General features: G+C 45.7%; 1 protein-coding gene across 1 annotated transcript; it reads right to left on the reverse strand.

Annotated features, from left to right (window-relative positions):
- Positions 1-37,300: 37,300 nt before the first annotated feature.
- On the reverse strand, positions 37,301-97,139 carry LOC119390416 (cationic amino acid transporter 2). The gene is made up of 17 exons (XM_037658032.2): positions 97,054-97,139; positions 83,893-84,042; positions 78,936-79,055; positions 78,240-78,368; positions 73,790-73,945; positions 72,452-72,591; positions 67,863-67,977; positions 64,094-64,254; positions 63,929-63,990; positions 61,714-61,853; positions 61,265-61,367; positions 59,317-59,394; positions 57,292-57,458; positions 53,379-53,548; positions 52,377-52,485; positions 50,971-51,090; positions 37,301-37,399 (listed from the first exon to the last, which is right to left on the reverse strand). Exons 2-17 carry the CDS (start codon positions 84,011-84,013, stop codon positions 37,365-37,367), a joined length of 1,926 nt encoding a protein of 641 aa, XP_037513960.1. The 5' UTR covers positions 84,014-84,042; positions 97,054-97,139; the 3' UTR covers positions 37,301-37,364.
- Positions 97,140-144,179: the final 47,040 nt, after the last annotated feature.

Consider the following 144,179-nt stretch of genomic DNA (forward strand, 5'->3'; position numbering starts at 1 on the left):
CGGTCGCTGGCATGTGAAACAGGCTTAAGACCTAAAAGGTCATTCGGGTACTCCTGGTATATTATCTTTAACATTGTGTTTGTAATTCCGTCAGGGCCTGGTGCTGCATTTGGTAATTTTAACTATTCTAAGTTTCGTCCTTCTTCGCGCTGGTCGTGCACCAGGGCCCAAGCTACGTTGCCGCTCATCGTCATCACATATTCTTTATTTATTTGCATCTACCTCGAATTTTCGCTCACGGACAACTCCCATTTTTCGTTCATAACCAACGACGCTGAAGCCGACCCCGACACCAGAATTGCTGCTAAACGGGCTTTTTACCACTATCGCGTTTTCAGCGTAGCTTGCATTTAGTCATGCAAAGCTAGGTCACAGCAGAGCTGGTGGGCACGCTTCAGCCTCTTGTGTTAACCATCTGTGCAGATAGCTTGGGTGCACATTGAGCGCGTGCCGGTTCATGATGATGATAATTTTTTATGTACGACACATAGTAAACTTCGACCATAACAGCTCTGCTGTAAAAGTGCCAAATTGGCATGGCCTCGGAGTGGTTTTTTTCCTGCGCCACAAAAAAAGTGCGCAGTTTGCACAAGTGGCGCAAGGCTGGAACCATCAGCGGAGCTAGCGTTCGACCTAGCTTGGTTTTGCTAGTAATGCCAAGCTTTTGCTAGAGATGCTAAGATTTTCCTAGAAGTACTACGTATGGCTAGACTTGGCTAGACTAGGCTGGACATGTTATGTGACTACCTGTTACGCGATGTTGTGATTTTAGCCACGTGACTAGCTGTTACGCGGGTTTTCGCGGGAACACGTTCACGCGACTAGCCTTTATGTGGCTTATAGCGGGAACATGTCACGTGATTAGCTCTCACGCGATGTTGCGAGATTTTAGTGACGTGACTAAATGTGACGTGATTTTTAGTCACGCGATTAGATGTAGCGTGATTTGAAGTGATTTTTAATCATGCGAGTAGTTACGCGATGCTACATGATTCTAGTCATGTGACTAATGTTACGTGATTTTTAGACACGTGATTTGGTATTATGTGATGTTACGTGATTTTGGTCACGTGACTAGTTATTACGTGATGCTACGTGATTTTCAGTTGCGTGACTAGTTGTCACGTGATGTTACACGCTTTCAGTCCCGTGACTACCTGTTACGCAAGGTTACGTGATTTTTAGTCACGTAACAGAGTCACCCATCATAGTTATTGTAATCCACGCCGGACAAATCGGCGCACGTGTTGTGGGAGCGAAGCAGAAGTTGAAGAGGACGAAGTGAGCGCAAACCGGTTCACAATGATGATAATTCCTGTTCGCACTACCCGGCGCAAGGAAAACCTTTTTTTTTTTATTGACATGATGTAAGGAGATGTTGGCGCACGAATAAGGCGCCGGCTACTCCTTAGCTCTTGGAGTACATAGGGTTTATAAACATAAAGTACATAGTGTCCAAATTTCTAATCACAATTAACCCGTAGTACATACAATATACAGCTTAGCGTAACAGTCAAGACATAACAGTCAAAACAACATATTCAACAACCACATACATGTGTATACACGGTGATGTTAAAAAAAAAAGAAACAGCGAACTGTTGCATAACATATCCAAGACAAAAATAGTCAACACACATAAATATACACTCTGTCGTTAATACAAAACAAAGCTTAAATGCGCTAGTAATGGCCAAAGATGCCACTCTCTTCAAGAAAAATTTTCAATGCTTTTAAAGCACACTTCTGTAAGCCTCTTGTTGGCCACGGGCCCAGAAGTTTCCTTAAGCTTAGTGGTCTGCGGTCTAATGTTATTAACGATTATTGAAGTCGGCGTCTTGGTGCGCCGTGCTGTGGGAATTCTAGAAGAAGGTGATGTATGTATTCATCTACGAGTCCACAATCACATTCAGGAGTTTCAGCGCGGCCAATATTGTGTAAAAAATGCTTGGTGTAGGCAGTTCCTAGCCTTAATCGGTGAATAAGGGTTTCCACACTTCTGTCTAAAGACAACGGAATTTCAAATTCGATAAGTGGATCTACATGATATAAATCACTGCTTCTAGAATTTTCGTCGAACCACGCATTTCTACACATATTGAAAGATTGTGTCTTTAAAATGCTTCGCAATTCATTTTTCGATATTGGGATAGAAACGATATCTTTTTTGCGGTGTGCTTGTCGTGCTGCTTCATCAGCTGCTGTATTGCCAGGAATGTTGCAATGTCCCGGTATCCACTGGAACATTATTTCGTGATGCTTTTGATCGGCCTTGGTGAGCTCTTTAAGTGTCTCGTAGATCAGACTATTATTAATTGTTTCTGCTTTTGTGCTACAGAGTGATGTTAGTGCCGCCTGCGAATCACTGAAAATTACCCATTTTTGAGCATCTCTTACAGAATTGATAAATTTTATAGCACTTAGAATAGCGAATAGTTCAGCTGTTGTAGACGATGTAACGCGAGATAATTTAAATGAATCTTGTACCTTGAGGTGCGGTATAATAAATGCTGAAGTTGAAGATTTTGGTACACTGGAGCCATCTGTATAGACATGTATGTAGTCCGGATATCGCATATATATCTGGTAGAGCGCTAGTTGTTGGGCGGCTAGAATGAACATGTCATTTTTTCTGATTATGCCGTCCACTGACACTTCGACCTTTGGTAGCGTAAGTAGCCATGGAGGATAGTCAACGTCAAAGTTAAAAAATTCATTTCTTGGCAGTATACTGGCTCTTTCCTTAATTTCTTTATCAACATGGCTTCTATTCCTTTGTAATATCTCCAGAGCCATTGGGTGGTTTTTATGTTGCGTCTGAAGACGAAAAAAATGCCGACATGTTTGTATACTTCTCATGACTGTGAAGGGAGATTGGCGAGTCTCTGCTATTACAAGGGAACTGGAAGTCGCTCGTGGAACTCCTAGACAGATGCGTAATCCCCTAGCTAAAAGCCTTTGAAGTCTCTGCTCCGACGTGGGTGAAAGGCCGTGTAAGATTGCCGCAGAGTACGCAATTCTCTGTCTTATTAAAGCATTGTGAACATTGAGTAGGGACGACACTGATCCACCCCACGACGTACCAGCAATTCTGCGAAGTATATTTACTATTGCATTAACATCGTTTTCGAGTTTTTTTTATGTGTGGTGTCCAGGATAGCTGCCGATCAAGTACTATTCCAAGGAATCGATGCTGTGTCACAATCAATAAAGGTCGTCCTTCCAGACTAAGATTAAAATTCTTTACCTTCTTACGGGTGAAGGGCAACACAGCTGTCTACGCATGCGACAGAGCCATCCCTCTCTCTATTAAAAAGTTGTTAATGGTATTAATGCCCTCTTGTAGTGCCATCTGAATTAACGGAACATTAGTTCCAGATGTCCAAATGCACACATCATCTGCATACAGCGAGAATCGTAACTGAGATGGCAGTCGTCTTGCTAAATCAGCCATGACACAGTTGAATAGAAAAGGGCTAAGCACACTTCCCTGTGGCACTCCTTGCTTGACATCGTGTTCTGAACTCTTTCCTTCACCCGTCTGGACAAATATTTTGCGATCTGATAAAAATTCAGAAATCCATCGCAAGGACTTTCCGGACATTCCGAGTTCCAACATACTGAGTAGAACATGCACGTGACTGACGGTGTCGAATGCCCTCTTTATGTCCAAGAATACTGCGACCGTCACGTTACCGCAGGCGCGTTCGTGTTCCACGTACGTTACTACGTCCATTATAGCATCCATTGTGCATCTCTGCTTTCTAAAACCTGTTAAGTAGTTCGACAACACATCCGTTTCGTTGCACCACCACTCAAGTCGCGCGCCAATCATCTTTTCCATTACCTTGCATAAGCAACTTGTCAAGCTGACTGGACGAAAAGAATCAAGGCACAAGGGCGTCTTTCCAGGTTTTAGAATCGGAATAACTCGAGCGACTTTCCAAGGTTGCGGTACAACTTCTTCTGTCCATAGATTATTATAAATGTCTAAAAGAGCTTTTGTGCCTGTCGGCCCGAGGTTTTTTAGCATATTGTAAGTAACGCCATCCGGCCCAGCAGCAGACTTTTGACGACATGAAGCAATTGCGCATTGCAGTTCGCTTAATGTGAATGCGGCGTCTAGTTGAGGATGTTGTGCCCAATAGCAAGCATTAATTTTCTGCTTTGCTAACGCAACAGAATTATTAAATGTTGCATAATTTGATGTAGAGCCAGGTCTGCAGATAAGTTAACAAAATTCATCTGCAACCGCTATTTCCTGCGTGTCTAGAGCTAAAGCGAGGGCACGAAATGGGAAGCTCTGTGTTACAGGGCCGTTAAACGCTCGAATTACCAACCATATTCTCGGAACAGGGGTGTGAGGAGAAAGCGTGCCGCAGAAACCACGCCAGCGTCGTTTTCCTAAATTTTCCATGCGTTTGCGCATGACATTGTGGATTTTCTGAGCGCTTTTGTAAGCTTCTAAACTACCGCTCCGTCGGTACGCTCTTTCAGACCGGCGTCTAATGGCTCTGAAGTGTTCGTATTCTCCGTCAACTGCAGCATAGTCTTTCGGAATTGGAACCTTCTTTGTGCACATGTTCACATTATCCTGTAAAAATTCCGTAAATTCTTCAACGCTTGTATGTTGACTAAGTTGACTGCTTAGGCGAAACCGAAAAGCTTTCCAGTTCGTCAATCTGCTGTAGCGCCGGATGTCATCACTCCGCATGTTAGGGTGATTTACAAGGACTGGAAAATGATCACTTCCGCGTGTTTCCAAATCCGTTGACCAACCCACACCATTCACTAGATCTTGTGAACATAAAGTTATATCTATACAGCTAGAGTAATTATACCCGCGAAGGAATGTTGGTGATCCGTCATTTAAAACTGTCAAACTGCACTTGTCTATGGCGCTCTCTACAACGTTACCACGTACATCACAGCGATCACTGCCCCAGATAATATTATGTGCATTAAAGTCTCCACAAATAAAGATATTAGAACTAGAAATTTTGAAGATATCCACTAGCTCGTCCACTGAAATACGGCTTGAAGGTTGTAGATAAATATTAATCACTGTTATGCACAGCTTATCAAACAATACCTTACATGCGATGAATTCCGGAAAGTCAGAATCGCTTGACTGAACTTGATAAGATGGTAGGTCCTTTCTGACACACAGGTGCACTCTGCTAACTCCACCTCGACGAGACGACTTGTATATCACGTAGTTTGAGAGACGGAAATCATCATTCATTCCTGCCTCTTGAATGCAAAGTATTGGAAAGTTGTACTGCACAAGCAGTTTACGAAAGTCAGCACACTTCCTTCGAAGACTGTTGGCATTCCACTGGAATATGGAGACATTTTTGTAGCGGTTATTCATATGCTATTTGGTGCAGGTTTGACCCGGATTGTTTGCACAATAGTGCTTCCAGAACCTTAAAGAGCTCTGCTCTTTAAGGCTCTGTTATACTCCGACTTTCCCGACGCGCGCGCGCGGGGACGTTGCTTTTCGTCACGTCGAGCCGGCGACGCTACGCCAGGCGCAGATCGGTCTCCGCTACAGTCGATCCTGCTACAACGCGCCGGTGCGATCGCATCTCGAGGAGCGCATGCGCAGTAAAGCGATAAACGCGCCGCGCCACCTGTCGGCAACCGACGAAACAGCCCGCGAAGGTTCCTGTACATGTGAGTCCGGCGCGGCCGCGCGCGTCCGGCGCGAAATGCAGCTGCCAGCAGGATGTATTCGGAGCCAAGCGACGCCCGAGCGCGCCAGCAGCCGTCGGCCGCTTCGGCGGTCAGCCGACTCCGGAGGGCTGTTTTTTGCTCACGTAAAGCACCAACCACTGGCAAGCGGCGGCACGCGTTCCACGCGCCTACGCGTCAAATGCGTCGCGGCGCGCCCCGTGGAGGAAAAGGGCGCGCAACCACTGGCAAGCGTCGACCGCGCCGACGCTCGCTTTTGGCAGAGGCACAGTGTTGCTTGATCGTTTCGTTTAAAACTCTCCATGTACAGCCTAGAACGGCGCGTTATCAATCGAAGCGAATTAGACTGTCGTTAAAATATTGATTGTGCTTCACCCACCACTGTTTTGACTATTTAAGAAGTAATTAACATCGCAATGACCAAAATAACAACCGCGGTATGCACAAGTAATCGACATCGGCGCAATCGGCGCGTGCGCTGCTAAGTTCACGTCTGCATCACGGGACACAGCCAACGATGTTTGCGAGATCGCCAACGCTTGTGCGATCGCCTTGTTGACGCCTGTTCACGGCCATGCTATTATTGCCCAACACGAATATAATCATCCTGTTCATGAAAATGGTTCTGCTCCTGTTGCTGCTAAAAAGAAGCGGACGGGAGCGGCGTCGCCCGCACCGTCGGTGGGCTTGACGTCGTTTCTTGGCACGTACTTTAGTTACGAAAAAAAAAAAAAGAGGAAATAGACGTTTGCTGCAAAGTCCAAACGAGGTGCCCTAAAAATTCGCCGAATAACGACTAATACTTTTCACATTAACAAAAAGACGGCTTTCCCGCGTACCACGGGTGTCACCGTGACTAATATTCTAGCTGCCTAATATGAGTTACAGTTTATTACATGGGCCAACATTGAGAAGTTCGAATCCTGGAGCAGGCATACATACTAACTCAAATTTTTTTCAGTAGCATGGAAACAAGAAACCAACATTACTGGAAATTCACAGTTACTTATGTCCCGTCTAGCAACAAAATGCAGGTAAACTGTAGCACTGCAAGTATGGCCTGACTTTCTTGTTTTCTAATAAATGAATATGCACTGTTCACCACAAAATACGCATCGAGTTCATAATTAAACAGTCTATCCTCACGCCTTATACACTTCCAGGCAGTGCACAAAACATACTCAGATACCTGCTTATTGTTTACTTGCACAGCGTGATGTTTTGATTGAGAAATCATTCAGGTCTCTAAAACAAAGAATAATTGACCTATAATTGACTTATACAGCATTTGGTTCATGTAGCTGGATGTGCAAGAGGTCTTTTCTTTGAATTTCAGTGAAATTAAATGAGTGGTATATGATGGTGTCTGTACATTGATTGCATAATCGTTGCTAGGAATGGCTCAGAAAGCAAATTTGCGAGCAGCACTTTCGGTGAAGATATCGTAGGGCCCGTCCTGTTCCATAAGCTTTTAACACCTAAAAAACTTTCTAAAGGCTCTAAAAAGCAAAAAATGAAGTAGCATCAAGGTTTATAAACCACCAGGCTCATATACCTACACAAGAAAATCCATTAAAATTATCATGAATATGCTGGTGCATCCAGTACATGTTTACACTTCATATTTTACAGCATTTATTGAAGTAATAAACCACACCTGAAACTTCATGATGTGATAGATATCGGTCATAATATTGCAATCAAGCACTGTGTAGAAGGCTTTTGCACGTTGTCTGTAGTTGAAATACCCTCTAACGCAACAAACCACACCTGACACTTCATGATGCGACAGATATCGGTCATAAGATTGCAGCTGAGCACTGTCTAGAAAGCTTTCGCACGTTCTTGGTGGTCTACATATCCGCTAACACAACAAACCACACCTAACACTTCATGGTGCAGCAGATATCGGTCATAATATTTATTTATTTATTTTCAAATACTACAGCCCAATGCAGGGCTACTGCAGGAGTGGTGTACATGAATACAAAAGGAAAGAATGTATACAGTAATATCGCAATAAGTGCTTCAACAAAAGCAGATATCGCCACCTGTTGAGTGCAACTGGGTAAAAAATGAGAGAAATAGAACACCAATATCATACAAGCGCCTCCAAAAATCAGATACATTCATTTCACGAACCGAACCAGGTACATCATTCCAGTGTTCGTCAATATCAGAAAAAACTGTATTTGAAATGTTAGTGTGCACAAAAAAATGGGTTATGTTAAGATTGTGATTGCAGCTGTGCACTGTGTAGAAGGCTTTTGGACGTTGTCTGTAGTCTAAATATCCTCTAACGCAACAAACCACACCTGACACTTCATGATGCGACAGATATCGGTCATAAGATTGGAACCAAGCACTGTGTAGAAAGCCTTTGGACGTCGTCAGTAGTCAAAATACCCTCTATTATAATAAATCGTGCCTGAAACTTCACAATGCGACAGATATCGGTCATAAGATTGGAACCAAGCCCTGTGTAGAAGGCTTTTGGACGTTGTCTGTAGTCTAAATATCCTCTAACGCAACAAACCACACCTGACACTTCATGATGCGACAGATATCGGTCATAAGATTGGAACCAAGCACTGTGTAGAAAGCCTTTGGACGTCGTCAGTAGTCAAAATACCCTCTATTATAATAAATCGTGCCTGAAACTTCACAATGCGACAGATATCGGTCATAAGATTGGAACCAAGCGCTGTGTAGAAGGCTTTTGGACGTTGTCTGTAGTCTAAATATCCTCTAACGCAACAAACCACACCTGACACTTCATGATGCGACAGATATCGGTCATAAGATTGGAACCAAGCACTGTGTAGAAAGCCTTTGGACGTCGTCAGTAGTCAAAATACCCTCTATTATAATAAATCGTGCCTGAAACTTCACAATGCGACAGATATCGGTCATAAGATTGGAACCAAGCCCTGTGTAGAAGGCTTTTGGACGTTGTCTGTAGTCTAAATATCCTCTAACGCAACAAATCACACCTGACACTTCATGATGCGACAGATATCGGTCATAAGATTGAAACCAAGCACTGTGTAGAAAGCCTTTGGACGTCGTCAGTAGTCAAAATACCCTCTAATATAATAAATCGTGCCTGACACTTCATGATGCGACAGATATCGGTCATAAGATTGGAACCAAGCCCTGTGTAGAAGGCATTTGCACGTCGTCAGTAGTCAAAATACCCAATATAATAAATCGTGCCTGAAACTTCACGATGCGACAGATATCGATCATAAGATTGGAACCAAGCACTGTGTAGAAAGCCTTTGGACGTCGTCAGTAGTCAAAATACCCTCTAATATAATAAATCGTGCCTGAAACTTCATGATGCGACAGATATCGGTCATAAGATTGGAACCAAGCACTGCGTAGAAGGCCTTTGCACGTCGTCAGTAGTCAAAATACCCTCTAACATAATAAATTGTGCCTGAAACTTCATGATACAACAGATATCGCTCATAGGATTGCACCAGAGCACTGTATAAAAGTCTTTGGCAAGTTGTCTAACATAGCTAAACTGAATGTCTTCATATTTCAATTATGCTTAAGTGCATGCATAGTCTAAGTTAGTGCATATACAAAGAACTGAACAGAAATGAAATAGTCCTTGCAATACATCCAAGGATTTGGCATTTGAAACCATCAAATAATTATTTCAGCTGGATTCAGTCTGGAGGAAGAGATAAATATGTGCGCAGTTTAGAATGGTCTCACAAGTGTATGAGGTTCCAGTGAGGCATCGTTTGAATTCCTTCTAAACAAAGAGCAGCACAGTAATATTGCACTTTCATTCGTTCTGCACATACGTGTGATGTCATGCTCTTCTTACTATCGTGTCACTGTGCACCTCAGATTTCAATGGAGGTGCTTGTCACTTACAAGCTTTTTAGCAAATTAGCTGTCCAGCTGTAAACAAAACATGTGTTATATTTAAGTAAACTGTAAAACGATGTAGAAGCGCCACTGTTCACATTCTCCCGTCTATGAGTATCAGAAAAGACTAGGGAGAATGTGTGTCAGAATAGACAACCTGCAAAACAAGGCATGGCCAACTGGGCATGTGCTAAGGTGTAGTTGCACGGCAGAGAAGCAGACCAAGAGTCAAGAAGTGAAATAGCAGGCAACACAAGCAGCACTTAATCATGCAACTTTCTTTTTCGATCACCACACTCGCGCACGTTCGAGCTTCTATTTTATACATGAATGTAAATGAGAGCGCTGAATGTGTCGGCGTCGCTCGTACCCGGCACGAAAACACGTCACACTGCTACCAACAAGCGCACGCTTGTTGTTAGCTCGGCAACACACGCAAATGATTTGCGCCGAAGTCAACCAATGTTTCAGCGCCGTAAAATCCGCAAATCCTCCTCATGTACGTTGTCACATAACCGAAATGCGTTGGCAAGTGCGATGTTCGCTTTCGGCAATGATGAGGCGAATGGCGATGTTGAAAACTAACACACTGCGGTTAAAAACTCCTGCGTAAGCGCCACGCCAAGTCTCTGGCGTCATATATAGTGTATGTTTCGACGGAAACAACTACCGTCAATTTCCTTCAACCAAACTTCCTCACATGAACTGGTTCACACGAACTCGACGGTAGAGGCCTACGCTGAATGCAGACGACACCGCTCTGAATTGACTTCGCGGTAGGCGAGGACTTCAAACTTCCGAAGCATGTTTACACCCGTTCCGAGCGCAGATACACACAGATCAGAGCACAGGAGCAGCGACATGCCGCAGTAGTAGGTACGATGTTTTCACTCGGCCGACGATCGCACTCAAAACCGGGGCAAGGGCAGCCGGGAAGCATTCGCTGGATTTGTCGGCGTCGCTCGAACTCGGCACGAAACCGCGTCCCACTGGTAGCACTCGCGGTCGTTCGCCGTGTCGTCGACGTACTGGATGACGACGCGGTCACTCAGGAGCGTTTGCGACCGTAGTTTCCGTGCTTGCCCTGCACTCGGAGGTGCCTTCGAAGCGGCGGCCATTAGGCATAGCACTCAGAGGTATCGCGGCCTCTGATTGGTTGGCGCCGCCGGCCCATGCCGGCCTCTGATTGGTTGGCGCGCCGTACGCGTGGTGACGTACGCGAAAATATCAAAGTCGTCTTGACCCCGCGCGCCTCGAGGCGTATGGACGCGTGCAGCCCTCCGCGACCGACGCCGAGAGGCGCATTTGACGCCTAGGCGCGTGCATGCGCGTGCATACGCGTGCCAGTGGTTGGGGCTTAACGTCGCATGACGCGCGCGCGCGCGCGTCGACGTTACGCTGGAGTATATCAGCCCCTTAAGAGGTTGTCCAAGGCTCCCAAGGCGTCCAAAGCTCAGCGGGAACGGAGAACGACGAAGCGGCTGTGGTAAAAAGCGTGCCGAAACGTTCGTGAAATGTGCCACAGGAGTGGTTTATCAATGCCGCTGCAACGTGGACGATCACACGTGGGCGTAGGGGAGCTTGCAGCGTCAATTACAAAAATTGGGGCAGTAGGCAGCAGTGGGGCGGCGAAGACTGGACGCAGCGGAGCTGGTGCACAAGCCCACCTCCTTTACCTCACCCTCACCCTTGCTTCCCTTTCCCACCCCCTTGCTATACTGTGGTATACGTCTATGCTACGCATTACCCTCTCCCTCTCTTTTCTCTCCTCCTCGCCATCACTTCTCTTTCCCACCCACTTGATGTACTATTACTATACATGGCTATGCTATGCCTTTTTTCTCTCTCTCTCTTTCTTTTTATCTCTTTCTTTATTACCATCTGTTTATCTTTCTTTCTGTTTTGATTTTTTTCTATCTTCTTTTCTCTTTCTCTCTAATTCTCGTTCACTCGCGCATAGCAACGCAGTCATATGGTTCCCATAAATGCTTCTTCTGCGACCGTGCCAGGATAGCCGAGTGGTTAGGACACTAACTTTCGGACAGTGGGTGCTCGGGGTCAAATCCCGCCTCGGCAAGATGTTTCGTTTCGTTTTATTAATTTCTTCTCCTCCTTCTCTTCACTTCTCATCTCCACCACTGCTCTTTTCTTTCCTCCAATCCCCTTCGCCGCGTAGAGTTTTCACTTAACGCTCGCTGCCCTCCTCCTTCCCGGCTCCTTGCCTGAGCACTCCTCGTTTTACTAGGCTTTACTCTTTCCCACTACAAGCTCTAATCTCGTTCTAACGAGACAGGGCGTGCAAACACGGACACAAGAAAGAAGTCGGGACACCACAAACGTCGACTAGCAACTGAAGAGACGAACAATGGCGGAAAAGAAGGCACGAAAACTTATCTGCGCATGCCCATGCAATAGACGAACCTATCAATCCGGCACGCGTGGAAGTCTACGTGGAAGATAACTGTTAAGGCATTTGCTTTACATCTTTATGCAAGTTAATCAACGGTTGGCTCACGCATGCTCTACGGCTATTCTCGATATGTCATGCCTCACTCATCAGGCGCGTTTCTTCACTTCTATGCCGGTACAACACTCCGCATTCATCGAATTTTGGCGTGCACTTACACTCTCGACAATGTAAAGATAGATTAGAAGGTGAGCCCCCGGTTAGCGATCTCTTATGTTTCAATAGTCTCTGGTTAATGCAGCGGCCCATCTGTACTACGTAGAAGTGGCCGCAGCTGAAAGGGACCTTATACGCCACACTTGTACGACAATGAGTGAATTTGTTGGTTTTACGAAAAACAAATATCGGTCCGCTTCTTGTCTTTTACTAGCTCATCCTTCCTCTGCACAGCGGCACAAATCTTACCTAGCTTATTGGCAGCCATGAAAACAACATTAACGCCTTTCTTTAACCTGTGAGATACGCAATGAATGTACGGTATACCTACGACACGTTTCTTCCTATCGCTTTCTGCAACCATGCTCGGACTTAACATAATGGACTTCTTTAAACGTTCAGCGACAGTGGCCACTGCATCACTAGGATAACCTACTTTAGGGGCACAGGTTGCCATATGCTGTCGTCGCTTGGCGTAACGCAGGCAAAACCACGTATAAGAAAAGAAAAAAAGAGGAAGCAAGCGAGAAATAGAAAGAAAGAGAAAGAAAGGGAAAAAATAGAAATAAAACTAAAATAGAAAGAGCAACAAAGGGAAAGAAGTAGATAGAGAGGAAGAAATAAATATAAATAAAGAGAAAATACCGAAAAAAGAGAAAAAGAAAGAAAGAGAGGAGGAAAGAAAGGGAAAACTGAAAAGAAACAAAGGAGGCTGCCCAGCTCCGCATCTCCTTCAGGCTTGGCACGCCTAACATTTTAACATCTTTTTTTATTTGGACGAGGTCAGTTCGTGTTCAGCGGTCCTTGAAGTATGTGGACTTTTTTTGCCATATCTGCTGGCTTGTATTCTGGTAGTAGCTAATTATGTTTCCATATAAAGAAATATTTTAAAAGCGTTCATGCAGTAATGGCTACAGAATCTGCCTTCTGTTTTAGAGCAGCTGTGTTATAATACCGTGGAAACTGAAATTGTAAGGATTTCTTTTTTCATCCTTTTATTCTTGCATATATTTAGGTTTTTTTTATCTGTTGAAATTGCATTTCATGTTTTATATTTTATTTAAGTTAGAGCCCTGCTGTCGCAGTGGACAACTCACGGGCACTTTTGCCGCGATGTTCTTTCATAATAAGTGTACTATTGCTTGAGGCATTAAAATAACGTGGCAGCTCCTATACTGTATACGGTGTAATAATTCATGACCGCTTATTCGGTTTTGAGTCATCGGGCCGTACGTCTCATTAGAAGCACTTTCTAAATATGTATATAGAGTAGTAAAAAACAATGGCCTCAGCGACATTGCTCTGCTCTGTGCCTTAGCTAGAGTGACCTAGAATAGGGGGAGTGTCCAAAGCGCCGCGCGAATACATGGGAGGAGCGAGGGCCTTTTGCGGTGAACTTCCGCGCCGCGGCGCTGCCGTGCCGGATCCGTGGGCTTTCTCCGCGGCGGAAGCCGCGTCAAAGCGGCGAGCGTCTGCTACGAGCGTGATATTTTGGCCGCTATTAGCTAAAATTGTGGAAATTTGGGCAATATTTAATACTGCGTCACTGCAACATAATACTGCAGCGACTCATCACACAGAGAACGCGTTTGTGTGTTGTGAAACGGGGATTTTGTATATATCCTTGCAGCTGCTTTGTCACCGCATTGGTCCACACTTCCGCGGCTGTTTGAGAAACGCATCCTGCGCGCACTTCATCGTCAGAAAAGGCGCTTAGCTTACTTTCGTGTGGAATGACGAACGTAAACTTGCTGCAGGAGGGAATAAACTGGAGATAACCAGGAGAACGTAGCACGTATGCACGTAGTAACTAGCTCATGCATGCTAACGCGTTTACACCCTTCATATCCTATCTTTTATTTCGTGCATTCGATTTGTTTTACAAGGCTGCCTCCGGCGCTATGCTGTTTCACGCAATTTCATGCGAAGCCGAATATGTCAGTCGGCGTGGCCGCGGTACCAAAAGTAAAAAATTACTCGCGTAACCCGCGTCTCGTTCACTTTGTATACACGAAAATTGGCACGGAGGCGCACGAATGTACGTATGCGCAACACGACCGATAGGTCATGGCATCACTAACTAGACATGCTTACCATTTGCGTAACGACAAACAATACTAATATGGTGTATGGCGCGAAAACCCGCTTTCAGCCAGAAATGATTCTGACGATGTGTGGTCTGACGATTTGTTTCCGTCAGGTTATAAAAAAACGTGATGGTCACCAATATCGATGTCAACATGTTAGACTTACCCATACATACTGAAGAACTGACCGCGTAGGTAAAATGTATGCGAAAAAATTACATGAAAAAAAAACATGGTCCCTTATGCATTCGCCTGAGACGACTCGAAAACGAAAGCCATCTTTTTCGTCAGTCGATGCATTGATCCTCCCTCGCCGCTCTCCGAAAGCTTTCTGCACATAACGTGGTTTCGGACTGCCCACAGGATCGAAGGCATTGCAAGCTTTCTGCACCTCACCTGCTTTTACATTGCCTACATCGGGGGCCGATCACGGAGGCAATGGAAAGCGACCATGTCATGTGATGGCGTCATCATATGACGTCATAGTGACGTCACAAGTTCTGTCGACGTCATCGCGTGATGATATTGTGCATCACTCGTGTTGGCTACGCGGGACGCCGACGGTCAATTTTCGTGTTTGATGAGGCATCTAAGGCTTCAGCGTGAAAAAAAAGACAATAAAAGAAAATGAAACGATAATAGTGCAACATCGTGTATGCCTCACTTCATGTTACGAGCGATCGCCCGAAAACAAACGTGATTCTCAGTTCAGAACAGCTGATTGCACGCGTCTGCGGGACAAAAGAGGCTTGCTTTACCCGTCTGGTCATCTCTTTATATTTATTCAAGAGATGAGCAGACTCGCTATTTAAGTACTCCGGAGTTTCAGCACGAAATTGTGGTGGACACTATACTGAGGTCATCAAGAAAAAGCGGGAAATAGCGGTCGGGTGCCTGTTGGCGCGCACTCAACTGCCGCAGAAACAATTGTATTTTATGTAACTACTCGTCCACGTCTTTTCGTAAAGTCTCTGAACCGGGCGAACGCTAATCTCCGAGAAGCGTGAAAACATCGAAGTTGAGAATGAGTTGTTTGAAACTGTTTTCATTTCGTATGGTGAAGGCTTGAAGCAATGCACGCTTCTCGCGCGAACGTTTCATACTGACGTTCAGCGATCCAATGCAACATGCGATAATATATATATATATATATATATATATATATATATATATATATATATATATATATATATATATATATATATATATATATATATATATATATATATATATATATATATATATATATATATATATATATATATATTCTTACCGTATTTTCGTTCAGACAGCTTGTACAGCAAGAATGGGGGCATTTGCAACTTAATCTTTTGTTTCATGATATCTGGATATTTGTAAAGCATTTTCTATATTACGCCTTTTATGCAAAAACTTGTGGAATAAGGTCAGTTTACCTGGCATTGCCTTTCTTTCAAATGTTTGCGCACGGTGGCCCTTGTTGTACGCTACCTAAGAAACAAAAATAAGCCAACAGCATCGCGGTCGTATGGCCGTCTCTACTCTTTTATCTTTTTTTTTTTGTTTCCTTTGCGTCTTCCCGGTGTGCTCCGCACATAATAAAGAGCTTGTGGAGGCTTCCATATTGCTAGCGAACACGCACAAAGGACGACACAGAAAGAGACAGGACAACCGCTACACTTCAACGTCTAGCGGTCAATGTACGTTGGCGGGGAACAGAGAAAGAGGGAAATAGTAGAGGCTGTCGAAATTCACAAGGCGGGTGACACATGTGTCAGCACTCCGTCCATCGCCTTGTCGAAAAGAGAACTGGACTATCTGTGTAAGAAGAAACCACGCGCGAACTGGCGGTATCGATAGGCGGCGGAGAATTTCTTTTCTTTTTCTTTTGGTGGATAAACTTTGTGACGTGGCACCTGCGTGTGCGCAAAGAAATGTATTGTGCCCTTCATGTCGATTAAAAAATCAGTTGAAGTCTAGCGGTTGTCCTGTCTCTTTCTATGTCGTCCTTTGTGCGTGTTCGCTAGCAATATGGAAGCATACAATCAATACCAACTAGCCCAGCTTAATGCATTGTGGAGGCTAATGAATTGTCAAATAAAGCGGTGTGCATATGGCTAGCAAACCAGTGGCGACTATGAGTAAAAAGCTCGTGAAGTCACTGCGCGCAAGTATTTCAGCTGACTGCGCGTGCAATTTACTTTTTTTATTACTCTTAATTCGTGCATGCGTGATGCTATTGCCCGATTACTCGTGCGAATAGGGTTTTTTTTTTCGTTCTTTGCTTGTGCGTGTCCGTTTTGCGCGTTTTTACACACCCACCAATGTTCTCGAACTCTGTGACCGGAACTAGGCCACGCTGATGCCGCTTGACACATGATTTTTTTGCATTCTGTTGTTGCCCCAGCACTAACACAACGCTTAAAGATGGATAAGCTTCATTCCGCACCGCATTACTGAAGTTAAGTAGACTTCAAGTGCCCTGTGTCGAAACGCGGCGCAAAAAGCTACAGCGCGTAGCAGACGCCGCTCGCTTTCCGCGCGCTTCCCGAGCGCGGAAAACCCACGGGACCGGCGCAGCAGCGGCGCGGCGCGAGAGTTCACGGCAAAAGGTCCACGCGGGAGCCGGCGCTTTGGACACTCCCCCTATTCTAGGTCACTCTACATATTCTAGTTCACTGTAACTCTACCTTAGCGGCATCGCCATCATCATGAGCTTGTGGTTGCTGCGCTTGGCAGAACGCTGCTCACCACTGCCCGTTGCCCTGCATCCCCTGCTTATGAACCTCTCAGCAAATGGTGGAGGTGCGGGGCAGTGATCCCTGTACTTACACATCAGGGGCGTAGCCAGAAATTTTTTTCGGGGGGGGGGGGTGGTTCAACCATTCTTTATGTATGTTCGTGCGTGCGTTTGTATGTGTGCGTGCCTATATACGCAAGCAAAACTGAAAAATTTCGGGGGGGGGGGGTTGAACCCCCCCCACCCCCCCCCCTTGGCTACGCCCCTGTTACACATAGCTTTTCTCTTTTTGGTACAACAATTCAAGAAGGTATGACTGTGAAGGTCCCAGCGTCTGCCAGCGGACGCTTGTATTTGAGCTGCGGTCAAAAATACCAAGCAATTATCTGTTCGTTCTTCCAGCATCTATGCATCGCTTATGAGCTCGCATTCATACTTCGCTTCTGCATTTTTGCAGGGCTGTTCTCCGCTGACTAGGTGCACATTTCCGTGCTCTACATGCTACGGCTACCAAGGTTCTGGCTGCTATGGAACTTGCGTGATCAACACATCGAATATTTATGGAATGTATGCAAATAACTAATAAACATAAACACTAATAATAAATATATACATAGGTTTTAATTTGTTTGTTCACTGATTTCTCCCAAAGGACTAGCGCACGCCGAAAAAAACACAGTGCCACACACGCTCCTTTCTTTCTATGTTTTATGTTACAGGCCCGTTGCAGGCGTAGCTGCTGCCTTGCGCAAACCGCGCCAGATGGTCTGGGAACATTCAAGATTATTTTAGGTTCATCCGTTAGGCTTGAGCACGAAAACGCAAATTGCTGAGTTTATTCTCGAACCAAAGCGGCCACCAGCGATAAAGGCTCTGTTAAACTTCGACTTCCGACGCGAGCGCCCGCAAGGACGTTGCGTTTCGTCACGCCGAGCCGGCGACGCTACGCCATAGAGTTAATATACTGACTCTAGAGGAAAAGCTGGGCCGCGAGACCTATAACCACAAGAACGCTGACATCTTGGAACGTTGTCATTCTTGCGATCACATATCAATCCTAAAGAAGCATCTGCACAATTAAAACCTTGCGGATATTGTTTTGTGTTTATTTTGAATTCCTCTACGAAAGAATACGACGGCTATTTATGCAATTTACTGCGCGCGGAAAGGAGCGTTTGCAAGCTGGTTAACTAGATGGCACCACCATATCAACACTCGCGAGTACGCGAGTGTGTGTGCTTGCGGCCGATTGCGCCGGTTTGCGCGTCGTGTTAAAGCCCCTGAAACTTCGTTCCCGACGTGTATCTCGTAGTTGTCATAGTGTCCCGTTGTGTGCGTTTTCTGTCGCCGCATACCACTCGACTTCACGTGACAGCCCTTTTTTCTTTCGAGCTGGAAACTTCAGTGCATCAGTGCAAACCAGGACGGACGGCAAAGAAGAGATGAGACAAGCCCTGAAAGTTATGTACGAACTAGTCGCAACCGATTTTTTAAATACTTTTTAACGGCGATAAAGCTTCGTGGGGCCGTGTAACTTTAGTTTCGATTGAAGCTTTCGGGAGATGTCTCACTCACATTCGCCGCTGCATGCTGCAATCGACATTTATCTGCTTTACGGCTCTCTGCGCTGAAGTACGGCAGCAATGAGCTGAAAAAGAACGTGGATACAGGTGTCTCGCCATTGCAAGTTGAATCAGCGCGCGACCACGGTCTATACGGACTTTGCTTCGAGCTGCGAATCTGTCGAGTGACCTTTGTGCCAGCGAACGGAGAAACTTTGGTAGGGAGTGCCTAGTAAAAACCATGCACAAACAGGTGGAAATTTTAACTGTTATCATCCGGACCACCTGCACAGACAACCGTACACTAACACACGGCTTCACGCATCAAAACACAGCTGATGTTCTCTGAACAGCGCGTAGCGGGCTTAGGTTGGTAGATTAAAACTGATTACTACCGTCAAATATAGCGAGCGTCTCAGGGTCTGGCAACGCTGGCAACGATCGTTTTGTTCCATCATGGCGGAACGCATGCGGTTATAGGTTTCAATGCATGGGCCCTATGGGGAGCTTTTCCTCTAGAGTCAGTATATTAACTCTATGCGCTACGCCAGGCGCACGGTGGCCAGGCGCAAATCGATCTCCGCTCCAGTCGAGCCGGCTCCAACGCGCGGTGCGATCGCATCTCGAGGAGCGCCTGCGCAGTAAAGCGAAGAACGCGCCGCGCCACCTCTTGGGAACCGACGAAACAGCCCGTGAAGCAGCACGGCCGGTCTAGAGGCGCGCGCTCGCTAGCGAGCGCGCGCCTCCAGACCGGCCGTGGAAGCAGGTTCCTGTACATGCGAGTATTGCGAGTCTGGCGCGTCTGGCGCGAAATGCAGAAGCGACGCCATAGCGCGCCAGCAGCCGTCGGCCGCGTCGGCGGTCAGCCGACGCCGGACTGCAGAGGGCTTCATTCTAACAAGACAGGGCGTGCAAACACACAGGAAAGAAGTCAGGACACCACACGCCAGCTAACGACTGAATAGATGCAGAACGGCGGAAATGAAAGAAGGCACAAAAACTAATCTGCGCATGCCCATGCTATAGGCAAACCTATCAATCCGGCACGCGTGAAGGCCTACGCGAAAGATAACTGTTAAGGCATTTGATTTCATCTTTATACAAGTTAATCGACGGTTGACTCGCGCACACACTACCACTATTCTCGATATATGCCATGCCTCAATCATCACACGCCTTTCTTCATTCCTATGTCTGTACAAAACTGCGCATTCATTGAATTTTGGCGTGCATTTACACTCTCGACAATGTAACGATAGAGTAGAAGGTGAGCCTCCGGTTAGTGATCTGTATGTTCTAATTATCTCTGGTTGATGCAGCGGCCCGTCTGTCCTACATAGAAGCGGCCGCAGCTGAAAGGAACCTTATACACCACACTTGTACGGCAATCAGTGAACTTGCGCCCTGTCTTCTTAAAATGAATACTTACCAACTAATCAGCTCTGTGTTATTGTAGAGGGCTCTTTTCTTTTGCTGACGTAACGTCGCCGCGACGCGTGCGCGTCGTCGTTACGTTGGAGTGTATCAGAGCCTCAAGGATCGAATGTTCGATGCCACATGTATAAATACCGACGCGCCTTGCCGCGATTCAGGTTATCGACGGCCTACAGGTTATCGATGGCCAACACTCTGTTCGCCGATATCAGTGTACAGCGTGCACTGCTTGCTGTAGTTTGAGTTTTCGTTTCCAGGCCACAAGTTCGGCCAAATAAAGAGTTTCATCTTGGACACGCTGACTGCTGCCCTCGTCAACGTCACGACCCCGTGACAATAGTAACGGTTATAACTTACAATTTCATGCTGTGCAACTGGTGAAAAATCAAAATGAACACTATATATATATGTCACCTTTTATCCTGTGCGAAAGAAAACAAGCGACTAAGGTGTGACTTCAAATTGAATAAAGATAATTGACAGCAGTGCCTGTGATCAGCTGTGAATACTCTCAGTTCTCTATCCGAACGATGGGCACGCAACGTTTTATAGCGAAGCTCTACGTGGCTAGAGTTCCATGCATTTTTCAACTTCGTCAACACGTGGCTGCTTTCCTCAGGCTCCTCAAGGTTGCGGTTGTCTTTCACGCAAGTGCGCAGTGATATGACACAGAAACACTCCACCCAAGCCACTTGCAGCACTCGAAGAAGAAAGCACTTTCGCTCAGGCAAGAATGCGGTCAGAGAGCAGAGCCGTGGTCTTTACAGCCGGCGGCGTGCGTCTCCTGCACTTGCTGCCCTTTCTACTGAGCGCAATTTCTACTTCGCGCAGCACTCGACACCATCCTTTCGCGATAGCAAGGCCGCGCAACGGCAGGACTAAGAGCAACACGAAAACGAGCGGCCACAAAAGAAACGACGTCGGCAATACCGTGGCCTCCGTGATTAGCCCCTGCACCGCGCCACAGTGCGTTGCAGGAGCTAATCGCGGAGGCTACGGCAATACATAGAGGAGGCACTGGCAATACTATCAGAGGCGGCACGCCACCAAGCTCAACAAGGATTGGGCGCATGCGTTCGAACGCAAGAGCCTCTTGCATTTTGTGGTGTGTGTCTAGCGTACCGCAACGTCGGCCGCGTGGTCAGTCGTGCCTTGTGAGGCCACGACGTCAACCACTGCGGCGTACAGGGTATGTGTGCGCTGTTTCCCCGTTCGTCGCATTTTACAGCCGTGGGAGCAAAGTAGCGCATTTTCGCAGTTTCGCCGTACATGCACTTTTGCATGGTGGAATGAAGGCGGACTTTTTTTTTTTTTTTTTTGCGTCGCTGCTTAAGGCGGGCCGCAGGAATTGTGTTTCGGGATTTGCCGCGATACATCCTAGCAGACGCCATGCACTCCATCACACTATTGTGCACAATGATACCGATGGTGCAGTACCCTGCACCATCGGTACGCGTTCTGTACGCTTGTGGTGGCGCTAGAGGGCGCTGCGCTAGCGCGGCAACGCAGCCGTGAGGGCAGTTTCCGCCAAAACATGTCTCAACTTCCGCCACCTGCATCAACGCGAGTACCTTAGGGCCGTATAAAATATTCGAAAATACAACAAAATACGGCAATGTTTTACATTTTAATAGAAAGAGAGGACCAACCCTGATACAGCCCAAGTTTATTGGGATTTTGTGGAGAGAGGTCGGCGCCGGAGCTGAAGACGAGACTAAATAGGCTCAGCTAGGTGCCTGGGACTGCAAGCATAGCAGATGACAGCCTAGGAAATATTGAGAAATCACGAATATTTGGCAAGACGTTATAAAGTGAACTTAAACTGCACTTAGGACGAGACACTAGGGTAGAAGTGGACAGAACGAACGCAGCCAGTGGGCGTCGTTAAAGGATCTGCGTTCCTTCAGTGACGCTCGCGTTCACGAGCAAGCGCGCCGTGGCGTTCCAACCGTGCAGCTTCATAGCCTCCATGGCGGGAACGGATGCCATCATTTGTGATGCAGTGGCGCCCTCTCGCCTCCGTGTAGCGCCGCGCCAGTGGCAGCCAGCCGGCCGGAGAAAAAATTGGCCGCGTATCTGCGTGCTTCGCTGCAAATGTCGTCTAAAGACGATAGAAGAGGCGCTGCGTGAGATAGGACGTCATCTGGCAATACGTCGGGAAACATGAGTGCTGGTTGCGGGCTGGTAGTCCCGGCGCAGCGGCAGGCGAAGACCGGCGGTGACCAACGCGACCGGTGGGGACGCCGCCAGCCCGAACACGCTGTTTGGCGCGATGCGCCGAAGGAGAAGAAACGTCCGCACTCAACGAGTACTCTCCACAAACTCTCTTATTTACACGTCGCCTGGGTAAAACATGGATGGATGGATGCTATGAGCGTCCCCTTTAAAACGGGGCGGTGACATGTCTGCCACCAGGCTCGAAGAAAAAAAAAAAAAAAAAAGGCTTCCTTGTTTCATCAGGAATGCCAGAGCGGCGCCCCCTGTCATTCGTACAATGCAATACTGAACCGAAACCGAAACACAACATGAGCTTGTGCAGGGGGCACGGAGGAAGACAAGTTGCAGCGCAGTCGCATTTTCAGCGCACCTTAAGAAACTAGGGTTGTAACATGGTAGGGCGAGTAGGGCCAGAAGGACCGTCACGACGAAAACCTACCTCCTCAGTCGTATTCGCCTGGAACGTTGGTGTGGCTTCGCGTTCCCTCCTCCGCTCCTGACCTTTCCACAAAGCTACTGCCTAAGTACGAAGGCCCCTACCGCGTCCTACGTCAGGCATCCCCAGTTAACTATATTATTAAAGACGATAGTCTTTCTTGGGGAACTTAAACGCAGAAATTTTGGTCTGTCTTTCTGTCTTTCTGTTTGTCGGCACGTCCCTCGATTCAGCCACTCGGCCAAAGTTGAACCACTTGCCCAAGGGCCAGCCGTCTTGAACTGGTACGGCTGTTCATACTTGTGAACGTTGTCGATCAAAAATTAAATATCATGCATATCTGAGGTGCAACATCACTAGGTAAGTATTAGGTGGCGTGTTCCTTTAATAGAAAATGCATACATTGCATTGCATTGCAGGTGGAACACACCACCTAATACTCACCTTATGATGTTACGCCTCAGATATGCGTAATATTTACTTTTTTGATCGACAACGTTCACAAGTATGAACAGCCGTACCAGTTCAAGATGGGTGGGCGGTAAGCAAGTGGTTCAACTTTGGCCGGTTGGCTGAATCGGGTGACGTGCCGACAAACAGAAAGACAGACAGACAGAAAGACAGACCAAAATTTCTGCCCCAAGAAAGACTATCGTCTTTAAAAAATCACAGCATATCCGCGGAGTGAATGATGATAGTGGGCGAAGCTGCGGAGGTTCATCAGTAAACCGTGAATCTTCCGTGAATTCTGCCCAGTACATCATCACCGACGTGAGATCGGGCGCGTTTATACTAAAGGTTCGATGAGTTATGACGACTTGCAGCTCACTTTAATTTTACATGTACGCTGTGAATTTTCATTGTTTAGAAAACCATTGCTTTAGGAAACATCTGGCGTCTTTCGTTAAGCAGCTGGCGTCTTTTCGTTTTGCTTTAGAAACATCTGGCGTTCTTTCGTTTTGCTTTTACAAAACATCCGGCGTCTTTCGTTGGTTTATTTCATCAATCAACGGCGTTTTGAACAAAATTTTTATTGTTTAATCACGCACAGGAGAAATCTCACCAGGCACTACCTTGGAGGTAAACAATGGCTGCTAATGGGAATGAGAGACAGAAGAAGTCGGCTTTTAGCTAACACTTACACTTCTACTTCTACTAACGTTTCCTACTGGAACATGCCAATGGCTGCTAATGGGGAATGAGAGGCAGAAGAATTCAGCTTTTAGTTAACGCGCACGCTGCGAATTTTTTATTGTTCAACAACGCACAGGAAAAATCTCCCACCGGCACCACCTTGGAGGTCAAAACGTAAGACTGGTTACGCACTACGACTACTACGACTACGACTACGAGGGACGAACGGGTGCCGCCTTAAGGAGCTTCGCCCCTAAAAGACGACGAGCGCCGGTGGCTCGTGGCGCGAGGCAGTTGGGACGTTCGGGTGCTTTTGGCTGGCTGGACGCCACGGCCGCTGCTCGGCTTCGGCCTCTCGCTTCCTTCCTCGGCCGTACGCCGTCGTCTTCTCATTAAGCAAGTGACGACGGCACGTCTACGTCGGACGCCGTCACGTCGCAACATTTGGTGACCCGGACGCAAGGATAAGCGTCCGGCGCTGCACCGCTGCCACTGAGCTCCGCAGCCACGTTCAAGCCAGCTCAAGCCTGGCAGCCGCAATTCGATCCACCGCTGCCACCATTCCGCACCTCCTGCCTACAATCATGGTTCGAGGAGTTAGAGGCGGCCTTGGAGCTCAACAACATCTGGCTCCAAGAATTCATGTTCCTAATGTGAACACAAGGTCACTAATGAGAACACAAGGGGCGCCGTGGCGCAAGATAATGGCGGGCAGGATAAATTCGGCGACTTTGGAGGCAGCGCCAGAAGGAAGAGCTGCAGTCTCAGAGTAACGAGTCGGTGGTCCACGGCAGTAACAATCCACTGGTTACCGGTGGGTGTAAGCGGAAGAGGTCCGTATGAGTCTATACCCACGAATTCGAAGGGAGCGGACGGGCACGATAGATGTAAAGGGCCGGCGCGAAGAGGTTGTAAAAGGCCGGTCCAACGTTTTCGGTGCTGGCATGACGAGCAAAAATCGACGTACTTGGCAACGCTAGAGGAGAGGCCAGCCAGGCCAGAACGAGCAAGTTTTGATGCTATCGTAGATTTCTGATAAGCTGCTTCACAGTCATTCGTACAAACAAAGGGTGCACTCGTGGTCAGAAATTTGTGAAGAGGAGCTGCGATAGTAGCGAAATCACGGACAAAGAGCTGGAAGTATACGACGCTAAGTCGAAGAAGCTGCGAAGGTCTCTAAGCATGATGGGGTTACGAAAGTGCAATACAGCGGCAACCTTGGGATCACGTTCAGTGCCAAGCTTGCTGACGACGTGACCTAACACTTTGATGCTGCAGCTTGCCAACCGACACTTCTTGGTATTTAGCTGCATGGAGACCGGGTTTTGCTAGACACGTTAATGCCTCGTCTAGACGTTCTAGGTGCTGTGAGAAGTTGGACGAAAAGATGACGACGTCGTCCAGGTAACAAAGGCAGGTCTTTCATTTTAGGCCCCGCAGTACCATATCGATCATTCGCTCAAATGTGGCTGGGACATTGCAGAGTCCAAAAGGCATCATATTGAATTCGAACAGTTCATCAGGTGTAGCAAATGCAGTCTTCTCTTTGTCAGACTCATGCATCGGGATCTGCCAATAGACTTGAAAAGTATTCAGCGCCATGTATGGTGTCAAAGGCATCGCCAATCCGAGGCATAGAACATACATCCTTTCGGGTAATTTTGTTCACTGTCCTGTAACCAACGTGCAATCGCACCTAACCGTCCTTTTAACTAGGACAGCAGAAGAAGACCAAGGGCTCGCTGAAGGCCTGGTAACTTTGCATGCCAGCATGTCATTGACTTGTTCTTCGATAACCTTGCGTCCAGAAGACACGCGGTAACGGCGGCCGCGAATGACACGAGATCCGCCGGTGACGATGTGATGAGCGGCACCGTGGTTTGGCCTAAGCAATCCGAACAAACGTCAAAACAAGCTTGGTGTTTCGTTAAAGTGGTCCATAAGGCATTAGTCTGGGTTGGATTCAGATCTGTAGTTAAAGTGGCTTTGAGGGCACTGGATGCATTTCCCGCGCGCGTACACTTTGAGATTGACGAAGGGAGGTAATAGTGGTGACACATACTGGTGCTGTGTCAATAAGGCTGGCAGAAGTAGACCCCTTCGGCAGCAGTAGCGGCTTTGGTGCCGTGTACGTGGTAGGCGGTGAGACTGCCATGACCACGTAAGAACCGCACTAGACAAGAGGCGATGGCGATTCCTCGAAAAATGCAGCGCTGATAAGGGCCAACCACTGCATCGCCGTCTATAGTATCTCTTGACTTAATTGTGAGAATACGTACTTGTGCTGGGCGCGGTATGGAACCCGCAGCTGCGACAAGGCGGAGCGACGAGAAATCGTAAGAGCTAAAATGCTCGGTGTCCGTAATGCGAATAAGGGGTGGACCACACGAAATGACAGCAGACGCAGCTGACCGGAAGCCCCAGCCTAATATAATTAGGTGCACATGAAGAAAGCACAGCAAGCTGTATATGATGGCAAATTCCGTCGATGAGAACACGTGGAGTACACTGTCCAATTGAGTAAATCGGATCATGATTAGCGCCACATAATACCGGACCAACATACGGAGTTTGCACTTTTCGTAGATCAAGGCATAATGCGCGGTTAATAACCGAAATGGCGGCTTCAGTGTCTACAAGGGCGTCCACCGAAATACCTTCCACACAAACAGTCATTGAATTTGCAGGATGCGCAGGAGCAATTATGGCGTTTACACGACCAGCACTTTCTCCCTCCAAAAACAGCAGCTTTCAGTTTTCCGAGTGTCTGTCGAGAGGGATCGGGGCAGAACGTAAGGGCGATGAAGTGAATGACGGCGGGGTGAGCGAAAGGACGAGGCACGCCGTGGGACAGTGGACATGAGGGTGAGCGACGTGCCGAGGATATATAGGGTCCTGGAACGTATACGGATCGGATCTCAGAGTGCAGTCTCTCTCGTAGGAAGAATAACCTCTTCGTTCAACTTGCTGGCGCCGGCGGCAGAAACGGGATGTCCGGGTGTTTAATGTTAAGCTTTCTGACTTAAAATTCAGCACTAAGAAGAACGTGAAAACCACCTGCAGATAAGTTTTTCATCCAGGGGGACACAAAGTGAGACAATAATTATCGCTGTCAGCCACCCAATTAACTAAGAACATTTTAACGGTTGCAGCAAACGGGCATGTTTGTATAGAAAAGTTGGGGGCAGTGGCGTTTCTACACAGTTCCGCTTGGAAGAATTGTTCTAGCGTGTCTACGCTCATAGATATTCCGCTGCAAAGTTTAATTGCGGTTTGCATGATACACGAGCACTGGCGCAAAGCTCCTCCCCGATGTGCGAACTTTTCTAAGATTCCCTACTTAAAGGAGTCCTGACACGAAAATTTCCCCCCCGAGTTTTTTTGCTGCAGTGTGCTGCTGGGGGCCTGTTATTCATAACAAGGCACATTGTTTGCTGCAGCGCGCGACAGATAATTAATTACAAGCTCCTCATTACCGACCCAGCCTCAGTTTCGGTTTCACAGAGCTCCAAAAACGACAAGCCGCCGGGTGCAACTATCACCACCTAGCGAGTGAAACGCTCGGTCACGTGAGCACACAGAACAGTGACGCATATCCGCGCGGTCTGTCGTCGTCGGGCTCATCGTCGTCTGATGGCGTCGATTTTCTTGCGGCGGGGATGGAAGGAACTTTCGACGTGGCGAATCACTTCAGGTTTGACCCGCTAGCGAGGAGCGATTCGTCGGGAAGCGCGTCAAAACAGAAATGGCGGCTATGACGTCATTATAACTTGTACCGGCTGCAACGGTTACGTAGGGGAAGTAGGGGGGTCACCTCGGGTCACCTCCGAGGGTGTCAATGCACTAGGTACGGCCTATAATGCTGGATCGCGCTCGCGAACTTCAAAATTCATATAAAATACCTTCCAAGCTTTATTCGTTGTCGATATTTTGCAGATGGTACACGCACGTACACGAGAATCGATTCAGCAGGCTATCTCGGCCGCGAAATTTTGTGTCAGTACCCCTTTAAAGGGACCCTGAAACGGTTTTCTGAAGTTTTGTCAGCGTTTAGGCAAGAGCATCCCCAAATCATTCGCACCAGAAATTAAGCGACGCACCGTGTACCAAGGCCGCTACGGACAATTATATCTATACCCTCCTCCTCACCACTGCCTTGCACCCTCAAGTCACAGACACGCCGGCGATCGCAACGCTCCCATGAGCGCACTCGACGGTCTGAGCTTCGCCCAGTCATGGCCTCCGATAATGCGCGCCGAGGTTGCGCGCAATCTCGGAGGCCCAGTGTGCCCAGCAGCACGCAGTCTGGTAACATAGACGAAGCTCGCGGAGTGGTTGATATCTGCTCCGACAGGTGCCGTCACAATACCAGCCGATCTTATTTTATTCTCCTGTACGGCACCAACCTGCAAAAGCGTGCGGACAAACAAAAAGAATTCGAGAATGATCACCGATAAGCGTAAACTCGGGCAATGTGGTTGTGTCAGGGGTGTGAAACTTGCTATACCATCCATGGAACGCGATATTCGCTCGCAGCGCCGGACGAACACCTGGTGTTTGGGGGCGGTACTAATACATGGCGGCCACGGCCACCTGGATCGGGGCGCGCGGCGGTGTTGCTCCGGCCGTCCCATTCGGACGGAGGAGGCGTAATTGCAGAAAGGGGCGTGACCGCTCCTTTCGCCGCACCGCGGCGCGCGCCTACTACCCCTCCATTCTTTGCGCTCTATGCGGGAAGGTTTGCGGCGCCTTGAAGATATCGCTGTAGAGTAACCGTGAGTTAGCATAGCACTTCCCCCACCCTCACAAAAAGCAAATAAAAGGATGAATGGCGGCTATCGCTATATTCTTTATTTTTTGTGTGTGCGCGCCAGTCCTTGTCGTGATGATGGTGACCGAAGCGAAAACACCCGCGAGTCACATTTCAAGAAAATTGTTTTGGTGTTCTTAAGTGCAGCATATCAGTAAAAAGTATACATGCGAAGGAAAGCATGAGATTTATTAAAAACCCCTTTTTTTCTGAGTGCTTCCAGAATAAGGGAAACGATCCGAAGGTTGGTTCCGCTGCTTAAAGAGGTTGGCGGATTTCCCTTGGGATGCTGCGGCCTTGAGTGCGCGAGCTTTACCTGCTGGAAGGAATGCAACGTAATCTTTCTTGGTGTTGACTTACAGTAAGGCACGCAGCAGTACGGCACGTTCCTGAAAAACACGGTAAATGAGGCAAGCGAGTGAAAAACTCGCAGCTACAGCTAACAGGCGTAACCTCGTGGTACGCAGACTAAAAACAAATTACTTGCCAGAAGTCAATGTGGTATGACAATGTGAAACATCTAAAAAGAGAAAACTTATATTCACGTCTTTCTTTTATTGTGTGTTACGTATTAACACGTTAATTAGTGCAGACCGTTAGAGGCATTTATTTCCGTCTTACATGTGCACTCTGCCCGTAATTAATTCAGATAGAGTTAAACGCCTCTATAAACTGCCCGTTCACATTAAATACGACACGCACCAACACACCAGAAATACAATTGATGCGTTTTGTTAGAACACGCACAAAAAATAAGAAAAAAAAGCAGAGCTATACTAGCGAGAAACGTCCGCAACCGACCTACGGCCGTCGGTAAATCGACGCTTATGTAACGTCGGGCCTTGGTCAACCCGCGAGCGGCATGCACTCGGCATCGTCGGCCACGGTGGACAGGCCTACATCGGGTGCCGACGCAGGCCCACATGAGGCCAATGTCAATCCCCAAGACCGGCCCTACATTGGTTGCCTAGGTTGAGCCAACGACAGTGCAGCTGGCCAGCGACGTCAGGCCGACATTTTGCCAAGGATAAAATGTTGCTTGGGAAACGGGCTCTTTCATGCTGTCGCGTTAAAACGACAAGCGATACCAAAACTAGAGAAAGTGGCCATTGCGCGACCGACCCTTAGCTAATTCGCAGGCGACAAGCGTCACTCATCGCTTTCGTGTTCAAATTCGCCTACATGCGGCCTGCGCTTAAATAAGAACGTCGCATTCACATCACTGTCGTATCGTGGGAACTTCAGAATGCAAAGAGACGTGCCCATATCAAAATGTTGCCTATCAATGGCAAGGAGAAAACGACTACAGCATTATCATTACCGCAATTGTTTTCCAGCAACGTGATGCTCTTAAGACAGCGCTCGACCGCAGAAGATAGCTATGCAGTGCCGACGACAACAAAATGTATTTCCTTTAGAAAGAAGCATGGTGCGCGCCGGTCCAGGCGGCCGTGGGAGAAACGATTGCCAAAACAAAGAATGAGAAGCACGGAAAATCACGTACTCGGCACAATATATGTGTCATGGCACTTATGTAGCGGCCATGGTCATGGCACATGAACGCGCCGCGCCACACGAAGTCTCTTAAGCACGCTGCTTGGCTCTATCTCGATTGTAACATGCTACAGAGAACAACACTCACTGTGTAAAGCCCGATTAACATTACATAATAGCGTACCTTGATTCCAGTCACCACGTGCACGGTGTCCAGTGTGCATTTTTCCAAACACATCTGCGGCTGTCTACGGCGCGGTCAGCGCGGCATCATTCGCAAGGGGGTAGGAGGAGAGCGCCGCGTCGCGGCGCGCGTCTGAACTACCTCAATTACAACTTTTCAAAGGGGCGCGCGCCGAGTGGGACGGCCGGAGCAACACCGCCGCGCGCCCCGATCCAGGTGGCCGTGGATAGGACTGCGCAGTTCCCGTTTTCCACTCCAGGTGGCGCTCGTATTTTCGCAATCTCAAACTGCAACGTTTAGAATCGCTTGCGTATTAAAAACTCCGGAGTTAATAAGTAACCTGGTAATAAATATAAAATGGAACAACGTTCATTTATGCTCGTAGGTAGTACAGCCTCCAAACATTAGGATCGCTGCGGTCACGGGACAGAAAAACCACGAAGTTTCATCCCGCAGGTTGTGTCTTAAGGCAACGTTTCGTTTTATTGCGATAGCAATTATATGGACAGTCTCGGCTGGATTTTGCCGTCGCCGTCATGCACCGTATATGTATATATATATATATATATATATAAAAGCCCCAAAGAAAAATACAGAAAAATGCTTCCGAGGCGCGGAATCGAACCAGGCACCTCTTGCTCGCAGCGAGTGGCGCTAGCCACTACGCCACGAAACGCAGATCCTCCACGTAGCTAACGGCGAGCGTTATATACACACCCTTTACCGCTGGACGGACTCGGAGACGGCCCGCGCTTATAAGCGTTTCTTCATTACCAGCGAGATGGCGCTAGGAGCGCGACGGGCGCATTTAAAAGTCGTCGGCGAGCTCACTCGCTTCTTATATTTGCGCAGGGAGAACCTTGCCCTTCCGCTGTCTGCTCGCGCGGTTTTCTCGTGGTGAGGGGAAAAGGGATGTTTCGAGCTTTCACCGTGATGTCCGCGCTCATGTTACGGAGCGTACGAAAGTCACTCGAGCTCAAGGGACGCCGCTAAACGAACAAACAGAAGATGAGCGCGAACTATCAAGTGTCACAGCTCGACACTTGAAGCACGCTAGTTTCCTTCGCTGCTTCGGCCACCTTTGCAACAGGAGCGCTGTTCAAACTGAGAGTATCCATTGGCGAGCCTCACTTCGCATAGCATTAGCTTCTTGCTATCGCATTCATTGCTTCGCCCTTGCGGCGAAACTGACTTTTATAGAACCAGGTCAGTTGCAAAACTGAGCGATGTTGTGCGGCGCTGCCGCTATCAGCTACAGATGTGGTGCTGCTGTCGCAAAATGATTCACTCACTCCACTCTCTTCAGCCAGCGGTGAATGTTGCGGCGCGTTAGTATCAGTGCAGGCTGCTTTCTGCGTGAACAGTTTTACGCTTTCCGCGTGCCGACATGTGTTCCCGGCTGCACGAGCGGTTACAGGAAATCCGAAATACCACGACGTTTCTTTTGTGCCTAGGGTCACTAACTCTTCAATGAAGGGTGGCGGGGTAAACTAACATATGGGAGCCAGCGAATTCAGTTTTCTTAATTGTTGTATATTCCAGACAAATCCATTGTTTCTTTATTGTTTCGGCCTCTTCAAGTTGTACTTCAGCTGGCTACGTGCTGCTCGCAACATTTCCTCTTGCTGGAGAGTGTATTCGTAAAAGTTGTCGCGCTTCATGCCCAAGTTCAGCCAAAGTATTTAAAGACCTTCGAATCCACCGCTAGCCACGGCAACATTGCTTCGTGCGTGCTATTCGTCAGAACATCGTGTTCTGGAGCGTGACGTGCGTTGTCGGGTGTGCGCTGGATCACATAAAAAATTTTAACTGGATGGTCCCGAATTAATCCTGGACAGATAGCTGTCCCGACAGGGACGGCTCAGGACGCTGTATGAAAAGTCGGGACCGTCCCGCGAAGTCCGAGACTGTTGGTAACCCTATTTGTGCCCCGCGTGATCCGGACCAGCGAAAGAGCGTATGCTTGGCCATGTTGGTAATTCATGTTTCACTTTTTGAGCGCACAATTGAACAAAGACGAAAAGCGACGCGGACACAGCGCTTGGCGTCCGCGTCGCTTTCCCTCCTTGTTCAACTGTGCGCTCAAAAGTGAAACATGAAACGAACCAGCGAGTGGCGTGGGATCGCGCCATTCCTCGTGAGGATTAGAAACTGACCGACACACCATGTATGTGGTATGTGTGCATGATATGCACCTTCACGAGGAAGACATCCTGAAGACTTTCACTCACATGGTCTATGGTAAGAATTAAGGCTGAAATCGCGAGCGGAAAGGAGCATCGTGGAAGGATGCGTCCCAACGATATTCCCGAACTTGCCTTGATTTGAGTGATTCTGAAAATTGTGCTGTAAATAATATTTTACACTTAATTGGAGCTGTTTTGATAAGGTTTAATGCTTGAGACTGCAAATAAATCGTGCCGTTTGTGTGCATCACGCTATACATGCCATATCTCAAAAATCGTTTCACTGCATTGCGTGCGTACGTAAAATAGATTTTTTTTTTCTGTAGCAGGACTGAAAGTGTGGCGTGCGGAGATTTTACCGCTCAATGATTGCGAATAACGACAGCCGCGATACAGAATGAAAGCGCCTCACTTCAAAAAATATAAAGTGAAGAATTAGCGGAAAGAAAACAGCGCAAAAAAGACTGACAACCAGAAAAAGGAATGCACAAACAACAGCGCTGACTCACAACGAAGACTTATTCGTTAACACCGCGCAATACTTGCACAGTCCAAAACGAAAAGAAGGAAGTACCAACACGCCCAAGCTCCACTTTAGCTAAAGAATTACGCTACGGGAATGCGTCATATAGTTAATTTCTTATAGGGTAATGGAAAGACTCGTATGTTATGCTATCAAGCATCAGTTATCGTGGGCAGTCTAGAAAGCCATAGCTTTACTGACTTTGCCTTACCGCTGCTAAATATTACTCAGGTTTACGCTGCAGGGGCAGCGCAACGAAAAATCTAATTCTGAACGGCTGGCTCGGCGTCTTACCACTACGCGTCTACGCGTTTTCGTCTGCTAGCGGAAGCTTGTTGCGCCGCCAGCGCCACCAAACCGGAAGCTGCCCTGGCGCCGCGCGACGGGTTGGCTGACGCGGGGAGTTTTGTTTGTCTTCAGGGGTGAAGTTACAACCGCAGACATGTAGATCGTGGCGTTGAACGGATAGCAAGAGCGCGACGCTCATCGCAGCGACGAGCTGAAGGGATTCCGCTTGCCAGATGCCTCACAAACATTGCACAATGTCGCAGCTTTACAAGTCTCCAATTGCCAGATATGTGGTACACCACGGCTAGGACAATTCATTGTGTCCAAGAAAAGAAACCTCAAGATAAACACTGTCGCTCAGCTCACGTGAACACTGAGCACGTTGTAACACACGCAGACGACGCTCGCTGCCCACAGGAGGTTCAGTGACCAGGACTGGACTTATCCAATCAGATCAGCCGCCTGCGTGACGACGCGCACTGGAAGTGGGCGGTTTGAAAACGCGTTTGGCCGAGCCGCTGTGATCGGTGGCGATTCGCAGCTTTAAAGCATTTTAATAAATTACAGTTTACGCACAGAGCTTAAATCGGTCTGTAAATGATCCTTAGGAGTTGCTCTACCGGCCCAATGCGTTCGTACAAAATCGTCAAAGCCGTTTCAGGGTCCCTTTAACGTGCACTGACATCGCACGGTACACGGACCTGAAGCATTTAGTCTTCATCATTATGTGAAAGAACACAGTAATAACGCACACAACCAGGAAACAGATGGGACTGCGAGACTGTTTATTACATATCATATTGCATTAAAAAGTATGATATATGTAGTTCAATCAACATCTACTCTCGCCAGTTTCGGTAGCATTAAACAAGTTCTACTCTGTGCTGACCACACAGCTTGTACATTTCGCCCAAAAGAATGCTAAACATGCTGCACCAACATGTCTTAAATACTTTATACACAGCAAAAAATATTGAGCTCGAAGCTCACAACTGCAGGCGCCCTGGGCCATCAGTGCTTTATTTACAACTGTACAGTGACACGCCGTCATCAAAAAACACTTCTAAATCCCAACAGTGTTTGTTGGTGGTCACATAAAAAAAATGGTCCCTTAAGATGTGCAGCATAAAAGGCCGCATTGCATCATAACACGTAGAATCCACGCGCAATGAATGGATGCACATCTAAAGTTTAACTTGTTTCCCCAACAAATGTACACTACCATAATGCTACAGTTGGGGAAGGACAGTTGCATGTAAAATCTGCAGAGCACATTCGCAGCAGCTTTGGTCAGTTTACAAGTGGCTTCAAAACCTGCAACAAAAAACTTAACTGATGCTCCCAACTCGTGTTATCACTCCATCAGAAACATAATGAAAAGACGTCAATTGCCGAGCAGTCAGAGCAATAAAGAAAAAATAAATTTCATTATACCAGTGGTCACAACCAAAATGACAGCATAGTAAGGACACTGCACCATGCATAACAAGGTAACAGACAAAAGTTGTGTATGGTAGCTTGCAAACAAAGTGTGAATAAAGTGGAGTCTACATAAAAGATGCGATAAAAAGAAACTGCATTGAAATGAGGCATACATATTTTCTGCCATTCCACAAAGAAATACGATGAAAACTGCAATGAACAATCTATTGCAGCTATAATTGGAGCTGCTTTGTATACACAGGCTATGTAGTATATGCTAGACAAATTGTGTTCTGCAACCGACTTATGAAATAGCGCATGCTGGCTATAGTTATGTCGATGGATCTACAACGAAGATCAGAATTTTTCACATTATCATGTTTGCCTTTCAGCCATGGAACACTGCGAACTGATTGAATTTCCTCTTGCCACACTTTTGACAAGTAAAAATAAACCTGCAATGCTCTTCCACCTTAAACAGCACCGGAAAAGAAGTGAGAAAACATGAACTTTTGGAAGAATGACAGCAATGCACATAAACTTCAACACATGAGAAACACCACAGCGTACATCATATTCATAGCACATTTATGAGCGCGTAGCATGTCGCGCGTAGCATGCATGCATTCTCTGCAGCCCTTTGGGCATCCCTCTCTGGGTGTCAAATGGACACCCATCACATGCTAACATAGTGAGATAAATACCTGAGAGTACACAAGCAGAACCACAAGGAAGCTACAGCTCACATACCATGCAATAGAATGGTCTTTTGCTTAACAAAGTTTGCCTAGACACTAATAGTACCTACTCGGCACACATATGCATGTGTTGACCGCATTATGTATGCATCCTACAAATAAATCAAAGTTTTTATATGCATACATAAATATGTTCCTGCTTGCACAATGGTCACTGTCGCCAGGTGTCGACAACCAAACCCGTTATTGCATTCTTATTTTATCTAGCTATTCAGTTAAGCACATGCATGCTAAAATGAAGTACATTCATTCAGTGACGTATGCATTTTAACACCTCAAGCCACGAGTTGCATTGGTCCGAAACACCAGGCAGGGAGTGTAGCATGGAATATGGCTTATGATCACAGCTTGTAACTTCGTTCACAGTCGCTACTGACAAACTTAGTAAAACAAGGTCTGCACTTTCGCAAAGGCGGGAGAGTCTAAATGACTTCTCTGAGCATGACATTCAAGTTGCCCACCAACCACCAAATACATACAAGGCTAGTCCCATAACGATGCTATTACCAAGCCTGGCAATAAAAATTATTTTTGACAACAATGCAATGGGCTTCTGCTCCAACTTTTATCCTGAAATAGTCCGCAGTGGTGCTCAATTTGAAAAAGCTGCTTTGAGGAATGCCAATTCATTGTTCATTACCTCTGATCAACGCTCAGTGCACTTGTTACATACACATTTGCTAAAAATCTCATTCTTTCATTGATTAAGGTGGTGTGTCTGTGCATAAAGATTGCATTAAATGAAATTGTTTAACTGTTTCCTTTATTTCTATATTCAGCAGTTCAAAGGCTCACCAGAAATTTTACACCATGTAAATAGCATACATATAGATTCATGCATGACAAACATAGTGGTATAGAAGCTGAGAAGTGAGCCTGAATTAGATATGGCCTGCTACTCAGTATAAGTACACATTAAAAACATGGTAATGATGATCAAGAACAATCACTTATCACTACGAGCATATTAAAATGAATCAGATGGAATGATAATATAGCTTCACTTGTAGCTAAATGGGAGTAGAAGTCAAACAAAAAGATCATGAGCAATTTTTAAAGCTTAGGTCAAGGCAGATGAACCAAAATAAAGACAGAATGTGCAGTCAAGTAGAAGAGTAACAGAGGGGCATGAATGCCCTAAAGCCCGAAAATATACATAGGTACGACGACTTCACGTGGCATACATAGCTGAGACTAGAAATATATATGCTCAAAGGATGCCAAGTGTCATCACAAATGAAAAGGCTGTGCACAGTGTGTCATTAAATCTGTAGATGCGTACCTGGCGTGAGCACAGAAATAACTGGCAAGTAAGAACACCACCCTACTAGCATGCAAGATATTTTATAAAATAACGAATACCTTTAAAAAGCTTCACACAGTTTTGAAGCAGTTCGTACACCATTACATCTGAACAGTTCACACAGACTGACCAGAGCTCTTGAATAAAATGCCACAAACAGCGACACTGACGAAGCATAGAGAAGATAAAATAGGTGATACTACCTCAAGTTCATGCTGTTAAAAGCATTCGTCAATTGCTTATGTACACGTTGCTGTATGATCAAAGGGAAGTTCGACCATTAATAGCAGTCTTTCTCATTGTGTTTCAAAATTAGTGATGAACTTGGTCAGGAGTAAATGGCAATTCTTACAGCCCGAGAATATAAAGATACATAACCTACAATATGAATGTTGTTGGACATGTACACAATGCTACAGTCATTATCACAGGCACAGCCTGCCTTATCACAGCACCAACTTGGCATTGAACGTCGGTTGACAAAGAGTGTGGAACAGTCACTGTCAAAGATGAAGCGACTTCGTTCATACTCAGCGAATTAAAAAATATAGAAGAGTAAAAATAGAAAGTCCTGTTGGGCTGGCAACAAAAAGCTTTGGTCAGTGTCTAGTCCTCGCTGATGGACTTGCAGCTGCTAAATTAGAGCAGAAGAAAAAAAAAGGGGGGAGAGAGAAGACATGCTCAAGATTAACCACAAAACCCACGCTTCCATGGAGCAACGAAGCAGAAAAATCAATAACAAAAGCAATAACGAAGCATAACAAAAGTGATAGGATTCTGAAACACAGGCTCAGATGAACAACGGTGAGTTTAGGTGAGTTGTGGCATACTTAAAATCTGGTCAGAGCTTCACACAGTGAATGGGCATGTTGACACTATTCCTGTGTGCCTGCTGTTGCAAGCATGAAGCAACAACACACCCTTAGGTGTATAGTCACACCTGGATACATTGAACTCAATTATGTAAAACTATTTGCCATGTCAAACATCTGGAACGGCCCTTTAGAAATACCATGCAAAATTACACCTCAGTATTATATACTGAACTCCCGTTCGCCTCCACATTCCGTATAGTATTGAATATTATGTCAAGCAACATCCTTGCAAGTGCATTTCAACTCTGCCTGTGGTCACTCAGTCATCTAAATTATAATCACACCAATGAAATGGTACTGTTTCATCTAATGCTATCAAACCATGCTACTGAATTTGAATGGAACTTTAAGCTATGGAGAAAAATTGAGCAATGTACATGTCTCAAAGTACACATGGCTCACTCATGAAGAACTCAAGATTAAACTAAATTCTGATGTGTTATGCACTAAAGCTCTGATATGACTATGAGGCATGCCATAGTCGGGAGACTTTAGATAAATTTTGATCACCTTAGGTTTTTTTATTGTGCACTTAAATCTCGGTAAACTGGTGTTGTTGCATTTTGCATCATTGAAACACAGCCCCTGTCACTTGGAATCGAACCCACATCTTTGCATTTAGCAGCACAATACTTTAGCAGATAAGCTACCATGGAACGCAGCAAATGTTTGCTTTAACCGGATGGCAAAAGTGAAGTTGCTTTGCAACACAACTGCGTATAGTAGCACCGAAAAATACGGATAGTGGTGAGAACTAACTGCCACGCAGTGAAGATACTATACTTGCAGCTGTGCATTATTGGAGAGAAGGTGCACTCCACTCCTTCAAAAACACAAAGTCCTTCCTTTTTGACACCCAAATCCTACAAAAAGATGCGAGTGAAAGACTTAATTTTTTATGCATTCAATGTGGCCTTACAAGCCCGTAAACTCCTGCAGCAAATTTCAAATGAAACAGTGCTGACAGTGCCATTCATGATATTAAGAAACTTTCTGATGTGCAGAGTTTTCAGGTAGGCAATTGATAAATACAACCTGATTTTCAAATCATCAATACATCCAACCGTCTAGAGATCCCCTTCAAGTTCGATATATATCCAAGGTTGACTACACCATTCAGACCAGATATTAAGGCCACAATAAACTAATCTAACCTATATTCTTTGGCAAAGTTCTCAGAGTTGTAGCAGTAGGAGGAATATACTCATGTGTTCCATGGAGTCCATACTTGCTGTCTATCAAAAAACAGGGTATACAGTAAAGAATATATATATACATATTGTTCTCTGCAATAAGCTTCTAAACATTTTTTTTAATTTCAAGTACTACACATATCAAGGTAGCTATGCTACTAATTGACAAGTTGGTCCCATGAACCCTTTGCAAAAATGTAGTCATTTGCAGTACACCACCATAAGAGCATCCAAGTTAAACACAAAGAACTCCCATTTTGTAACACGGCCAGCAAGAAAAATTGCTTGGGTTTGCGTAAATGTACAATGCAAAAATTATCTTGGAAATGTAAGACAACTGGCATGTCAGCATGGCTACTGGGCTACTGAAATGTATCGCAGCCACATTGCAAGCTCTAAAGCTCTATGAAAAAAATAATTTGCGAAATTAATTATCTTCTGCCATAACTACCATTACAGTTCTTTAAAATGTGATAAATCTCCAAATTGCTCTAGGGGCTGCCTCATGAAATCAATTTTGCATTTCACATGAACCTACTGCAAAGGTTTCCTCCAAAGAGAAATGACGGGAACACCAATACTTCGGTGAACTGTAATATTGGCGATATTTCAGATCTACCTAATGCAGATGTTTTTCTCTGAAACAGCGCTAGCGTGAAACGAACAGACGTGAAACACCGACATTACAGTGAATTGCCCCATGCACATGATTTAGTACACGGCGGTACATACCTTGAACAAAACAACAAAGAAGCCTAGTGCCAGCCGCAAGAGTACAATGTACAGAGTTAGAAGTCAAGCACGTACGGGAGTTAGTCACAGCAAAACTACACAAGAAGCACTACAGCAAAGTTGCACACAAGCAAAACCATTACTGCCCAGTTATTGGTAGTAACACACTACAATGTCACATTTGTGAATACATTTGTGCAGAAGCAATTGTAAAACAACGAAAATTTACTTTGTTATGGCCGGGACCAAGCTGGCCACTCATCGGCCATAACAATGAAAAATGTATTTTGAGACACGGACTTGCATCAAGTTTTCATACAGATTCTGCAAGCACGTGCGCACATGCACATATTTGCGCACATGTGTGCACACTTACGTACAGTCGTGAGCAATATGAATGGGAACACTGAATTAAGGTCATAGCGCCTAAACTCAATTGGCAAGCTAAAAAATGTTCATAGCACTAAATACTCATGCAGAACGGTATCTCTAGCAATTCAATACATCACATTAATATCACAATATATTCAAATAGCTGAATAAATATGCATCCGGTGTTCCCTTTCATATTGCTCATGACTGTAAATGTGAGAGTCATAAGACTGGAATCTCTAAACTATGCAAGCAACTGATTTTGCACTAAAAGAAGAAAATTACTACAAATGGCAAAATCTCAATGCATTTGATAATGTGTCATTCTTGCTATAGGCATGAAGATTAAAAAAATATCTGGCAAAAAAATATGTTCATTATAAACAGTATTTATTGCACATTATAGCACATTACAAATATACCGGCTGTCCCAGCTAACTTGGACCAAGATAAAAAAAAAAAACATGCGCTCTAGGAAAGTTCTACCTGTTGTATATTAGTGGTTGTCGTGCGCACATACAACCTGTATATTTTTCACGACTAGGATCTAATCAACTTTAATAAGCCAACTTTTTCATTCTTGCTCGAATCGGTAAAATATTAACTTTGTGTTGTACTTCACCTCATATAACCCCTGAATCAAGCATTTATTTTTGCTAAAATCTGCCTGGTTGTTTTTTCCAAGAAAAAACAAAAGCACGCAAAACATGGCAAATATGAAATAGACGCGCACTCGCGTGCTGCTACTCCAGCACTTCCAAGCATTCTTTGATTGATAGTACATGGCTGCGTTCGCTCATTGTACAGGGCTTCATCCTATTTGATGGACGCGCATCAAAACACGCTGCTGAGGCGTCCATCAACGAGCATGAAGCCCTGTACAATGCTGTGATGAACGAACGCAGCCGTGTATCAACTAAAGAACACTTGGAAGCGCTTTAGTAACGGCGTGTGAGCACGTCTATTTCATATTTGACATGTTTCGCGCGCTGTGGTTTTTTCTCGGAAAAATAACCACGCAGATTTAAGCAAAAAATAAATGTTTGATTCAGGGGTTATTTAAGGCGAGGTACAACATAAAGTTAATATTTTATCAATTCAAGCAAGAATAAAGAAGTTGGCTAATTAAAGTTAATTAATTAGCACTTAGCCATGAAAAAAATACAGATTGTATGTTTACTAGTGATGCAGAACTATCGGTAAATTGACTATCGATAGCAATCAATAGTTTCTTTGAAACTATCGATAGTGTAAACAAACTATCGATGAACTATCGATGGTCGAATCAGAAGTGCCATAGGTAATATTACTAGAGATATTACCCCCATGCGTGTTTATTGCTTTGTTTTGATGTATTCAGGTTTCACCCACAGACTGTTAGCAGCGTTTGACGCAGACTGCGCCGCAATGTTTGAGGAGCTGCGCGATTCTTTGAAATTTTAAGATTAGAACGCGAATATTCAAGTTTATTCGAGAGCTTACGCGAGCACCAGCGATAACGCTGGAAGGTTTGATGACTGATGTATAAAAGCCTAAGCGTTCCACATATTATCAGATTACTCGAGGGCCGGTAACTGTTCTCGCATCTATCAGTGCTCATACGTGTATCGCTTGTATTCCGAGTTGATTTTCTGGACACAAGTTCGACAAAATAAAGAGCTTCGCATTTCCCAGTCTTGCTGCAGCATTCTTCCCAGTCACAACCACGTCACGAACTATCCATAGTGGTGCGAATAATGATGCTGTTGCTGGCTGGCCAAATTGACAAAATATTCGCGATAGCGTACTACCAGCTTCGCTTAATTTATGAGCAAATTTTTGGCGCGAGAAATTATTTGCGCAGTGAAAATGGCAGCATATGCCCATCAATAAATTAATATTTAAAAGCAACCAGTTGGACATGATAATTAACAAACTTAGTTCCTGATAATATTTTTACTATGAAATCATAAAATGCAATATAAATCTGAAGCCGCACAGTTCCACCCCATATAACTGCTTCCTTTCCGCTACAGCTGAATAGTTTGACTTTATGACCATGTGTCAGCCAAGCACTCTGGTGAAGAACACAAGGATGTCAACTTTCTTGCCCTTCAGCCTGCTCCTCCGGCTCCACTATGTACCACGCATGCGGGGAACCAAGTTTATTCTGCAATGAGTTCGCGCTGTTGAATTTAAACTATCGATAGTACTTGCCATCGATAGCGCTATCGATAGTATCTTTTACCATTGATAGTTTGATAGTGACTCAGCTATCGATAGTATCATCGATAGTTCTGCATCACTAATGTTTACACGACTACCACTAATATACAACCGGTAGAACTTTTCTGGAGCACATGGTTCTTTTTTAATCTTGGTCCAAGTTAGCTGGGACAGCCAGTATAATCACCTCATGCCAACATTCCCAAGGAAAAAATTATGCTGGCTTACGTCTGATAATTGGTTATATAAATATGAGTTTTACCAAGGTTCAGATATACTAGCAACAAAATGGCTCAAACAAGCTATGATATGCCAATACAGGTAATAATTGCTGCAAAACACTCAAGAAAGCTGACCTGTTTAACAGAGATGCAAGAATTTATCTCATAAGCATTCGCTGCTTAGAGTGTATACTCAAAAACAATAATTATGAATAATCTCTTTCATAAGCTAAAACAAACTTTAGCTTAATTATTTTGTACTGCCAAACAACTGACACAAGTGGGAGGTAAATATTGTAAGCTTCACTTAGTTGATCTACAGCGAGTGATAGCAAGCTTCATTTCATGGGTTATCATTAGTATGTTCAATGTGAAAGAAAATATTACATGAGTAACCTTCTGCCCGATCTGTAGTACTGGTGCAAGCATTATTGGGGGTTACATTTCCTCACATTCCGTGTTCTTTCTGCAATCCCTTTGGAAACATATCAACAGTGTTCAACAGCAAAGAGAGGATGCATATTAGGTACGCAAATTTAATTATGTGACACCTACTTGAAACATAATTGCTTTCTTAATGTGTACTTAAAGGAAAAGATAGCATACTGCCTCAATAATCGTACCACGAATCTTTGACTTCACAAATTTTTCCAAAGTAAAAAAAAAATTTAGCTATACGTTAAAGGGACACTAAAGGCAAATAATTTATGTCAGAGTGAAAGCTCGATGTATGACGTCTAAAATGGCAATATTATCAACAGTAGTGCCCTACTTACCGAGAAATTAAGCTAATTGTATCACACAATGAGCGCCATGAGCGGCACATTTTGGAAATTATCCTGAAGACTTGACAGAGTTCAACTACAATTAATCACTCTTAATCAAACTAGCTGCAATAAAAAAACCTTTCGTGCATTAAGAGACGTAATGAAATACTGCTTGTTCGTTTCTGTTTGATCCATGAAAAAAAGAACCTCTTTGGCATTGCCATGGGGAATGACACGCGTGGTTCAAAGGTTCCTTTTTCGCCGAACTGCGCTTCGCCCGTCACCCTGCTTCGCTCACGCGGTTGCGTCTCAGTAGTAGTTTCTGTATTGTGTACTGCCGCGTGTGTTTTGCATGCTCGTGAAAGCCGCTCTGAGAGAAAGTTCGACAAAATGCCGCATACATGCGATGTTGCCGGATGCCCGAATGGCACACGCCGCCAGTGCAGGCCGCTGCGCAGTTAAGGCCGGAAACGTTGGGCATAGCAGCAGTGACGTGAGAAACACCGCTTTCAGGCGGGTGACGTGAAGTGCGCTAATGCGATGCGGACCACTAAAACATGATTTTATTTAAAAATAAGCACTTCCTTGGCACAAAAGTAGCACTCTGAGGTTTCTGGACTGTTATTTCAACAATCAACGTCGACTTCATATTTGCCTTTAGTGTCCCTTTAATGTAATTGAAATCTGATGCTTCACAAACACTAAATTCAATTTTCGCTGCTAAAATTCCAGATCCACCAGGTTTAGAACAAAGTCTGCTAAAAACTGCAACACAGATTAACAGCAGACAGCAACAGCAAGACAAAATGTGAATTTTTTTGCCTTAATTGCATTAATTTCTGGGGTTTCACGCACCAAATCCGCGATACAATTATGAGACGCACCGTAGAGGGGGGCTTCAGGTAATTTCGACCACCCGGGGTTCCTTAGTTTTTAGCTCAATCTAGTTACACGGGACTAGCATTTCACCTCCATCGAAATGTGACCACCTCAGCTGGGATTGAACAAATTTCTTGCCCTGTTGAGTTCTGTAGGCCGTAGACCGCACCAAGTAATTTTTTCTGAGGCCATCGCTTCAGCCAATTTTAGTTTTCTTTTATGCAACTGCATTTGCAAACTCTTCAGATAGAAAGCTGGAACATCAAGTGAATGTTTCATTACACTGCACTGAGAAGAAAATGGAAGAACTATGGTATGTAGTATCAAACCTTTCAGGCATTCTACAAGTTATTCATTTAATGAGAATAACTGCAGGAAGACTATCTAGCAGTAGTGGCCATGAATTGCTCCTGTTTCAGCAGCAGGAAAGCATGGCACTACGTTCGGAAGAGTGCCTTGGCACAAAATCTGCATAGCATCACAGGAACGACCTCCGCTTTTCTGGTCAGCCATTTAGAGGTGAAAAAGTAGTGCTTTCATCAAAAACACTTGCACCACCTTTTAAAAGCAGTAAAAATTTTAAAACTGTGCGCTTGTTATAGGGGGAGTGGTACATAGTCTTGTACGTCAACTGTTTTACGGGAATAACTCACTCGCAGCAGGCAAATATAAAACTTTAAAATATTTTTATCTTGACTGCTCCTAAAGAAAGTCAAACGGCAGAATTCCCTCCTTTTTACAGTGAAATTTCACTCCATTGAAGCAGGAATATGCTACGCTATACGATTAACTACTAAATGTACCGATGCATTGGCAACCAAGTTTAACAGTTGTTTTCTTTGCTTATTGATTGCAGCTAGCTTTTTCAATGATTACACCTGTGCTTTCCAAAGTGATAGTGAACAAAGATTTCATTACACTTATGTTACTTATGTTATGTTACTGAAATATTGCTGTAAAGCAAAGATCACTAAACTTTGCCTTGACATTTTGCAAGTGCTGCAAATGGGCACTGCATCTTGTGAAGTTTCGCTAGTCTGTGGGTTGTACTAGTCATATTATTGGCAACAGTAACCGCAAGGTATGAAGACAGACTGGCAGCACAAGTAGCCTGCTTGATCATTTGTCTTGGCTGACGAACACGTTTACATCTCATAATCCTCTCTTTTTAGGCCACATTCAGGTCATGCTTCATGTGGACATAAGTAAAATCTCGTTAATTCGACCCCCGTTAATTCGGAATTTCGGTTAATTCGGACGCGGCGTCTGGTCCCGTCCAAAATGTGCATTGTTCTATGGCTGAGAACTCTCATTAATTCGGACAGATTCGACCGCGCTTTGGTTAATTCGAACTCCCGACCGAGGTCGGGTCGAGACGGGGAAGCAGCAGCGGATACCGCCACGGCCGCGGTTCGGATATAATTCGGATTCGCAGCCGAAATCGACGGCGCATCTAACACTTCGAGATCGGATCATGGCCTCCGAGATTTAAAACGAGGTAACGAGATCGGATTATGGCCTCCGAGATTTAAAACGAGCTTTGCATCTCGGAGGCACATACACAATGAAAGGCAGTGCATCGCTACTGTCATCAGCAACAGGCAACATGGCGACGGTCCGTCCGCGTTATCAACGCGATCAGCCAGCCACGAGTGGTGGATGATAAGAATAGCATAGAATATGGCATAAGGCATCGTTCCGCGATAGCACCCCTGGTGTTCCGCAACGTGCGCGGTGAAGCGTTGTGCAGGCCTGGCGTTCCGGACTTTCCGCACGCCTTTCTACGTACGAGCCGTGCAACATTATCAACACTGACGAGACAGCGCTGTTCTTTAAGGCTCTTCCTGAGAAGACGATCGTGTTTAAGGGGGACCCGTGCGTCGGCGGGAAACGGAGTAGAGAGCGGGTGACTGTTCTTCTGGCTACGAACATGACCGGCACAGAGTAGCTGCCGCTGCTGGTGATCGGAAAGGCTGCGAAGCCAAGATGTTTTAAGAACATTAAGCAACTGCCTTTCGACTACCGCTTTAATAGAAAGGCTTGGATGACGGCCGAAATATTTCAAGCCTGGCTGCGTCAGCTAGACTGCCGCTTTGCGGCACAGTGTGCGCGGACAGCCACCTTCAGGAACTTAGCAAAATTGTGATTTCCTTGCACGTTGCCTCCGCGAAGCAAACCGCAATCACCGACTTCTTTAAGAAATAAAAGTCTGGTGGTGGCGGAAACATTTTTCTAGTGTTTTGATCGTACTCGCGATAATTCGAACCCTCGGTTAATTCAGACATTCTCTCTGGTCCCGTGAAGTCCGAATTAACGGGGTTTTAATCACTTTTAACAGCACAACTTGATATAAGGAATTATCTGTTATAACGGCTTCTCGGATATAATGAATTACCGGTTGTAACTAAGTAAATAAAGAAGTATTTGCTATTGCTGCACTGTGATCAATTTGTGTCCGAAGCAATTTCATTATCAAGCGGTTCGGCTGTAATAACATGGAACACACGTGCAGAATGGTAGTACATAAAGACCCGCTCACCACGCGAATTCCCGAATCGAGCAACTTCGAAAAGAGACCCCGGTGTCCAAACTTGTGATCACACGACAGCCAGACTATAGGCACTGATTTTTTCCAACCCAAAGCACACAGGGCGAAAATTGTTGCCCTTTCCCTGCATAACTATCAGCTCTGAAGATTTCCAGAATTTTTTAGGTTCCCTTTGGTGGTAGAGTCTTGGACGCATTGAATGGATGCCTGTCACTGCACCTAGTTCTTGTGGTGGGCGTCATGTCATGAATAATGGCATGTCAGGCACCAGAGAGTAATTAAGAATGTTGGCTTTAGGTTGCTCACAGACAAGTTAAGATGTAGATTGCAAAGCTCAGCACATATCACCTCACTCACAGGCGCAAAGCAAGACAGACGAAAGACACAAAAAGCAGTGCATTGACGAATAAACAGCACACATCAACTTTAGAAGAGGCAATGCTCATGAAGTCAAGATGCAGCTGAAATGTCAGTGCACTTTGCCCGACCTAACACATGTTGTAAAGTCCAAAAAGAAGCCTGTGTCAACAGACACAAGCTTTTCTTGAATGCTGAAGGTGCACGAGATCAACACACACCACCCGCCGGTAACACTGACAATGTTTAGGTGTGCATTAACCATTTGCATATTGCCCTTAGGGGGGGGGGTATACTTGCACAAAATCTAAACTTTTATCATTCTGCTGAATTTCAAAATGCTACCACAGCTGGATTGTGCCTGTGTTTATGCCTCTATATTTAACTTCAATGAATGAAATGGGCTCATTCAAAATGTGGTTACATTCAGCAAGCACACCAATTTCAAGTAAGACTGTCCAAATGGACAATAACATATAAGTACAAATTATGACAAATATGCGTTGGTACTGATACTAAGCTGCGTGGCCTGAAATGAGCTGTCCAATGAGGAAAGTTTCCTGAAAGCAGAGAAAAAAAGGGACACCCTGACCAGGAAGAACACGCCACAAGTCTTTGGCGACGAGTAGCATGGGCAAAATTTCATGTTTAAAAGTTCACAGGAACCATAAACCACGAAGGAGTCATCTTATCACCTATTGTGGGTGTACTTAAATATTAGCTCTTTGGTTCACTCTAGCGGGTAAATCGATCAGTCAAAATCTCTTCAAAATTGTCGACTGCTTGATGTGTTCATTTTTCTCTTCAGACAGTTGAGAAATAGAGCAGCACGGAAGATTCATTAAACATACTGTTGCGGTATGACTACTGGCCTACTTGCCAACAGAGTATTCAGAATCTTTTTTGCGTTTTTGTAATCCCATTCGAACTGCAGCTAATTTATATAGATATAATACAATGGAAGACTGAATGTAGTGTAGGTTAACACACCATGTATCCCATCCTTATCTTCAGTGCAGCTCCTACATAAATGTGCACCAGTCAACCCACTTTAATACATTTCTTCACCCGCGCAACATCTTGCTAAGCGAGATAAAAGCTGCTGCAAACCCTACCGTTGGGTCAAAAGAGAAGACAAAGTAGAAAGATCAGCGTTGATAGAACAGAACTAGTTTTAGAACTAGCTTAGTCTTCTTCCGCTATCGACTAAGAACATTAAATGAATAGGTCCCTCACTAACCCCTTTGCTTCTTTGTCTTCAACAGCTTGGTGCCAATACTGGGATGGATTTCGTCTACCATTGAAGAGCCCTGTTGAAGAAGTAAGTTTACTGAATTGGCGGTCGCATGAGAGAGATCCTCGACAACAGTGCAAGTGGAAGCAACGACTTATTTGCGATCCATAACCTATGTTTGCAGTTGTAATTCAGAGCCTAGCTAACTAGAGTACTCCAGGCAATTTCTTGATGCTCCCACCTAACAGATCAGATTTAACTCTGAAGAGTTAAAGTGAAAACTTGCTATAATGCAGCGCAGGTGGAAATATTACAAACAGCTTCTTGAAAGGTTCCAGGAAAGGTGGCGCTGTTGATACCTCCCCAGCTTTATTCGGCCTACACGACGGAAATTACATTTATACCTTGCAGGTTCAGTGACCGTCCGGTTCAGCAATGTTGAAGTCATTGAACTCTTCTTCTAAATTGACATAAAGGTCTCATCATGCAACGCTCATTCACTTAACGCAGCATTCTAGGGGAGACCAGTGCGACTTCTCTAGCGCCTGGACATTCCCAACACAGGTGTGAACAAGAACGCCCATCCTCGAGGCTGCAGGTGTATTTGAAAATAGAAAGTTGTAATAGTTAACTAAATTTTGTAATAAAGTAGTTATAGAAATGTTGATTCTTTAAATATTTTCCATTGTCAAACAGAATACAGTGATAGAAATCGATGTGGCAAAAATGCCACTAAGTTCTGGTCCCCGCACTATCAGCAGTAAATCCCTATAAATAAAGCACACCAGTGCACCACTTCAATCTGCATATCAACTTCAGTGTTAGGATAGCAACAGCATCACTAAATGATGAAGGCCAGTGTCCAAGAGTACAGCTGAACATGGAAATCTTTTCAAAACTTTTCTCGCAATTGGTACTTATCAATATTTGTACACTACACTAAACCTGGCATGGTGTCCTGTATTACAACAGTAGCAACTAATGGACAGCTATGCTATAATAAACGAGGTTGAAATTTCATTAATGGCGAACCCCTCATTATCGGGGACGCAAAAAAGTGAAAAGCCAGCTTAGTGATGGCGTCTCATGAGATTACGATGTCCCCATTTGCGGGGATCGGTCCACCAGTAAAAGAAGTCAATGGTTTGGTTACTCAAAAGTGCTGGTTGGTTAGGTAGTTTATGGATTTAATGTCTCAAAGTGACACAGTGTTAACTTGCACTGACATTGCACTGTACATGGGTCCCTAGCATTTCGCCTCCATCAACATGCGACATCCACGGCCAGGACTGAACCCATGCCTTTCCGGTCAGCAGCTGAGCACCGTAACCGTGATGGCTGTGTCCTATGACCTTAGTTTGTCCACCCATAGCTGGACGGATTCGTGCTACAGTGAAGTTGGGACATTAGGACGGGAATGTACTGCAGACCAAGTTAACTTGGCATATTAGAGAGCAACAGAAACTGTAAATGGAGACATGGATGAAAGCTACGTTAAAAGCAGAGAAGGAATTGAGTATAATGCAGCACAATCAGAACAAAAGAAGAAACAGGCATTACCAATGCTCGCATCATCAGTTCATTTTTTCGTCACTGTGTTTGCACTGCTGTATTCTTTACTGTGAACCACATCTAACTACCCAATTTACAGTTTTAATTCAGAGAAACAACGATAGCCTCAAATGAGCCTGTGAAGTTCCCATCTCGCCAACTAGCTGTAGTTTTCCAAGCTACTTTCAGCACACAATGTTTCTTCATGTTGATTCTCGCGTGAAGACTATGAAACGCGAAGGAAGATAAAATAAGTTTACTAAAAGCCAATGGAAACCAAGCGGACCATCAGAGAAATCCAACACAAGTCATTGGTTCCCTACACTCCAAGTAAGATTGCTCCGACATCGATGATGAATATTGAACCCATGCCTCTAAACATGGCAACAGCTGATTTTTCAGTGTATGTACTAGCTACTTAGCTGTGACCAGTGTGCAGCTGTGGTGCAGGGTATGTGCAATGAAAGCTTGAAACATCTGCACACCATGTGCATGCGTCAGATGCAGTTCCAGGCAGTAACTCTATGAGACACTTCGAAACGGGCAGCGCAAAAACACGTTTCCCACGAGATGTTCCTACACGGACCATGCCAGGTTTGGTCATGAACCAGTTAAGATACAGTTAAGACACAACAGCTAAGATACACAAACGAACAAAGCACAGTATGTACACACATCGTAGTGCTGAAACACTTCATTTTTGCACCTGCTACAGGTCACACTGACATATTTCCCTCTTGCACTGTGTACCATAGATAGTGCACGGAGAGACGAGAGTGGGTGGCGCACAATCTCAAATGCGAACCATTGTCACCTCTCAGTTCTCCTTGGCTTTAGTATACACAGCAAGAAGAATGTAGGAACACTTACTAACTAGTTCGATCTACCGCACTTTTGAAGTCTGAGAGCTGCATGTTTTTTTCATTCGTTTTGCTTTAGTTGCCCTCTGCTAGTTGTACGCTGTTACAAGACACTGGACACTGGCTTTCAAAGCAGCAGGCGGGTTAGCGAAGCGACGTGTTAGCAAGGCATGTGGGCAACAGACACATTCCCATCAGGTACGCAACATGACAGCACACAAGAGGCCCCGACAGCACACAACAGCAGCAACGTGGCGTGAACGATGCAGGGGCGGCTCGCCGAACCGCCCAGCAGCGTGTGCCTTCTCTCAGCGTGCAGCTCAACCTCCTCCGCAGCGACAACAGCGGCCTCGGGGAGGGCCGCTGTTGCTGGGATGCTCTGTCAGCAGGACATGAGCGGCTGCCTCTCACCGTCATCACTGTGATCGGAGCTAGAGGACTCGTTTGAGCCGGCCCCTTCGTCCAGGATAGGGGGCGATGCTTTCCTCTGTGAGCTGTTCCAGATGCCGTATCCAAAGTAGATCACCATCCCTGCCATAGAAATGCAGGGTTAGAATTATGTTTTTTCTTGTTGCCATATTATGCTGCACTCTAAAAACAACTGCACCCTCTGGGGTGTCTTTCTGTGACACAGCGATGATTTTCCTCCGGCTTGCTTGTGCTTTCTTTCTTGAAAGCTAAAAGCTTACTGCTTTCTTATGAAGAATTTTATACAGTTAAGCATCACCACAATGAAGTCAGTAAAAAATTTGCAATCTGCTTCATTCGACTGAATTTCATTAATGATATTTGATATTTCAAACGTGTAGTCACCAATATCTTCCTTTTAACACGGAATATGCCGCAAAAGAATGTCAGCATGCAATACGACGGTATGAAAAACTAATAAATATAGCAAAAAAGAAAAAAAAAAATAAGTTAGTTCTGCCACAAGGACGAAATAATGAATACAATAGCAACCAAATGGAATGTTATATGAAGTAAGCTAGGAGCTCATTCCTTTAGCATGAGACCTGGCATAACTCAACGTGTTGACGTAAGGAAACACGGAAACAAAGAGACTTCCGTGCAGTTTATGGCTTCAACACAAACTTTGCTATGTGAACAACGCATACAAAGGTATGAGCCGTCTACTGATTTCCTCTGAAGATATGGCAAGCGCCACTGCGAGCGACCACGCCAGGCTGGCAATGTACGCATTTTCTGACAGCCACATAGCAGTAGTGAAACATTGTCATGTTGAAGGTACAGGTAACCGCACTATCATTAAATTGAGGTTAAATACAGATTTTGTTCCATGGACATAAAGTGATAAAAAGTTTACTTCATTATATTGAAGTGCATTATATTGAGGTATAAATGTATCACGCTGATAGAGCACATGCGGTTCATTAACTGGAAGAATGAATCATATTACATTAGAGCAAGGAAAGGCCCACACGTTAGATGATTACTTTTATGTGACAAAAACATGGTGCAACGGTTGAAACTGCTTTGAGAGTGTAACCATATTTTTCTCACTTGCCCTACACAGACATATTTGGCCCTTGGCACAACAAACAACATTACAATGATACTAAAAATTTTTTTATTCCTCGTCAGGTGCCCACAAAAAGTAATAGAAAAGAAGTCTCTTCACTACAAATAATTTTTGTCGACATAGTTCCCACTCCAGTGAAGCTTTGGCAGTGAAAATGAACAGGAGTGCTTGCTCAAGACTGAAATGGCAGCTCAACATTTTCTTTTGCAGCTCAGCTGCTGTGCTAGATTCGTGTCAACACTAGAGCATAGAGCATTGAGACGATCGTGTCACTCACCTACAGCCATCCAGATACCAAACCTAGCCCAGGTGGCTGGTGGAAGACGCATCATAAGATATAGGTTGACAAACATGTTGAACAATGGGATCAACGGTACCAGTGGAACCTGTAGAAGTGCCAAAATGAGCATGCATTAAAATAACAGCAGAAAAAAAAAATTTGCATCGCAATTCATGTCGAAGCGAAGCACGAAGAAAACAGGACACAGTAAAGAACACACAGGACAGGTGCTAACTGGGAACTACCGTGTGTTCTTTACTGTGTCCTGTTTTCCTCGCGCTTTGCTTCGACATGAATCCATACCAACTCGCCCAGTACTCTACGTTAGTTCAGTTTGCATCGCAATGTTTCAAGAGAGAAAATTTACAGATTTCGGGTCATTTAAGGCCACCAGTAGGTCCACCAGTGGCAGCTGTACTGGTTCACTGAAATAGACATTCTGGGGGCAAATCAAGCATGACGAGTCTCAAGAATGATGACTTATTTAGAGCAAAAGAACTTGCTAAAAAACTCGCAGAATCCCTTATCCTTTTATAGACGCTACTTCATTTGCAACGTGTTATGCTTACACAGTAATCCAACTACGAGTTCTCCCCTTCAAGTCAGGCTTCCCGTTTTGCTGCGGGGATTTCTTTCTACGCCGCAGCAGCAGGTGGTTGCTGCAGCATAGTGGAGCGCGCACCGATTGTCGCTGCGGCAACACCAGCTGGGCATCAGTTCCAGAGGGAGGGGGTTATGCGCTTTCATGACACAGTTTTTGTGGATGCCAGCTGGCTGCATTTTTGTCAGCCCAGCCAAGAAATGCTTTCATATTACAAAGAAAGCCTTTTGCATAGGCAGCATGCTAAGTACCACACCTGGTTGCATACATTTGGTTTTTTGTGAGTAGGCTTTAAAAGTTATGTGGTGCTCTTTTCCCCAGCTTTTGAAACACTGGAAAGCATACGCACAAAGATGTGCATAACAACACGCAAGAAAGAAAGGTGTAATGTGGCTCACCGCAAATGCAAGGCTCTCGGTGCTTGCACTGGGTTGCCTCATGATGCAGGCGATACAAAAGATAGACACCAGCGCCATGAGTGCAAGGGGTGCCACGGCTGACGCTTGAAGAGCCAGCACCTCGGCTTCAGCAAACACCAACAGTGCTGTCAGAGCCATGAACAGGGCCCCTGTTGAAAAGGAAGAGGATGGCAAACAATGGTCAACTGATGGCTTTCAACATTCCAAAGCAAGTGTCTATCGTTCCTTCCAGTCTCTTGTAATACAACTCGTGCTCTTCCACGAAAAAAAAACGTGAAACTTCAGCTACACTTTCTCAGACAACAGCTAGGTCGGCCGGGACCTCTCCCAAGCTTTCCATGCTCCATGGCACTCAAGTAGTAAGATATGGAGGAAAGCCTCCCATTCATCTTTTAGAAGTGGCGCTGGCATTAACCACATGATCACTCAGACATGCTTTGATTTGTGCAACAGCCACCATGCATTGCTTGGGCGCTGGTTTATATCGAGCACGGGCTGACATTACCTTGCCAAGCTTGTTTGATGGATGAAACTTCATGGCCGAACATGACCGTGTCTCTATAAAGAAATCGTTCCTTTATGTATTTTGCTAAGCTGGTATGTATACTTAAATGAGCAATAGGCACCCCTTTTGCATGTTTCCCTTTCTGCACATTGTTACCAAGAGCTATCGACCTTAAAAAGTAACACAGGGGCTAAAATATGCCGTAATAAATGTCTTTAGATAAACATTGACCCATTAATAAGGATATCCATTTTAATGCAACAGTGTTAAAGAACACGTTTAACAGAAATTCTGGTGTCGGTGGCATCGGCGCCTTTGATTGTCAGCGAGAAAGCAGCGTTGGCTGTGAGCGAAAATTCGAGGTAAATGCCAAGAAAGATAAGACCTGGAGGGCGCTTGCACTTTGGCTTTGCTTGAAATCGCCATGTGGCGCTGTAAACCATCCTGGACATTATACTGCCCCAGGGAGCATTTGTATAATGCACAGGATGGTTTACAGGGTCACATGGCAAAGCATTGCTGAAGCTGTCGATGTATGCCTGAATTTGAAAAATGCGGAGCGCTCTACACTCATGCCTACCAAAGAACACGAGAAATAATAGAAGCAGCAGAAATCGCCAAGGATGATGACCAGTCTATTAGTGTGCCATCCATTGCCCTTTCAAAGAAAGAATCGAGCTGTCGAAGTGCAGCATGTGATAGCGCCAAGTGAATTATGTACAGGTTCTTGGTTTGCGTTTAACTGATGCTTTTAGGGGCGTAGCTCCTCTTAGTCTAACCTTGTCACGTCTCCGTTGTCCGGCGTAAACGGATCTCCCGTATTATGCAATAGATGGCGCTGTCTCATAGAAGTACATACAAACTGCAGTTCAGGGACGATATTTTTAGATGGCGCTGTACACAATCTGTGTCGTCATCACCATTTCTCGTCTCATTTCCTAGATGGCATTGGTCCAATAGAATTGTGTGCAATATGGCAATTTGTGAATCGACACTAGATGGTGCTGGAAGTGCCGCTGCTCTCCGACTGGCTGCTGTGCGGGGATGCGCGGGGAGCGAGCGCCTCTCTCATTCTCCTGGATCGTCGCCGTACGTGTCGGATCGTTGGCGGAGCATGGACGATGCGCAGCGGTGGGCGCTCGCTTGGCGGCAGCCAGGCGAATCCCGTGACTGTGCACGCCAAGGACGCCGCTGCGAAACGGGCTCAACGAGAAGCGAATCCCGAGACCATGATTGCTTCAGGAGCTTCGCCCAAGCTCTTCATCATTCACCCGTGGATATGCTGTAATTTTTTTTTTTATCTTGTAAGCTCACTAGTTATCACTTTAGGTTGTCATGCTTTGTGGAAGTGGAGTGGCACAGGGGCGTGGTTACCATTATAAATGCGTGTCCGAACAATAAATATTCAGTTAAAAGTTAGAGCTTGTGTCTCAATTTTTCATGCCTTGTCTATGAAGTTTGCGCTAAACTAGCAGTTCCAATTACAAAACTGTTCATGAAACATTATCCACTGTAATAAGTGACATCTGAAAAGGCTGTGCTTATTTGTGCTGGTATACAATGAACAGTTGAAAGAGCCGTGGTGAATAAGCTAGTCAAGAACAGTTACACCAAGACTTTCACCCACCAAGTTACAAGTTGTCAGAACAAGGGAAGCATGCAAACCACAGTAGGCTACCCTAAAGTCCCTAAAAATAACTGAAGTAGCGCCATTCGTGTCAGTGTACAGGCACCTCCTCTCCCGTGCGCTTTGTAGAATGCAAATGAAGTTAGTTGAGTTGCGCAGCTCGCGGAACATGGCTATTGGCCGGAAAGAGGGGCTTGTGCAATTCTTCTGCTAGAGTGCCCAAGGGCACTGCGGTTCTAAGTGACACAGTGTGAAAAGTCCGCGAAAAGTCCGGCATATTTTCATGGTGCCTGACAGTATAAAAATGTACAGTACAAGATCTGTGAGTGCACGGAAGTGCTCGCTTCTGATGGCGGCACCACTGCAAACTCGGCAGTGCTTAGAAATCGCTAGCTTTTATGAGTGGCACACTAGCTTTTTAGAAGATCGTGTGAGCACCATCTTGTTCGTCTGTTGTTTACTTGATCGGTGCGTGGTCGACCGCTCTTGAGTCTGTTCGTACGGTGGTTCTGGGTGCTTCGATATGCCGACATGCTATGCCAGTGATAGCAAACAGATACAACAGCAGAAAGAAGCAGTTTTTACTACAGCGGGAAAAATCCGTAGTTTCCTGCAGGACACGCTAGATGCGCTGCTGCAGCTGCTAGGAGAGGAGGCAGAGGCGAAAGGACAAAGTTGGCGCCACTATATTTTTCAGGGACTTTGAGGGATGCCGATGTGGAGGGTAGCCTGATCTGTTTACCCTATATGAACGATGTTGAGTGAGACACAAGCGAGAAGGGATTGATGCCTCCTGCAAGCATTTTTCTTCAGTTTGCCGCTGATGAAAGGAAAAGATTCAAAAGCTGCAATGCTGGTTGTACTGACCTCACCATTAAAAATGGAGCCACTCCAGTTTCGAAATGTTGAATCTTTGAAACATCTTGGTTGGCGTATAATCTGGCCCATCATTCAAGAATGGCCTTGACATCACTTCTTGAATGAGGACTTAGCTTTAAAGCTTTTACAAAATGTAGAGCTCTGGGGTACGAATGTCACTTTCTGTTGGCTGTACCTAATAGTGCTTTGATGATACTTATATGGTGTTCATTGGTGCAAGGGCCATTCAATGGCCAATGAGCGCCAGGACACCTAATAGTGCTTTCTGCATGAACTTTTGCCTTTGTGTTTCTACACCCACTCTTAAATACTGTATGCTGTGTGGATGCAAGCACAACATGCATAAAAATTTTTGCAGCGAAGCTGTGTATGGCTAGGCAAAACCAATATTCGTCCGTGCAATGTACGGAAGAACTCCTAGCATATATGTGTCACAGAAATTGGACAAGCCCCCACTACTCACCACTTGGGTCTCTAAAAACGTAACAAGGCACGTGCAAATGCGGAGCAAGTGCAAAAATAATAAAAGAGAAAGAGAGGCACGCCACTAGCTGTGCCGTCAGTGATGTTCTCTACCTAAGAAACACAAAGGCTTTAATGGACTGTCGGGATTAACCCGTAATAAACACCGGGGGCACACATTTCAGCTTCACTGGTTAACCACCTGTATGGAGTGCTTGGGCGACGATTTTTTTTTCTTCTCCAATGCTTTCTATCCTGTGTAGAGGCTAGAAAGCCTCGTGGGGTATTGTAAGATGCTTCCTACACTTTCTGCTCGTTGCACTGAATGGAAACTGACCATTTATTCGGAACCACTGGCTCAGTTGCACTTGAATGTCACAATAACACAGGGCCTCATTCCACTGAAGGGTTTCACTTACCGAGGGACAGGGTGAGAACCTTGACGAGAAAAGACGTGGCCTCCGTGGGGCTTGAGAGTTTGTCCAGGTTAAAGAGCATTGTTATGATGCTTCGTCGCTTCTGGTCATCGGGCTGCTTTGAGTCTGGTGCATCGGCATCGCCATCAGATGGACGCGTAACGTCATACCTGAGTGTCGGCAGCATGGTGGAGTCAAGAAATTTGGCACGAGCTTCAGATAGGTCAAGGGCAACAGACTGAACGATAGTATTTACAGCCTTGGAGTAATGTGAGTGTTATGGGGGCTGTAGATGTGCAAGGCTATGGAGAACTTGGGTGTTCCTAACGCATAAGTAAAAAATTTAAACTTCCTTAGAACATAACTGCAGTGGGCAACTGAACTAGATATAACTAACCTATCAGGAGGAGGATGCTATGACAACAGCCTGTGTGCCTGTATCCTCTTGACTTAGCCAACAAGAAACAGAACTGCCTTTCCGAATAGTGGTATCAGTAGCATGTTTTCAAGAGCATGGGTTTAGCATAACCATCAGCGAGTGACGCCATCCTGCTCATCATGACACTGTACACTACAGCTAAGCAAATTCGAATGACTGTTCTAATAACTCACTGCAGAGATGCTATCGTACGACTGCTTCTGTCATACACTGTAATCGCATGCATTCATGCAGACAAATTTTTAGTGCCCACTTCAAAAACACACGTTAGAACACTTACTGATAATGCAATACAACAGGTGATAACGAAAGTGAAAATGCGTTAATCTCGTGCAGTGAGCTTCCATTACTTTGACGTGGTAAGAACATACAAAAGCAACATTCGACATACACAGTACAACAGAACATTGTTCGGACATTTCCTGAAAACAATTATTTATTGTGGCTTTCACAAATGATCAGAAGAAAGTGCTATTGGAAAAGGGTTATGTACACTAAAAAGCAACAGAGCAGGTGTCTTCATTTGAATATGCAAAAAATAAATGTTCCATAGAGCTAGCACAAGTTGTACTAGTTCAATGCACTAGCAATCAAATTTGAAACTGACTAGTCTTATTTTGTTTTTCATTTGACATAAGAGCGCAAAACTTTGGGACAATTAAACTACATTAAATTAAATGAAATTGATGAAGAAAAACTGCCACACTCCATAAGTACAGCAGAACCTTGTTGGTATACCGGTCAGAAAAACATTTAAGTCTGGTGTCTAGGGTTTTGTTCCAGGACCATAAGAAGCTAAGAGCATGGAACTGGAAGTTAATTGACAAGATTTTGCCATAACTGACCACCTCAACCCACCATCAAAAGACGGAAAGGCAAGCGTTCTAAACACCTAGCACTAATCTGAGGGACTAATGATGCTCCAAGAACTCTCGTCTAGCAATAGCCAATAAGCATAGCAGAGGCACCGCACGGTATGTTGAAGGCACTCCCGAAGCGTACAGCGGTGCAAATGGTATCCAGCAATCTTTCCTCTTTCTCAGCATGGCTTTTAGTGCCACAGACTACTGTTGGTGTTTCGCTAGTAAGTGAACTTTAGTGTTGTCACTGTCAACACCCTAGTCATCCGTACCCCCTTTGTCATCAACTTGCTATCATTATGTCATCATTAGTGTGTAATATGAAACTGTAGTCACGGTAACCAATGTTCCTGTTGCACTGCAATCGCTGAACACTGTTGGGGAACTTCAAGAACTTACGATCAGTTCAGTACAGAGTTTGGAAGGTTGAACGAAGTTTGGGCAGCTGCTCTCACAGTAATCAAGCTCAGTGAAATGCGGGGCAGACATTCTATTATTTTTTTACAGTTTCGCAAGGGCTAATTTCTCTTACACGAGAGCACGGAGTACAAGGCAGAAGCTACAGCAAAACTGCGACAACTAAAGGTATGCGGGGGAAGCCACTCAAAACAAGCATGCAGCCATGCAATGTGCAAGTGCGTCTGTGTGAGCGAGCAATCACAGAAAAGAAAGACAGCGGGAAATATCGCCAGCACGCAAGAAGCGAGGGAAAGGCAGGCCGGCACTTACATTCGTCTCCTGTTTGAGATGGACACGGAAAGGGATGGTTCAGGAGAGGCGATGGATTGGGGGTTCAGAGGTTCGTATCTGGAGGACGCCCAGAGCAAGCAGGGCACGAGGGTGAGGAAGAGTCACCACCAATGAGACAGAAAGGAAAAAAGCCAGCACCCACGTGGAAGCACCCAAAAGTTCACTACAGTTTTTCTTTTTAAGTAGAGTTTAATCCACTTCAAAAGTCCTTAATTAGAAACAAAGCCGCCACTCTTTACTGAAACAAACAGGGTGACTGATGAGGGAAAACACAAAAGAACAATAATGATGAGTAAGCAAACACGACTTTTTTTTTTAATTCTGAACAAATTAAATCAAACAAGTGCCACATGTCACTGGTCATTGCCAGAGGGCAAAACTGTGCTGGTTTAGTAAGTTACTGCCTCCGTACTTTCTTCGGCTTTGATAAATATGTGTCCACTTGTTATTTCTTGTTAATTTTTATTAAATGACCCTTTTATAATTATTAAATGGGAGCACAAGCACTTCTCGGCAGGGGTGCATGCACAGAAAGATATTCCAGTGAGGTTACGTGCCATAAGTGCAGGTAAAGAAATAAATAAAAACAAGACCAACTCTTGGTCCACGGGTCAAATCGCTCAAATGCCATAAAAGTGCAAAGGGCCAGGTGCAAATACAAGACATTCGTGCATTACAAACACATTACACAAAACACTTTGCAGTGAACATGCAATTTTTTTTAAACGCTTCATAAATCACTCCTCAACATTAAATTAACTGCTAGTTGACAATAGTGTCTGCGTAGCCACATCAGCAAGAAATGCTGCGAAATAGGGCATTCCTGACAGTCATGTATTCTGCATTATTGATTATGGAGCTTTCCCATGAAAGCACTCCGAGTGATGTCGTAATATCGATGTCAGTTAGCTGCAAACAGGTGCATGACATCACCTGCTCAAAGGTCAAGACATATTGCCAGGCTGGCTGGTTAATAAAGGCTTGCAAACAGTGCCAGAAAAGACAAAAATCACCAAAAGTGTGATAAATAAAAGCTCCAAGGTTGTGTGTGCCAAAACCAGGATATGATAATGAGGCCCGCTGGCTTAGGATTAATTTTGACCAAATGTGCACCTCAATACAAGTACAAGAGTGCTTTTAACTGCATCGAAACGTAGCCACGGCAGTAGCGATCAAATCCACAACCTCGAAGTCAGGAGGACTCAGATGATCACAAGCTCTTAATTATCGATGGTATGTTATCAACTAGCCCAACAGCAAGTTCTTTTAGCAGAGAGTCACTCTAGCCAATAAGTTACCATGGCAGGCATGGTGTCGAATCATACCGTAACGCTTCCTGGCTCTGTTTTACAAGCACTGAGTCAGTCTCCTAACGCAGCTTGCAACATTCTGAAAAGCATTTTTCCAACACTTAAATATACACAGTGGAAAGATCCACAGTGCAGTGCAAGAAAGATCACCGGTCTTTCTCTCATGGGCAACAGTGCCAAAGGTGTGGACAAAGGTATAAGCATATAAAAAATCAGATGCTGTGCATTTATACGATGGGCAAGCATAGGCTACAATGCATCGCTGCGGGTAAGAAAAAGCATACGAACACAAAGGTTCACACGATGCAAGATTTCCCGCAGAAATGATTGAGCATACATGTGGTAATCTTGCTCGGTCATTGGCTTTTTAACGAGTTAGCAAATTTCTTATCACAGTATCCTTCATCAGTGGACCACGTCATGTTTTAAAACTAACCTTTCTCCGTGACCAAAGTGCAGTCGCCAAGGAAAGTATGTGCAACCCAACTAGCTAACGTTAGAGTTTTAAATGTCGCACACAGGCTTCTCTTTGTTCATTTCTTCCGAAAGGCAGCAATAACTGCAGATCAAATGCCAAGCAAGTTCTACGCTCCGAAACGTTGCGCGGTGTTCGTTACCTCAGCATGAGCACAGATACAGCCACCAAGCTGTAGGCGAGCAGGGTTCCGATGGACATCATGTTGGCCAGCTCCTCCACGTTGAACATCATTGCCATCACACCTGCAACGACGTGAAATCATTGGAATGTGGAGCTACCGAGTTCGCTTGCTCCAGTAAATTGAATATTCTTGAAATGTGGCAAAAGAAAAACAAAGGAGGTCCGCTATTGAACACAAGTTTTTACATGTGCCTTGTGGCTGTACAGACGAATCTCAGAAGGCTTAACAGTGAATAAGGCATATTTCCTTCCAAAGACGTGCAGCTGGTATCGATTCCCGTATAACTGGTGAGGCCCGTAAGTTTTTCAAAAATGCAATGAACGTGCAGTTTCAAAGCACAGCGCCACTTGCAGGACAGACCCTCTGTCAATGCCAACGTGATAGTTATTCCAAGTTGCCACACTGACCAGCAAAGACACCCGACAAAGCGGTGGCGATCAGGGGCGTCTTGAGGCGTGGATGCACGATGGCCAGGAAGCGAAAGATGAGTCCATCCGAACCCATGGCATAGAGGACACGTGGAAGAGGAAACATGCTGCCCAGAAGACTGCGAGGTCAGGCCGAAATGGTTAGCCAGCGTCAATGCTGAGTGCACACTTTTTGGTTAAACAACTAAGAAAGCCGGTAATGCCAACAAGTAATATACCAGCATGAACTGAAATGCAAACGAGTCGAAGGCCATTGACATGCAGCATTAGCTTCTAAGTTCGCCCCTGTTTGGAAACAGTGTCCCCATTCAGGATGCAGAACAGTGAAACGTGTATTCAAGGGCTAACACTGCTTTTGAAACTAGCAGCAAAGAGAATGCCCAATCCACTCCTGTTCAATTATGTAGCATGCATTCTGCTTACTACTACTTTCACATTAACATTTCAATTTATGCTGATGTTAAAGTCATTACTGCGTGTTTGCCCTTTCCATGCAAAAAGTAAAAAAAATGAGGACTAGCTTAACAAGAGGCATTACAAATGATGAACACACACTTCGATTACCACTCTTCATTCCAGAGCTCCACGCTCCACTCCACGGTTGCGTCACCTACCCATAACACACATATCTGTGCGTACCACTACTGCCACCTTGTGTTCGAGTAGAGCAACTATAGTTCCCATGAAGCATTTGTGCCATCTTTTGGCTCTTCCCAAATATGAATCGGTGGTCCTCTGAAAGCATAACACCCATCTCCCAACATGAAGTAACTTAAAGGGACACTAAAGAGAAACCGGAAGTTGATCATCGATGGTAGATTATCTTATTACGATTATAACGGTACCATTGTTACGGCGAGCAGAGCTTTCGTAAGCGAGAAAATAGCGAAAAACAAAATGTGGGTGGCGACGCCACCTTGAAGTTTCCACACTATTTGCCGTGACGTCACATGTTTTGAAGGCGCCTACTAGGGACTACGTAGTTCGTATTCGGTAAAAATGAAGTACATTGCCCTCTGAGGGGGCCATAGACTTAACATACAAAGTTTGGGGTAATTTTGTCGAGCCAATGGCGCCAAAATACGATAAATACACTTTGAAATCAATGACGTCACTGCGGGGAGATTTCGGCGCGAAATTTAAAAATGAAACTTTGGACTTGATTTTCTCCTCTATTAATAAACCTATGATGGCGATATTAACGGCATTAGAGTTCTCAGAGCACAATTTATCCATCTAAACCGATTCATTGTTTCTCTTTAGTGTCCCTTTAAGGCACTGAGGAAAGAAATGTGCAAAAGATAAAAGCTTTGCTTCATTTACTCATTAAACCAATGCATATGAACCATAATGCATTGATTACAAATATAAAGTAGACATGCACTAATTATACCACAATGGGATTGACAAAATCAACCTAATTGTACAGTGGCAGATATCAAGTGAGGCGGAAAGGACACCTCTGACATTGCTTCTATGAAGGAAGTACTGGTAGTAGATTCTAATGCATCTTGCCCTAATAGGCATTTACAGTAAAAGTAATGTGCAGCCAAATCGTACATGCACCTGGGTTTATCAAGTGCATAACGTGCCTTTGATTCTGGCAACAGCGTTTTATAGGTACAAGTCACTTCGAGCAAGTCACTTCGAGATATAGGGAGACAGTGGAAAAGATATCCTGGGGTACCTTGATATTGTCACGCGCGTTTCTTCCTTCATTTCTGACATGATCGGGTTTCACCCACAAGAACTGTTACCACCGCTTGTCGCAGGCCGCGTCGCAACGTTTAGAAACTTCGCGATTGTTTCAGAGAGTTCGGTTAACACTAAGTGGAGGACATGAGTAACCGAATTTATTCTAGAGCTAACGCAAGCACGAGCGATAATGCTGGAAGGTTCGATAACAGGTTTTATAAAAGCCAAAGCGTTTCACAGACGAGCAGATTGCAGACGGCTGACAACGGTGATCGCTGCTATCAGTGTACAGCGTGTACTGCTTGTACTTTGACTTCATTTCCTGGGCAAGAGTACCCCAATAAAGAGTTCAGTCTTTCACAGTCCAACTGCCGCCTTCATCACTGTCACGACCACGTGAAAATATTAGTTCACAGTGTCTTGAACTCTGCCTTAACCTTCTTTTTTCTTCTCAGTCTAACTTTACTTCAAACACTATGCTGCTTTGCACAGCTTTTACCTTGTGGACAGACCAGCCAGAGCCCCGATGGAGACTATCCACTTGGCCACTGACCAGCCAACCTGCAAGGCATACACTTGGTTTCAAAATGATGCAATTACTTTACTATACCCATTCACAGGATAAAAAAAAAAGTGGAGTGCTAGGTCACTATGTTTCACATACCTGCTGGAAGACAAATGGCAGCGGTGCGGACACGTTCTGTGCGTAATATGGCCAGAGGAGCGTCTCTATGACTGAGACGCCAAAGTATGCCAGGAAGACAATACCAAGCGAGACGACTATGCCAACAGGAATTGCACGCCGGGGATTTCGAACCTCCTCGCCTGAAATAAAGACCACAATTTAGGAATGAACCCCAAACCCAGAGCTCAGTTATGAATCTACGGTGCTTTCGTTGTAATCACACTGTCCTCAACATTGTATATTTATTGTCATTCTGAAAACTGTTGTTTTGTTGTTTAATAAATACTCGCAGACGAGAAGGTTTCGGCTACCGATGCTGAGGATTTTTATAAAGCAAAACAATTTTTTAGAGGTCTTCCAGAATATTGTTTAATCATGCCGCACCACTAATTGCAGAAAATGCATCTATAAGTACCGTATTGCCCTGAACATTTTTACATTAAATGGTATTCTACCGAAATGTTATACAAGAGACCGGCGTTTCAATACTAACATGTTTGGGGTGGACATTCCACTGGGCATCTACAGTAACTAATATACGACATAGTGTGGTAATTTCTATGCATCGTGCCACTAACTACCTTGTTTGACTTACATTCCATGTACTGTAGCTTTGCACGTATCCACAACTCTAATTACAAGTAGAGCTGTGCGAATAGCAAAATTTTGATTGCGAAGCGAATTCGAATAATAAAATGTGAGTGTGAATCAAATCAAATATTTTTCGAATAGCTGTGGAATATTTGTCAAATTTTTTTAATACTTCGAAGCGAAATTACAGAAAAAAAGTTGCAGAGGATCCCTAAGCATATTCTTATGAGACAGCAACATGAAAGTGTTTATTTTGGCTAGGTTGGTGAATCACTGGAGGGGTAATGTTCCCTAGTTCTCTCATCAAGAATCAGGCAGTGCATAGGTTTAATTGTACTTATCAACCAATGTGGTGTCGACAACACTTTACATGCAAAAGGAAAAGATGCTATGTCCTCAACCTCTCCTCTTCCTTCAACTTCTGTGGAGGCCCAACTGATGTGGCGGACAAGGGCATGCTCCCTTCAAGTCCAGAGTCAATATGTCAATGTATAAGAATATCTGAAATTTCGGACGCTGAACCTCTTTGGCGTCCGATTTTTCGGACTTTCTGCCCATATTTTAGGCACGAAACGGCATTAATTAAAGGCCCCACCTCTGCCGCATCTATCGATAATCTCGTAGGTTCGAAACTGCGCTTTCGTAAGTCAATCTGTTTGCGGCCGAGTCCGAAAGGCAGCTTTGCCACAATGCCATGATGTGATGGGGTGAAGCATATCAAAAATCTGAAGGGGCCACTGTCAGGGCGCAGTGCGGCGATGTCTCTATGGATAAGCATCGGAAATGCGCGGAGGCGTGATGGCGGCAAACGCGCTAACCGTTTATCTTCAGCTAACTGCTCAGTAGTGCATGTGGCCCGCCGCAGTGGGATGCGTATAACCCGAACGCTCCGCGCCGCCGATCATGCTGCCTCCATACTGCTTCCTTGTGCGAGACCGATATGTGCGCCGCACAATGGCCGCACACACGCGTTGCCTTCACGAACGAAAGCAGCTCGCCATCGCCGTGCCCGTGTGCAATCGGGAACGAAGCGGCCATGTCGAAACTAGGCCTATGAACGAACGCTACCACGGCAAACGCGTGCGTACGGTACAGCAAGCGCCCCGGCAGTGACGGCGTCAGCTCGGTTGACGATGTGCTGCACACAACTACGAACGATCGGCTTCACGCGGCAGCAAATGCTGCGAATCGGCGGAGATTCAGCGATGCGTGTGCGCATCGTCGTGCGCACATGCATCGGGTAAAGCCGGACGAGTCGTCCGCTCAGGTCCGCTCTTCCGCCACAGTATTTGCGTTCCGCGTCATCGTTTCGAAACGCTCCATGCGTGAGAGCCGTAATCTATTGCGCGCTTTGCTGGTATCAGCGGCGCTCATCAAAAGACACTAATTTGCAAATGGCCGTTGGCAGGCCGTTAAATAGGGTTCGCGGAAAGTACAGAATGTATTCACGCGTGAGCCTGGGCGCGCACCAAAATGCCTGATAAGTGTACTGTGAGGCATTAAAGCTATTTCGGACGTGACTGTGGCGTTTTGACCGCTTGAGCGGAATAAAAAAAGCATGAATTCGTTTTTTCGGACAGCCCCACCTTTCAGACTATTTTGCGGTCCCTAGAGAGTCCGAAAAATCGGACGTTGACTGTATTTATCTTCCTGAAGTTCGAATAGTCAAATTCCAGTGCGAATCAAATCGAATAGCAAACACTATTCGAAAAATATTCAAAAGTTCGAATATTCGCACACCCCTAATTACAAGCCAATCTTAAAGTTTTAAAAAATCGCATGCAAAATCGACTCAAATTAATGTCACAAAACAGCCCTGAAATCGTAAGGGGTTTTGTGGATGAAAGCTCGAGAGCCCCATACTAACATGCGCTTAACCCTTTGTGGGGAGTGGGACTCTATATGTCCCACTTTTTTCTTCGCCGTGCTCTAATTTTTTAGATCAAAACCACCGAATCGATTGCTTCCAGACTTTTCATGCGACTGCATGGATGTTCTAGAAAGCGGTTTTGGTAGTTGTTTTTATGGTATTCGCAAGGTGCCAGCACATATACGTGTTCCAAACAAACCATTCCGCTTGCACGCGCTTCATCCTTTTTCCATCAGATTTTGGTATGCTCTCCACCCGATTCAGCATGAGCAGCAAGCTTGAGAAGTTTATTTCATACTCGCGAGTTCTTAAGTGGTTTATTATAGTGGTTTTATTCATTATCCATACAGTTTCCTCAAAAATTTGTGCAATGCAAAGTTGACGACCTTTCAGTGATAATTTCCGAAAGTGTAGCCAGTCTAACATTGTGTGCAACTGATTGCAGTATCCAATTTTCATTCTGCTTCACACAGGGAAGTCTCTGCCAGTAGAAGCAGTTGAGCTTCCTCCACGGACAAAAATTAGACTGTCACATGTCATGCCCAATACCCACATTTGGTGCTCAAGTGCCATTAGCAAGTGGATGTACGATGGATATATTGAGTTTTTTTTGTGTGTGATAGAGAGTAGGTGTTCGTAGGATCTGTCCTTTGTGGTTTGTAAGGCAGCAGCAAGTTCGCATAAAAAAAGTAAAAGTGCTTTTTCTTTCTGAAACGACGGCCTCTCAATGGTTAGTGGGACAACTATGTCCCACTTCTGCAGATACACTCATAGGCATGCACAGGGTACCCCATCAGGGGGGGGGGGGGGGCGAAGGTTTATCGCTGCGCCACCCCCTTACTAAGTCAATGTACAAGGCAAATTGTGCGCCCCCCCCCCTTCTTTGTGACTAGGGGGGGTGGGGTCAATGTATGGGGCAGATCTTGCACCCCCCCCTGTGCACACGCCTATGGATACACTCATAGGGCAGTGGGACATGTCCCACTTTTTTCTCGAAAACCTTTAACAATAGAAAGCTGAAATTTTGTACATATTATAGGAAGCTGATAGAAATGACAATGCCACCCTCAATAGGTGGCATACATTGTTCATAACATTATGCCCCATAAAGGGTTAACATTAGTGGTCGTACTGAAGCTGGAGTGGAACAGAGTTCAAGCTTAAACTCCAGAAAATAACTCACCCCTAGTGCACTTGGTCAAATAAGCATAACACGAAATGCCACCTTGTGCTTGCGATTTTGTACAATTGTGTGCATGCATCATATGGGAGGGGGTTGTTGCTTACCCATCGTGGCAATTACGTCGAAACCAACGAATCCATAGAAACAGGAGGCAGCCCCATTTAAAACACCACCAATCCCATACGGAAAGAAGCCTCCCTTCCCATGACCACTGGGAATCTGCACAAGGAAAGCAACACAAGCAAGCCATGATTTATACCTACCTCATTGTATTACACGTGTTGTATTGTTTGATTGCATGTGTATGTTAAAAACTCAGCTAAAGTTCATGATAATTACTGCAGTAATTAGTACTGTTTCCTGTGACCCCCGGTGAGTCTTTATTCACATGTCAAAAGCTGCCACGATCAAGATGACACGATACAATGTCACAGCAGCAATTAAATCAGAATGAGGCGTCGATCGAAGGGAAAAAGACAGCATAGTCTATGGGTAGCCAGCGCTGCCCAGGTGGCACGCCTAAAATTTACACGATGCGCCACCCTGGCGAGCTAGCCGAGAAACATTTAGTAATACAGAACCACAGCGAGGCGTACGACGGCACATTTAAATGTGCCTTCACGCACCTCGCAGTACGTTCAAGCGCATGCTGAACGTCATTCGACACTACCGCGGCTTTTGCTCGATGTGCGTCGTTTTGTAGGTACTTTGGAATGCGCAAGACTAGCGAAGATCGGGACATTTCGCTGCACTGTGGCACAGCAGGCGAGCAGCGATGCCACCGATTATTCTCCGCTGCGGTTTCAGCGATGTGACATGCGCGGACGGGTACCTTCGCGAGAGTGTGCTGTCGAAAGGACGGAAGCTGTCCAATACGAAGTATGTCCTATGACTTGGAAGAAGCTGCTTTTCACAAAAACAGCGATTGTGACCTTTCAGCGAAGTGTCAAGCACCGTACGACGTAAACTTACAGGTAAGTGTGTTCAAATTGCACTAGCGAAACTCGACGCTGTATGCAGTGTACTCGTTGTGCGCCCGCTTTGAAATTAGTGCCTCAGGCAGCAGTGAGAACATTCGGCCCAGTGAGTGACAGCTGTTTTGAGCGAGCATATCACATTTATGTAATCGGTAGTTACAGCTCTCGTCCTATATTACGGAAGCTGTTTCATTACACGCTTTCCTTTATGGAGTTTTCAACGGCTTGCATGTGCCCACTAAATGCTCGTATCGGAGTCTTAAAAAACAGTTTTTGAAGCTGACGGTGAAGCGTGAAATAAATGTAAAAAGGCCGGTGTAAAGTGGAGATCAGTGGTGTTAGCGGATGACGTCGACTTGCCATCGTCTGCAGACCGTTTGCAAACCTGTGATCGGCTGTCATCTAAGCCCGATACTTAAAAAAAATTTTTCTTAATAAATGCCTTTGAGGAACCTAGTGGTAATTGACTTCGTGGTAGTTCCGCGCTTGACATGCAGTGTGTGATCAGTGATTGAACATGCGTAGACACACGATTTTTCTAGTAGTCGTGGTTTTGTAACCGGCCTAGAGCTGTGCAGGTTACAGTGACGTATAACAGCATTTTACTCGAATGTAGCGAGAGTTTTTTTTCTAGATCTTTGCAACCTAAAGTTGACCCTCGCGTTACAATCGAATACTGAAATTCTAATTTTTCTTCCTGGACGTAATTAAAAGTCACCCCTGGCGTTACAATCGTGGACATGTTACAATCGAGTAAATACGGTATGCGTAATGTACGGCGCGATCCTTATGCAACCTAAGCTGTCATGTGCTTTAACTTTTTCAAGGCCAGTTTCAAACAAAATATTGTGACGTTTTCCAGAGCACCAACCCATGTGCATTGGTGGAAAGCGAGGCCGAAGGGAGTCAACTATGCTCTGGACTATTTCTTTTCCAGTTATTAAAGACATTTTTGATTGTGGCATTTGTGAATACAACAATATCACCGGTCTCGACGCTTCTTTTTCCTCGTTTGATGATCGCGCACGGTGGCATGGTTGATGTTAGTAGCCACTTGTATTTGTTTGTATGCCCAAGTGTTTCCGGCCGTGTCCAACAGGGCGGCGCACCCTGTCCGCAGAAACCCCAGTGCTGGTTCTCCATATCTCGAAAAATAACTACAGTCTAACCGCGACGAACCCCCGACCGGTAGGCGTAGTACTTCGTCCTACGCCTACCGGTTAGCGCGTACCCTGCACACCACGATAACTTTTTGTGCCATAAAATTTTACAGCGCCGCTGAACTTCCCGACGCCACAATGTGCCTCCAAAGGTTTTCAGTCCTTTCAAGAAGTGCGTAGATCAGTCGATCACCGATTCAGACTTCCGCACAATTGCGGCAACGCCTTTGCGGGTAAGCATCGGGAAGGAACGAAGGTGAGGCGACGGCCACCGACGAACGCGCCAGCATGACTTATCGCCGACAACCTTATCACAATAAGCATCATCAGATATCTGCTCAGGCAAGCGTGCGGCGCAGCACTACTTAAATCTACTGCACGATTTTGACAGGTGACAACCTGAACGTGCTGGGCTGCCGATCCCTGCTGCCTCGTTGTGCGGGGCTGTGTTGTAGCGCGCACCGCTTTGTAGAAACGAAAGCAGCTCGCTGTTGCGGAGTTGAGAATTGCTGGTCGCGGGCTATGAGAAACCTCTTTGCATTGACGCTATGACGGTAAACGCACGCGTACGGTACAGCAAGCGTAGCGCTGTTGTAACCATACTGCACGCTTTTATTGGGCGACCACCCAAACGTGCTTCCGTCCGCTGCCAGGACCGCTAAAGCATCGCGTAGTGTGCATCGCTTGCAGGAAGTTCGTCATCGCCGCGTTAACCGAACAAGCTACTCGCCGCATCTGTGCACGGTCTTGCGCGAAGTCGGTATGAAGAACACTCCCACGACAAGTGCACACGTGCGGTACAGCAAGCGGCCCGGCAGTGACCGCATGAGCTGAGAAGGCGACGCGCCGCACGCAACTAGCCACGAGACGATCGGCTCCACGCAGCCGTACCACGTTTCACTGGAACTGTGTCAGTTGTTTGGAAGCAGATCGCGGTACAGGCGCACACACATACATCGCAGAAAGCAGACACTGTCCATTCTGTCGTATGTCGGTCAGTGCATATACCGGACCCTGTAATATAGTTCCAAAATGCTCCTTGGCGTTGCCACCACGCGCTATCGGCACTATCAGACAGTCGTGCGAGAGTACCAGAATCTTTTCTCCACTTTAGCAAAAAAAGAAAAGGCTTTGCAGCGGGTACTTTAGGCAATATTTGCTGTGGCACTGTATTTATTTCTTTGCTGGTGGCGATGGCGTACGCGAGGAGATGCAAATATTGACTTGGTGGTTAATGCGTACTACCGTTTGGTGCGTAGTTATACGGCATTCCCGGCAGATACGCATCAACGAGGTTCCATTGTATACTGGAGTGCTGCTATGGCAATCACGCCAGTCAATGTTATTTCGAGTAGCACTTAAGGTGAATAAAGGGAGCGGCTGTTGAGCGGCTTTAATTTTTTCCTACAATGCAAGCTGAATAGAGTTCTACATGTCGAAGAGTCATGTTCACGTGAGAATACCAGCATGAACACTTGTTCATTTTTTTTGGTGTGACTAGGTTTCATTGGCTAACTGCTACACATGTTATTAGTCAGCAAAAGCTGTGCCTGATTGCATCGGAACTGTCAAAACTTTCTCAAATGTTACATGTTCTAGTCAGACCGTTCACACAGCACGAATGGTAGATTGCTATCTCCAATGTACACTGTCGTCCTTTATGAAAGGGAACACGCGAACGCGCGGCCTGAGCTCTGCGGCGGCTGCCTACAGTGCCATCAACCGACAGCGAAAGAAAGCACACCCGCTTTTGGCGTCATCTATTGGCAAACAAAATAACGAGTCATGGCCGGTGAACAAGCGCTGGTAGATTACGCTCCCGCTTCGGTCGCGCAGCGGGCGATGCCGCCGAAAGCGGACGTGCTTTCTTCAGCTCTCGGTTGATAGTGCTGTACGCAGCTGCTGCAGCGCGCAGGCCACGCGCTCGCGTGTTCCCTTTCATAAAGGACGACAGTGTACATGAGAAGCAGCAATTGTACAGGAATCTACAGCGACTCGTATACATGTAGCTGACACTTAGATCCCCACACCAGATTTTTTGGCGACACAGCTTTCCATCGTCATTGTACTGCAAGTGTTAATTGCTTTACCAGGCACAAGTTCGCCCAATGAAGAGTTCATTCTTTGACATTCTTTGACAGTCTACACTGTCACAACAACATGACAATACAAATCTTTGCCAGAGATGTTCACAACCATAACAATGATGTGAAAACTAGAAGTGGTCAGCTTAGCATAGTCACATAAGAAATGTGCTAGAATGGAATGGCCATCGCAGCTGGTTACACAATATGCTCCTCAGGTTGTCAATCACTTCTGTTTACATAGCCTTAAATAGAACAAAGAAGTATAATTATTATGAATCATGTTTACCTGAGTAAAAGAACAAAACAGATCTACCTACGTGTCCAATGATAACCTTATTCTCCCCATTGCACTATGTTTGTTTAACACTTTTTTCATTATTCTGAACATCACACAACTTACTGCAACAACCTGTGGCAGGGTATGTTTATGACTCAACGTAATCACTAAAGCAAGCCAAGAGCAACTCACGTCTTTTGGTTTGAGCTGCCAGTTGGCAATGTCGGCCTTGAAAGAGCCCGCAATAACCACGTAGACGACCACGACCAAATTGAGGCCCGTGAAGATATTGTTAAAGCGCGTCGATTCCTTTACCCCACTGGCCAGCATCACTGCACAGAAATGGATTCGCAAGGAGCAGTCAGAGCTGCACGCACCACTTTGTAACAAAATGTGGAGCAAATTGGGAGCCCATGGCACCTGGCCAAGAACAACAGAACACCACAACTCATTTAGAGAAACCCACAATCATAGGTCGGCAAAAAAATGGGTGCGCACTCGGACTCACTCAAGGAATATATTTTGCTTTGAGGACTCGCTCATACTCAGACTCGTCAAAATTTTCCTCAACCGGACTCACTCAGACTCGCAACTCAATCTGAGTGAGAGTGAGTCGACTCATGAGAGAGTTTGCCGACCTATGCCCACAATACAGTATAACCTCACAAATAAAATCTCGTTTCGTACCATTTCCCGGTGGTAATGTTCACAATATTGTTGTCAAGTAACTGCACAATGTTTTAGCCAATTGTGGTAGTATGTTTTTCCAGATAGTACATTATTTCCAGTGTTTTGTTTTCAAAAACGTACGAATGAGGTTCTACAGCTAGCTAGGCAATTGCGTAGAGCATCACAAAAGTATAAATGCAGGACACAGCACTTGTATCAGCCTTTTGCACATCCCGCAAGTTTTACATTTCACCCAAGCAATGCTTCAGTACAACTACATTTGACGAATGGGGCAATTCAATAGAAGGACGACATACACAAATGACACCTGCTTTAAAATGCTTTATGAAACACCTAAGAAGTTACTAGGTCACACTTAAAATGGTAGGCATTAGGTAAGAACAAGTTCTAAAGGTTTTGTAATCAATGAGCAGGCACAACAGTCATCTTCCTGTCATCGTGCTCATGTTTCTTCCCTGCTTTGTGCAAATATTATTAGCAGTTATATCTCGTAGTAAGTATGCTATGCCAGTTTGCGACTAGTCATTTGCTGACCAGTACAGAAAGGTCACTGAATATTTTGACCACCTGGGGGTTCCAACGAGCACCGCAATCTAAGTGCTTGTTAGTGCTCATTAATTTGTGTTTTGGCTGCGTCACAATGCCGCTATGCCTCTACCTGGAATCAAACCAGTGACCTTACTGTTTGCAGTGGAACATCATAGCAAATCAACCACTGCATCGGGGAACATTGCAATGCTCGTTATGCTTAAGTCACGCAAGTTGAGTAATGCTTTCATTGGTTTAGCCACAGTGACTAATCAACAATGGCGGCAAAGGGAATGATGCAATTAGACTTGCTGGCTAGAAAAAGGGTGATGCCCAGAGCAAACAGGTCCGGGTAGGACGAGAGCCAGCTGACACTGATGGGCATCCACTGTCGCATGTGCGTCTCAATGGTGTGGTTCAGCAGGCTGTCCAGGTATCCACTGTAGCCTCTCGCCACTGATGCCGTACCTGCCAAGTGCAAAGAGACGATGGTCAATGCAAGTGAACAAGCTTTTAAACAAATATAGCATCAGGGCTACAAGATGATTCTCTATGCCAATTAAAAAATTTCATGTGAGGGACTTGTGTCCCGAAACCACAAAACTTTGGAAAGAATTTTAACAATGGAACAGGATATCGTAAAGTGGCCCCGTTCACATCACCTTCTCATTCACTTGCAACGCTTCGCTTCTCAGTGCACACTTCAACCGCTCCGCGAGGAGAGGAACGTCTGTGCGCGTAGCATTGGACTTTCTAAACTCTCCTAGAATGCCTACTGCAAGTACAGTTGCAAAGGGCACAATTCATCATTTTGCGAGTTACCAAAGTACCCACTACACGTCCGTAAGGCAATGCGCACCTATGCAGCTGCACACTTTGTGGGTGCTGTGGCTGATGATCATTAATTATGGTTGAGCGCTTTGTAATGTGTGGTCCTTTAAAAAATGCACTCGTTGCATAATTCACATAGTGTAACACCTGGTGCGTTTGTATGCTTCTGCCATGCAATATGACATCTGGTAACGAGACTTTTCGCCTTACATGACAACTGCATAGGGCCTTTTTCCGAAGAAGCTTCAAGCACTGGCGTGGCTCTGTGGTAGATTGCCAAGTGGAATGCTTGGGTCCGACTGCGGCTTGAACCCTCGATTTTTATTCGTTGCATCCACTAACTTTTCGCTCACAGACAATGCCGGCAAAGGCAACGCCAGAATTTGTGACACAGGCTCTATCGCATTAGTATTACGAGGCAATATCGTAGTGGGAAACTGAATTGATTTTGCCGCATGGGGATCTGTAACATACACTTAAATCTAAGTATATATGGTTATTTTTGTGTTCTACCCAAATCGAAATGCGGCTGCTCTGGACAAGAATTTTAATTTTGCTTTTACAAGCTTAGTAGCACAACACTTTAGCCGCCAAGCTACAACGGTGAGTAGCTCTACAAATATGACCAAGTTAGAGTGTAAATCAACACGTACTGCAAATGAAAATGGGAAAATAGCACACACATACAGTGCCACACATGCAGTATTTCTCGCATTTTTCCTGCAATCAGTGATGCTACCGAGGACTTCTGATTTGGAGCAATTTTTGGAGCAGCAAAATTTCCGTTTTGGAGCACTTTGGAGCAGCGAATTTTACATTCTGGAGTGCAATACAGAAGCATATTGCATTAGCATTCAAGCACCTGAGTATTATTATGAAGCTCTTATGAAGGCTAGAAATATTTCGATTCATTGCAAATCTCATGGAAAAAATCATCTCAGGAGCATAGGCGTGCGCACAGGGGGGGGCAGGGGGGAGCCCCCCCCCAATCACCTAAGAGGGTGATTAGGGGGGGGGCTTAACTGCGCTCCCCTTAACCCTCCCCTTGTGATTTCTTTGCGCGAAATAGCCACGTGGCCTCTGAAAGAACCTAAGAGGGGGGGGGGGGCGCAAAATCTGCCCCGTACATTGACCCTTGCGATAGCAATTATATGGACACTCTCGGCGGATTTTTGCCGTCGCCGTTGCTGTAATTTTCCGTATAAAGTCGAAATTAATAACGTCACCACGCGCATTCTAGCCGCGGGTAAAAGCTCGCGAGCGCTGGCGACGAACGCGGCTGAAGCGGAGATTAAACTAGCCGGCCGTCTGTCTCCGCCGCACGGACAGCGCATGAGATAACATCTTCCCGCGTGCGGGCCTGCCGTCGATTGCTCATCAAACAAAGAGGAAACGCCCCACCCGTCTTTCGTAAGGAGCATGAAGGGACGCCAGCGGAGCGGAAGGGGGGGGGGGGGGCGCATAGTTCAAAGGGCGCTGTCGCTTGCGCGCGCACTATCTCGAGTCATCAGGCGACGGCTCGTAAACTTGCTGTGCCTTCAACGCTTACTTCGCGTTTAGAGAACTCTGAGCAAGAAAACGCTGCGGTTCCTGGAGGGGCCATATTCGCTTAAACCAGCGTTTTATTGAGTTACGCGAGATCGGATCCAAAAGAGTTAGCTGCTAGTCTTACTTGGTTTCACAATACAATTTTTTGGTATCGCATTCATTGCTTCGCTCTTAAGCGAAACTGAGTTTTTTTAACCGTTAGCTATTGACCCCCGAAAGCGAGGGGCGGACGTTAGTGATTACAAACTCGGACGTGCTGGTGGAAGGAATTACGAAAAGCTGTTCTGGATGAAGATCCATGGATAAAGTATATCTGAGGAAAAGTGTCAACGCGTTTCCACCGTTCGCGTACTCTTCCATAAACGCGAAGCAAGGAAAATTCGATATTGTCCCATATATCTACTGCGAGCGATCCCAGATTTGATTCCGCGATGTCCGGAAACAGAAGTGACAGACATTTTAGCGGCACTCATGTAGTTATTACTGAACATTGCTTTCCTTACGTGCCATGCGACGCTTGAAACGAGCTATCAGCAGCGTTTCTGAAACAGACGACGTCCGCCGATGAATCGCCGTCGCACTTTCTCGCTACCGATAGGCCTAGACGTCACGAGCCTCTGCGGAGAGCGCGTTTTGTTGTCGAGCCGACTAGCAGAACAGAAGCTTCGTCGGCACCGTGCATGGCATCGTGGCTTACTCGGAACGCACGCGCGAGCGCTATTTATTCAGCGGAATAATTCTTGGTCCATGATTGCGACTTTATTGGCAGCCCCAAGATCGAGCTGCATATGTTCTGACGCGCCGGCGGTGCGATTGCCAGTGATAGACGCCCCCAAACCCGAGACTTTGGCGCAGTTTGGCGCAAATTTCGTCGATATTATCAGGATGGCGCAGTAAATGCAATTTGGCGCACTTTGGCGCAGTTGGCGCAGGAGTGGAATCACTGCTGCAATACAGGAAAGCTTGATACTACTGAAGCTTGTTGCTATGCAAAAAAACACTCACTACAGTAAAAGCTTGTTAATTTGAATTTCATGGAACCAGAAAAAAATGTCGAAATGAATCGAATGCCATAATATCAAAGGTATCAAGAAACCAATAAACAAATCTCTATTACATCAATACACTAATTTTCTCGATGGCTATGTAAATCCGGTACCTATTTTGCATAAAAGCTTTGTAAAAGCTGAAATTTTCGTCATCCTGTGACTTCTCACAACGTCGCCGCGGTGGAAGACCCCCATATCTTAATTAGCTCAAAACATGCTCTGCACCACTTCTTTATTACGTACCACCAGCAGCAGCAACACGTGCACATGACAATACCTTTTTTTTTTTGCCGGTAAAATGGCCGGTAACTGATCGTTCGTCCATGGTGATGTAGCAAGAGAGTTTTATCCCCGCATGCAGAACGTGGCTGAAAGTTCTTGATCATTAACAGGTTGCGCCGTGTTTGAATTTTGTGACCTTGCACATGCTTTGCACCAAGTCAAAACAAAGCTACTGAGCGCCACATCCGCTGTGGACGAAACCGTGGTCACCAACGACACTATCATAGTCCACGCAGTCTTGAAAGAATGTAGCGCGATAGGCGCACACAAGTCAGAACGAAACTTAAGCGCTGCAGCCGCTGCGAAAGAACCATGACTCACTAATGCGCGAAATGGATGGTGACTAGGCAGTTCTCAGAAAGCATGCGGCAAAAATAAAACTACTGCTTGTCCTAGCCGCTGCGGACGATGACGTAGTTGCTATCGATGCAACCATAGAGAACCCCCATGCAGTTCACGTGCGCCGAGAAAACACGAAAGTGATACAAGTTTGCCACATCCGCTGAAGCCTTGACTTTCACATCATTGCCATACGGCACACACTGAGGACGATGGCGATGTGGACTGCACTGCCTCATTTCCATTGTCTGCAAATGCCATCGTCGCTCTTTTGTGGCCAAAATTCGCGTTCGACGCGCCCTGAGGATCGTTCAAATTAACCACCTTGTGGCTAACTATGACTAAACTGAGAGCTTGATGGCATTAAACAATGCATATACTTGCCGGGACCACAGAACACGGCCGAGTTGTCAGATTCTCCGAATTAACGAAGGTTTAATTAACGAGCTTTTACTGTAATTTATGACAGTATCTGCAAAAAAATCTGTTTTGAAGAATCACAAATTCTCGCCTTTTGTTTCCTATCTTCACCAGTTTTGCACTACTCTGTGCCCCCATGCATTTCATGCACACAAACTGCAACCAATACTTCACAATGTTGACACTTGGCAATGTTACAGCTCGTATAGAAGAACAGAAACATTCAGTAATGCAATAAGTGCCAGAAACATGTACAACAACAGAAAATAAGCAGCAGTGATGACGAAGCTTACCGATTATGTACTCCAAGATGAGATTCCAACCAATGACGAATGCCATGAACTCCCCTACTGTAACATAACTGTACACGTATGCAGATCCCGCCCGAGGGACGCGAGATCCAAACTCTGCATAACACAGGCCTGCATCGTGGAACAAATTTTCGGATGGTTACACTACTGATGAGGGCACTTTTTCAATATTCTGCTACAATATGTCTCACAGAAAGCAATGAGAACTGAACAAGTGGTGAAAGGCGAGATAGTTGGTACATGTCTCAAAGAAGCAATTAACAGCGCAAACACGGGAGGAAGAAAACGAAACACGAGGACGGGCAGTGATTATTCTTGGTTTTTTCCAATAAATAATGAACTGACAGACAGAGCCCATCCTCGTGTTTTCTTTTCTTCATCCCGTGTTCGTGCTGTTAATTTCCTCCGTGAGCAATAAGAAAGCAGTATGCAACGTCGGATCCCATAAAATCCCAAACAAACGTCCCCCCTTTTCAGCAAGTCAAAATTACCAGCAAACAGGAGGGGAGCAGGCTAGTAATAGTAGGCTTGGGGTTCTGATGCAGACAACTACAAGATAATGCTACAGAGGAGCCCCAACATCGAAATGAATGACCTACACTATGCATAGATATTGCAGACATGCGATACATTAATGAGAGTGGGGGGCATCTCGCCTTGGCAGCTGAGAATACTCACCTGAGAATACAGAGGCAATGGCGGCGATAAGGAATGAGAGGACGACGGCAGGCCCTGCCTTGGTGCTGGCCACTTGTCCAGCCAGGACATAGATGCCTAGGCCCAGGGTGCCTCCGACCCCTGCATGCACAAGACAAAACACACAATTTAACGCGATAGTATTAGAGGGCAAAGTGGAAAAAGCACACACAAGTTTGTGCAAAGCCAACTGTTTACATTCAGCTGGCACTGTCTATTAAACGGCCCCTAAACCACCCAGAGGTCGAAATTTAGTTGTGTGACAGTTGTGCACGAGTCTACAACGAACACTTAGCTGTGAGAATTTTTCGAAACTGTGCTGTAATAGCGGAGTTACACGCGTTTCATGATCGAAACACTGCCATCGCTCATTTCGCTCTTTCCTTCGCTACCCTCCACTCGTCTGCTGGTCTCCTCTCCCAAAGCCGCTTTGCCCTCTTCGCCGAGTGCCCCTCCAAATCTCACGTGACATAGCGTCATCGCTGACGCGTTCTTTGAAACAGCGGGCACTTCTGGTTGCCGTGACTCCGTGCTTCTCGGCTAACCGCTGTTGTTGCCGTGACGACCCGTGCATGTACGAATTGTGGTGGTATGGACCCTGTGTTGCGCGCACGCCTTCAAAGGATCACCAACATGATGGACCCGTACGATGACACATGTCGTATCTTCTTTTTTTCCAGTCGGCGCTTTTGCAGCCAAGCACTGATGCGTGAAAGCCATTGCAAAACACTATCGGATTCAGTCCGTGCAGCTTCTCAGACCGCTAGGCGCGACTGTGCTGGTACGCTATCGATTTGGCAGTTGCATTACGGGCCGCAGTTGCCGATTCGCAAGCATGCACATGTGGGCAACATTACGAAGAACAGCAAGGAGCGCGGGCAGCTGCTTGCAGACTAACCGGAAGCCTTAGGTTCTTGTTCGACCAATCGCAGCATCGCGTGCATAGCGCATCACAGATTCAACACGCTGACATCACACACGTCACTAGGCGGACCGGAAGGTCCCTGAGAGGAGAAGAAATTGTTTCTTGGAATTTGTGGCGCGCCTGCGGCTTGTAGCGCTGCTGCGTGGCGTCGTTGATCGTGACGACATTCTGCACACGATGCATGTGTTTACTTGAAATGTTTGAAAAAGTATTGGAGCTGGTTTAGGGGCCCTTTAAAGTTAGCTATAGAGGTAATTGAAAAGAATGTCGCTCTTGTGTAGTTCTAAATTCTGCGCTAAATGCAGCTCCACTGCTGTGAAACCTGACGAAGTGTGTAGCATGGGCACCCAGTGATTCCAGTTCATAGAGCTCCCACTGCTCCATTCACCAAGCCATCAGTGACGTCAATGTTTTAGGGTAAGCATGTAGAGTTTCCTCAGCATGAGTAGAACCTTGTTAGCAAGATTTGCAAACTCTGTGCGCGACATTGGCGCTACTTTTTGATGCGCTTTATCGACTTCCTGCTTGTTAGCGCAGTTGAAATTCATGTCGTCCGCAAGCGAGTTCAGTCAGGTTGTTTTGCCCTTCAGATGTAGCGCCGGGGGAGCACCAGTGAGAGGAGAAATCGTGTGCTCTGCAAGGCGGTGACGCCCTCTCTTGTGTGGTGCAGAAGTCAACCACATGTTTCCGAAGCATTTTTTAGTGATTTCAAGCCAATTATTGCGATTACTTGACTATTTCTGTTAATAGTTTAGACCTCACTCCTTTATTTTAATCCTGTTTTGAGCATTGCTAGTCTTGTTTTAGGCCTGTATCGACCACTTGATGTTGAGCGTGATCACGCCACATGAGATTTATGGATGGACAACACTCCAGGCCCCTCAAGTGCTACGCACTTCATTGCAAATTAAATTCTCTGGTAACAAGTGCTAGAACCATGATACGGTTACGAAGCACACTGTAGGAGAAGACTAGGTGTTAATCTTGATGACCTGCAGTTCTTTAATGAGCACCTAAGTCAGAGTACATGGGTGCTCTTGAATTTTGCTCTTTTGGAAATGTGGCCACTGGCAACCATGGCCTGAAACCTCACCTGCGAGGCTACTATGACAGGTAAAGTAAATTAACGTATACAACTGGAGGTAATTAAGGGTAATGCTAAAGTATTTCTCTCGCACTTACCACTAAATTGCCACTGAACTTTTATTCTGTTATGTACAATAACAGATTCTTTACGACTTAGCAGGTGGTATCCGAATCTTCATAGCAGTCACTGCTTTCTCTGGGTAGTGGAAACAGATTTTGAAGGCTATACTTTTGCGGCTTGCATATGCCGAAAGAAATGAAAAAGTTGGCAACACATCACAGATGCCAGTTTTAGATAACCTATTAAGTACTTGAAACTGTACAGGGGAGTTCAACAACAACTTATGTGCGACAGTGTTCACATGGTTAGTCTATCGACATTCTACTGGCTGAAGCTGGCTCAACATAGAGGAACATTGCCTGATAAAACGAGAGTGCATGTTTTTGACTGGAACAGTGGTGCAGCGACAAGGACGCGCATGATAGAAACGACAAGTGCTGGCACACACTTCCAACTAAGTAGTAACTCCTTTCTAGAAGAAAATGAATATTGCACATGCGAAAAGAGTTGAACCACACGTGTAGTGAAGAATTGTTCAGTAGATTCTGGAAAATGGCAAATGAAACATGTAAAACATTGGAAAAGGGTGCGAGAGCACTGTCACATACCTCCACATTCTTTGATGTTATGAGTTTCTCAGATTTGTATAGATATGTGAAGGTGTTTCATTTTCTTACACTTACCTACAATGTTGAGTGCGCATGAGTAGAAATAATAATTATGCCGTCTTTTTTCTTGCCGCACAAGTATACTATGGATCAACGCCTGCCAAATATATTAATGTTGACACTCAATTACTCTGAACCTTTATTTACACAGACGATTCTTAGCATGCCATGCAGTAGAGTTCCCAAAAAATGTATTAAAAAATGAAGCAGAATGAGGCTACACTTTGGCCATTTATGACTGTCTTAATGAAATGAAAACAATAGGTATTTTCCAAAACAGACTTTTAGTAAAAGCATTGTGTCCAATCCATACAAAAATGAAAGCCTTCCAACGATGCATGAAACATGCGATCATTGGCAATATTTTTACTTACATTTCATTTTTGCCATTCCATGATTTTCAAGTGCCAGTTTCAAATTTGAAGTGCCAAGAAATTTTTATTCGAAATATTTTAGCAAATAAAAGTCAATGTTATGCTAATGATTGCTCTTGTTCTATTGAGGACACTTGAGTGCCTCTGTTGAGTTGTTGGCATAGAATGTTCAACCTAGACATGCATACTTCGTGTGCTTGTTTGCATGCACGCATGAGTGTTGGACAATGGCCCTGCCTTTTGTCTCCTCCTTGGCCTGTGATGGTGGGAGGTGATTAGGAAGTAGATAGGAAAAAAACCGCAGCTTATAGAGAAACAACAGGACAGTACAGAAAGAAAAAGAGGTAAAACAGTCATTGTTATTGAATGCCAACTGATGCTTTGTTTGTCACTGTAAAAAACACATCGAAGCAAATACAACACAAAGGCTAAACAACAATGCAACTATCAAGAATGCGATTAACAGAAAACAAGAGTGTGCCTTGTAGCATCCCTCTTGCTTTCCCATTGATAATTGTCTTCGTTCTGATGCCGACAAGTTACTTTTGTTGTTTTTGTTACACAGCTGAACGGATGAAGCTCTCACATTGCAAGTGGGCTCCATCACTGATAAACAGTGTTGTCGAGTACTTCTATGCACTCCAACTGTTGATTGTCCATCACTGCTCCCCCCCTTCCCCCACTGCCTCTTCTGTGATACACACATTGTACTTCAGTATAATACGTCACCTCCCAGATGAATTTTGCACTTTGTTGCACACTTGAGATTCAAGGGGAACTGGTTCGATGAGAAACACTCCCCAGGACAGAAGATGGAGACGCGAGCATAGTCAAATTTTTTTAGTCATGTCAAATTTTTTAACTTAGCACTTTCTGTGTCCTCATGATTAAGGCACGAGTCTGAGCATGCGTTCATCTAATCTCAAGCTTTCAGAGCTTTGCATTTTTTTTAACTACTTCACATCCTTCTCTATCTATTTTGGTTCTTGGGGGCAGGATGAGGTGTTCCTGTGTGATGTATTTTTTGTTATCTTGGTGGATTGATAAATAGCTGTGGATAGGTTCAGAATAACCTTTAGCTAGAAGTTAGCACTCACTGAGTGTTACTCTTCTAGTGTTGTCATTGTCTTGAGTGTCTAGTTCAAGTAAGAGCATTTACAAGCCCCTCAAAATTTCGCCCCAACACAAAGCTTGACAACAAGTAATGCACTCGCATTTACACATCATAAGAATTACTTAGGTGGCCACATAGTTTTCTATTTCTTTAAAGTATGTTATTAAAAAACAAATTCTTTTGCATCTGATAAAGTATAAAGAATGTTTTCAGATCTTTTAGCGCACAAAAGTGTGCGCTAAAACGTGAGACCTGGCGTGCCAGACTTGTCAGAACGTACAACCACTGGCAACACTGTCACATGACCAAATGCCACTTCAGATGCCAAATATCACCACTGTGTATTGCTTTACTCTGAGCAGAAGATGGTTACTCCATTCAAATGAAACTATAACTACATTGTTTTCGGCATTCCTACTAGAGTGGCAATATCGGCACATTCAACAGCACCAGAACAAGCTACAAGAACGACATGATTAATTTGTCACTCAGAAGAACAGACAGCTGGGAGACTTGGTAATCCATGACAAAAGGAATGAGCGTGAAATTTAATGGGAGTTGATACAGAGGAAGGCACAGGACAATCGCACATGTCCTGTGGCCTTCTTCATCACTTCACATTAATTTCGCGCTCATTCCCTTCTCCTAAATTTGCGTCACAGGGCTCCATTAAAGGGCCAAAACACAGAGAAGACAGCATGAAACACTTACCAAGAAAGGTCAAGTCAAATGTGGAGAGGCACCTATTGAGTTGCGAAGCCTCGGCGGCATCGGCCCCGACTCTCTTCCTCCGAATCAGGGCAGACAAGAACGATTTCCCCGCGTCAGCCATGACCGATGGCCTGCCGCCTCTCCTTGCAACTGCAGCAGAATTTGCACATGTGCACACACTAATATGAGCTAACTCGGCTGAAGAAGTCCATGAGCATGCCACACATGTGTCATGGTTAGGCCGGTTTAGAACAAAAAATGAGAATATATGTAGCAACATTAAAGGGACACTAAAGAGAAACAATGAATTGGTTTAGATTGATAAAGTGTGCTCGGAAAACTCTTGTGTAGTTTATTTCACCACCATAGGTTTATTATTAGAGGAGAAAACCAAGTTCAAAGTTTCACATTTAAATTTCGCGCCGAACTTTGTAATTCGTGACGAAAAAGACTTCAAAGAGCATTTAACGTATTTTAGCGCCACTGGCTCAACGAAATTTCCACAAACTCGTTATGTCAAGTCTCTGGCCCCCTCAGAGGACAATGTACTTCGATTTAACCGATTAGGAACTACGTAGGCCAAAGCAGGCGCCGTCAAAAATATGTGACGTCACGGCAAATGGTGTGGGAATTCCAAGGTGGCGTCGCTACCTGTATTTTCTTTTTGCGCGTCTTCTCGCTTATTAAGCGTCTACTCACAGCAAGCGCGGTGTTTTTGGTATCGTGGAAGACCACTTTACTAATGCGAGAAAAATCGTTTTGCTCTTTAGTGTCTCTTTAAAGGTATGGACTATGACTATGACGAATATGGACGAACTATGACTTGACGTCTTCCAATAGCAAGTTCCACTGACTAACAATGTTTTTTATAGAAGAAAAAGTACGCATAAGGGCATGCAGTTACATTAGGTGAATCATCATATGTATAAATTGGAATGTGCACTCACCAAATAAGACTGATGAAATGAGGTAAGAAAAAGTTTAACAGATATGAGACTCGAGGCCTTGAAGAATACCCAAAGGTGGGAGGATTAAGCAATGCAGCTTTCACTGCTTGAACAACGGAACTCAAATTGCCGCGATGCTCATTAGATGACTACTGCTGACAACTTGCAAGTATGTTCATGCTACCTCTAAGGTTTCCAAGATCAACCTGTAAGGGTGTGCTGATACATGTTGCCAACTAAAAATACGCGATCAGGTACACAGCCACAATCTCGATGCCAGTTGATGTCCCTGTTTTGTTAACTTGCACTCTGTAACCCAGTTAGGCTTTTTGACTGTTTGCATGCACTGAGTTCGTAATGGATGCTGTATGCATTGACAGATATCTCCACATCTTTTCCACAATCTTGCCTTCTATATATCTGTATGTACTATATAGCAATCACATGCAGTTCCACCAGTTCATTATAAGGTTACTAAACATCCTAGAAAAATATGCTGAATTCCTACACTTCAGCAATTCTTCAACAAACTTTATATGGCACTATGAACAGCACACACACACTGCTACACAAATAATTTGCTGGTCTGCGCCAATGCCTTCGAAACCTACAAGCCCTACAGTCTTCTTTATCATGTTTCAGACTGAACAGCGATTAAAACATGTCACTGCAAAAGTAAGCCCATGGTAGTGTGTGCATAGCATGCTATTCCCCGTTTTCGAACAGTACAATTGCAAAAATTTTTAAGTGCATTTAAAGCTGCTGTATGCTATAAGAAGAATTAGGCAAATAATTTCTGCAGGAGCCCGAAAGGTGGGGAAACAATAAGACTGAAAAGGCGTATTTGGGGTATCTTTCTGCCAGACAAAAATAATAGTCATCTCGCATACTTTCTCTGCATTAGTGCCGCACGCCCAGTGCTTCCCGGTCATGAACGACATGCAGCTATCAGTGTGATGTAGCACACTTGATGGGAAAGTAGCGAGCGCGCTGCTTTCGAGTAAGGAAACGTGAGCAAGCCAGATGGTTATTTTCGTGTGGCAGAAAGACACCCCAAATACACCTTTTGGCTGGGAGTAAACTTTCATGAACGGGAAAAAAGATGGCATCCATTCATTTGTAGCATAAAGCTACCAGGGCAATCTGTATGGATTTCGCAGGAAGAAAGCTCAGTTGAAGAAAAATTTGTCATGGTGTTACAAACAAGTGAGCAACAATGTTTCCCTTTCACAAACAAGTTAGTTCACTGACAACTATGGATCCAAGCATCCCTCAAAAGTGGGCATCTTAAGATGCCCTGGAGAAGGCTAATAACGCTGATGTTTGGCACTTACTTCCACAAGTAGTCCCTTTTTCAACATGAAAACATATTTTCTTCATCAGACAGCCCTTGAAAGAACTAAGTTTTATAACAGAAAACTAGAACACTAGTGCAGCAACTTTGACATGAAACAAACAAAACAGTGTGACAACATGATCGAGAGCGTAAAAAGTGAAGATCCGTCAGAGTCTGTCATAACAAAACAAGCAAAGACAGATTTCAAGGCTGGCACTTTCGTTGTGGTGGCAACAGCTGTCACCTTGCCATAAAAAGAATCTCGTTTAGACATTAAAACTACAGTGCCTTTTGTTTATCTCCCTTCATTGAAATCGTTCTACTTTAGTGCTGCAATGTTATTTGTCCTGTGCACATGTCATTTCTCCAAGACAGTACAGAAGAATAATATACAATGGGAGGTATATACAGAGCAATCCCATTTTTAAGCTTCCAAGGAGATCACAAGAAGGAATGCATGATCCAATTAAATGTGGCATGCAGCAATGCTTGCAGCAGCAGACAAAGCCTCTCGTACAAAATATTTACTTGAAGTTGTACAGAAAGCTAACGAGCTCATGATAACACTAAATGCCTGTTGCTACTGCACCTTGGTGATTAGAACAAACACTTTGTTAAGGTACTTGTAGAACTGAAGAACTCTCAGGGTCTCTTATGCATTCACCTAAGACGACTCGAAGGCGAAAGCCACCTTTTTCTCAGTCAATGTATTTATCCTTCCCTACCACCCTCAGAAACGTTTCTGCACCTAACGAGGTTTTGCACTGCCTCTGTGGTCAGCCCACCTTTGGCCAAGCTACTATATTATGTGATGTCATCATGCAACGTGATGTCATATGAAATTACAGTGTCATACTGACGTCACATTTCGCCGATCTGTGACGTCATCATGTCACATTGGGACGTCATCAAGCGACGATTCTTTTGCATCACTCGTGTTGTCCCTGACACCACAGGCCGCCGCCGATGCGAGATGCTGCATTTCACGCTTGATGAAGCATCCAAGGCTTTCGCCTTAAACACTACGAGTAGTATTTTTGGGATGATCACAGCTCTGTATCGCACAACTGAGCTTAACAAGATGGAAGTTCAGGGGAAGGTGGAGGCTTGAAGCGGTGAAAAATTGTTGAACAGTGGAATGTTGCTGAAGCCAACGTTTCCGGAAAGTGGAAACGTGTTCATTAGGGCAGCAGCTGCCTTTTTTAGCAGTGTGTATGTTACACATGTGTGTTACACAGCATGTGTGTAACACATGCTGTGTTCCTTTTTCCTCCTCCACTATTGAGGTTGGGGAAAGCGAGTAGAGCCCACACATGCACACTGCTAAGGAATGCAGCTGCTTGCCTGATGAAGACATGTCCACTTGTCAAAATGTTGGCTTCAGCAACATTCCCTGTCTAACGATTGTTCATCACAGGAACAAAGCTTGCTATTTTAATATGGCGCGTGGGGCAAATATTCAACGTAAACACCTTTTTTTTCAGTTTCAGCATTTGCAGTTCCTTTTTTCTTTCTTCAATTCTGTGCAGCTACACATATCGAAGTTACTGGGCAAGCCATCAAAGGCCATGACAGCGCCCATGAACATAGGTTTGGAGCAACCACACGGGCCTCCATCTACGTCTCGTTCCCTTATGATGCAGTGAGCGGTGGAGAGATTGACGACAGTGTCCTACACATGTGATGCAGTGGTACATCTTCAGCAGCAACCTGTAGTGGCCAATGTAGGCGCCAGCACTGCCAATTCCACGCTGAAGGTTTACCTTCACAGTTGCAGAATTTACTAACCAGGAAGCAAAACGTAAACAGGAAGCTAACATGCACGAACATGTGGGAACTGAAGACTGGCAGAGTTTTGAGTGTAAGAGCCAGGAAAGCCTGACAAATACAGGATTTCAGTGAGGTTTGACTGTATTTAGCATTCAATCATTATTACTCCACTATGCAACCAACCCCACTGCAATGGCTTCAATGATGATTTTCTGATGAGAAGCATGCCTCGCTTTACTTTTCTGTTATGACTGAACTAGAATGTTGACACAATTTAGGAACTCTAGCACCTGGTAATAGTAGATTTATGTGCATGTAACCTGAAATGAATGACCATGGCTATGATATGAAACAAACATATGCGACTCTTCAAAATTCTGAGGTTTATGAGCCGAAACAACATGATTGTGGGGCATGCCGTAGTGTATAACTCTGAATTTGGCCACTCTGGATTCATTAACATGCACCTAAATCTGCGTACACAAGTGCTCTTGCACCGAGAACTGATCTCTTTTACAACATATTTGTTCATATGGCATCTTGAAATTCAACGCCAGCACCATAGATCACATGAATTTAGCTTTTCTTTCATATTTTTGCAAGTACCACTATACGGGATTATAATTGCTTATTTTTTATGCTATACGGCTGCATTAATGGTGCAAGCTTTTAAAACAAAATGGACCCTGAATGTGTCCTCGAAAAAAAGTTAAAATGAGGCACTTACATAGCATCCTTAAAACTTCAATTTCTCTCATCTTGAAAAGCACGGTAAAAAGCATACATACTATGTACCTTTTCAAAGCCATGGCACCTGTAATAATGAGCCAATTTCTAAGCATTTTTGAACATCTGCAAATTGCATTAGATTTTTTCAAATACATTAGCACTTTGGCAGCTACACAGATTAGCCCAAATCACTACATAATACAGTTTTCTGTAAGTATCTCAAAATTTTTCAGTTTAAAAAAAATCTCAACGACCAGTAGTTGAGTAAAATAGCTAAAGTGCATGAATGAGTATGAAACTTATTGAGGATCAGTGCACAGAAAAGAATTTTCCACAAAGTATCATAAGAGTGGCGAAGTCTGGTTCCACAATGAGATCAGACAAGAGTTATGAAATTACAAGAATTAAATGACTTTTTTTATGCAATGAATAATGTAATGAATTACCTTTGTGGGCTGGTAATTTAGTGGTGTAATGAATTCAAGTGAGTAATCAAAAATTACTCATTACTTTTCTAATAAGTTCTGACCAAAATATATAGCTTGCCTGCTTCCTTTATGGCATCAAAAATTGATGAAAACAGGAAAGAAATATAACAAACATGAGTTAATCTGAGTGCCAAACTTCAAGCGTGAGATGTTGAACAAAGATTTCCGACAGTTGAACGTACAAGTGCTGTAAATTAAGTGTACATGAGTTGTGTATAAATGAAGAACTTTTGTTGAGAGTAATTTCAAAATAATTTCATCACGTCTGAAGAGTAATATTAATGTCATGTCACTACTCTTGGCCTCCTGTAATTTGTGCAACTTCATTACATTTCAATAAATTTAGGAAAGTTTTAGTGATGTAATTTAATTGCTTTAGGGAGTAATCCTGCCATCACTCATGCAGATACTTTTAAAAATCTTACATACTAATCATATTATGTACAATCAAGCAAAAGATAAGACCAAATTAGGTGCACCATATCACGATGGTGCAATTAGGTTCACTGTCTCAGCACAGATGAAATACTGAATACTACCACAAGTTAACAAAAATACAGAGAATTTTTAGAAAGGTTAGCGCATAAGAAAAGGCACAAGTGGAAAAGAAAAGACTCACAAACCACAAGAACTCACACGTGCATGTTGTGTGCGTTCCTTTTTCGTCATCTTGCGTCTTTCTAGCACTCCTATATTTTCTAACATAGCGATAGCAACTAGTCTACGTGTGTATCCTATTGATAAACAAGGGCATGTCTTGCTTATTTACTGCTTATGCATATACTTGGCATCACTGGCCTTCCCTCTGAAGCGAAATGTTAATTGAAACCTTTGTTTGAATTGAATGGCAAAATGTGCTCAGGACACTGCAGGATGGGATCAGAAATGAAAGCTCAGCAAGCCTGTGTGCATCCATTTTAACAGCGATACTGTTAAAGCTATCGGTAACTTGTGCTCAGTCATGCTAAACTCAGAAGAGTGGTAAGTTGGGCTAGCTGGTAATGATCCATACTTATTGTAACTGCGCAAAAAACGGACGGAAACACGAAGGGCGAGAAAAGGACAAACAAGCGCAGACTATCAACTGAAGTTTTATTGCAAGAACGACGCAATATAAAGGGCAGGAAAAAGCAAGAGAGGGCAAAAAAAGGAGGAGAAAAAAGGCACGAGGGAACAAATCAACAAAAACTTTGGCCACATCAGGCAAGGCACGCCCGGCATACAAAACCAAGATAACTTTATCATGTATGGCGACAGAGGGAACACTGACGCAGGACTCAGAATTCTTTTGAATATGCGCAGCCTCAATTAGTTCTCGCGCTTTTTGGTTCTTATGCCGGAACAACACAGAGGTATCACCAAAGAGTCGAGTGCAGCCGCATTTCTTACAGTGGGCTGCTAGATGAAGACCGGAGTGGCCTTTCAGAGAATTAAAATGTTCTCGAAGTCTAACATTAAGGCAGCGACCTGTTTGTCCCACGTAAACACGTTTGCATGTCAAGGGTATGGAATAAACACCAGTGATACAAGACACATAATTATTGACATGACTAACATTACATGTACCTTGCCGAACATTTTGCTGATTTGCGATTCGTCTGTCTACTTTGGCGCATAAAGTGGACAACTTGTTCCTGGCAGATATAACTACTTGGACGTCATATCTTGACGCAACCGTTTTTTAGGCGGTGGGTAAAACCGTGAACATATAGCAGAACAGCAAATTTCTTATGCCGCGCCTTCACATCCAAGTCACAACCATCACCAGGACCTCTTTTTATTTTTTTAATCAACTTCTAGCAGACCTTTAATAATACATCCCGTGGAAAGCCTGCCTGTCAGTTTTTTCACCTGCGCAGAAAAACTGCTTTCAACCAAATGAGTGCAGGTTTTCTTCAGTGCAGAGGTAAAACATGAGAGTGCAATGGCATTTTTTACCAGTTTTGTGTGACCCGATTTATAGTTTAGCAGAGGTTTAGAATTTATTACAAAGGTTTAGAATAAATTAGAAAGGTTTAGAGGCAGAGGAAAAGAATTCTGAGTCCTGCGTCAGTGTTCCCTCTGTCGCCATACATGATAAAGAGTTATCTTGGTTTTGTATGACGGGCGTGCCTTGCCTGATGTGGCCAAAGTTTTTGTTGATTTGTTCCCTCGTGCCTTTTTTCTCCTTTTTTTGCCCTCTCTTGCTTTTTCCTGCCCTTTATATTGCGTCGTTCTTGCAATAAAACTTCAGTTGATAGTCTGCGCTTGTTTGTCCTTTTCTCGCCCTTCGTGTTTCCGTCCATTTTTTGCGCAGTTACAATAAGTATGTGCTAAACTCCACGGGTGGGTATGCACCACAGAATGGGCAAGCCCCACTACCGTGTACAGCAGGTGCAAGCGTTAAGCAAAAACTCTGCTCGACAAAGCGGGGCATGTGAAACGTGAGAGAGAGAGAAGGAGAGAAAATAGAGAAAGAAAGAAAGAAAGAGGAAACAAATAGGAAGAAGAAAAAAGTAGAAGGGAATAAACAACGATAGAAAGAGAGAGAAAGAGATAGAAAGCCAAAAAAGAAAAAACAGCAATACACAAACAGAAAGAAAGAAAGAAATAACGAGAAACAAAGAAAGAGACAAAGAAGCAGACATAAAGAAAACGAATAAAGAAAAATTAAGCTAGAAAGAGCGAGAATCAGAAAGAAATAAAGAAAGAAACACAAAGAAAGAAATAAGAAAAAAACAAATACAATAAGAGATACAAAACCAAAAAGAGAAAGAAAGAATAAAACAAATAAGGAGAAACAAGGAAGGTCCCCCAGCTCCGCTCTTCTTCAGGCTTGGCAACACTAGTACGAATGTGGCATGATCTTTTTTTAACAAAACAAAAACAGCATGAGAAAATGAAACAAGCAGAGAAACAATTAACACACGTGCTTGTGGTCGTCATTTCCTTACTATTTTTTTTGTCATGCTTTTCGTTTTTCATTAAAAATTGTGGATCAGCCCAACTTACTATACATACTTTGTACCACAACTTATTTCTGTGGTTGAGTCATACCACGTTAACTGTGCGAGAAGCACACGGAGTTCCTGCAAACTGCAACCTACAATAGCATTTTTGTTTCTGCACACAGATATGTCGCGTCATTAGGACGGCAGAGATAAGACCACCCTGAAAGTTATCAAAAGGAGGGAAACCTGGGTCATTGTAAGTAGCCACATGTTGGCCAGATAATTTCGCAGCAGGTCAATGCAGACATTAAAGGAAATGCTGGCACGCATTTGACTCCCAAGCATTCTTTACGGCTTTCATTTTGTGCCCCAGCTGGCTTCGATGTGGTTCTGTCAATTTCTACATCGCAGTACATAGGTTTTTCAGTTGCGTAATATTCAAATCACAGTCGATGTCGTAATTTCAGCAAGAAGCTCTAGCAACGAACTGTGCACTGCTTATCCACATGATCGCTTTGATGAGTCATTTTGGTGGGCTCCATCATAATAGTGGAGCCCACCAGCTTTTAGTGAAATGCATTTGGTTTCAAGAACTGTTTACCATGTAAAGAGCGTGGCATAAAACTGAAGGAATAAAAAAAGGGCACCTTGCCAGATTAGCAATCCAATGAGAAAAAAAAATAAATGCTTCGCATTTAAAAAACATTCATATACCACCACATTTTAACTGAAGCTGGTAGTACGCGCAAAACAGGTGCCATATGGCAAGAGATTGATTCCCACTAAGAGATAAACAAGAAAGAAAGCAAAAAAAAAAAGCTCATTATTAAAGCTTGCCACTAGTATTAATAGTCATGAGAAAGAAAGTAAAATTCCACAACCATGTATTAACTGACACATTAGAACAGAAAAAAAAAGCAGTAACAACTGTACTTAGTAAAGTACAGCATACGTAACCAAACAAGCTTTCTGCATAGTTTCAAAGTCAACAGCACAAGGAAAACAAAATACAGACAGGAAGCAGAATAGTTTACACCTGAAAAAAAAAAAATTGCTATATAATGAAGAAATGAACGTGCACTAATTGAAACAACAGCTTCCCATACCTTCATGACCTGAGGATATTGTGGCTACAGAAATGATGAGGTTTAATTATGTAAGCAGACTCCACAGTCTAAAGCTGTTATAGTAGAACGCTCCAGTTAACTTCAATTGCCTGAGATTCTTTATCAAGCGGCAATATTTTACACACAAGTATTTTTTTATCTTGTGTGGACAGTGAAATATGGACGCTCTAGCTAGGAATTAAACCTGTAAACTTGTTCTAAGCAGATGAATCCTACACCCACTCGGTGGGTCTAAAAAATGTGCAAGATATCAAGATTTCAGATGTAGCTACAAACTTACCCCTTGCACTGATCACATTTGTCCCCATCTGTTTGTACATGCAGCCTGGTGCCTAAACAATGGCTGCTAATGTGGGTCGGGGTTCACTGGCATATCTGCAGGCTTTCTTTTAACAATGCGAATGTTCTACATCAATGTAACTACAATCAAACAGCCACAGATAACATTCTGAATGCACTTGTACATTTTGTTTGCCTGTGACACATTGTGACAATCTCTTCAGCAGATAGTTGCGGGAAAATATTCGCGCATTGAGAAACGCGGGATTTGTAGCAAACTTGTTCTTTTAATACACACCTAGCCCAAATACCGAGGCCCGTAAGAAAGAACGAGAACACTGTAAAGCATTGTATATGGGCGGTACACAGCCTTCATTTGGTGTGGCGCTAGCAGATGGAGTCTACAGAAATGATGCACAAGGGAGCAACTAAGCATGAGGGTCATCTTAAGCATGCTTGTTCTCAAGCTTTGGAGGAAAAAGAAGAAGACAATCTGATGTGCATTCTTGCATTTACAAATACTTTTCCATGCTCGAATTTTTAACTTTTAACACAAACATCTCAGATACCAATAACGCCAGTTCATAAGCTGCCACATCATTTAGTACGAAGAGACGCAATCGGTGATAATGACAGTTACAATGTGAAGTATTCTTTGCCTCATACCAGGCTCCAGTAAGTAGATTTTTGTCTGGCCTAGTTTTCAGGCATCACAAAGACCAACAGTAGGACTGAACTTATGTCTTCCAGAACTGCAGCCCAATACCTTAGCTGTTGGCTGACCATTGCAAACATAGTTAACCTGAACCAAACTCAACTAGCTCTGCGACATTTAGCATGCTCCACATAGAAAATTTCTTACATTCTTTTTTTCATGAGAAATTTGGGGCTCTGTGTTAGACTGCAGTGCCTTCTGAGATCAGCCCACATTCTTCTGTTCTTTTCTCAGAGCAGCTATTATAGCTACATGGAAGCTGTGTGACACAGGGCCGTACCTGGGTATTTTTTTCAGAGGGTGTTTTTGTGTAGAACAGGCAACTTTGGCAACTCGTGGTCGCTGTGAAGGCATCCAGATATTTTACTATCACCCGAAAAGTTAAAGAATGAAAAAATTTCGGGGGGTGTCAGAATCCCCTCAACCCCCCCTTAGTTACGGCCCTGGTGTGACAAAATGTTCCATTAATGACTGGCTCAGTTTAATTGAATTCTGTGGTCTGAAATGCCAAAACCATGATACGATTATGAGGCATGCCTTAGTTGCGGACTACAGATTTTGACCACGTAGGGTTCTTTAATGAGCCCCTGAATCTTATCACATGGGTATTTTCACATCTCGCCGACATGGCCAGAAATCTAACCTGCAATCTCGAGCTTAGCAGCACAACACATTAACGACTAAGCTTCTACAGCTGGCAACTAGCTAAATTTGAACAGGTTTTGAACATTGCGCTTTGCCAGAGTATAAATGCCATCATTGCTTCAACATAGATGATAGATTGTATGTGCAATTGCATAACACCTGGTCACACATCCTGCTCATCTCAACTCCTTGCTTTGTCGTGTCGCAAACTTGCTATCAGTGTAGGAATTATGCCACCATCACTATCATACAACTATTGTCACCGCTGTATTGCTGTTATCTCATGCACACAACTTCTCTCCCGACACGAATACACTGGTCCACCTGGTAGCACTTTGCAGAGTCCCCAGTGATGCTGAATGGCCTTCATGAAAAAGGATTCGCTCGACATCAATTCTCACAGTGCTCAAGATCCCGCAGAATTTTCTTCTACTGTTTTTTTTTTTACTGAATGACAAAATTACTCCTTGTCGCATAACTTTAACAAAAAAAAATGTACAGAGTATCTAACTATAGTTTAGTTGCACAAGATTCCGTCGGGATTTCCATTGGTTTGACCTCAACTGACTCAAATAATACGGTCACTATTTAGCCCACGTACAGGATAAAAAGAGTGACACAAATTATGTGAAAGTGGAATGCAAAGAATGATTGAAAAAAAAATGTCGGTACCTTTAGACTGTACTTCATTAAAAGGACGAAACTAACTGATGCTATAAACATGCATTTTTAGTAATACAAATAAAGCGTGCCATCACACACTAAGATATCAAATGTCAAAAACATATGCGAAAGGTATCGCTTCCTTTAAAGTGCTGCTTTGTAGCTTGTCAGAAGGCTGTGGTAATGCCTCAGCTTGACTGCACATGTGCTCAGCAAGTGAATATTAAATACATATTGCCTGCACAAGCCACTAGTGGCCTTTTTTTTCATACCTTACCTTTTTATTATGTGTGTGTAACCTCTGCCTTGCTGCAATACATAATGAGAAAAATAAGTTCATGCCCAGTCCTCACATATCCAGCAAAATGTTCAAAAATTAAAGGTAATTATTCAAACATATGCATCTTAACCATATTCAACCCAGCAGAGGTTTTGCTGCCACAGTGCTAACTAACGATGTGCACACTTGTTTCATATGTTACTACTGCAGGCTTCAGGTGCAGGCACTCCTTTCCGTTATCACACACACACACGCACGCACGCACACACACACACACACACACACACACACACACACACACACACACACACACACACACACACACACACACACACACACACACACACACACACACACACACACACACACACACACACCTAGCATAGTTTTTGAAAAGCTTTGTTATTGTATGCTTTATACTGATGCACATACATACTTCACAAAGCTGTGACGTTAATGCTTTTTTTTTTCTACGAAGTTCCAACGTGTCTGTTGTGCTGATGATTTCGTAATAGTCTATGCAGAAACTGGTGCGTTAAGGCATGGTTGGAGCAAACAACAGGTGTTAAAGTTCAAGCCTTTCAGCTGTGCAGGTTAATGTGGCATTACTGGGTGCAGTGGGCATACAGAATGAAATTGGTGGAGTTAAATGCGCTGTTCTCAACAGAAAACGTGAAAGCAGAGTTTGAATTAAATAACTAAATACGCAAGACAGATTACTATAATAGAGGCCTGGTACGAGATGGGCTTTTCATTCGTTCATTCGAACTACTACCAAGACATGTGTGCCCACGGGCAAGGCTGTCAATACCAGTCATACAACCAGCTGAAACTCCAGCGGACAGCTGTATCCGTGCAGGCGCGAGCTCCTTCCTGCAAACGACGTTTACGACACGACGTTTTTGCTGGCAGGGCCCCATTCGGACACTATATTTTTTGCGTGTTTCGTGCGTGCTGACTTAACGCGTTCATCGGCAACGCCAAAAAAAAAACTCGCGGAACGCGATCGTACACTGCTGATCAGCGCTTCGGTCCTGCTACACCTCAAGAGCGATACAGATGCGCGAAAGATTACGGGAGCGTGTTGCAACGGAAGCGAAGTCTAATCACGTGAAAACTGAAAGCAAGCGCCGGCCGGGACGAACTGCGAATGCGCGATCCGAACTACCTAACAACCGAAACCTGGAACCCGACACGGACGCAGCTCATACAGGAGCTAGGCACAGCACGAAACTCGGCCGAAACTACTCACCAGTTATGTGACAGGCTGCAGTGGCCGATCGCCTGCCGAAGCTTCGCTCGAGAGTGCCTCCAAAACACCTCCCCCTTCGACACTGACCACTGATCTCCACTAGCTGCTGTGAATGGCAACCTGATGAACACGCTAGGTGCCGCCAGCTGACGACGCGACATGAGCGCTAAGCGTAGAATAGAGTTTCGGTTTCACCTTGGCACGCGCGTTATCGGAACTGCGGCGTCGACTTGGCGTTATCTGAACCGTGTAACAAAGAGAGCAAGCACGGATTCAACTTCACTGGCCTTTCGAAATTGAAGAAATAGTAAATGCGCGGACGCGAATAGAATTCCTTTGCTGCGTGCAGTCGTACCCGGCCCGCACGTCTCCTCGATGTTTTCACGGCATGCTTGCGCTTGGAAAATGATGCGGAAAATCACTGGTAACAGTCCGCGAATCTGTACATTCCTCAATGCGTGCGTAGGCTCGCCCACAAATCGATAAGCGCTATCTACGTACTGTTTTCTTTCTGAGATAGGGGAATGTAAAGTTTAACGAGGTCATGACACTCTCCTGGTCCATTCTGGGCGCCGACCGTACGTCTACGCGAGGTCGTGAGAAAAGCGCGTGTTGTCGTACATCACCTGTTCCCCGATAGCGAAAATAAAAACGGTTGCTGTAAACGGAAGCTTCCCTAGAATACTCCGATGCCTCCACTCTCACGACGAATATTTATTTCACGTATATCACAATTCAAATTAGAACCTATAGGAAATACGTGCCCCCCACCAGGCCCGTAGCCAGGAATATTTTTCCGGGAGGGGGCACTTGCTGAAGGCCTTCAGTATGTGAGAAAAACACCCATTTTCATTATTTAAGTTAAAGCACTCCCCTCCATGAAAATTTTCGGGGAGGGGGGGGGGGGGCTCCTAGGTTCCCCTCCCCCCCTGGCTATGGCCTGCCCCCCACATACACACATCAACGTGCGTAGTGTACGTAACCTGGGTCATTATATATACGCATTTATGTAATAAACATAGAACGGAACTACATGCATCAGGGTCGTAACAATGGGGGGGGGGGGGGGGTTTGACCCCCCCTGAAATTTTTTTTCTTGCTTTAATTTTGAGGCGATACTAAAATATTTACATGCCTTCACAGCAACCACTAGTTGCCAAATTCAGCCGTTATAGAGCCAACAACACCCACCCCCTCCCGAAAAAAATTCCTGGGTATGGCCCTGACATGCATCATTATATGACAAAATTGTAGATCCATGCGGAACCCTGCGGCAGCAAAAATAAAGTCAGCGAAACATAAATGAAAAAAAAAAAATACTGGAAAAATTGGGGGACCCTTAAGCTTTGCCTTTAAGAGTTGAACGCAATAGCGAAATCCGGCCCCTGGTGCGCACTTCAACCACTAAGTGCATACTTATTAATGTGTATTGTTACACACACACGCACACAGACACACACACGCGCGCGCGCGAGAATGGTACATACAGGTTTTTTGATCTAAAGCAAGAGTCGCATAGCCTCCAAGATGCACGCCGCGTGCTTGCCATCTCGGAGGCCATGAAGAGTCTCACAATGCCTCACAGATGGCAGCACATTATCTAGCGTTCGCTGTTTGCTTGATCAACGCCTCCTCTGGAAAAGGCGGCATTGGCTTGATATGTTTTCCGCTAGATGGACATAGTTGTCCATTTCCTTTCTCGATTTTTCGCTCACGGATGATTTTTCGCTCACAACCAACGGTCCCCGCGGTCCCGACACCGACGACGGAATTTCTGCGACACGAGCTCTCTAACGCTATCGCGTTAATATATTCGCACTATGTTTATACATGTACATTAGCAACATATTATATATATACATACCTAGCTATTTACAAGGACGCCATTGTATCAGCTAATGAACTGGGTCCCGTGTCTACAAAAGCCGGTCTTGCACAGGCATTAGCAACAGCTCTGTGTAACTCGCCTTAAAACTATCTCGCATTCATAAAATCAACCATTGCAATCACTGTCACTGCTGTTCATATTCTCTCATTGAAAATGGTCGCCTTGAAATTACAGAGGTACACTAATATATGCAGTAAAACCTCAGTGATACGAATCTCGCGGGGTTACCAAAAATATTCGTATCATCCGAAATTCGTATCACCAGAAAACATGGAAAATTAGTATGCGACAAAAGAAAGTTGGCTTACGTTTTGATTCAGTGTTTCTCAGCGCCGCAGCGGCGTCATGAACAGCACTGAATTATTACCAGTAAAGTTTTTAGATGTCAACGATCATACTTGTACTTGTAAATGTACGGTGCATGCGCGCGTGTGTAATTAATGAACCAGATGTGTTGTGCCCCGTGACCGCTAGTAGTCCCTTCCTAATCTTACTGCGCTATTCTGCATGACACGAAAGTACTGCAGCGAAAGTGACTTAAGCTTCGTCGCCAAGACCGTTCGCTTCGTCTCGAGTCTTCGTCCACCTTTAATAGGACTTCATGCCGGATCCGCAGCCCAAGTTTCAATCTTGTTTCATAGAACGTCTGATTGCGGGGACATGGCTTGCATCGACGAGGCAGGCATGTGTTAACACAGTGCAAAGACACTGCTGCCTCGAGCACAGGAGCACGCGTCAACGCGTCGAAAAAAAAAAAGACGTGACGTCAACTTCATCTGTAATCTAAACGCGAAGGCGCCTAAAGGCTTCCAAGATTCGCGCCCACTATCTCGGAGGCAACGATGCACCGTGAATGGTCGCGCAGCGCGCATGTCCGCGCGTGACTGCCGGGTCTTCCGCGACAGCGCGGGCAGCACCTGTTCGTACCTGTGCGCTAGCGTACGTTCGTATCAAACGTCGCGGGGTGCAAATCGGTTCGCAGCAACCGTATTCCAATACAATGCAGGCTAATGGGCCTTGGCCGGGACCACAGAAAAATTCGTATCAACCCGAAATTCGTACGAGCCGTGGTCGTATCACCGAGGTTTTACTGTATATTATATATATAGCACTTTCTGAGATTTTCAAAGACGTGCTAAATGGCGTACCGGTACTGCGTTCCCCCCCTTCCCTGTTTCTGTTTCCCCCTCAAAATTCTCTAGGGGAAAGACCAAAAGAAAAACGAAAACTTGTGCCACGTTGACCTGTTCAGTCGAATTCGGAGTGGAGCTGGTTTCTTTCGAGTAGCTGCGCATCACTCCCCGTTTTACAGCGGGGCTGCTTTTTGTTAAGCCGTAACGCGTTCGCATAAGCTATCATCATCATGAATGGCCCGCGCGCTCTTCGTGCTCTTCTTCACGTTCTGCTTCGCTCCCCCAACATGTGCGCCCGGCACGCTGCGCCCATTTGTCCGGCGTGGGATGCGCGATAACCCGGATGGGCGAGATAATAAGTACATAGAGAGAGAAAGAGATAGAAAGAAATAAAATCCCCCAATAAATCACTCTTCGAGAAAAAAAGTTCTTGGCGAAAAAAATTTCTTGACGAGGCGGGATTCGAACCCGCGTACCCACGATCCGAAGGCGAGCATCATAACCACTCATCCAGGGACGCTAGCGTCATCCAGGCACAGCACAGCAAGGGGGTGGGAAAAAGAAATGAGGGTGTGTTATCCCGTTCTTTTTTTCTTTGTCGTTTTTATGGGTCATATAAAAGCGCTTGTTCCGAAAACGAACGATAACGTCAGTTGGAAGTCAGCCGAGCTTCATGCTTCGTCCCTCTTCTCGGTCGAAGTATTACTTTCGTGCTATTAGTCGAATCAAAGCCAGCCATGTAGACAAAACCCGCACTCTGTGTATACAACCTACATACTGATCTGTTCACGAATGAATAATATGAATCACCATGTGCAGTGCCGTATACTATTATGCAGAAAAATTCATTGCATGAGGATACAGTTGATTGAATTACAATTTGTTAAATAAGAAGTCAGTTTCCCCGCAAGAGCGAAGCAATGAATGCGATAGTAACAAATTCGAATGTGACACGAAGAACGGCAAGCAGCTTGATACGTGCAGCGCGCCGCTCAAGCGCAAAGAACGCACGAAAAGAGCACACACAGGACGAGTGAGAACTAACAACGGTCACGGTTGTTACTCCTTCGTGCTTGAGCACCACGCTACAACCCATTTTTTTTCCTCCGTGCTACAACCCAAAGCTCTTAGATATATTTTTTTCTTGAAAAGTGTGGTGCGTGGAGTGACCTCTCTGCGTCTCCTGCCGCGCGGTGGCGTTCGAGGCATTGTTTACCCGGAGTTCCACATCGCGAGTTGGTACAGAAATGGGGCACCTTTATTGCGTGCCTCAACTTCTCAAGGGCACGTTTTCAAACTGAAGCAAAATCTAGGAGCGTTGCTTTAAAGTGCGTCCTTCAGGCAATCTCCCAGGTGATACTGAACACGATGAAGCACCTCCGAGCTCTCCGTACCGCCAGCGGCAACTGGTGTATATAAATAGCTTGCCGTTACTATTCCAGAGAATGGGTGGCGCGTGGCCGAATTGTCTAACACAGTGCGCTGCGGGGCGAGGGGTCGCAGGTTCGAATCCTGCTGCGCGCTTCAGAATCTTTCTTGTGAATATTTTTCTGGCTTTTATTTATATATGCATATTTATACATACCCGGGACATGACGGCGACGGCAAAAAAAAAACCGCCGAGAGTGTCCATATAATTGCTGTTGAGTAAGCTGAGTAAGTAAAATCACTCTTGCCGCACTCTGACACCAGAAGTCCAATGACACATGCAGCCGGATACCTGATGCTCTACGGTGCATGTAAAGGAGCGAATATTGGCTTTAACTATATTTTACGCCCTTGACCTCCAAAAAGTCTATAGGGTAATTACTAATTATCCAGAAATACAGCGTACAAAAAGGGTTACAATAAAAAATACATACCATAAATGGGCATAAGTACGCCTTCAAAGTAATATATTGTTACGTCTACGAGAGGGTTTATTTAGCTGCGACGTACCGGTGGACGCGAAGGTGTTGAACAAGCGCGCACCGGAGGCCTTTTTTACTAGCCGAACGTCCTCTTCTACTACTACCTCCCTGTTTCCCACTACACAGATGCTCATACCCAAAGCACGCATGCAGTAACATTTCCCTCCACGCAGACGAAGCCCACCGGGCGAGTCAAATAGTCTCTCGAGGAACAAAGCGCTTCAAGCGCACTACATGGGCAAGTTCAGTCTTTGCAGACCGTCGGCCATTTGAATGGAGACGCGCTACGCGGTAAGTTAAATCGCTTAGACGGTCTATAACAACATAAGGTCCCGCATAGTGCGCCAGCAGTTTTTCGCACAACCCGCGTTTTCTAGTTGGCGTCCACAGCAACACTAGGTCTCCGCGATTATACGTCACGTGTCGGCGTCGACGGTCAAAACGTGCCTTCGAGCGATCTTGCGAAGCAAGTGTGCGCAAATAAGCCAGACGTCGGGCTTCTTCTGCACGGCAGACGATCTCGGATATACAGGGATCATGGTGGTCTAAAAACGGGAAGACGGTATCGAGGGTATGACGAGGCGGCCGAGCATATAGCAGAAAGAACGGACTGAAGCCGGTGGTTTCATGCTGTGCGGTGTTAAAGGCATAAGTGATGAAAGGTAGAACGCTGTCCCAGTTCTTGTGGTCTGATGCGACATACATAGATAGCATGTTCGTGAGAGTCCTGTTAGTTCGTTCCGTTAGACCGTTTGTTTGGGGATGATATGGTGTAGAACGCCGAAACGTCGAAGCGCATACACGAAGCATTTCTTCCACCACGTCTGCAGTGAATTGTCGCCCACGATCACTGATAACAATTTTAGGGGGTCCGTGACGTAGCACCACAAAACGGAGCATGAATAAACACACATCGGCTGCAGTTGCCGATGGTAGAGCAGCTGTCTCGCAGTACCTTGTTAAATGATCGGTGCATACGACTATCCACCGATTTCCATCAGAAGACCGCGGAAAGGGCCCAAGAAGGTCGATCCCAACTTGCTCGAATGGAGTTCTAGGGGGCGGCACAGGATGTAGTCGCCCTGGAGCAGCACTTGTAGGGCGCTTGTGACGTTGACACTCGTTGCAACTAGAGACGTAGTGTTCCGTCGTCTGGCGCATTTTTGGCCAGTAAAACCTTTCTTGAAGCCGGCAAAGAGTTTTCGCTGTGCCTAAATGACCGGACGTTGGATCATCATGCATAGCCTGCAAGACGGAAACGCGGAGACTCTTCGGAACCACGAGAAGATATCGTGAGCCGGTCGAAGTGTAGTTCTTTTTGTACACTAGCCCGTCGCGGATGCAGAAGCGAGTCGCCGATGATTGTGGTTCGGTAGCAAGTATCTGCTGAATGGTGCCGTCCCTTTGCTGCTCAATCTTAAAGGCATTGGTATCAGGAAATGGTAGGTCCAATGGTGCGATGTAGGTGTCGAAGTTGTCCGCGTCACAGTCCGTCGATGGAAGCGGTAGTCGCGAAAGACAATCTGCATCAGCGTGACGACGACCACTTTTAAAGGAAACCGTAAAGTCGTATTCCTGCAGACGGAGTGCCCAACGCGCAAGGCGACCGGACGGGTCACGCAGGTTGACCAACCAGCAGAGAGAATGATGGTCTGTCACAATGGTAAAGGGGCGTCCGTACAGGTAGGACCGGAAGCGCTGCACTGCGAAGACTACTGCGAGGCATTCTTGCTCTGTGACGGTGTAGTTGCGCTCGGACTTGCTTAGCGAGCGACTGGCATACGCTACGACGTGTTCTTTGGTATCTAAGCGCTGAGCCAAGACGGCGCCTACACCAACACCGCTGGCGTCTGTATGGAGTTCTGTAGGAGCCAGAGGATCGAAGTGTCGAAGAATTGGATGAGACGTCAAAAGGAACTTCAACTCAGAAAAAGCGGACGCACATTCCGGGGTCCAGTCAAACCGCACGCCTTTCTGAAGCAGGCAGGTGAGCGGGTGCGCGATATTGGCAAAGCCAGGAATGAATCGACGGAAGTATGAGCAAAGGCCCAAAAAGCTGCGCAGTTCTTTTACCGAGTGAGGTTGCTTGAACGCCTCCACTGCGGCCGTCTTCGCGGGATCCGGTCGTATGCCTTCTTTGTCCACTAAGTGTCCAAGGACGAGTGTTTGGCGCTCTCCAAAACGACATTTCTTTGAGTTGAGCACCAAGCGTGCGTTGCTGAGGCAATCCAGCACGAGACCAAGGCGTGTGCTCATAGAAAGTGCGCCCGAAAATCACAACGTCGTCCAAATAACACATGCAGACTTGCCACTTCAGACCACGGAGAATGTTGTCCATGAAGCGCTCAAAAGTTGCAGGTGCATTGCAGAGCCCGAACGGCATCACATTAAATTCAAAAAGTCCATCTGGTGTAACAAATGCCGTTTTCTCCTTGTCTTCCTCGTGCATTGGAATCTGCCAATACCCGGACCGCAAATCAACGGACGAAAAATAAGAGGCTGATGAAAGACAGTCTATAGCATCATCAATCCGTGGTAGTGGGTATACGTCTTTTTTGGTGATGGCGTTAAGGCGGCGGTAGTCAACACAAAATCTCCATGTTCCATCCTTCTTCTTGACTAGAATTACGGGAGCGGCCCACGGACTACATGATTCTTGAATTACATTTTTCTTTAGCATCTCGCAGACCTGTTCATTGATGACGGCGCGTTCCGAAGGCGATACACGGTATGGTTTCTGTCGGAGAGGTCTATGGGATGCCGTATCTATGCGGTGCTTTATACGAGAAGCAGGGAATGATGACGGAGCCTGTAGCTGGGCGAAATCGAATAGAGCGGCATGTTTGCGCAAAATACTCGCCAGTTCATTGCGCTCGTTGGTGCTGAGAGACTTGTCAATCATAGCCATAATAGAGGTGTCCCTGGCGTGCAGATTATCGAAATCAGTTTTATCCGATGAATCGCTGCTCTCTGCAAGTATGGCAAGTGAGAGTACTTGATGCTGACGAATCTCGGCAAGTTTTAGACCCTCCGGCAGTACCGTAGGTTCATCAGAGCAGTTGATGGCCCATAAACCAGTATGCCCTTGCACAACTGACAGCGTGCAGTAGGGTATTAAAACATTCTTCTTTATGCAACTGAGGTGAACAGGCTCTACGGTGGCGTCAAATGTTTTCTCGGTTGCAGGGGAACAGGCGACAGGGACACACTTGGCAGACAAGGGTGGCACAGTTGTGTCCATGGCCACGCAAAGGGTACTTTCCTGGCAGGGCGGGTTTTCTAGAAACGCAACTGGAACATTTGAATCTACGGTCATTTCTCCTGTGCGGCAATCGACAGTAGCACCACAAAGCTTCAGGAAATCGAGTCCCAGAATTACATCATGCGTAGTATGAAGGAGAACAGCAAACTCTGCAATAAATTTCTGACACCCCAAACTAACAGCCACAGTGCAGACACCAACAGGTTGTAGTACATCTCCGCTAACTCCGCGAAACGTATCAGCACGGTCCCAGCGGAACATAACTTTTCGTCCAAGGAGGCGTTGAAACACAAGACTCATCACTGACACGGTTGCACCTGTGTCCACTAGGGCCATTGTTGATACACCATCGATAAGCACAGGAACCCTATTTTTAAGCATGCAAATTAAAGGAGGTATTTCGGTTGAAATCGAAGACTGTCCAGCGACCTCACCTCCAACGGCCGCGCCGACTAGTTTTCCGGAGGAGGCGAGGGATAGCGGCGCCGAGGAGACGGCGATCGGTTGGCGCGAGGAGCCGGTGGTGGTGTCACACTGCGGTCGGAGGCCGGAGAACGGTTTCGTAGCGGTGTTGGTATCTCGTGAGATACGCTCCCCGGGAACGTCGGTGCTCGTGCAAAGCCAGACCGGTGGAATCTCGGTGATCGGTCGTACCTCAGCGTCTGCTGGTAGTTGCAGTACCTGGCAATGTGGCCTTCAACGCCACAGTTGTAGCAGACTGGTAGGGGACGCTCGCCGGACCACTGCTGAGAGCGCTCTGCTGTGGAGTGTCGTCTAGCCGAATGCAGTGGGCCAGCTTGCTGAACGGGAACTGCCCGCCTCTGTGGGGCGGGACCGGAACGAAGGCGTTGGCCGTACCGCTGGTCAAACGTGAATGCTTCCCGACGTGGCCAAGAAGTGCGAGCTTCGCTGATGTCCGTCACACATACCGATGGTGGCAAAGGAGCTACCGGCGCCGTGTAGTAGGTTGGACAGCTGGGCGGATGATGGATGGTGTCGTCGACCAGTACGTCTTGTCGCTGTAGCTCTTCGCGCACTATTGCCCGGATAGTAGCGGCAAGGTCGGCGGGCGGGCTCACGTCGACACTGGCGACCGTTGTTACATTTGCCAGCCTACCAAATTTCGGGGCAATACGACGAGTCTTCAACTTTTCAAACGTACGGCAGTGACGTTGGACGGCGGAGACAGAGGTGAGGTCTTCCCTACCTATCAGAAAATTGTAGACGTCTTCTGCTATACCTTTCAGGAGGTGTCCGACCCGGTCTTCTTCGGACATCTGCAGGTTCAAGATCTTACAGAGCTTCAGAACTTCCTCTATATAGGTGGTGCACGTCTCTCCAGGAGTCTGAGCTCTTTGAGCCAGCGTGCGCTCCGCGCTTTTCTTTTTCGAATCAGAGTCGCCAAAGCACTTCTTCAGTTCTTCAGCGAAAAGATCCCACGTCCTTAGGGACTCTTCGTGGTTTTCATACCACGTCAGGGCGGTTTCCGTGAGAAACAGCGCGACATTTGCCAGTTGGTCGGTGGAATTCCAGCAGTTGTACCGACTCACCCTCTTGTAATGCGTCAGCCACGCGTCCACATCTTCTTCTGCCCTGCCCGCGAACGGGCGGGGTTCGATGTAGTGATGCCGAGGTGCAGCTGGCGCTGACCTTTGCGTGGTTGAGGTTGTTGAGTCTTGACCTGTGCTCTGGGCCATGACGAATGTTGTCGGTGGCAGACCGGCAAGACGACGGCTCCGGCGAAGTCCAAACAGCTGTGGCTCCGTGGTACGTTGACGTGCTGTACCCAGCACCTCCACCACTCTGTTACGTCTACGAGAGGGTTTATTTAGCTGCGACGTACCGGTGGACGCGAAGGTGTTGAACAAGCGCGCACCGGAGGCCTTTTTTACTAGCCGAACGTCCTCTTCTACTACTACCTCCCTGTTTCCCACTACACAGATGCTCATACCCAAAGCACGCATGCAGTAACAATATGTAACGTTCAAATTATGCACCTAAAAAATATGAAAAATCCAGATTAAAGGGACTGTCTATCATCCTTCATCGCTTTTGTTTTGTACCGCAATAGAAAGTGTACCGTCTGAAGTAGGGATGGCAAAATCGATGAACGATTAATCGATTAAAGGTTCACAATTAATCGATTAATCGTCATCGATTTCAGCATTTCGATCAATCGAATTAATCGATTACAGCTATTCGATTAATCGATTACGGCACCCCCCACTCCCGCTGCTAACCTCCCCCTTTGGCCGGAGCGCATGACTTCGAGGCGCGCTATTCTGAGACGCAGATGCCGTGCACATCGCCTCTCTTTCACTGCTTTCACTACAGCGCATATTTCTGCGCTAGCAGAACGAGCCCGGAGCTGGCGGCGGCCATACCCCATAGAGAAACATATGAACTCGCCCTGAACTCCAAGCACTCCCGAATGCTTCAAGCCCGGACAGGAGGTGGCTCCACCCCATCGAGGCAGAAATCGGCTCACAGTCTACTGCGGCTACTGCCTTCACTGCCTTCACCTCCTCTCCCTTAAGCTGGTTGAGCGTCGCCTGAGTATACGTGGGCCTTGCGTTGCTTGCGTGTTATATTGTGTAATTATTACACATTGGTGGTTATACTGTTACCTTTGGGATGTCATAATGCCGGGCAATCGGAAGAGGAGCGCAGTGTGGTTGTTGTTCGCTGAAGATGAGAAAACAAAGACTTCAAGGTGTAATAAATGTGGCAAGCACCAAAGAGCTATCTCCCAAACAAAGGTGGTAACGACGAAGCTGACAGTGTTGAAGAACCCTATCCTGACGACACCAATCCGCCTCTTCAGGTAAGTTATCAGTATCTCGCTATTTAGCCAACAGCCATCTCCCGACGACGGGCCCCTTGTGTGCAGTGTGCAAAAGTGGGAATTTTCGCACACTGGACACAAGAGGCCCGTCGTTGACACTTTCGAAAGCGGAAATTTTCGATCGTCAGCACCACTGATAAAAAGATTTGGGTCCATATAAAGCACGAACGATGCTTTTCAAACAAAGAGATATCGGTTTTAAAGCACCCATAAAAAATGTCGATTAATCGATTAAAAATTTCCGCCGAAAGCAAATAATCGGTTAAGGGCCAAATCGGTTAAAGATTAACGATTATTCGATTAAAAATTTTAATCGACCATCCCTAGTCTGAAGTGTAACATTGCAGCGGTTTCTCTGGAAAGTGAGTAGAAATTTTTTGAACAGAATTTTTCGATCTGTGTTCGGTCTTCATCCATTGCCGTGAAACATGTCCACAACACTAGTTGGTGGACGCGATGACGATTGTAGTGCCGGTAAAAATTAAAACCAAAAGCACATGTGATTTCTGTAGGATTAGTTTATTATCGCTGAACACTATTGTAATGAATGTAACAGTCGTTTTCAGTGCGCTAGCGGTTAAATGAAGCCTTATTATACGATTACAGAACACTTGTTTTGTTGTAGGGTGACGCTAGCGGTCATTCTTTCACAATTTTCAACATTAAATTAAAAATATAATTCCTTTTTTATGGGGCAAAAGCATGCTCGTTGCCGCCGATGTGCCGAACGATCTTCTCATTTTCACCGCAATCCCTTTAATTCTCACAGAAAAATCAATGCTGGTTTTAACTGATGACAAACATAAAAGAGAATTAAGGCAGCTTCGCACTAGGGATGCCAAGCCTGAAGGTGCAGCGGAGCTGAGCGGCCTTCCTTGTTTCTCGCTATTTGTATTTTAACACTAGAATGTTTTATGTCGGGGTCCACGAAGATTTCAGTGACGTATTTCCGTCACGGAAATGACATCGAAAAAATGCACACAATCAGACGGCAAATAAAAACTTAAAGAAAACATTTCCATGAACGGGAATCGAACCGACGACCTCTCGATCCGCGACAACAGATTCCGTGCATGCTATCCACTGCGCCACCGCGCTCTTTTTTCTTTATTGCGCATAATTTTCAATTTCATGTCACAAGCATCATTTTCAACCCGCAAAATGCAAATAACATGCATAACAATGATGGTGTTATTTAGAAATGTCAACCTGTCGAAGATTTAAAACCGCTTCAATGAAACCAGGTCATCTAACAGACATCTATATTGGTGGTTCTTCCTGAACTCCATAGGTTTCTCTTCAACATGTTGCACATTCGATGAAATACTCTCTAGCGGAACGAGCTTCTAGATCACCATTTTGCACCGCCATTCTCGTTTTCCATATGCTCTGCATGCATACCAGCATGCACAGCGGGAAGGAAGTGGGAAGGAAGCGAATACCATAGGGAGTAACCGGTAATTCTTTAAAGTGCATTGAAGAATGTCCCATAAAAATACTGCGTCCCAGCAATCCAAAAATATGTGTTCTATCGTTTCTGGTTTGTTGCCATAGGCGTGCGCACAGGGGGGGGGGGGGGGGGGGCTAATCACCTAACAGGGGGGGGGGGGGCGCAAAATCTGCCCCGTACATTGACCCTTCTAGTCACCTAAGAGGGGAGGGGGGCGTGAAATCTACCCCATACATTGACTTAGTAAAGTGGGGGGGGGCGCTGCAATGAACCATGCCCCCCCCCCCCTGATGGGGAAGCCTGCGCACGCCTACGTTTGTTGCATATTATACAATTTATACTCTAGGGGACGAAGAGTCCTTTTTGCTCTAGCCAAGGCTTGACAGGAAGTGTGTTGCTATGTAGTTGAAAGACAAATGTCTTTGTTGACGCCCTTACTGGCATCTTTATCCCTTTAGAATATTGCCTTCGGATCCGATTTCATAGACTGCGCGATACACTGGTACAGGTAACACAACTTCTATGAGATCTTTATATAATTTTTTTTTTTTCGTGTAACTCCACTCAAATATTCTAATGAAAACCGTGCATTCAAGATGTCGAAAGAAGACAACTTCACGGAGAAAACCACGAACACTTGGTCTAGTTATAGCCTTAGTTGATACTATAAAACCGGGCAAAGAGTGGCGCAATCTTGTTTGTATGATTTCTCTCAAAAAATCGTTGGTTTGACCTCCCACAAATACAAACCTGCTCATGACTTGTTTTAAGAATAAGTGACATAAGAATGTACAGATATGCTTGACGGACGCATTGCCATGCTTTAGTTGGACTTCGAGAAAGTTTTCGATCGGGTAAATCACGGTATCAGTTTTGCCATTCTTGACCATGCGAATATTGGTGGTACAATACTTGAAGGGGTAAAAATGGCCTATTCACAGTCGTCAGCAAACATTATTCAGAAACGTATCAGTGAAAGCATTAAAGCACTGTCGTCAACACGTCAGGGATGTCCGCTGTCCCCTTTGTTATTCGCCTTGTACCTTGAGCCGTTTTGTTTGAATATTCTGAGGAATGAAAATATTCACGGCTACGCCTACTTTTCAAGTGAAGTTAAAGTTCTCGCCTACGCTGACGACATCGTGGTATTCTGTGTCGACGAAAAGTGTTGAAGAAGTAGTTGAAGTTGCGAAATAATTTTGTGTACAGACAGGTAGCGCAATAAATTGGAATAAGTGCTTAGGATTCTGGCATGGGAACTGGGAAACGAAGCCAGAAATTTTCAAAACATTCAGTGGACTTCTACTCCAGGACAGTACTTGGGCGTCCCACTGGGACACTATCAAGACACGAATGAATGGAAAGCGGAAATAGAACGCGTTCGTGCTCAAACAAGGAAGTGGGGCGGACATGACCTGTCCATGCTTGCTCGTGCAACAGTATGCAATTTTTTCTTGTTGCAAAATTGTTTAACGTCCTCCAAGTGTTGAGCATGTCTCGTGTAAATGTGCAAAAGTTCCGCAGAGTTTTCGCGGTTTTTGTGTGGGGTTCAACTTGGGAACGAACAAGACGTGCAAATCTCTTTCGATCGGTCAAAAGTGGTGGTCTAGGTTTATGTCACTGCGCCACCGTCACACACGCTGGAGGCTTTACAAACGCGCCTTTTATATCACAGTTATTTCCTCTCACAATGCTCTTAGTCGGCGGGGTAGTGTCAGGATAGCTAGGTGGGCTAGTTGGTATCATATTATGATATAAAACTTTTAGCGCAGATAAACTTCGTCCTGTGTCGTTTATTTGCGATCAAAGTTTTATAATAATGGGGTGGTGTAGCCGTCTGGAAGCGGTAAAGATAAGTAATGCATCATGGCACTGTGGACTTCGCGATTAGCTCCTGCAACGCGTCGTTAGCGTCTGTCCCATTTGGTGCGTTTCCAATAGCAGAAGTGCAATTTTGTCAATGCCTTAACACACCGTGAGGTGGTGACCTTAGCCCAAGCTTCGGCTTCGCTCATAGCATCCATTCATATTAAAGATAGCTCTACGACGCACGCCTGCCGCTTACGCTCGCCCCGTGAAACATCGCGGCCGGGCTAGAGGGGAGACAGGACACGCGTCGCGTTTCTCTCTAGTCCAACCGTGGTGTTCTGTTTACTCTAACATGCCGTGAAATGGCGTCCTTAGTTAACGCTCTTCTGGCTCTCACACCGCTTTCTCTGATTACGCTCTCACCGTTAACTACTACAGCTACCACAAAGGTTTGTCTAATCGTTGAGCATGGACGTTAGTCGTCGGGATGGAGATGTGCCACCAAGCGTCAACGTGGGGGCATCATCGTCAAGCGGTGCTACAGCTGCCAAACACCAAGAGACATTGGGCAAGCTGTCTTATATCAATGTACTCTAAATATCCAACTGCTTCTGTAGACACGTTTTACTTTCGTGTTATACCGATTGTCATGACGGAGGGATCAACCATGTTTTTTTATTTCTTCCTCTTTTCTTTTTAATCTGTTTTGTCTCTTTCGTTCCTTTTATCTATTTCTTTCTCTCTATCTATCTGTTCTCTTTCTTCAGTTTCTCTGTATTTCTCTCTTTCATTCTTTCTTTCTCTCGTTCTGCACTCGTTCTCTCGCCCATCCGAGTTATTGCACCCCAGGCCGCACAAATCGGCGCAGCGGGACAGCGCGCGCGGGCGCATGTGTCCAGGGAGCAAAGCAGATGAAGAGGATGAAGAGAGCGCGCACCGTTCATGATGATGATGGTTTTTGCGAACGGTATACGGGGATTGGCTGAGCATAAACAGCTCCGCTGTTACAATATTGATTTGATCGCCAATTTAATGCTTCGGTTTTAAGAAAAGAGAGCTAAAGATAAAGAAAACAATCCTTTCCAAAGAGTTGTATTGTAAGGAAGAATGATTGCAGCACGAACAGACGGAAAACGTGAGCCACTAAAATCTGAAGGTTGATGACCAGCGAAGCTGCTTAGCACACGACCCTGAACTGACACGGCGGAGGCCATTTTAGTATCAAAGTCTGGGTTGTGAACGTGCCCACCAATTTTCAAACCACCGTACAAAGTCTACCGCGACACATCGACAACACCGTCATCGAGGTGCACATTAAATGACGTTTATGCCAAGGCCACCTACAAGACCGCCTTCTTCGCTTCGCGACATGAGTGCACGAGATTTTTTTTCCCTTTCAGTAGGCTTCTTGAAATATACAATGTGGGAAAGCCAGCTTACAAAGACCAAGCTTAAACAGATTTTCTTGAAGTCGCTTCACTTCTAAACGCAAACGCACTGCTGAAAAAAAAAATGTTTTCATGGGCAATATAATCCGTCGTACGTCGAAAACATGGTAACCCGAAGACCTTTTATTACATCGTTTGCTGTTGCCCGAAGTCTGATTTGTTATCACCATGCTCCAGCGTGGACGGCTAGCGCCATCTCGGGGATCCTGAGGAAACTAAGCTTTTTGCTCGTGGACGCCACGAAATCCCATGACTTAGTCATATACTGCTTTGCTGTAAAACTTGCATACGGTTAATGTACACATATGGTGGTTAGTGTAACCACACCGCGTGCACTCGCTAGGAGTCTTTGGATTAAAACGCACGTATAACTTAGATTCAAGATTACGCGGCACAAAAACTGAATACCGGACGGTATTACTGAAGGAGGAAATACCCTTTGAATAGTCGACGAAAGGTCAGCAGGTGTACAATGACTTGGCAGAAAACATTTCAATGGGCCATATTTGTTGGGGGGGGGGGGGGGGGGGGGGGGGTGCACCTCTTTGATCTGAAGTGGAGGCCGGGCAGGCAGATGCGGTCGAGTGTCATTTTTGTGCTGTGTATGCCATGGCAAAAAAAAAAAAAAACGTCGGGGGAGGGGGTGACGGTGTGCCCGCGCCCCCACTGGAACAGTGCGTTTATTTCATACTACTATAACAGCGCTGCATTATTGTACCAGAGAGATCCGACAGGTCCATTTCAACGTCAGCTGAAGATTAGTTGGCATTATTTTTAAGCAATTTAAAAATAATTTCCAAAATATTTCACAAATGAGGTGACAGGTGGTGGTCGTTATGACGGTCCTGTTGTTTCCGGTCCTCATTAAGGGTGAGTAAGTTATTCACTGACAGTCAAACAAGATCATCCGACCTGCGCTGTAAGAACTAAAACTCAAAGGTATAGACTGAGAAGCTTGAATGCAGAAATATTCGCTATATTCGATATTTGCTGTAAGAGCAGGGTTAAAATCAGCCCTAAGAAATCGGCACTCTGGCTCGCGATTAAACCTATAGATACAAAAACACATTCTAGGCTTCAAAACCACTGTAAATGGGGTTATGCTTACCTAACTCCTTGTGGCATTTCCAACTTCAGTTCAGTGGCCAGTTAGTCAAACGCGCTTTTTTTTTTAGCGCAGGATGACCAAAAGTTTTCAAATGATTAAAAAAAATTGTGAACTGTCTTTCAATGTTGATTTTGCTCTTTATGCTACCTTTCGAATTTTGAGCCTCGCGTTAACCAAATGTTAGTTCGTTACAGCCGACACTGCGGCGGCTCTGGAGTTTTCTGTTTCGTTATAACAAATGGCGCTGAAATAAAGCACGACCGACCAAAGTCCGTACTTAGTTCGGTATAACCGATTATTCACTATATCCATCTTTTAATAACTAGGTTGAACTGTATACTCGAAGGTATCGAGGAGATATAGGTGAGGCATTATGAAAGAATAAATTAATTGAACAGCGTCCGCTTTTTCCGTGTATATTTGTGCAGTCAACAAATTCCAAGCATTGGCGACGGGGTAACAGGAGTATAGGAACATAAGAATACTTTGTCACACATTTGTAAGTGGTTCACACCAGTCTTACTGAGCTACCAAAAAAAAAAGGACAACGACAAAAAAAAAATCCTGGTCATTTAACTTTTCGGCGACGGATGCACAATGACGGTGGCAAAAAAAAAAAAAGCTAGAAGTGGCACTTTCATAACTGAACTATACATCTTCTCGAGCAAAGACAAAAAAAAATGTACGAGAACACAGAAGGTCATCAAGATGGTGCGCCTTCTCACAGCAAACTTGAAGAATGGGCTCATAAAGGCAAAACAAACTTCTAGGAGCTCTACTTCACGGAGACGAATGCTTTGTCAAAGAAGGTCGTGCGCAGAGCCAAGTCGTTCACCTCAACGTACTTAAGGCGCAGATATGCGTCCCGGTATCAACCGCAACGCACAACACCATTGATCGAAAAAGAAACTGCTTTAAAGGCTGTTTTGCGCTGAAGGTATCGGAAATCTTTAACAACACAGCTGCCCAAGACCACAATAGTCGTTCATACCGCATAACAACAGAAACTGAGAGACAGCCCCGGAATCCCGCAGATACCGAGATAGCTGATAAGGTCTAATGGAAAATGAAGTCAAGGCTTCACTCCCTGTTATTTCAGATCTATATATGGCCACAAACGTTTCCAGACAGATAGGCCTTTTTTTTTTCAAAACATCTACTGTGAAAACAGCTTTGGAATAACAGGAACGACTATACTTTGGTAATGTCTCACATATGCCCTCCTTGCAAGGACGGAAACAACGATGACGAGGATGCAATTATTCAAGGACTTGAAGACGGCCATAATGAAGTGTAAACAAATTTAAGAAAGAAACATCGTATCCGACAGAAACGTTTCTTTAATAAATGGAATAAAACCAAAAGAAAAGTCACAGAATACGGCTTACAGTCGCCTTGTCCAACACTCGTAACTTTTGTTGCAACCGAGGAGATGAAACTATCTATTCGGGCTATTCGCACGCAATAAACATCGATTTATACGTGCAACTGTCATCGCGACACTAAGATCAGTGGTTACATACTGCAAATAAACGGAACTTTACCGACAGGTATGCCGAGTCTCTTGTCAGCAAGGACGAAGGACCCGGCGCGTGAACCTTCGGGATGGAACATGGACGTCTTGGCCGGCATTTGCTGAGCTGCCACTCTATACTGACGCCGTCGTCTCTGCTTTTCGAGCCGATGAGATACGAGCGGCACAATATACACACTCACGTCACTGCAAGCGCTCCCTCTGCAGGCACGACCTTGTCAGTGTCGAGTTCTATAAACGTGTATATCTGGGCCACCGGTGCGATCTTTATGGAAGTGGCCTATAGACCGACGCGACGTTCGGCGCGCTTTGCACTCTGCAAAAAAAAAAAAAAGAATGCGCGCTCCCGACGCTGCATATAGCGTCGCTCGGGCAAACAAACAAACATTGCCGTCCTTGTCCCTGCGACACCGTCGAGTTGCTTGCGGTACCCGAAGTGCTCGAGAAGTTACAACCCTTGCCGCCGCGGCTGACTCCGCACGCACTGAAGACTGCGTATACAAGGACGTATACGTCTATGTGCGTGTGCAAAACAGTGTTTTATTTAGTGATAGCAGAGCCTACAGTACGTGATAGCTGTACAGTATAGAGGGGCCATTTCGTCCACTAAGAGAACGACAGCAATATTATGCTCACGCGCAGAGGAGGGGGGGGGGGGGGCATTACATGTCATAGCGCTTCAAGAGATGAAGTTGAAAACACGCCGCTGACGTCGCGTCCAAACTGTGCGCCAATTTGTGCAGTTGTGAGCTGACGCGTGCAGGTATGACTGTGCAAACAAGAATACGCATACTGCTTTGAAATGTCTACGAAACTGTGCTGATAAGAACTCTCTAGCTGGAACAGCGCGGAAAACATTTACAGCTGCAGCTTGCCTGCAACCGCCCAACACCGTAAGAATCTTCGTCAGCAAACATTGTTTGCAACGTGGATGCAAGGCTTTATATATGACCGTTTCCAGGTGTGTTGCATAAAACGGCAAATAGTTTTGCCGTTGCCTTGAAAAAAAAAAGGAAGATAGAGGAGGTCTATAGTTATTCAAGAGAAAGAATGATACCGGAAGGCAATGCTTATTTTTCATGCAAGAGTATGTGCGTATTTTTAACAAAAAATATATATTATGGAAATTTTTTACCAATAGTTTTGTTATGTGCGGGAAACACCAGAAATACTGCGTTGTCTTCAATATTGGATAGCGCGAAATCGACCAGGAACACAGATGGACAGGACAAGCTTTATTCATAGAAGTCTCGCTAGATATATACACAGCCGAGTGGCGCGCGCAGGCGCAATGCACATGACAGTCAACAACGCTAATCAGTATTACTGCGCTGTTTTAATTGCAGATGTATCTGTTCATGTGTTATTTATGCGCGTATTGCTTCCGTCCTTCAATTAAAGGTCGCATACCTAGTCAAGTCGATTTATTTCGCGACTTATGAATACGAAATACTGCTCGAAGTTCTGAACACTTGAAGCGAACTTCACTGCAAGCCATATATGACTTCGTACAGAAGTTCCAGGAAGCCCACAATGGGGACTAAACATGTCTTCTTGTCTCTCTCTCTTACGCGCCAAAACCATCCCATGATAGGGTTATTCCGGATATATTTCGACTACCCGAGTTTCTCTATCGTGCAGATAACCCGCACCTCCACCAAGATGTTATGTGTAGCGAAACAAAGAAATAGTGAAACAACAAAATAAGGGAAACATACAGAGGGGCCTCTTTCATTGTTATAGACAACCATACGAAGCCAAGCAAATTATTGGCACGTTATTTGCATTTTAGCTCACTCTGAGTGCACGAGCGGGACTATTTCTGTAGTCGCGGAGGCGATCGGCCGCCGCGCTTCGGTCGTCTGGGCAATGCCTCTCCGGAATTCTTAATATGTTGCTTCCGACACTGGAAACTTTAGCGACTGCGAATTTCACGAAAAAGACAACGGATAATTGGTACTTCCCTTAATATGAAGAATGAAGTCGTAGTTATGAACGAGCAAAACTTAAGAACATGAGACTACGCATATTGGGCTTAAATTTAATGAATTTATGGTTGCTACACACAACAATTAGTCGAGTATGTGCTAGCGCAAGCAGTATCTCCTTCGATTTCTATTTAACGAAATTTCTCGTAGCCAAGAAACAAGCTATGAATTAAGAGGGTACCTTCACAACGAGGGAATGTGTATATTTTCTTAGAGCGTGTAGGAAAATGTATGGTCACAACAGCGATTAATATCGCGATGCGACTTCTGAGGGGTTTTGTATTATGTGAGAACCAGACGCACAGGCGCCGTCCTTTGTTGGCCGTTCTCCGGTTATCCGACCATACTCTGGGTGTTTTAAAGCGAAAAGCGTGCTACCGTTTACGAGATCGTAAGCTGGATTGCTTGACACATGATCTTTAGAAATGAAGCGCACCCGTATCTTTGCGTACCGAACACAATAGTAAGCACGGTGAATATCGAGTCAAGACGGCACCGATTCCTTGACCGCTTGCGTCCTTACTGTCCTCCGTACAGGAGCAGATGGATCAAAGTAGCCCAATGTAGATGGCGTGGTGAGGAGGTCGGTGAGAGGGAAAATTGCTGGAGTTTTAGTGAAACCCCGCGTGAAAAGCTCGGCCTTCTTTGAGTTAAGTAAGCTTGGTGACCTTGAAATACTTTCCCGAAGAAAATATTTTATGGAAATATTAAGCTTCAGTTTATGCTGAAAGCTGGATGAGTAACAAATGCTGCTATATGTTCCAAACATGTGCTATGATCATGTGTTTTACCTTATGTAAGACTGTCTTCTGTGCTTATCTGTGTGCGTCAAGCCATGCAAAACAATAGACTTTATACGTGTACATGCGAACCCACTACTAACCGGAACTCGTGCTTGAATCTTGGTGAATAAATGTACTGTTGGATTGCGTTGTGTTTCCACATTTGGTGTTCTAATGGGCGACATATTTTGTGTCATTTCAATTTTTCTCTATTTTTTTTGTGCGTGGTTTTATGTTCCGTTTTGTAAGCGAGAAGGAGTAGGCGCTGCCGCCATAAAAATACCAATCTTTAAAAAAAAAGGTGTCGTGCAAACGTCGCAACCTTTTTTTCACAAACCACCGAAATTAGGAACTCAGCTTATACAGTGTCCTACAATCAGACAACAGGAGTGCGTAGTTTTTAATGCCTACATTTCAGTAAATGTAAGTACACGTACCATACGTAAGTATGCGCCGGCCTTGTCTTGCTTTGCATCGTCCTTTTTTGATACGCGCTTCCTTTTACGACTGTTTCGTGTGTTCTGTCGTGCCAGAGTGTTCGGTGCCGCGATGACATCTTCACGGCCTCTGTCTTATCACCTCGTGGCACTCCAGAGACTCGAGCGTCGGTGCGAATGACAGTTCCCACGTGACAAACTATGTATACCGTATTCGCCGTTCTATAGCAAAGAGGGAGAAGGAACCAGGCCAGTGTGTCGACAGGGGTCGCCCGGAGAAGAGTTCCCACAACATCGTAAAAAAGGCATGTCGCACACCTGAACACGTGCCGTGGTTTACTGCCACGTCGCGATACGGTTAACGGCAGCGCCGCTCGGAAGTTTCTGAGATAAGCGTGAGATAAAAGAGGGATATTGGCAGCCGCGACAGAAGTTTGTTTTCCCCGAGTGCATAGCGCGCATATCTTATGTAGCGGACGTATAGTGCGTGCCACGTATGATACGTGCTCTTTAATGGTATCACCGAGTAATGTATTACCGCTCCTTAATGGTATCACCTGACAATGTCAATTCACTAATGTCCATGGTGAGTTGCATACGACAGTTGCATTATAACGGTATATTTGTTTAAGGACATGTTGGAAGCGAAGATACAGCCTTATACGCGCGTTAGTTTATGTGTAAAGTTTGTATGCGTGCTTACAGAGAACTAATCATGTATAGCAGCCGAAATTTGGACAGTGAGACGCTTCCGGGAATGAAGCAGTACGCAGCGAAGCCGCCATTTATTCTTCTGTATTGGAATTATTTGATCCCGCAGATTACTGAACCCCGAAGGACCGACGTCGGTTGGTCTGCAGTGACAGAGCAGTGGTGCAACCAAGGAGCTTGGGGCGCAACCGCTGTAGTAACGTGCTTGCCGACTATGACGTCGCGGGTTCGATTCTTAGTCACAGGATTTGCGTGTACCGAAAACACCACGTTCAAATTGCTTCCGTTTGTACAGCTTCTGTGTTGTCTCGCTATGCCCGGTGGCCTTCACACGGTTGGAAAAAGAGCCTTAACTTTATCCACTTCAAGTACACGCGTTGTAGAGACAATCGGATTCTATAATACGAGTACGTCGTTCCTGGCAACGGCTGAACACCATGGAACGACGTACTCCTGTTACGTCGTACATTATACTGGCAGGCTAGACAACAGGGTGTCTACTTGGGCTGGTCGGTACTGCATTCTAAAAAGGAAAAATACGCTGTTTGTGCGCAAAACGTTTCAGAAAAGAAGACAGATAGGACAGAGCGCTCTGTCCTGTCTGTATTTTCTGAAACGTTTTGCGCACAAAGAGCGTATTTTTCCTTTTAGAACGCAAGACAAGTGGTTCATATGTTTTGTCCCTGTTATCTATATTGCCATGACGTCGTGCTGATCTGAAAGTCGTAGAATGTTGTTGGCCAACAGTGAGCACGCTCGTATGAATCATCGTGCACCGCATGCTTCTCTCAGCGTCGCGAGCTACGACTCGACGGCAGTCTACAGAGGTTTGAGTGCGTGAAAGAGCAGCATGTTTCTCAAGTGCTGAACATTTTTTTTTTTTTTGCGAAACAGGGTACACACCTAAGACCGAACAATTCGCCACATTGGAGTGGGATTGTTATATATACGAGTTAAACAGAATTTAAACGTGGTCATGATACGCGCCGTAGTTTGGGAGTGTGCAAGAATTGACCACCCATGGAGTTTCTTAACGTGCACTTATATCTAAGTACGCGGATGTTCTCTGCCGCGGTATAGCTAAGAAACAAGCCGGCGTATGCTCCAACTTAGCAGAGCGACGCGCAACATGCCACGGCGGGTGGTCGATAATAAAAGAACGATTCATCATTCAAGCCGTCCCTAACAGTTCGCTATAACAAACTCTTAACTGCGTTTCTATTTTCCCGAGACAAGAAAATAGCTTAAAACGTTCTGGTTGATTCTCCTATATTATTAACAAAACTTTTTTTATGCCACTTGTTTTGCCAGAAGCAATCAGCACCTCAAGCATCTCAATGCCCGAGGAAACAGTAACAGTGTTTCAACGTTTCACGTGGTAAACAGTGTTTGGATAAACGTTGTGACGAATACTCAAGATGTGCAATCCAGAGGGGTGCGCTGGGTTCCTCTTTAGGAGGTGGGGGGAGGAGAGTTTTATGTCACTTTTTTTTTTTTTGCAAGGCACGAGTAACGAATGAGCAATAAGGAAAATTATTGCCTTTTTGTCTGCATTCGATATGTGCATTCCTTTTCACACATGGAAAAATGTCGGGTCTAAGTTTAGAATAAACGTCGATTTTTCGAGCAAAACCAAGCTAAAGGGCATTTGCCAGGCATTAAATAGGCGCATAGACAGAAACGAGAAGAACCGATCAGCAATGCAGCTTGAAACGTGCTTTGAGGTTTCTTCCTTGCATCCAGAACGTTGTGTATTCAATTCATTTCTCATGCCGCCGTCAGTACATAGGTACATTGTCTATTCATCTTTGTATATGCATTGTCGCGATTGTGAGCGCCGCCCGCTTTTTGATAAAACAAACGTGCTCTTCAGGCACCCAGACAAACTATCAAGACAGATTATGGAGGAGTTTCTTATAAATAAGAACGGTTCTAAATGTATCAGCTAGTCATCCATTTCCTTACTGGATAACGAAATTGCCATATTAGATAGAGGATGAAGATCTTATGTTACCTCGTGCTTGGTTTTTTTGGTTACGTTCTCACTTTATTTTATTTTTTCGCATTCTATACGTCTACTTGACAATGCTTAGGTGCGCAGTGTACTTTTTAGTCGAATGGCCAAGGCCGGGTTAGTCACGAGGTGTTCTGTTCGTGTTTTATATATGTTATCGTTTTCTTCAGTAAAAATTCATTTGAAAGTCAGCTCTGTGCCGCGTCCACTTCATGTCTTCGTCAGTGTTTTTCGCGCTGTTAGCCAAGATGATCAAATGATTGTTTCTCTTCTAATCACTTCCGGTAGAGCACTTCCGATGTTCCGAATATTCGGCAAAGGTCTTCTAAAAGTAAAACAGGAACAAAATCGATGGCTTTGGTTCAAGTTAAGGGTTATACGAGATACATATGACGCCGGAGCGTAAGTTTACTTAAGATAATGATCAGTTAATAATTAATAAAAATTAACTGAATGAGCTCATTGAAAGAGCAGACGCCTATCACGTGAGAAGCTATAGGATGGTTGCGGCACCTGGTGGAGCAAGTCTCAACCACGTGCTTCTTTCTACGTGGCCCCCGAGATCCGCCGAAGCGGATCTCAGGGGCCACTTTAAATTAACAGTTAATTTAAGGAATACACCAGAGAACACGAAGGCCGAGGTGCGAGTGCCCCTATATACCAGATACCTAATTCAAGGATTAGTGTCGCCTCCAGCTTCTTTTATTCAATGCCATCGCGTAACTGAATTACTAAATTACCGCGACCGCACAGTGCATTTCGGCTTTGTGAACTTACAGTACGGCGTATCTGCCCACACCACCGCATTTGAGCGCTCTATCTCCCCGCGAACTACTAGAGTTTAGAGTGACCTACCTTTTGACATCAGTCTGGTATTGCTTCATTCAAAACAGCCTTCCATGACAGTCGTTAAAGATAACGCATCAAGTAACGTCGCCTAACCAGTACAGTCGATTTCGGTGCCCACCTCTCTCAAACTCCCGACCGTCGGTACCCTTTAACCATTTTGAATAAGTGAACAAAACCAGCGCACGCGATATCATGTGGCGGGAGGCTGTGAACCGCTGTTTCTGTGTTAGACTGCAGCTGTTTTGCGAGACATTGGCCTTTGTCGTGCGTGCGGTCGTTGATACACCCGCGGGAAACTATACGCATTGCGATAAAACTATATTAGGTAACGTGTATCCTCGGCCAATGTGCGAACGTTGCGCGAGCTCATGTGCTTCACGCAGCTACAGGAACGTCCTTTCAACTCCGCTTTGCGCCTATACTTGCAGCTATGCCGTGTTATTTGTGGAGAGATTTAACCTTGAAAATTTTATTGAAAGCACTGCACTTAAAAAAAAGACATGCTGGCTCACCTACCTGGCCGAAAATTAAACAACAGAGGGCTGTAACTATGTTGCTGGTTTTTGATGCAATTCACGTGAATTTGCCTTCTATTATTTCGCAGAATTAAAAGTAAAATTTGTTATTACATATAAAATAAAAGCTGAGAATGCTGACGCATAAAGTAACAGCGTCTAAAGCAAAAATATTCAGGTAGTTTCGCAGTAGTGGTGCCAAGCCTTAAGGAAGTGCGGAGCTCGGTAGCCTTCTTACTTTAATTTTCGCTTTCTCTCCTTTTATCTATTCTCTGTTTTTTCTATGCCATTTTTCTCTATTTCTTTCTTTCTCTATTTTTTTCTCTATCTTTCTTTTCCTTTATTTCTCGCTTTCTCTTTCTTTCTGATTATCTGTCTTTCTCTTTCTGCCTTTCTCTGTATTTTCCTCTTCGTCAGTTTATGCTATGCTTAACTCTCTCTCCTCCTCATTTCCCTTCTCACCCTCACATCCCTTGCCCACTACCTTGTTATACTATACTATACGAGGTTATGCCATGCTCTGCTAGCGTACTTAGATTAGCCGAGTGGTTACGATGCTCGCCTTCACATTGTGGGTACGCGGGTTCGAATCCCGTCTCGCGAAGAAATTTTTTTTTCACCAAAAGTTTTTCTGTTTCTCTTACTATCTCCCTCTCCTTGTATCGTCCGCTCGCCCACCAGAGTTATTGCATCCCACAAGGGACAAATCGGCGCACGTCTTCTGGGAGCAAAGAAGAGGAAGAAGAGGTCGAAGAGAGCGCGTGCCGTTTCATGATGATGATGATATCTGTCCATCCATCACGGACCAACTGCGAGCTTGGCCACACTATTTTATGCCACCCATATTCCAGCTCGCTCGCGCATGCGAATGTGTACGCAAGTGCGTTCCGTTAGTGTCACGCACAAAGCGTAGATTTAATAGAAATGCTTTCTGCATGCGGAAGCTCGCCTTATGTTCAGGTTTACACAGGGACGAAGTGTTCCGTCATAACTTTTTTACCACACCATAGCAATTAAGACTAAATCGCCAATCGTACCTGGTTGATTGCCGCGCTCTGAACTGCGTCGTTGTACGGGTCCCTCTGCATTAAAAAAAATGAAAATAAAATGCAAGTTTTAAAAAGAAAAAGGGGCAATTTTTCAATTCTTTATACGGTGGTGGAATGATAATATACTCCGGTTGAGCATTTAACGAGTTCATAGCGTATGCCAGCTTTGAGTCGTTCATAACTTCGAATGAAATCATTGCTTGGGTTCCTAAATCATATATATATATTTCATTTAAATATTCACCGCACTAATAACCTTTAAATATAGCGCATTTCGAAGTGATACACTTATTAATTCCGGGGCGTGTCACTTGCCAAAAGCACGACACGATTATCAGTCCCGCCGTAGTGAGGGACTCCGGATTTATTGAAATCACCTGCGTTTCCTTAACCGGCACCTTAATCTGCATACACAGGTTTTGCATTTCGCCCTCCATCGAAATGCAGCCGCCGTGGGCGGGTATCGAACCCACCTCCTTCCGCTTGGCATGCGACACCTTAGCCGTTAAGCTACCCCGGCAAATACGCTCGGGGTCGTTGCATCCGCAAAATATTTGTTTCTCGCTTAAAAAGCCGTTTTCGTCGTCTTGCGGAACCGCTTTAGACGAGGCTGCCGGTAAAACTTGGGAGACATGTGAACATATGTAGTGGGCGTGATTGTCTGCGTCTTTTTCTCTTTTTTTTCAGTGGGGTTAACCATTCACAGAAGGAGGAAATTCATTAGTTAAATGGTATACAGCGAGCCCAAACTATAGCTGGGGAAATTTCCACCACCTGGGGTTCTTTAATGCGCAACCAAATCCAAGTACACGGGCATCAATCATTTTTGCCTACATCGAAAATGCGGCCGCCGCGACCGGGATTCCATCCCGCAACCTTCGGGTCAGCAGTCGAGCGCCGTAACCCCTAGACCACCGTGGCGGGTGAACCTACACCTAAATACAATACGTAACGCACACCACGTTCTAAGTCATATTTAGAATGACGTTAAAGGGTGTAGCGCTTACCTGTCATGTCGCCTGCTTCGTTGGTGGCCATCTTTTGTGTCGCGTTCGCCGGTTGTTGCCTCGAATTGACCAGAAGCGTCGAAGATGTCGTCCCTAAGGCTGCATGGCGAGTATTAAGCTGCACAGGCACCTATCCACGCGGTCGTGCTCTTTCGCAGATCAGCGCCACTGCTCGTCGACTGCGAGACTATCGCGGTAAGACACTTTCCGCACCGCCCCCTTCGAAGAGTACTCGCTCTCGAACCGCTGAGCAACGCAGCGAGCAGTCGCGTGGGCGAGGGCGCATGCGTATACTAGTCCCGGCGTCTCGCTCGCGCGTCGTCTGCGCTGATGTAATAGGTGCCGGAATGCGTGCGTTGCTCTCCAGCCTCGCTATGCGAATCGTCGCAGTACGAACAGTAGAAACAGAGGCACAGCCGTTGCGCAGCTTGTGTTCTTCGACCCCTTTGTGCGCGTTCGTGCAGGTGTCTTATTAAAATGTTTGCATGGCATTCTGGCATATATATATATATATATATATATATATATATATATATATATATATATATATATATATATATATATATATATATATATATATATATATATATATATATATATGCCTTTCTATTTCATTTATTTTCTCTTATTCATCATTTCCTGCAGCGCCGGCATGGTATTATTGCAGCAGGAAGGAGGGAGTGCTGGAGAGGGATCATTCTTCACGGTTGTCATTGTTGATATAACTGCAGAAGTGTTAGACGCGTCAAAAGGATTTTGTAATCCTAGACCACTGTGGCAGGTGACGTGTTATCGAAGCGTACTGCAGAGTTGATTTAGTCGGTATTGGGTAGGCATGCCGCATCATTTTGATTTGTCAGCCAACAAGCGGTGCTTGATAGTGAAAAAACTCATTGAGCGCTTTAGTAGTAACATAGGCTCTTAAAAAAGTTAGTAAAGAGCAGTGTTGTATGCATTACCGAAAAAAAAAATAACTAAATACGTTACTCGTTACGCTAAAGAAAAAGGAACGCGTTACCGCCCTGCGTTACCAATAAAAAAAGGTAACGCGTTACCGTTACCGTTACCGAAAAAAAAGTAACGGACGTTACTTCCGTCGTTACTCCATAGCCAGAAATCTTAATCAGTGCGCCTTTGCCTCAAGAACCTACAATAGATACTTTATAAAACTCATATTTATATATCATGATAAAGTTGTCGCCCAAACAAAAAATGTAACCCCAAATACTGATTAAACGAGAATAATAGCCAAAAATGTGCCGTATCTTCGTAGTACTATATAGTGGCCTAAAGTTGCCTGTATTTACATGTGATGGCTTCCAACTCTGTGGCACAAGCAGAAGCTGTTTTTCGGAATGGGCCATCGATTTCATCACCAACGCTCTCCGAAATGAAAACACCACTGAACAAACTTGCACCAATCATGACAGCGTGCTTCTGCTACCAAAATCAATGCGCAAATTTTGTAGCAATGAAGGAATGTTTAAATGGCAGAAATCTGGAGAAAAGCATTATCGCACATAAACAAGTTTCTTTTTTTCGATTTGACTTTTACAATTGCCGCAAATATTGCGACTGCGTACATGAAAGTGTTCAAGGTCAGCCTCGCTTGCTCAGGAGTTCAAAAACCAGAAACGTAGGCGCAGTTGCAAATATCAAGAAGCAAAACTAATTTTGAATAAGAAGTTTATGGACAGTGCTACAGTTTCTTATGTAACTACAAATTGCTGAATAAAAGCAACAGCTGCCTTTCAAAGCTTTAATCGGACAGCTTGACTTGCTTATTAGCGAATACCTCCACACCTACGCTAAATAGGAGCTCGACGGACGCACTATATGGTACTCCTCTATTCACTTTGCAGGGGCGTAGCCAAGGGAGGGGGGGGGGAGTTCAAACACTCCCGAAAATTTTCAATTTTGCTTGCGTATATATACACGTTACACGTAAAACGCACGCACCAACATACATAAAGTATGGTTGAATTCTGGCTACGCCCCTGACTTTCAGGAAGAGCTGGTGAAGGCGCGGAGAGTTTACCTTGAGCCGGTCATGGCGATGCCATGCGGCACCAAAGGCAGACGGTCGCTCATCCTCATTTGGCGATTATGTTCAGAAGGGATTTCTGAAGAAGTCGTCCTCGGTTGTGCTGGTGCTCACACCAAATCTTGCACGCCCGCAAGCCGAGGAGATTTCGACAGCTCGCTTTTGACGGTTAAAGGACCGCATACACTTCGCTTCATCGACAATCAACGACAACTTGAACCTTGATAGGAAGGTAGCCGAAATTATAGCAAATCCGTTTATGAAATTTCGGCAATTCGCTCCCCCTTGAAATTTCTCCCGCGCAAAAAACGACACGCCCATGCGATGCCGCTTTGTCAATGCTTGGAGGACCGACAGCAGTCCGCCGCAGCGCCAAATAACGCCGGACGAGCTCTGAGAAAGGCACTCCTACAAGACGAGTGAATTTTGTGTAAGACTGCGAGTATAATTGGAATTGCAAGTAACGAGTAACGTGACACCTCACGTTACCGAAAAATTGTAACGAAAGTACGTTACCCGTTACAATTCCTAGATAGTAACGAGTACGTTACTTAGTTACTGAAAAAAGTAACGCGTTACCGGTAACGCCGTTACTTGTAACGCGTTACCGACACATGCAAGTACTAACTGTTTACAAACAGTTAGTACTTGCATGTGTTGGCACGCGTGAGCGACGCAGAGACGAGGCGTGTTGTTGAGAGTCTCGGTACCAACTAGTTTATTTCTCCGCCAACCGGTTTCCCTTCTCTCCCTCTCCGCGCCTCCTTCGTGCCTTTGTTACGGCGCAGAGGGAGAAAAAGGAATGTCGTTCTCTATCCGCTGGCAGCGCCACGGCTGCACCGCGGCGTATTTAGAGTTCACCACAATACTCCCCCCCTAGTGAGAGCACGAGCGGAATGAAACGCCAGAGCGGCTACAGGTCGAGGCGATTTGGCGCACCTGTCCGTCTTCCACTGCGTGTGTGGTAACTGTTGTTGTCCGTCGCTGTCTTTGGTGTGGGATGTGGCGCTGTTCTGCAGGTTTCAGGCGGAAGCGTGGGTGTTGCTGTCGTGGACCGGTTGGTCTCCATATGTGCCGGCTTAACTCTGTCCAATGACACCACTTCTTGGCGGCCGCGCCTTTCGATGGTAATCGTCTTTCTCCCATGGCAGAGAACTCTGAAAGGTCCATCGTACGGTGCTTGTAGGGATTTTCTTACTACTTCGTTACGCAAAAAGACATGGCTACAAGACTCAAGTTCGCTGCTGACATATATGGCTCTTTCTGTGGGCTGTCGTGGAGGTGTGGGTCGGAGTTTCGCCATGATGTGACGTAGGCGAGATGCGTAGTCACCAGCAGGAATGTGGGCTTGTTGTTGGTCAGGCGCAAAGAACTCGCCAGGCAGACGCAGGGTTGTGCCGTAGACAAGTTCTGCAGCGCTGCAGCCAATATCCGCCTTGAACGCAGTGCGTATGCCCCAGAGCACAATGGGCAGTGCTTCGACCCAGGAGTGCTCTTCGCTTGCCATTAGTGCGGCTTTCAACTGTCGGTGGAATCTCTCAACCATTCCATTACTCATCGGATGGTAGGCAGTCGTTCTGATGCGCGAAGTACCGATGAGCTTTGTCACGCTGGCGAATAATGCGGACTCGAACTGGCTTCCTCTGTCGGTTGTAATGGATGATGGCACGCCAAAGCGACAGAGCCAGTGATTGACGAAAGCACGGGCAACAGTTTCGGCTGTGATGTCTGGCATCGGAATAGCCTCTGCCCAACGCGTGAAACGGTCAACGCAAGTTAACAGGTACATTTGGCCCTGACAGGGTGGCAACGGCCCGACGATGTCCACGTGTATGTGGTCGAATCGAGCATCTGGCCCGAGAAACGTCTCAAACGGTGTCACGGTGTGACGCTGTACCTTGGAGCGCTGGCATGCGAGACACTCACGAGTCCATTGTCGGGAATCGCGGTTGATGCCGGGCCATACGAAACGTGCCGTGAGGAGCTTTTGCGTAGCCCGGATTCCCGGGTGTGACATCTCGTGTAGCGATGCGAATACCTCGCGACGGAAGTGCGCGGGCACAAATGGTCGTGGCTTGCTAGTAGACGTGTCGCAGCAAAGCCCTTCGGTACCTGGCAAGGGTAACCACTGCAGGTTTAGTGACGTCGACGTTTCTTGTAGGCGGCGCAATTCGTCGTCATCCCGTTGAGCATCGGCCATTTTGTTGAGATCTATTCCTGTGGGACAGGTTATGGCGCTGACCGGGCTGCGCGAAAGGGCATCGGCGACAGCGTTGTCGACTCCTTTGATGTGGCGGATGTCCGTGGTAAATTCAGATATGTATGACATCTGCCGCAGTTCACGGGCTGTATGGGCGCCCCCCTCAGCATTCAATGACCGCAAGGCATACATGAGAGGCTTGTGGTCCGTCAAGACAAAGAATTCAGTACCTTCTAAGTAATGCAGGAAGTGCCGGATTGTCGCGTAGACGGCCAGCAGTTCGCGCCCGAAGGTGCTGTATCGCTGTTCGGTCGATGTCAGTTTGCGGGAAAAGAAAGCGATTGGTCGCCATACTCCTTTGATTAGTTGTTGAAGTGCGGCACCCACAGCTACGTTCGATGCGTCGACCATGACGCACTGCGGAACTCCCGGTTGCGGGTAAGTGAGGAGCGCGGCGTCGGCAAGACGTCTCTTTATCTCTTGGAAGGCCGCTTGGGCGTCCTCCGTCCAGTAGAGCTCCTTAGCGGCATCTTTGGCATCCTTAGCGGCACCTTTCTGTGTCGACAGCAGGAGGTGGAGAGGCTGTAGAATAGTTGCACACTGGGGGATGAAACGGCGGTAGTAGTTCACGAGACCAAGGAACTCACGGAGCTGACGTTTAGTGTTGGGTTGTGGGAACTGCTCGACAGCTTTAACCTTGTCTGGATGAGGTTTAATTCCGGAGTTCGAGATGTCGTGGCCAAGAAACGTCAGCTTGTGCACACCAAACTCAGACTTGTCCGTGTTCACCAGTATGCCATGCTCTGCCAGGCGCTGAAACACGGACCGTAGATGCACCTCATGTTCATCTGGTGAGCTGCTTGCGATGAGTAGATCGTCGAGGTACGCATGACAGAAGTCGAGCCCGTGCAAAACGCCGTCAATAAAGCGCTGGAATGTCTGTCCGGAGTTTCTCAAGCCGAAAGGCATGCGGAGGAACTCGAACAGGCCGAATGGCGTTGTTATCGCCGTCTTCGGTATGTCTTCTGAGGCCATGGGAATTTGATGGTAGGCACGTACGAGGTCGATCTTGGAGAAAAGTGTCGCACCATGCAGATTGGCCGTGACGTCGTGAATATGAGGTAGCGGATAACGGTCGGGCACGGTTGCTTGGTTGAGAGCTCGATAATCACCGCAGGGCCGCCAGTCTCCTGGTGTAGACTTTGGCACCATGTGTAGTGCAGATGCCCAAGGGCTAGCGGATGGGCGGATTATGCCGAGCTCGAGCATGTGGTCGAACTCCTGTCGTGCTACTTGAAGCTTCTGGGGGGACAGGCGGCGTGGGCGTGCGTAAACCGGGGGCCCTGTGGTGGAAATGTGGTGAAATACATTGTGTGTGACGACCCCGCTGGTCGGTGGCGGCCGCGTCAGCTCGGGGAACTCGCGTAGGATAGCCGTAAAACGGGCGGTGCCCGGTGGTATCACGAGCGTAGGGCTAAGGGGCGGATGTTTAGACGGCTTTCCGCACACTTCTGCTTGTGAGAGGGGATCCTGTATACGCCGGTTGCGTACATCAACCAGCAGTCCAAAGTGACGCAAGAAGTCCGCTCCCAGGATAGCAAATTTTACGTCAGCTACCACGAATATCCACCGAAATGTCCTCTTGAAGCCCAGGTCTAGCGAGAGTGAGCGGTGCCCGTACGTCGGTATCGTCGTGTTATTTACAGCTTGCAACGGTGACGAACACTGGCCTTTGCGATCGGCTGGCGACGCCGGCACCACGCTCACTTCTGCCACAGTGTCGACTAGGAAACGGGTGCCTTTCTCGCGATCAGTCAGGAAGATGACCGACGGGCGACTTTCCGCTGAGCCGGTGGCACTTGTCGCCGTCAGTGCTGGCTCGGCGCGTTTCCCGATTTCTCGCACGGCGGCACGCAATTCCGTGCAGTATCACCGAACTTACAGTGGTACCAGCACAGCTGCCGCTGTTGTTCTGTAGCACGCCGCCGTGTGCTTTGGCTTCCGCTTGACTGTAGTGCCGCGACGGTGTCGGCGAGGCGGGAAATTTCCTCACGAATCTCCAGCAAGGCGGGAGAGGGCGAAGCTTCGGCGAGCACTGTGGCAACTGCTGGCGTGGTGACGGCCATGAGTCGGTCAGCCATTTCGGCGATCTTGGAAACGTCCGTCTCTCCGGAGGCCGTGACGCGTATCCGCACGGTTGCGGGCAGTCTTTGAAGGAAAAGCTCCTGCACCAGGCGACTGTCGAGACTTGCTGTGCAGCCCGCCAGTTACTGCATGTGGCGCAACAGTTGGCTGGGTCGGCGGTCGCCCAGTTCGGTCTCGCGTAGCAGCTGCTGCAGGCGCTCCGGCTCCGAAGGGGTGAGACGGCGAATCAGTGTCTCTTTGAGCACTCGATAGGCATCTTCGGCTGGTGGGGCAAGCAGAATGTCGCGCACCTCGCTCGCTGTGGCAGGTGGAATATTGGCCACCACGTGGTGGTACTTGGTGTGGTCGGCGGTGATGCGGCGGGCGGCGAACTGCGATTCTACTTGGGCGAACCAAAGTGCCGGGTCGCTGGTCCAAAAGGGAGGAAGCTTCACGTCTAACACAGCTACTGTCGGGCTGGCGACGGCGTCGTGGTGTTCCATGTTCGGGACTGCGGGTCACCAATTGTTGGCACGCGTGAGCGACGCAGAGACGAGGCGTGTTGTAGGTAGGTAGGTGTGGTTTGTAGAAGAAAAGGCGCCTAATTTCTGCAGCCCGGTCGGGAGCACGGCGCAGCGCCTGCGGGAAAGGGAGAAGGGATGACAGTGGATAGGAGAGAGAAGGTTAGAGGTGTAAAGGCACAGAGGTCATCAGTACGAAGAGCAGCAGGCCGGCAGCAAGGACAAGAGCGGCAAGGGCCCCGGTCTCAGTGGTAGGCCGCGATTCCCGTCTCCTCGATGAAATCCGCCAGGCTGCGGAGCGCTGGTAGATGGGAACGGGATGGGAAGAGGAGGTGCTCCAGGGTAGTGGCAGGAAGGCCCTGCCTCCGGTAGGCTGTGGTGACTGTCGAGCGTTCCTTTGCCAATCCGGGGCAGGTACAAAGGAGGTGCTCGAGGGTCTCGGGGTCGCCGCAGCGGCTGCAGGCCGGGGAGGCGCAGCGACCCTTCAGGTAGCGGCGGGCCGCGGTCCACACACAGCCGGTCCGCAGTCGCAGCAGGGAGGCTTGTTCCCTCCTGGTGAGGCCCGTCTCTGGGAGAGGCTTTGGTCCCTGCCCGTTGGCCACCCTCCGGTCCGGGTGGACTGTGACGAGGAGCTTCTTGAGGCGGGCCTGCGAGTAGTCCCTGGCCGCCACGGCCTGGGTGATGGGGATGCCTGGCTGGTGTGCTGCCTTGGCCAGTCTGTCCGCCTCCTCGTTGCCAGCTATGCCGACGTGAGAGGGCAGCCAGTGGAAGGAGACGGATGCCCCGGATGCCGCGAGGGCCCGGAACTTGGTTGCCAGGAGGTTTCCAGTGAGCCCGGCGCGGCGATGGTTGGCCAGCGTCTGCAGTGCCGCCTTGCTGTCGCAGAGGACCGCAATCGGCTCGGCTGGGATGCCCTCGGCCAGCAGGTCCGCCGCCAGGTGAAGTCCAGCCAACTCCGCAGCCGTGGAGCTCGCCGGGAAGGGCAGCCGGCACTGTCTGCTGATGGCCTTGGACGGGATGACGCACGCTGCCGCTGCAGTCCCGTCTGGCATGACGGATCCGTCGGTGAAGACCTGTAGTCGCCCTTCCAGTTGCTCCTGGAGCTTGGAGGTGGCAGCCTGTTGCAGTGCTGCCGCAGGCGTGCGGCGCTTGGTGGCCCCTCGTGTTGTTGAGAGTCTCGGTACCAACTAGTTTATTTCTCCGCCAACCGGTTTCCCTTCTCTCCCTCTCCGCGCCTCCTTCGTGCCTTTGTTACGGCGCAGAGGGAGAAAAAGGAATGTCGTTCTCTATCCGCTGGCAGCGCCACGGCTGCACCGCGGCGTATTTAGAGTTCACCACACATGTATCTACTAGTTTCATGCGTATTATACTACCTTTGCGGCATCCTTTTACTAACCAGTAACTTGCAAAGCTGTACTATATCTTGCCGTTACTAACATGGAGCCTTTCTTAGTGTCTTTAACCAAGTAACTACTACAATAACTATGTTGCCAGATGCTTCGTAGATCCCGCAGAATATTATGCCGTAACTGTGAGAGTCTTGTGCAACATTTAGGCAAACTATTTTTCCACGTTATGTTGGAATAACAGCCTTGTGCTACGTGACGGCGCACATATACGCAAACAGTGGAATATGAGATACTGGGTAGAAATCATCCATTGTCTCTCTAAATTCTTTGGCTGCTAACTAGTACGATGTGTGCCATCCTAAAGTAGGCGCATAAATAACCGTCAAACTGCTGTTACAGTAGATGGCGCGTGCGTGGAGGCCTTGATGTTCTGTGTATGCTTGTGTGTGTGTTCTCGCTTGTGGTTCGTTCATGACTCTATGGTTCGTCCATGGTAATTTATTAAAGCCATTAGCAATTATTAATTAGTGTGACAGAACAATGCCGTGCAATTTTGTACTTTTTTTTCAGTTCACCTTATATGCTTTTGCAGTCGTATCAACGTGATATGACAATGTATAGGGCACATATAAACCGAACAGGCGTCCACCTCTAGTGTTGCTGGGGCACTTTCTTTTGCTTGCATTGTATATTCCAATGACGTACCATATATTTGTGTTTCGTTCGTGCCTCTATGTACGTTGTTGTGATGCGTACTTACCATGGTAGCAGGACAATGCCGTTTCGTTTTAAATGCGAAGCATTTCTTAGCGAACCTCTGGCACTTTGAGCGTTTCTATCTACGTATCTATCTATCTATCTATCTATCTATCTATCTATCTATCTATCTATCTATCTATCTATCTATCTATCTATCTAGCCGCCTACGTCTGGGTGCTCTCATGATCGCCTCCTTAACTTGGTGTAGACCAAAATTTGCATGGGAGGGTAAGAGGACTTGACAAATATGACGGCCGGGTCATGACATGAATAACGTTAAAATCTTGTCGCATACGTCGTCAAACCCTTTCCACTAGACACGTGTGGCACATACCCGTTTACCACGGGCCGCGGTGTACGGGTATGCGCCACAGGTGATTGACAGTTTGTATCTACCCAGGAACGGCGAGCACAGACATTGTTAACTTAAATTCTAGAGCGTTAAGGAAAACCAACATCGGCAGCGCTGACTCAACGAATGGAAAGAATGAAAATTAGGATCCCAGCAGGAATCGAACCCAAGCATTCTGAGTGGCAATCAGGTATTCTACCACTGAGACACGCCAGGTCTATAAATTGGTTTGGAAAAACAGCCTACGCAGGCGTAATATCGATGCAACGTCAATTGTGGTTGTGGTGCTGGCTATCTAATTTTACAAGAAAGCAATAAACACTACTTGATACTCCTACGATGTGTACTCCTACAATACAGGCGTCATATCAGATTAACGTCTGTAGTTCCAGTGTTGGCTCCGCTTTTATAGCATTCTAATAAACATTACGTGTGTATTTCTGTGATTCAGCAAGCTCTATTGAAGCATTGCTTGACCCCGGAGGAATACATTAACGAAAGTTACATATGATATCCACATCACCGCAGCGTAAAACGCACTTTGTCCACCAGAACGACGCAGTGTCCTCTTCATTTCTTACGAGACTGGACGATGGCCTCATGCTGACCGAGGATAATGCCAGATTGATTGACAGCCGTTTTGTAGACTAGGCTACGTAGGCCACATACGCCCAGGTAGTCTACGAATACGACAAACACTATCCACTGATGTTGGTCTACGTAGCACTATCCAGGCCTACCTGCCTCGACGGCCTATACCTCACCAATGCGAAGGGTGGCTTCAGGTTCCGAGAGTTCGCCGGCTCCGTCCACAGACAATTTGTCGGCGAAATGACCGAGGCATCCACGAATTCCAACAGCTCTACTATACCACATACTTCACTACATATGGACGCCTCGTCACCACGATCACGACCGGATCCTATAACAAGTCATGACCAGCTGCTGGTGCTCACTGATCACGGTGATGATGCCCTTGTTCAAGAACTGTTAAGAACTTCTTGCACACATGCACACGGGTTCGTGAAACGTGCGTGCGTTCTCGGGACACGTATAAGCACTACATATCAGCTTACCGCTTCTGGTGTTGGTAATACCCACGTTGCCATGGGCAGCGTTACCCAACCGTAAACAACTGGTTATATAACACATATGCGGCTCCTCAACATATATAAGTGTGTGTATAAAACTTATACAAATCTTTAGCGTCATTTTGTAGCATCTCGCTCAGTAAAAAAAGTTGCGCCACAGTCACCTACCCACCGCATGCTTCGCATAACATCGACTCCCAAGGTACGCGGGATCTGCCGAATGTTTTTTTCATCTTATATATGCTATTGCAATAGAATGCTGGTCACGCGTAACGCACAACGCGTATGCTGGTAACTTAGTGTAATGACGGTTGATTGAAACCTAAACAGTGAGTTGCTTTCGTCTGCAAAAAAAAAAAAAAAGCAATCCGGAATAAGAAAATACTGGCAGTCGAACGAAGTGAGGAAGTTCGCATTCAGTTATTATGGCGAAATACCGGAAGCGACGGGACACGTTGAGAGACAAGACAATGCGCTGGCCACCAACTTGTCTTTTATCCGCACTGTACAACGCGAGGACGCCATATACTGAACACTATCTATATAAAAGAATGGACCAGCCAGCAAGGAAAAAAACATCCGTAAATACAGAAGGAGAAGGCCATTTTAGGTACAAACTGTCACTGATACTGTTAGGAGCGCTAGCTTTATTTTTATAGTGACCGCGTGTCACTGACTAAACAAGTGCTTCCTCACAGCACAGACGCCTCCAGAATGAATGGGAACCTTCACAATCGTTTTGGAATGTTTCGATAAGATTGCGTGCACGATGCGAGTAGTTGAGTTTATTCTGGAAGTAACGCGAGTACCAGCAATGACGTCGGAACGTTTGTTCACGCATGAATGAAATGCCGTCGTGTTTCACCGCCGATCAGATTAATGAGGACCGTGCTCGACGCTATCGTTTTACGGCGAGCGTTAATTACTTCTGCGTGCTTTCTTTTTTCTGGGCTCGAGTTTGCCCAATAAATAACTTAGTCCTTACCAGTTTCACTGCTTGGTTCTTCACCGCCCGTCCCAACCACGTGACGAGACAAACTAGAAGTAGAAACAAACTAAAATCTCGATATATTTATGAAAGAATACAGCATGAATCGGCAAGGCTATTTTTCAAAAGGAATATCGACCAACACAAAAAAGGCATTTGCAAACGCTTCCCAAAGGTTCCAGAAAATAAAATGGAGGAACAAAAACAGGATATCCCTACATACCAAGAACGTGCCGGCAAGTCGTGCATGTAAGCATTATCCAATATTCCATGCACCTCAGGACTTACAATAAAGTTTCGCATCCATCCATCCATCCATCCATCTCGCTAGATTTTCCATTTGAACTTTCGGGCGGTTCGGCCGAATGACTTCTTAATTGTCGATCGGACAGCAGCAAAAAGAAAAACGAAAACAAAATGAGCAGTCATGCTCTCGCACGACATCATTCCTTTATTTCATATAGTAGCGTGTAACATGAGCTTGAAAAGACACCAAACAACAGAATGCACGAGTGTTGTTTTTTAGTGTTAAACATACTGTTATTCCCTTCGTCCAAGCGTGCACGTAAACCCGGAAAACCGAAACAGCTCTTACTGTGATTAAAATCGCAGGAACCCTTCCAGAGAGTGCACTAAAAACAAACAAACAAACACCGACTATAACAATTTATTTCATTGTAGGAAATAACGCGTAGATAGCACAGACAGGATATAAACCAGGAAGTTGCATCAGTGAAAGTGTGCATGACCTTGACATTACATCTTTCCTAGTCCCCCAACCTTTCTTGGACGAGGTTTATGTCTCCACTGTGTCAAAGAAGGTGGACTAAGTGTATCACACATACGAACACAATAATAATATAAGGGATGATACGTCCCAAAACCACGACACGATTATGAGCGACTGCGTAGTGGAGGGCTCCGGAAATTGTGATCACCTGGGGCTCTTTAACGTGTACCTAAATCTAAGTACACGGGCCTCTAGCGCTTCGCCTCCATCCCGCAACCTCCAGGTCAGCGAGCATCATAACCACTAGACCACCCCGGCGGGTCACATACGAACACAGATATAATCAATTATAGGGCATGCGTTTATCGCTCAACTCTAACTATTTGATTGCTTGTTAGCTTCGTGATTTCAAAGTTCGTGGGTGTTTTCATGTGCCAAGAGGAACAGTTGCCTAACTTACGCACAACAGACCAACACAACACAACCAGCATTAAAAGTATATGCTCTGTCCCCTCAAGTTTCTTGACCACTTTGAGAGATGCAGAATACAAAAAAAAAAAATCTGCATTCGTGCAGCAAATACAGGCTGCTCCACGTAACTGGATCCAAGGCTAAGAACGAAGTCGCGTCAGAAACGAACTGAACAGAACGCGTACTATTCTCATTAGCCTATAGTTGCTCACACTATTCTTTTTTTCTCTCATAAGTAACCTATTAAGCATTCTTAATAAGCCAGCACTTTAATTACTGGCTAAATACACAAAGTATGATCGCAAAGTTGTAAACTACTTTAAGAAACCACTGACTGAATTGTTTTCTGTACGATACCTCTCACTATCACGCATTCCGTTTTTTTCCGCGTTGCAAAAAAAAAAAAAGAAAGCTGGCTTGCGCACAGCTGCTGTGCGTGCAATCGGCGAACCAAGTTGCCTGCAGCGTGTCTGTGGCCATGGAGAAGAGGCAGTGTGTTTTGATGGTGGCTTACGTCTGGGCCTCCTGCTTTTGTCGGATGACGGCGCAGATACATGCTGCTGGCCGAGCGCTGCCGTACTTGTCGAGTACTTGTCGAGTTACAAATATTATTATGACTAATTATTAAACCTCATTAACGAAAAAAATAGCAGTGGCTACTCCAGCGTACTAGGAACAATATGCAGTTGGTTTGCTTCGCGTAACACCGTTCCTCTTGTTTAAAATCGAGCTGCGTGATAGCTGGGACACCCTGTACATATATAACAGAGTGTACGCACTCTTTGCTTTGCTTTCCCGACCTGGAAATTCGGGGAGGTATACTGATTTAAAGAAACCGACTTTCTCGTTTTTAATTTTACGATATCAAGTCACGCTTTATTTAGATCCCTCGGATGACTTTTAAATGCATCACCAGTAGTCTGGGGGCCACGTGAGACCCTGCTCGTGACGTTGCTTAATGGCATTCTTCGCTCTGTAAGAACGTTCTGCAAAAGAAAAGAAAAAGCGTATGCTTTGTTTTAGCTTGATGGTCATCCCCTTGAGTGGGAAAGCTCACAGAATCAATTGCCTGATAGCTTTAAACACTCACGCGAAGCCAGGTGGCCATGACAATGCTACTACAGCACGTGTTACGTCATGCTAACAACAACAACAAAAAAAAAGCCGTCAGCAGCAAATGATTGCAATTGATACGCAATCGCTGAAACCATTAATCTAGTGTTTTTTTTTTTAAATTCTTATGGCCTTGTGCTTCACCAAACACAAAAAGTGACCGTCAGTGGCGTCAACACGAATGAAACAAAAAGTCATGTAATCGCAGATGACTTGATGGTGGCGCCATCGATGACATCACCATGTCGTCACAGATTGCTACAAATGGGCACGTCATCATGACGCCACTGTGACGTCACATACCATGACGTAATCACTTGACACTGTCCCTTGGCCAAAAGTAGACCGATACTGGAGGCAGTGCAGCAAGTGAGATACAAAAGGATTCGGGCTGGGGGGAGGGGGTGTGTGTGAACAACTAATGCAATGAAGTCGACTGAGATGAAAATGAATGTTTCCGCCTTAGGCGATTAGGGATCACGTGACTTCTTCACGTGATTTCTTCTCCAAATAATCACACGCAAACAGACACCAGTGGACGAGTATGTGTACTCACACCACTGCGCATATGGTGTAGGACTGGTGGGTAAGGGAAGGCTTGCTGCGCACCTGCGCACGCCGAAGTTGGTTTCAGTATGAACCAAGGCTCGTTCATACGTTCATATTGACCACAACATGTAGGAGGCGCATACGTCATCGATATGTCATACAATATCGGCAGTATGCATGTTCCGACATGCGGTCAGCACTTGTTCCTTTTCACACTCTACAAGTTCTCCGTATGTACGGCACGGCGCTATAGTGATTACGGTTATCGGCTGCTGACCCAAAAGTCGTGGGTACAATCGCGGCCACGGTGTTCGCATTTCGATGGAAATGAAGTGCTATATTCCCGTGTACCGTACCAATATAAGCAGGTTAAGAAACACCGGATGATCTAACCTTCCGGCGCCGTCCTCTACGACGCGCCTCATGTCGTCGTTTGCGCACGAAACACCCTTAAAATTACTATTCACAGGTTCGCTATCGCCCGCTGGAAAATGCATGACTTCCTCGTGTTGTCAACACAGACTCTAGGAATATTGGATGTGTGCTCCACTCACCGCACTTAACCTTGCACTCGCGCTCGTTCTCGAACCGATTCGCCTTGCTCTGATCCTCGCCGTTTCCTTGGTACTCGAAAGGCTCACACTGCTGGGTGATCTGATTGTAGAAGTACTTCTTCCCGAAGGGTGGGACGCCGAAGGTGCCTTCGTCCTTCTCCAGAGCGCAAATACCGTGGGGAGCATCTGCTTGAGAAAATGCGTGAGCCGAGGTGAACGGCAGTAAAATATACGAGTACAAGAACGCGGCACCATTCTGGTATGGCGCAACCGTGTTTGCGTAATAAAGGGCTACGGACGCTCATAGACACGTCTTGAAGCGCTTCGTCTAACCGCAAGACACGTTTTTCTGTTCCAGACGTTCTTCTCGATAAAAACAAGTGCACTATTAACCAATGTGGGGCTAATTATTACGAAGCTGCGGAAAATTTACACTAGAAGCGGAGTAAATACCCTCCGTTACATCAATAATAGCTCTGGTTGAGTTCAGGCCCACCATGTGGTCACATACGCTAACGTCTACGCCTTTAGTAAACCGCTAATCCGCAGCCTGTAAGAACATTTTCGAATGAAGTGAATCTCCAGAATACTGGTCGGCCACTTGAGGTTATGGAAAATAAAAAGCCGCTGCAGGTACCAAGCCACCCTGATTTGTGGGATTTGTATTAGATTATGTCGCGCGTGCTTTATTTTAACACGAAAGTGTTTTATGCCGGGGTCCACCAAGTACATCCGTCACGGATATGACGTTGATAAAATGGACACCAACAGGTGAGAAAGAAAAACCAAGAAAAAGATACCCCGCTGGGAATCGAACCCACGACGTTGCGGCCGCGACGGCAAGCGCCCGACGCGCTACCCACTAAGCCATCTCGGGAGATGCTAGGCACGGCGCGAACGCGCCTTATATCTTTCACACATTCTCTTTCGCGGCGGGCGGAGCGGGGCGGTGCCGCCGTCTGTGAGAGGTGAAAAGAAGTAATACTTCACGATCGACACTTACTAGCGCTTACTCCGAGATTGCACGCGATATCTGAGGTCATGGTTAAAGAGTCTCGATACCAGAGAGGTAGAGTGGCCGCGCTGGCGTCGCCGAGGCACCCTTGACGTAGTTACGTTCTTGGCCTTTGGCTTCGTGTTAGCGTGCGTCGGCTCATCGGAGTAGTGCATCTTCCACGTGCACCAACGGGATTTCTCCGCCGCCGACTGCTTCAACTGCGAGAGCACCGACTAACAAAACTGCTGCAATATGCGTTGCAGAAAGGACGCGATTTCGACGGGCGAATGTCGTGCTTTGGTGGAGCGAGAGCAGCACCTGCGAGACAGAGGCCAGCGGGACGCACGCGTTTGCGGCTCAGGCTACGAACCTCTACCTCCCGTGTTGCTGAAGCGCAGTGCGTGTTATGCATGCATGAGCACAGGCGTCGGCTACCCATTACTAGAAAGCGCACACCGTGCCGTTTCTCTCCTTAATTGACGACGCTTTGAAGAAGTGCATACCGGGTACCAGTGTTGATTATGAGCTTGTTGATATCATCCTTACGCGGGATTCACGATTCGCTGTGTCCAAATATATGTTCACACCGTCAGCTACCACAACAGTTTAATCATGATCATGGGCGTTAGTCGTCGCGATAGAGACATGCTGTCAACATGGGTGCATCCACGTCAAACGGTGCTATAGCTGCCAAACACGAATAGATGTTGTACAAGCTCTGATATATCATTACACAATAAGCACTACTTCTGTGAAGACATGTTTCACTTTCGTGTTATACCGATTCCTATGACGGAGGGATCAACCATGTTTTTTTCACTTTTTCTCACTCTCTTTCTTTTATACCTCTCAATACTGGCATCATCATCATCATCATCATCACCATCATCAGTAGTACGCGAGTCCTGTAGCGAGGCCAGCCTCTTCATATATACGTGCCATTACTCATTGCTTAAATGCCTGCTTCTATAGTAACCGAACTGCAAAGCGCTGCCTATGTTTACACGACCGCTTAGCGTAGTAACATGCGTATAGAAAATGAGCGTTCCATTAATGCCTTCGTATGCCGTCCACGAGTATAGTCCGTCACCTCTGCAGGCCCTCTCGCAGCGTGGCCTGGAGAAGTAGAATCCTGGTCCCAGACAGCCATTCCACTTCTTGCAGTCTCCTTCCAATGGAGAGTAGTAGTACACGACCGATGTTCGGTTGCAGACGCCACCTACCGGCACGTACAGGCAGCCGTGCTTCTTTCCTTCCACTGCGGAGAGTGCGAAATGCAGATAATTATCGCTTTAACGTGATGAACGAGCACTTTTGTCTGTATTTTTTTTTGCTATCATTTCCATATTCGCATTCATCTAACGATGTGAACTCAGGGTTTGTACGTTTCAGAATCAGAATCAAATTTTATTGTTACTATGAAATAAAGTTATTACGGACAGTATACAGAAGGAGGTCCCGTAGTCGGAGACTTAAGTGTTTATCAGAACGGTTGAGCTAAACTGTCATATTGAAGAGTGAGTGACTGTGAAAATTAGAGGATAGGAGAGAATAGCGCAATAAAATTTGCATTAGCTAGTATCGTAATCGTCGGTGAATTTTTCTGTGTTCTCTCTGTTTGTGGTGTATGTTTCTTTCGTCTCTGTTTATTTATATTTCTTTTTTTCTCTCTCTATCCCAATTTCTTTCTCTTTCTCGGCCTTTCTGTCTTTCTTTCTCTATATTTCCTTTTTCTCTCTTTGCATTTCTCGCTTCCTGTTTCTTTCTATCTCATTCTCTCACTCTCTTTTTCTTTCTCTCTCTCTCTCTCTCTTTGAATCTCTCACTTTCTCTCCTCCTTTTTCTTACTGTCTTTCATTCTCTCTATTTCTCTCTTTTTGTTTCTTTCTATGCTATGCTTTACCCTCTCCCTCCTCCTTTCTTTCCTCTTTACCCTTACTTCCCTTTCCTACTTCCTTGCTATACTATACTACACAAGGCTAAGCTACGCTCTGCTAGCGTGCCTGGATAGCCGAATGGTTAAGACGCTCCCCTGCGGATAGTGGCCTCGCCTCGCGAAGAAGCTTTCCCCCCTAGAATTTATCTCTTTATCTATCTTTATTTCTCTTTCTTTGTCTCTCCCTCATTCTCTATTTTTTCCCTCTTTCTCTCTCTCTCTACTCTTTGTCTATCCCATCAGAGTTACTGCATACCGCGCCGGAAAATCGGCGCACGTGTTCTGGGAGCAAAGCAGTAGATGAAGCAGAGTACGCGGCAGGCGCTCCTCGGCGGTTTTCTGTTGGCGACGGACAAATTACGGCGAGCTTAAACAGCTTCGTTGTTAAAAAAAAAGGAAATGCCGTGGTTGAATGCGGTTAAACCAAGCTTGTCGAGGGACAGCACCAACTACCGCGGAAAGTATGTCGCAACGGTTTCCCGCGCGGCAAGCAGAGGCACGCTGTCCACATTTCTCTTCGTATTGCCGGTGCGGGAGTCACTTGATAGGAGATGAGGTCTTCAGGTGCGCACGCGCGCAGGTTCGCGGTACTCGCAGCTCTCACCGAACGACGGAGAGGGGTGCTCGGGGGAGCAGAAAAAAATGTTACACTTCGCATGTCCGTTGCTATGGTGACGCACGTGCGAGGAGGAAGAGGGGTAGTTAACGTTCGTCAACTACCCCTCTTCGAATTTGTAAAACGAATTTGTGTTAACACACAAATTCGTTTTACGGGTTTGTACCGGCAGGTGTAGAGCTATCGCTCTAAAAATATAAAAAAAATGACGTACGCATCACTCGGACCAAAACGCGCATGACCACAAGTGCGTCGTGGCTCAAGGCGCGTGAGCTTCGTCTTTCCGCGGTCTGCATAATTAAAAAGAACTAAAAGGCGGCGTTCGCGTGGTATAAAATGCGCGGCAAAATAGCCACCACGCCGGTGGCTTTCGCCTTCAAAACGTCTTAGGCACATGCCAGAGGGACCCTGTGAGTTATTTTGTTTCGGTGTATGTGACCCTCGCATCGCTTAGAATAGGGGTCGGCGGCCCGCGAGGTAAGTATTATGCGGCCCTCGGCATTACGTCAGAACATGCCCCCCCCCCCCCCCCCCATAAGTAGCCGATGAACACCTCCTCGACTTTCTGCGTCTGTCGGTGAGCAACCTCGATGTAGATCTCACATCTTAGCTAGTTGGCTATAAATGTTCAACAACAAAAGTCGCAGTGAAAATGTTTTCTTCTTTTGCTTGTCCCCTATGTTTAAACTTGAACCTTGTGACATGCGTGCGTGCTGAAAGTAAACTTGATTTCTATTCTAGTTTCCTTACTGTCAATGCGCTGATTTTTTTTCTCTTTGCCTGCAAAGCCTCCCCCCCCCTTACCCAACCCGCTATGCCGTACGGCTCCCCGCCGTGTTGGCTACGCGCAACTCGGCCCTCCACCTGAAAAGGTTGCTGGCCCCTGGCTTAAAGGATGCCTAGACAAACCGGCCACTGCTTCAAGAGAAATAGCACACCGTAATTTTATTTGGAGCACAAGCCAGCTGTTTCTGCGCCCGCTTAGTAATCGGA

This window comes from Rhipicephalus sanguineus, chromosome 4 (genome assembly GCF_013339695.2).
Source record: "Rhipicephalus sanguineus isolate Rsan-2018 chromosome 4, BIME_Rsan_1.4, whole genome shotgun sequence".
Classification (NCBI taxonomy): Eukaryota; Metazoa; Arthropoda; class Arachnida; order Ixodida; family Ixodidae; genus Rhipicephalus; species Rhipicephalus sanguineus.

Bases quoted from the DNA above. Each gene is read 5' to 3' on its own strand.
- LOC119390416 (XM_037658032.2), bottom strand. From the start codon at position 84,013: ATGGCTGACGCGGGGAAATCGTTCTTGTCTGCCCTGATTCGGAGGAAG. The intron at 78,369-78,935 runs GTGAGTATTCTC...TCCACGATGCAG, and splicing joins CATTGCCTCTGTATTCTCAG to GCCTGTGTTATGCAGAGTTT. The intron at 73,946-78,239 runs GTAAGCTTCGTC...TGCACTTGGCAG, and splicing joins CATCTTGGAGTACATAATCG to GTACGGCATCAGTGGCGAGA.